We start from the raw sequence: 144179 nt of genomic DNA on the forward strand, positions 1-144179 counted from the left end.
ACAGCAGCAGCTTATTGCATACGTGGATCAAATACCTCCAAACTTAGGATTCTTCTTGTGCTTCTTTGAGAGATTACAATCTAAATTTAATGTAATGTCACTTCTCAGACAGAAACAAGAGATTATATTTGAAAATAACCACATTCGTATTTTCCCAGATTTCTCACCCTCAACAGCTGCTAAACGTGTAGCTTTTTACAACATTCAAGAGCGGTTACGGAAAGTCGATATCAGATACAGCCTCTTGTATCCTGCCAAACTGAAAGTGGATATTCAAGACAAACATCACATCTTCAGCACTACGGAGGAAGCAGAAAAAGAGTTAAGAAAGCTGATCCCAACACTTTTTTTAAATACGATTGTGAGTCGCATCCTATCATGGTATAGCAGGAAGATATTACCTGCTGTCTGATCCGTTTGCAATGATACGGGTACCATAATTATACATCCTTTTCTCTTCTCCACCACTTTCTGTTTATGTTTTAACTACAATCATATGCGTGTGTGTGTGGAACAAATTAAAGTAGTAACATTTTTTCTTTTTTTCTTTTCACTATTCTAAAAGAGACTGTTTAACATCATACCCTTGGTTTATTGTTATTATTGCATTAGGGTTTACTATGCTTATTCAGGGCCACTTTTTAACACCATTCCCTGGGTTTACTCTCTTAATATTTCAAGACTGTTGATGATTATATTTTAAGCTTATAATATTTAGACTTTCATCTGCAATAGATATCTCTATTTTTAATCGTCAAATGCCGCTGCTGGGGGCTTGTTTTGTGTTGGACGTGCTCTCTCTCTAGTTATGTCACAGGACTGGGACTTTGTGAAGTGGGGTCCAGCCTCACGTGAGGAGGCAAAATGGGTGGGGGTAGTAAAAAGGCAAGCTATATCTAATCTATCCTTTTAATCCTTATAATTATAATTACCAATGTAACAATAGGCTGCATAGCAACAACCTGTGGGAAAATTGGAAATAAAGGTCAAAGCTGTCTCACTTCCAGTTAAGACTACAAAATGACATCAAAAATTCAGAATCAATTTCTCCATGATGGGACAGTTAACTCTGTGAGCTGGAATGTTAAAGGCCTAAATCACGAATTAAAGAGAAACAAAGTATTCTCTCACCTAACAGGTTTAAACGCTAAAATAGTACTTTTACAGGAGACCCACTTATTAAGCAAGGATCAGTTCCAGCTGCAAAAGGACTGGACTGGTCAAATGTTCCATTCCAGCTTTACAAAGAAAACTAGAGGTGTGGGAATTCTCATACATAGAACGGTCAAGATTACAAGATTAAATATGGATTTATTAAAGGCCGACACTTAGCTTCCAATCTTCGACACCTGTTTAATATAATATATTCACATGCAAAGTCAAACACCCCGGAGTTGTTATTATCGCTGGATGCAGAAAAAGCATTTCATATGATTGCATGGAACTACCTTTTCACTACATTAAGGAAATTTGGGTTTGGCCCAAACATTTGTGCATGGATCAAACTACTGTATACCAATCCAAAAGCTTCAGTTTTTATTAAAAACATTAATTCAGACTACTTTAAACTAGAACATGGTACCAGACAAGGATGCCCCTTTTCACCACTGCTATTTGCAATCGCCATTAAACCACTGGCAGTTCACTGTCGAAATGCTTGTCAGATAAAGGGGATCATCAGAGGAAGACTTGAAGAGAAAATTTCTCTATATGCAGATGATATGGTACTGTATATATCAGACCCACAAAATACTGTGCCTGCAGTCCTAACAGCATTTACAGAATTTCAAAAGATTTCTGGTCTCAGAATTAATTTGACTAAAAGTGTGCTCTTTCCAGGGAATTCTCAAGCACACAATATCAGATTGGACACCTTCCCTTTGATCATTGCAGATCAGTTTAAATACCTAGGGATAAATATCACAAGTAAACACAAAGCTCTTTATCAACAAAATTTTGCAGTCTGTATGGAAAAAATTAGGCAACACTTGCATGGATGGTCAACCCTCCATCTCACTCTAGCTGGAAGAATGAACGTTGTTAAGATGAATATCCCTCCTAAGCTTCTCTTTTTATTTCAAAACATTCCAATATACATCATTAAATCATTTTTTAAGCATTTAGATTCAACAATAGCCTCATTTATTTCAAACTTAAAACATCCACGTATCCAAAGAGCGACCCTACAAAGACCTTAAGCAGAAGGTGGCATGGCTCTACCTAACATACAAGCTATAAAAACCTGGACACAAATAGATGAACATACACAGGCTTGGTCCGCAATAGAAATAAAATCCTGCAGTACTTCTTTATATTCCTTGCTTTGTGCCCCTATAAATGCAAGTTGTCGTCAATATACTAATAACCCAATTGTGCTTCACTCATTCAGAATATGGAACCAATATAAGAAGCATTTTAAGATGGAGAATCTTTTATCTGTGGCACCTCTGCATGAGAACCACCTTTTTCAACCCTCACTTACATATGCAGTTTTTAATATCTGGAAAACAATTGGGATTAAATCACTTAGAGATCTTAACATAGACAACATCTTTGCATCCTATGTACAATTACATTCCAAATGTAACTTTCCAGCTACACATTTCTTTTACTGTCTTCAAATCAGAAACGTTGTTAAATAGAACCAGCCAGATTTTCCTCAACTCCCACCTTCCTCTATGTTGGAAAAAATATTGCGCAATTACGAGAACTCAGACAGCATTTCTGCAATATATAAAACCATTTTACAGTCCCTCCCTTTCAAAGATCAGAGTGAACAGTGTCAAAAACATCTCTAACTCAACATATCAGAAAAGGAGTGGAAGGTGGCAATGCAGAGAATTCACTCAAGCTCCATATGCACAAAGCATACAATTATTCAACTCAAAATTATATATCGAGCACGTCTGTCTCGCTTAAAATTGTCCAAAATGTTTCCAGGGCAAGATCCCACCTGTGAACGCTGCAATCAAGTTGCAGCCTCACTGGGCCACATGTTTTGGGCCTGCACCAAAGTAACATAATTTTGGGCCAAAATCTTTAAATGGCTTTCAGACAGCCTTGGTGTCACAATCCCTCCTAATCCATTAATAGCTGTGTTTGGTGTTCTTCCAGTTGGGCTTAAAGCAGAGAAGGACAAACAAACTGTGATTGCCTTCATTACACTATTGGCACAGAGACTTATCTTGCTAAACTGGAAGAATCCTAACTCTGTTCTTTTAAGATAGTGGGTAACTGATGTTTTATGCTATTTGAAATTTGAAAAAATCCAATTCTCAGTTAGAGGATCTGTGCAGAACTTTTTCAAAACCTGGCAGGTTCTAACCTATACTAATAAAAGGCAAAGCCCTCACTGACTGACTCACTCACTGACTCATCACTAATTCTCCAACTTCCCGTATTGGTAGAAGGCTGAAATTTGGCAGGCTCATTCCTTACAGCTTACTTACAAAAGTTAAGCAGGTTTCATTTCGAAATTCTACACGTAACGGTCATAACGGTCGACAACGTCTGTCATGTTAAACTTATCTTATTTATGGCCCCATCTTCACGAAATTTGGTAGGCGGCTTCCCTGCACTAACCGAAACCGATGTATGTACTTATTTCGGTGGTATGATGCCACTGTCGGCCACCATATTGAACTTTCCAACGGTCTTTGTTACCTATGGGCCCATCTTCAAGAAATTTGGTACGCGGGTTCCCAACGCTAACTGAATCCTACTTACGTACATATATACATCCATAGCCTGCAGCTCGGTCACCATGTGAGGCGGCGTTGGGTCCCACATCCCCACGCCTCCCACATTGTTGACTGCCTGCCTATATAAGGCCGTCCGTCGCTCCGGTCCCTTCATTCCCTTCCTTGCTTCTCCAGGGATTCACGTCTCCCTGTTGATAACTACAGCCTTTTTATTTAATCCATGGCTTCTCCGCTGTTTTATTGTTTGTTTATTACGATTATAGTTATTGTGTAGGTATTTTAGACTTACTTGACATTGTTCAGGTACCCATTTCCTTTATTGTTCCAACCGTAACCCCATTACCATGTCTATCGAGGTGATCACCATCGATCAAAGAACTGTCACTTACCGAGTGGTTTCCATGCCCGGAGATGGCACCTATCTTTTCCATTCTCTTTGTTACATATTGCACAGCCATATCAGGCTCACTCTTGATATCTAGAGAAACATTGTGTCTTATGTATTGAATGACTGGTGACAGGTTCAAGGTGTGGACTGATGACGGTACAGGAGATAATTATACTGCACAGGAGCACTAGAAGAGTGAAATGCTTAAGCCCTTCACCTATGGTTCTGCATGTGAGTTGATGGCTGCCGCTGAATTGTTCGGTTGTCGCTTTCAAGTGTACCGAAATGGCCAAATATTTTACACCTTTCGACAACCGCCAATGCCTCTTAAACATCTTAGATTCACAGGTGAAGATTTCAGTAGTGGACACTTTGATGTTTATGAATGTTTAAACCCTCAAAAGCTGGATGTGAAGTTATAGATGAACAACACAACAAGTCCAGCAAATACTGTCGTACTTGAAACAAACCATGAAACTCAAACCGATTATGACAGCAGCAATCCAAGCTGTGAGATTTGAAACAAGGTTACTGTTCACATGGCCAACTGTACGTTGCAAGCTCAAGAGTTAGCTCAGCGCACAGCTTGGTCATATTACCACCGGAGGGCCGAACTCACAATGTGGTATACAAAGAGATCCTTAACAAATAATTATTGGTATATTTTCCCTCAGTTTAAAAAAGTTTACTTTTCTTCTTAATAAAAATTTTAAGGCAGTACTTCGCCACTGCGAAGCACGGGTATTTTGCTAGTCAATAATATTTTAGAATAAGCTCTTGAAGCACTAAGGAGGTAGATTCTCTTCCCATTTCTTTTTCTTCTCCATTTATCTTTATACACTTATTAAACTCATCAGTTTATTTATTTTTACTAGCTTTAAGTTTTACTCTGTTGGCCATGCTCCCTTTCTCAGGAGTGGGGGTTGATTTGTTTTCAATCCTATTTTTTGTAAAAATTGATCTATTTGTATGGAATGATTACAATAAAATCAATAACATATATTAAGAAAAAAAGGATATTTTAAAGATCAACTTTTTTTGTATGTACATACACAAGCCTGTTGAGAGTCTTACAGGGACCAGTTTACATGAGTGGGAGGAAGGTACAGCACTGTCTTATACTCTTCCCTAAAGCTTGACCTGTTCTGCCCACATGACATGAAGGAAGATTTCATCAGGAAGTGGTGCTACTGGCCTTTCAATCATTTCAACCAATTGCCAACACCAACTAAACAGGGTTTTCCCTACTGGGACCCCTCCCATCTTCTACATCACTTTCTCATTTGACTTGCATTGGAGTAGTCGGCAGGATTTCCTTGATTGTGACCAAATACATCAACTACAAGTTACAAAGCAATATTCAGAGAGGAGGAAACACACCAATCCATTGACGGACTGCCACACCTGAATTGCGATGTGGAATTGGCACAGGTGCTGACACCGCTTCAACACAAGGAAGACATCACTTGGCATTCAAGAGGTCAGAGACTCAAAGTGAGCGCATAATCTTGTACCTTTCTTAACAGGTAAAACCCTAAAAAGCCTACCATGACTTCGATGAGTGACTTTCAGTCAAATACGAAAAACTAAAGAAAGAGACAAGATCAGTGAATCTTCACCGCGACCTTCCCAACACCCAGACCATACAAGCATTGAAAAGAGAAGTATCAGAACACACTCCTGACGAACGCCAGCATCATTAGCTGGGAAAAATACAAAGGTTCTGCCTCTACTCTGCAGCACTCACAATACCAGTGTACAGGCCGGTATTTGAACCTCTTATCTTTTAGATCATTCTTTTAACATCCTAAAGAAAGGACCAAATTGTTACAAATGCATTTTGTAATTTATTAGCCCCGGGTAATTAATATCAGAATGGACAATCCGCCCAAGAAAGACAAACACTTACCGATTAATCTTGTTATCCTTGTTATTTCCACCCAAAGTGAGGCTTTGGAATTTGAGAAGCATGTTGCACATAGAAGGGAGAGCAAAGAAGGGAACAACAAAAGAAAGAAGACTCCAAAGAAACTGGCAGGACCCCTGTGGACAGAATAACAAGCAACCAGACCTGAAAAGACTAATCTGCCATCAACTGGATTTTCCACATAAGTATATTTTTTTTAATAATAAGGCGGCTCTTTTTCAAATACTTTCTCAAATATATTTTCTATGTTTACTATCATCAGTTTAACTGTGCTTTTATTAATTTTGCTTTCCCAATAATATTGACTTTATACGCTTTGATTGGGTCAACGTATAGTGATAAGAGCACGAGGTGTGAGTGACTGTCAAATTCCGGACAGAGTCTGGCAGCTGAGAAGAGACATCTTCAATAGAAAAGCAGCATGGTGACTGGGCACCTGCTTTGGTGATTGGCACAGGTACAGATTTGGTTTGCTCTCCACTTGAGGTGGCTGTCCATGTATAAATGAGATATATCTAACACTCATAAAATCAATATAGTCAACCATAACTGTAGCATAGGTGAACCAAAATAATGAACATAGGAATTTCCATGACAATATAGTCAAGGTATAGCAGCAAGAGCACCAGGTGTGGGTTGGTGCCATGTTCCCATAAGGGTTAACAGCTGAGAGGGGATGCCTCCCACTAACGCAGCACAGTAAGCAGGCAACTGCTATGGTGATTGGCACAGGTGTAGCTTAACCATTTGTTCACCTTGTGCTGAGCTGTTGAGTCTCTTTGCATAAAGTGGCCATCCACATGCACAAGCAGCCAAAACAATACACAAGCACGAGGCGAGACGTCTCTCTATTTTCCTTGACTGAGATCATCTGAAGACAGACAGCCACGCCCCACACCTGTGACTTACAGTGGGTGGGTGTCAGTTGTCATGACAACAAAGGCTGGATTTTCAAGTTTGGAGAGGCACATCTTCATACTGTACACAAAGGGTTGAGCCTGTTTTGGTTTGAAGTTGAGAATTTTTTTTCCTTTGTCACAGAAATATCCAGAATGCTTTACAGTTCACAGAGTCAGAAACTGGGGGTTCATCTCTTTCCAATTTCCACACAAAAATAATTTCTTTTCCCCAGTCTGGAAGAAAACAAGGCGTTTTTGTTTCATGTCAGTGCCTCCAGGGGATTGAACAGCGTGCTTGTGTGGACTTGCACACATACTTTCTAAAACCCTTTTCCGCTGCTCTTTGGTTTCAGACTTGCTCGGTATAAAAGAGTTTAATAGGACTGATCTGCAACTGGTGAAGGGGGCTTGAGATAATCAGCTTGATGACAGTCATACAAGTCGCACCCCCCTCCTTATGTTAGGAGTCCCCCAAGGAAGGCCTGATACACAGATGTTAAGAGCGGCATAGACGTCTGCAGTAAGCTCAAGAAGCAGAGGTGGGGCTGGAAAAACGCAGAGCAAAGTAGGATACACCCAAGTCCACCCCACTCCTTCAGGGCAAATAGCTCTCAAGCTGAAAGCATAGAGAGAGAACAGGCCCAGCGTGTCAACTTGCAGCTCAGCCGGAGGAGAATGAGAGAATCCACAGCACCGAGGTACCCTTTTAACACTCTTGTTTCCTGATCTTTCACTTCCGGGAGGGCGGTAGGCCAGGGTTAGTGGGCATCCCTTTTCAACCAAAGGGAAGGCAGCCTCCTCTGTCTCTACCGTTACTCAGCATTCTTGAGCCGTCCCAAGAGGGTCAGCAGGAGCTGCCGTGAGGAGCAAAGGGCCAGGGCAGCATGTGCTTGTGCAGCTTCAACGCTGCCTGGGCTCGCCTTCTGTCTCCTCATGATGTGCTTGAAAACGGAGCAAATTCTCAAAGGGCTCCCCACCTATTTACCCGGTCAATCAAGGGAGTGTAGTTCTCATGAAGGCCAGCTCGAAGCCTCTTCTTCTAAGAACACAACGATTTAGCAAACACCGATATTAGCAAGAGGTGGAGAAGTTAGAAAAGTAGCATGACTAAGCTGATGGGGGGGGGTGATGAGAGAGGAGAAGATGGGGGAAGGTGGCAGCCATGTACATGCTGGAAATTTGTAAAATCAGCCTGTAAGATGAGGTATTTGACTTTTCTGAACCAGCTTCATCTGCTGTGGGGTATAGGGAGAACTAGACTATTATGGCATTCAGAAAGCAGGCCCAAACACCAGGGAGGAGGAGGAGGAGGAGCAGCATATTGGGCATTCAGAAAGCAGGCAGAAACACCAGGAGGGAGGAGGAACGTATTGGGCATTCAGAAAGCAGGCCTAAACACCAGGGAGGAGGAGCCTATTTAGCTTTTAGAAAGCAGGCAGAAACACCAGAGAGGAGGAGCCAATTGGGCATTCAGAAAGCAGGCAGAAACACCAGGGAGGAGGAGCCGATTTTTGCATTCAGAAAGCAGGCCCGAACACCACGGGGGAGGAGGAGCCTATTGGGCATAAGTAAAGTAGGCCCAAATGCCAAAGGGTACACTAGCTCATTCCTAGCCAATAACCCAACATTCAGGTCTTTAGATGTAGACGTGGAAGAACTCGCAAATTGCTACTGTCATTGGCGGAGATGGGGTGCACAGGTCATAGTAACAATACAAATTCAAATTCTGAAGCCTATCCCAGAAGCATCAGGAACCAACCTTAAGACGGGGTGCCAGCCTATTAGACCATGCCACCCATATTATTTTTTCCATTTTGAAAAATCGCTTATTCCATTACAGGAGCATAGGGAATCAGAGACTATTTTGTAGTGGACAAGGCACTCTCACGCATTCTGGGCCAACAAAGAGTAATCAGCCAGCCTAACACATTGATCTCTGGCAAGTGGAAGTAGAATCGCACAGATCATGTACACTGTACGATTGGAAATTGAACCCTGGAGCATTGGGGTAGCAGTGCTGCCCTTGAAAAAATTCTCTTTATGAACTTCATAGTGAAGTGAAGCGGATCTAAGAAGATTTTTAAAATCAAACTGAATTAGAAACTGGATGCTATGAAGACCCATGCCAATGAACTGGTCCTGCCATCTTTACCAACAATTAAGCTTTCTTCTTTTCTTTTAGCAGATCAAAATGGCAGCCGATTCCACTTCTGGACTTTCGACGGCACTGCGAGAGACTGGCAGCAAATTCAAATGAGGGATTCCAGAAGGAATTTGAGGTAAATGATTTTAAAGAGCTGTTGGGATGACCCCCTCATTGATGGATTGGGCATTTGCATGATGTCCACAAGCACAGATAATCTCACGATGTATTTGCAGAGTCAAGTCCCCACTAAGTATAATGTGTTTGTTCTTTGACGCAGAAGCTGAAGAATGTCGGAGAGGGGTACAAAAAAACTGCAGCTGAACATCCAGCAAATAAAAGAAAAAACCGGTGGCCAAGTGTCCTGCCTTGTAAGTACCCTATTTTATCCATTTTCATGGCAAGGGGTAGGAACATAGTACGGGCTGGTGTAGTACCCTGGCATCTGCTGTGTGTGTATGTATGCATCACCATCCTGGATCTATAATGGCCATAAAGTTTGAGCAGAGCAGAAGGTCTTTGCATGGCTTCCAGCCTCTTATTTGACAAGGCATCACTGCCATTACACTATAGTCCTCCACCACCACCATTTTTTTCTTTTTATTCATATCCTATTGGTACTTTGAAGATGACTCATTCTGTCGACCTCTCCCTTAAGACTCTAGCGGCCTGGCATTTACTTTACAGAGGTGTGTACTAAAGTCAGTGAACCCGAGGAAGGCTACTGGTCCTGAGACACTCCTAAAAGCATGTGCTGACCAGCTCTCACACGTTTGAACCTGCATCTTCAACCACTGCCTGAGACAAGCCTTCATCCCATCCTGTCTGAAGTCAGCCACCACCATTCCTGTTCCCAAGAAATCAGCCACTGATGGTCTCAATGACTATCGCCCAACTGCACTTGCATCTCACATCATGAAGTGCTTTGAGATGATGGTTTCACAATGCATCAAAGCCTGTGACAAACACCAGTTTGATTTACACCAAGGACCCCACAGCCATAGCTCTCTGCACTGCGTGGAACCATTTGGGAGGGGAGCAGGGGAGCCACTGCATGCGAGGACGCTTTTACTTGACTATAGCTCAGCTTTTAATTCTATTATTCTGGATATTCTAGTCAGTTAATGGTCTAATCTGAGTTTCCTCCCACTGTTCAGCACCTGGAGAAAGGACTTTCTTGTCAATCGCCCACAGTGAAACTCGGCCTCCACTCTTTCCTCAACACACTCATTCAGCACTGGTTCTCCACAAGGCTGTGTGCCTTAGTCTAGTGCTGTTTGCTCTCTACACCCATGACTGCAGTCCAGTCCAGCCCATCCCAATAACAATATCATCAAATTTGCCAACGACACAGTGGTGGTTGGACTCATCTTAGAGGGGAACAAGTCTGCCTACAGAGAGGAGATCCAGAAGCAGTCAGCTAGGAGCTCAGCAAATAACTTTACACTGAACACTATGAAAACAAAGGAAACCATCTTTGACTTCAGGAAAAACAACAAAGACTTGGCCCCAACTCAACATCAACCATATTTATGTGGAGAGGGTTCCAGCTTTCAGATCAAGATACTGTACTTTCATCTCTGCTGACCTGTCTTGGACTGCAAACACCAAAGCGGTCATTAAAAAGGCACAGCTGGCCCACTCACTTCCTGAGATTCTGTAGGAAGAATAATCTGGGTCAAAAGCTGCTAGTGAACTTTTACTGCTCCTCCATAGAGAGCACACTGGCATACTGTATCATAGTCTGGTACAGTGCGGCTGATAGGAGAGGGCTTCAGCATATCATCAATGCAGCTCAGATGATTGCCAGCTGCTCTCTGTCCTCCCTACAAGACTTGTATAATTCCCACTGCTTTGGCAGGGCAAAAAACATTTCGAAAGGACCCCTCACATGCTGGTTTTCACCCATTTGACCGGCTGCCATTTGGTAGGCTCTACAGACCAGTCAAATTAAGGACAAACAGACAGAGATGGGTTCTTTCTCAGAGCCATAACTACACTGAATCTCAACATGCACTGTCCCTCTCTCTATTCTCACCTTTTAATTTTGGATGTGCAATAATCCTCTGTGTACTTTTACTCTATTTGTTCCCTATGCAATCTTTTATGTTATTAGTATTCTTTGTGTAATAGTCATATCACAGGCAATTCATTGTTCAATACCTGCACGATAAGCAATACTTCTTGTTTAGTAATGCCACATTTGTTGCTTAGTAATGCAGCATTACCACCTATTAATTAGCATTATTTATATATTCTTTTCATTTAGCAGTTTTATATGTAGTACTTTACTGTAAATTATTTTTATCATTACATCTGAAAGAGTAGGTGCTCTGTAATTTTGTTATACATGGTATAATGACCAGAAAGGCTTCTAATCTAATAACAACAGGGAGGGTTTGAGGCTGGGAATTTTTAATCTGTAAACAATTTCTATTTGTGTTATGGACAGGGAAGGATCGCAAACTACCAATCTGTAAACACAATCACCTTTGGTTACTTGAATTGGTGTCAGAATGAAGATGTAAATCATTTTTGGTACCATCGGGCAGGCACTAGATCTCCACAGCAGCACTGCTGATGGTCAGCTCTGGGGACCAGGGTTCAAATCAAGACCCAGGTCCTATGTGGCCTTTGCACGAGGTTCCACAACCTGATGCGTCAGGCTGGCTAATTAAATGTGTGTGGACAATAGTGGCCCAATCTAGTTTGGTGCAGGCCTTGTATTATAGAGAATGCTACCCTTTTCACCCCTATAGTACTTTAATCCACACACCAATTATGTGGTGTAAGGGGTAAGTTGTGTGGTAAACAGATGGATGAGTGCCTTTTCTAGGGTTGGTTCTCACCTTGCACTCAATGTTACTGGAATGAGCCTCAAATAACTGGGGCCCTAAAATGGAAATGGCAAATTCATAGCCAGTTTTTCAACCCACTTAATTCCAGACATAACTGAAACATTCTTTTTTTCACTGTTTAACACTGACAGCTTTTGGAGCTCTAAAACGTAAGATTTGTTTTTGCTAAGCATATTCCACTCAATCCCAATTTTGTGTTATCAGTATTCAACCTCCGCACTGACCTTCTTTCCTTCTCTTGTCAGATGACCACACAAGAGTGAAGCTGACCATTATGGATGGCAACCCCAGCTCAGACTACATCAACGCCAGCTTCATTCCCGTAGGTCCTGCTTGTTTGGAACTGGTCATTTTGCAGGCTCATTGGCATGATATAAAGTTCTGCCCATTGTGTTCAAGGGCACAATATCATTATCAAGATGCAGGTATTATTACAGCCAGTGTTTTGGAGAAAGAACGCCTTATCCTGACCAATCACAATATGAAGTGGGTGTCACCGTAGATGGTGCACAGTGCTACTTGGTCTCCAATTTACAAGTCTGCCTATTATGCTTTGTGCATCACCATTCATGATGTTGTTCTGCTCTGATGCTCACTTCTTTTCAACCAGGGGTTCAGCAAAGAGCACGAGTACATCTCCACTCAAGGACCACTGGCAGTGACCATAGAAGATTTTTGGAGGATGGTATGGGAGTATAACGTGCAGTGCATAGTTATGCTGACACTGTGCATGGAGCATGGCAAGGTGAGCAATCTAGGCTGGTGGGACGATCCAAGCCACAAACATCTGAGCACATTTAGACACTAACATTAGTCTTAACCTGCATCATTTTAACTTTCATTAAGATTATTGTGCTGCATATTATTCCCATTCCCAATGGACAAGAGGCAGGCAGTTACGCAAAACAAAGTTTTGACCAAGTTAGATCACAACTGCAACAGAGAGAGAACTTGCATGGAAGTCTGGTGTTTCAGTAAACAAAATATTTTGTATTCAACTACTAACTACTGCACATGAAAACCTGGACAAAAACGGTCTCCACTTAAATACACAGACAAATGGTGACGCACACTCTCAAATTCAGAATCTTCTAGTTTGTATAATTGTTTTCCTCAATTGTGCCACTGGGGCCATGCAAAAGGAATACCCATGAAACTGAGGTCAGTTGACATGGATGCAGTCTGCAGAGAGGATAGTCCAATCGATCAATCAAAGGTAACTAAATTGCTCAATGCAGGTAAGCAGACAGACCTTAACAAGTTAGCAAAAGCCACAAAGACATGCACTTGATAAATAAGCAACCACAATTTTGTGTATCTAGCGTTCGCTACCCTGAAGTGCCCTGCTAGTATGGCTTTATGCAGGTTTTAAAACTATTCCTGTTTTTGGCTGAAAGACCTAAGATGCCAGGAAAAGGTGTCCAGACATCAGCAGCATTTGGCAGTACTTTGACCAGACTCCGTAAGACCACTAATGCTATGAGATACATCTCCGGATTGTTTTTACAGGAATTGTGTTCTGCATACTGGCCTTCAGATGACTCTCCGGTGGTTGGTGGTCAGATTCAAGTAAGAAGAGTGACAGAGGAGCGCTCCTTAGACTGGACTATTACTATGCTAAACCTTACTCATGTAAGTTGCCTTTTAAATTGATCAAGGGTGGGATTAGGAGCATCAGGAGATAAGGAAGTGACATTGGCAGCATTTTCTGACTTTAATAATTACAGAGAAGTAGTGGCTAGACATTTTTTTCCCCATTACAGAGCACATCTCAAGTAGAAAGAAAGGTGCGTCACTTTTACTATACGGCTTGGCCTGATCGAGGTGTTCCAGTTAGCCCAGCATCACTGACTTCTTTTGCTGAACTTGTTCGGGAGCACCTGGACAAGACAAGAACAGGAAGTCCACCTTTAGTGCATTGCAGGTGAGTAAAGCCTCAATCAGAGACTTGCAGGGCTTTATGAAAAGTGCAAGGAAGGAATTTGGTGAGCTCTGAGTTGTTTGCTTTATTAGTGCAGGTGTGGGACGTAGCGGTACATTCATTGCGTTGGACTGGGCTCTGCAACAGAGAAAACTAACAGGAAGCCTTAATGTGACCGAAATTGTTTACAAGATGAGAAATAACCGATGTCTTATGGTGCAAAACTTGGTAAGGACTGCATGAACAGCTTCTCCAGTTATTAGATATCTAAATAACATGCGGTGACAGTACACTTGGCTTGCTCGATCATGGTAGCAATGCCAAGAATTGGTTTTTAATAATAGGCCAGGCTGCACTTAATGATTTCTAAGTTCAAGATGGTTATTTTAACCTTAAGCAGTCTATGTTTTGTCTTAAAACATTCAGCTCCAAACGGTATACAATTTTCAAGCAAACCAACTATACATGTCAACTAAACTGTTCTGATTTTTGCTTCTCTGCAGGAGCAGTATGTGTTTTTGCACAATTGTCTACTCCAGAAGTCAGTGGAAGAGGCATCAGGACAGCAAGCAAAGGCTGAATTTTTTATTTAGCCTCTAATAAGATCAAATTTAAGTGAATAAGCAACTTCTGGAAATTCTTGAATATGTAAAATAATAAAAGTACAATAAAAATATGAAGCTCAATCCAGTTACTTTACCTGTTTATACTAAGGAAGGTAAATACAGAAAGCAGGCAATGTGTGCCAGCTTTGAGACACAAGACCAGGCTGCCGCAGGTATCAATGCAGCAGAATGCCCTGCCTCAGATCACAAAAGACCTTCACTGGACTCCTAAAAATCAAAGGAATACTGGGCAGCAAAAGTCACACACTGGAGAGATATAGGGAACAGTGTGATTTTCAGCAGTGCAAAACCAGGAAGATCAAAACAGCCCTGACTAACTGAAATAACTGTAATATTGAAAATCTAATGCACTACTTGAGGAAGAACATTTACTGTATATTGTAATTTTTTTTAAGTATTGGCAACAAACATTTTTCCAAGCACTATGGGGGCATATTTAACTATTCCCACTAACTGCTGAAGGAGCAACATGCAAAGAAAGGCAAAGTGTACCATAACACTTCTGTCCTTTTAAAACAGTTGCCCCCCAAGACACAAGACAACTCGAGTAAAAACATCCTACCAAAAAGGTCTGACATACTATTAAGAGCAAATAAACTTCTGACGTTACTCAATAATGACAATATCCAATTACTATTGCCCTGATGTATTTTTTTACTCATGCCCCTCAAAATATTGTGCACATTTTCTAAATTTTGTGAGACGAGCTACACAACCCCATAAAGCACAAAAGCAGCAACTGGCACCAGTATGAAAAACAGATTTGTGAGCTCTTCTATCAGAAAATCTCTCCAGTCAACCTCACTGAAGGCTGATTCTTGGCACCCTTCAATAAATAAGTTTTTTTTTGTTTTTCTTTAAATGGTATAAGGGCTGATCTTCTCCTAAGATGAATGTTCTATGAAGTCTATCTCACTTTTTACAATATAGTAAATCAGTCACTAGTAAAACAAAAAAGTTCTGCAAAAGAGGGGACAGATGGGTAGAAACAACAAGACAACAACAAAAAAAAAAAAACTGCAAATGACAAAGGCTGAAGAATCCCTAATATTTGAATAATACAAGAAAAGGCACACCCACTCACTGTACAAAAAGGCTTGTTTGAAAAGACGTGCTTGTCATTCTTGATAAACGACTAAATACGAATACATATATGAGAAAAAAGAGGGAAAAAAGTGGTCTCTTATCACGTATAATACAGGCGTGTATGTTACAATTAGAGTTCTGAAGCCCAGCTGTTTAGAGTTTATCATCTTTGCATGTGACATCAGTTTGTGTGTACTTGGGAAGGGGAAGGATAATAGGGAGGCCAAAAATGGAGAAACAGTTTATCCTTTTAAAAAAAAAAAAAAAAAACAAAAAACAAAACAAAAAAAAAGCCGTCCAGAACGCACACCTTTAAACTGCAGTCTTTCGTCTTTTTCTTCTTTTGCCCTCCGCCTCCACAAGTGCATCTGTTTGCAATACATCAGGTCTTTTGATATTCCCCTTCCACACCATCTGCTGTCCGGTCCTTTTCTGAAGGCCTTCATGAGATAGCTGCAGTGTCCCCTAGTAATTCTGCATCTTCACACCTCCTCTGGGTCGATCCAAGGAGTCTGTAGGCATTACTTACTCAACTCCAACGCCTCCCCCATTCCATAATACAGCAAAGAGTGAGCCCAGCACTTCCCTGCTGTTTGTTATCTTAATTATGCCAGCCCATCACATAAAAAAAAATACACACAACCTTGCACGAAGATGTCAAACCTCTAGACATTCTTAAATACTCACAGAAATGCAGAGGAGGTTTGTTGTACTTCCTTCAATGTATTTTTCTTTTTTCTTAGATGGAGCCATAACAGATTTACCCCCTATGAGATCTACCCAGATTTAAAATGAAAAAGAAAAATAATTCAGGCAACATCTTGTCTGCACCTTTCTCGAACAATCGAGTCCATGGGTTTGTTTTGGCAGAATTCATAAGAGAAGGCTGGATAATGATGTGGGAGAGGTGCTGAGTGAAGATTCCCCTTTTCTCCCTTAGTGCAGACCTCCTGATGCTAAAGCGATTGCCTCCTGGATCTCTCGCACCATTAAAATTCGTGTCAGCATGTGTTCCAGTTGCTCTCTGCTGATTGGCTGCGTTGAGTACCAGATTGGACTGTTAGGGGCCACCACAGGTTCAGGGGTCAAGTAAAAGGTGTCATTCCGTCCCTTCACACTCTGGGGGCTAAAGAAAAGAAAGTAAATAATACACTGGATTAGTAAGTTTGATCATGGACATTGTGTGTATAGATTTCAAACAATTTAAAATTAATTTATTTTCATTCTGACAGACTACTATGTGATCCATTTAAAAAAGGGCACAACGTCTAGAATTGCAACCTCACAGAGCTTAGATCCTGGTTTGATACCTGGCCTGGAATGGGTTCTATGCATTGTCTGCAGTCTCTGTCAACAACTGCAACAGTATTTTCTGATGACTGTACATCTCTTCCCACACTCCACAGACCAGCTTAAGAGTGGATTGACATGGCTAAAAATTGGCTGAATAACAGACAGTGTAAGTGATTGTGTTTATGCATGTGAAACACACACATGAACAGTCTTCAGCTACCAGTCATTCTGCATGGGACAGAAAAATACATGTATAAATCAAAAGCAACAAAACAAAGATGTAACTGCCAAAAAAAAATAAGTAGTAGCACTGGTGAAATTAAAGAAACATTTGTTGTATCACACAAAAGGTGCATCACAGCAATTTAATGTATGTATAGTATCAGCACATTACCGCCTACCACTTAAATAATGAGTCTTACAAAGTAATACAATAATGTATGACGTTTCCATTCTATAAAAAGACGGTGCATCCAAATAAATCTACACCACGTATATACAGGGCACTACCATGACATGCAGAGACAGTAAGAGACAGTGACATCTTAACTGTTTCGCAGATCAGGGCTGCAGCATTTCTCTGTTCTTCCCTTAATGGTATGCACAGTAATGGATGTTATATATGTGAAGAGAAACTGAACACAGTATCTGCTACAATCACACTCTAGATTCTTAAATTGCATCATTAGTATGAACAAGGGAAACAAGTACCTTTCATTACTTTATACCAGAATATCTATCACTTTTCAACACTTTTCCTGAATCCTATGTTGAATGAACTTTGCTTTGATTTAAACTGGTGCATCAAGCACATTAACCACTAATTAAATAATTCTACTGAACTGATTTATTTAATGACTTCTTGAATTTTGTGGACTGAAAATTCCAGTCAGAATAGGATGTGCATTTAAGCTTCAAGATGCATCTGATTATATAGAGTTAATACATCCTTTTGTAGTGTGCCGACTAAAACCTAACTTCCAATCCCATATAACTCTCTGGTATTCCTTTTCTTAAGTTTCCCTACAACCATGGCCGGACATGCTTACTTTCTTCACACCAAATGACACAATCTTAGGGCTAAAGTGGACCAAAATCTTTTGTTCATAAAATGTTTCAGTTCTATTAAAAATACCTGCCTATAAAAGAACAGTAACAATCCAACCGATGTTTAGTTTAACAAATAAAGTAGTAAAATCAGTTTTGACTAAACCTCAAGCTTCTACATAAAGTTATGCACCAATCAACTAACTTGAATGTCTCATTACGCGACTTTTTGTCATGGGGTATGTTAGATTTGCTGATTGCAGTTGCCAATGTCACACTTATATACCAAGCATCGACCTTGCAGTATAGTTGTGCTCACCCACTTTTCTGACAACCAAAAGCACGTGCCCCGTCAGAGCCAGCAAACAGCAGCAACCGCTGCCCTTTACTAAATTGTTGGTGTTGAAAATATACTCTTACAACACAATCAGTAATCAGCTTAAAAGAAGCTAGGATTCTAACAATTTTACGAACCAAAAAATGCAACCTTTTCAGGTACTCGGACACTAACTGGTCAGATATGGTAGTCTCTACTACTAAATCAAGTAAAAACAATATTTTTCACTGTGATGTACTGATACTACACAGCATAAAAAGTAGATTTTTCCATTATCAGGGTATGCATTTTTAAATCAATTCTGGTACTTGCAGAACAAAACATTGCTTTATTTAGCTGGAATCTTGCATTCCTCTAGATGATATAGAAGTATTTTTATTTATTCATATAAAAGAGGAACATCAGCAACTACTAACATTTTAACAGCTGCAGAAATTCTGGCACACAATGTTCTGCTCATGTTTGTGTTGAGCCTTTGAATTAGTTTTAGTTTTCATAATGTTCCAGGGAAAAAAGTATGTATAAAAAGGTACCATTTGTAAGCATTTTTACATAAAAAACAAAACTTCAGCACACTACAAGGCAGGGATATGACAATCATATTTAAATTTCATATATATTTAAATGTTAATTATAAACAAATACTTATTACAACAGAAATAGGATCTAAAGAGAAACAGACATTGGTCAGTGGACATGACTTCTAACACTTCAACTTTTAAAACTGTCAATACATTTCAAATACGCTTGATCAAGGATTTTTCATGTTAGGTATAATAGAGATGTATACTTTTGGTCATTAGAATATTCATCTTTAATTTCAGTTAAATGAAAAATGCACTACTAAATTGCACAATAATGTGAAAAAGTGCAGTACTATTTACTAGTGTATAGTTATTTCCAAAGCAAGTACTGTTGGATTCAGAAAAGCAAGTTGTTATTCTTGTTGTGTTTGTATTCACCAGTTGGCCCAGGATTTGCATAGTGACAGTGAAGTTGACTGTACTCTCTTCCAATTTCTTCAAGGATTCAGAAAACTTATGTAGAATAAAGGCAGAACATCATCCATCCATTTTCTTAACCCACTTATCCAGGGTAAAGTCACAGAGCAGGGTTGAGGGACAGCTGCAGCCTACCCCAAAATTATCAGGCACAACACAACCTGGACAGGGTGCCACTCCATCACAGGATGAACATATATGCAAGAACTAATTTAGCAATGGCAATTGACGTAACCTGAATGTCTTTGGCCTCCATGAGGAAACCACAGGGAAAACATGTGAGGCAAGGAGTGCCTAGGATGTTAACTCCAGTCTCTTTATTGCAAGGCAGAAGCACTATTATTGCCCCAGTGTATGCCACACTGCAGAACACGTCAGCAAACTACTATAGAACCTTTCCTCTAGTCAACATGAGATGACTTAATCTGTCAGTTGCTCAAAAAATGCGGTATGCACAGACCGACTGGTGAACGTTCTTAATAACATAAAACAAGCCTGCTGAACTAGAAAATGCATGAATTTGGAGCGCCATCTGCTGCTGGTTTCATCACTTCAACATTATATTATAACATAATGGCTATAGCCAATGTAAGAATTGAGATTATCCCCCCATGTATTACAGATAATTTGGTCTATCCAGAATTGGGAGAATTGGAGCTTGAGCAGATATTTGCAAAGCTATTCACTCTTCCATATTTTCCTACAACCAAGTTTAACTGTGTAATAAACTGTTCAGTAATTTGTTTACACTTAGATTATTTCTGGGTTCTTCTTATTGCTTGCTCCTGCCAATTACGGCTGACAAGTGTCCTAGAAGAAATGCTTATTAAGGTCCAGAGTTCTGACAGCTGTGCCTTACCCTAGGTACCAATCTTAGGCCCTAGAAGCAATGAAACAGCTTATTCTGGGCAGGAAGCATCTAAATAAAAAAACCTTTCAAGTTTAACAGGAGTCAACATCACAGCTAATATACAATGGATTGCGTTTATTTTCATCAGGCACAGTAATTGCTGTTTTCCAAGCAAGAAGCCAAATTCTTCTATTCAAAATCTGATCTTGAAAAGCAGCAAATGTCTTTTTTCACACTTCCAATAAAACAAACTGTTTTTACAATCACAAATAACTAATGCCTTGGTGAGAATATCTTGCATGACATTAATGCACAATGTTATTTCTGAAAGCAGTATGTGATAGAGGATGGAGGGGCAAAGTCTTCATTAGCAAGCCTGGTGTAATCTGAGGTAAAAAAAAATGCAGAAAGAAATTCTTCAGGTGATAATCTACCATTTGTAAATATTTAAAACAAATTTCTTCACATGCATTAAATACTGCATCGGTAACATTTGATGAAAAGAACATTTTCAAATTTCAAAAGAATAACTAGCTAGGATAATACTACATTAAAGGTCATTGCAGAAAAACAAAGATGAACTTGATCAAATTGAAAAAGAAAATTAGCAATATAATTGGGTAGCAACGGTGATGGACAGGCTGACAGACGAGATTAGATATTCTCCGTGGCCTATGAGGTTTGCTGATAACATTGTGATCTGTAGCAAGAGTAGGGAGCAGGTTGAGAAGACCCTGGAGAGGTGGAGATATGCTCTAGAGAGGAGAGGAATTGACATCAGTAGAAACAAGACAGAATACATATGTTTAAATGAGAGGGATGTCAGTGGAACAGTGAGGATGCAGGAAATAGACTTGGCAAAGATGGACGAGTTTAAATACTTGGGATCAACAGTACAGAGTAACGGGGATTGTAGAAGAGAGGTGAAAAAGAGTGGAATGGGTGGAGAAGAGTATCAGGAGAAATTTGTGACAGACGGATATTAGCAAGAGTTAAAGGGAACTTCTACAGGACAGTAGTGAGATCAGCTATGTTACATGGCTTGGAGACGGTAGCACTGACCAAAAAGTTAAAGATTTAGATTTAAGATTTGCATTGGGTGTGACAAGGATGGACAGGATTAGAAATGAGGACATTAGAGAGTCGGCTCAGGTTGGATGGTTTGGAGAGAAAGTCAGAGAGGCGAGATTGCATTGGTTTAGACATGTGCAGAGGAGAGATGCTGGGTATATTGGGAAAAGGAAGACAAGATGAAAGCCTAAGAGAAGGTTTATGGATGTAGTGAGAGGACATGGGGGTGACGGATATAAAAGAGGAAGATGCAGCGAACAGGAGGATATGGACAAAAATGATCCGCTGTGGCAACCCTAACAGGAACAGCTGAAAGAGGAAGAAAAGCTATATAATTGGGTAAAATAACTTTTAAAAATATAGATTTAATTAAGTGTTTGTGTGGCACCTATCCAAATTGACTTTGGCAAAGAAAAGCAGATACTGCACACCAAAGAGCTGTGAAGATTGGTTGATGTTTTAATGAAAATTAAAGTTGATGATGACCACAATTTTTAGGCAGCAGATTATGTGAAGTGTTCAAGTACAGAGTCTGACTGCTGTTCAAGTCACACTAGGTTGCTGAAGTGTTTGATCAAATCCAGTGCTACAATGTATAAATTGTGGTTAACAAGATGTGATTTTTCAGTTTCTCACAATAACATCAAATAGCCAAAGTCTTCTAGGTTTTCTACACCTTTTTAAATACATTTTATTAATTACTATTTCTTCAATTTACACTCTTTGCTGTCCCAGTCTCTTAATAATTAGCACAATACATTGCCAGTGACAAGAACTGTTTCACATACAGGGAGTTTTGACCTTGTCTGGGCAAGTGGCAATAAACGGTTATTCTTCAGAACTGTCATAGATCTGAAAAAGTACTGACCATCCACTTACCCATTAAACCAGGAAACCCAGAAGCAAACAACACAAAGCAGAATACAAAATCCTTGATGGGAGCCAGTCCATCACATAATTTAATGTACACACCCACACTCACTCATATCTGGACAGTTTACAGTTTACAATCTAACTGGCATATCTTAAAATATGCAGAAAATAGGCAAAGATAAAAACACACACACACAAACAGGGAGAAAACACTAATTCCACAAAGTCAGGGGAGATTTGTGATTTGAACCAAGGACATTGAAGTTGTGAGACAGCCACTTAAGTCAGTTTGTCAATATAAACCATCAACCACTGGAGGTCAGGAAGTGATGTGCTGTGGAGATGTGGCCACACTTACCATTTGAAGAGGTAGAAGTCATAGAGCTTAATGGGGCAACGCAAAGGGTTCTCAGGGTTCTCTGCTTGCTCAGCATACATATCATCTGTAACTAAAATACATAGGAAATGAACAGTTATGATTTTTTTGTTTTTAAACAAACATCACTCAAACTTCCTAAAAATGTAAGTGGAACTGGGTGTCACCTTTCTGGCCAACATGATGCATGCTGACCCCTTTCAGGTATCTGATGCTGGTGCTTTTGTCTTTGGGGTTGGAAGGGTTTTTCTTTGTATGTCGTAGCACCTTGGAGAATGCAACCTTCATGTGCTGATCTACTGTCTTCAAAAGGAAATACCTTCAAACAATAATATAAAGAGGTGGGGTAAGTCAAGGATCACAACAATTTACATTAACAGGTTTGGTAACAGGGCATTGCAACAAGTACAGCAGCAAGAACTTTGTCCATAACTGTTCTTCTTGAAATCCTGCAATGTTGCATCTGCAATGATGCTGCAATATTCCATCAGGGCTAACACAGCTAATGAAATCTGAAGCTAACAGAATGGAAGATTGTAAGTATTAAAAATTAAGCATTTACTTTAGATACAAGGACAATCCATACTAACTGGTTAGTTGTCATTGGAAAACTGGATAATGAATAATTCAGCATTTGTTCTTTCTAGGGCAAGAAAGAATAATTTGGAAATGGTAGCTGCATGAATTAACAGGATACTGTCTCAGTGGGAAATAATAAACCTCAAGAGTAACAACACTCTACATTACGGAATCTTAATGTTCTCTGTGAAGAAGTAATTGTAACTGCATTTTTGACTACAAATAAAATAAAGCAATGCAGCAATTATAATCAAATACCATCTAATCATCACATTAACAGACGTATAACTAAAAATATGACACCTTTAGTGCATCACATGTATGTATGAAGTATTACAAAAATACTCTGTGCCCGATTTTCTTTATAATAGGTGCTGGGACAGTTTTTGCATTTAAAAAATGACCCTAGCAGCAACACACTGCCCAGCCATGTTATTTAAGGGCAATAGTGACGCATCAGGCCTTGAATACAAATACTCTACTTCGTGATGTGCTCTTGTACTTTTATGGGAAAAAAACAGAAATAACCCCTTCCTAAAATGAGTCAATCTCAGTCCTCACAGAAAGTTTCTTTACTGTCATCACTATGTATTTCTTTTGTTATTTTAAGACCTTCTGAAAAAAAGGGGTAATTGTGAGAGAGATAATACACAAAGTCATAGCCTTCAATCTCAGGCAAACTCACTTTGTGTTGAAGAACATGAGTGTCGTCAGTAGTGTGGCAGGAGAATGTGCACCCAGCTGTTTGCACTCCCACAGCATCTCTTCAGTCACATGGCTAGGGATCACATATCCTGTGGAAAACATAAAACAATCTCACCTTATTACATGTGACTCCATCCTAAAATGAGGAATATGAAATCTTCATAAACTTTTGGCTTGGTGGGACTGGTGAAACACCACACATTTCCTTGTATATCTGACAGTTAAAATCATTTAAGTAGTTTACTTACTGACTGTGCTAATATTTTAAAGTGGCTGCTGTGAAACATAATAAAAAGTCTTGGAAGAATAGTAGTCTAACTGGCTTTGCCATCAACAATCACTGCTATACTGGCAGAATTAGAAACCTGTGACTGTGCATCCTCTTTGTGCAGTGCAGATGAGACTATAAGTAAATACTAGCTGAATACATACAGTATATGCCAGGGCTCCACTTTGAATATTATATGTTAAGAGGTAGTAATAACATCTAGCTGATACACCATAGAAAGAACAAGGTCAATAGCCCAATTCACACATATACTGAGGTTCCCATGCTAACCATTGAGGAATTTACTGGTGTTTTCTCTTTTGCACATATCAGGGTTAGGCTAGAAAATGTGTGTTCATGTAAAGTCCAGGTAAAAAGAGCAAAAATCTAATATTTCTAAAATACCCATGAATTCAAACTTTTTCTTTTTTTGGCCCTAAAAGGAAAATACATGTTGATGAGCAGCACTGACCAAGTACCATTTCCTTCTATTTACTTTTTTGCATATTGTACTTTAATCACAAATATGAATTTAAGCTAATGTGAATAAGACACCAAAAAAAGTCAAAAAGGAAATTGTGTGGTAGAGAAAATACGTGCTACCACAGTTTGGTTGTTCCCAACAACTACCAGAAGTTGAGATTCCACAATACAAACATGAAGTGCCTTTTGATTTACTACTGTTTCAGGGCTGCCCAAGTACGTGACTGCATCAGGTGGTAGTTATTCATATATCTATAGAACAAGTCAGTGGTAATTTTGTTTAATACTGTTAAGTGTACTATATTGTTAATTTAATTAAATTTATTATGGAGCATGCAACTTCAATCTCGACTGTATTGAGGTAAATATAAACTAAAGTTCATCAATTTCCACTTTTGAGATCTACCACCAGAAAACAAAATTTCCAGCAACAATCAAGAAAAGTTCTCCTTTATAAGAAACTCGTGTCCGTTGCACTGTCAAAGTTAATGACATTTTTTGTGTTAAGTTTGACTTTCTTTTCTTAAATACATACACACACCACAAAAAGTATGTCGAAGTTTACTAGATTTTGAGCTAAGAAACTTATTGGCCAGGTTTCCTAGAAAAAAAAAAAATGAAAAAGAAAACACCTTGAGAATGTAACAACATTTAAATTGTAATACTGTAAGGAATTTTTACAGTATTTACAAATGTTTATTAATTAGTGATCTGTTACAATGGGAAAATAATTCCAACTATTTGATGCAAAAAGTTAAGCAAAATGACACCTTTTATTGGCTAACTAGAAAGCTTGCATATTGTAAGCTTTCTAGTTAGCCAATAAAAGGTGTCATTTTGCTTAACTTCTCACCACATCCATAATGGCTAACACAATAGTATTGCAAAAAGTTAAAGCACTCTACTTTACTTTAGCTTGAATTTATGTTCCTGAGCATTTTGCTAGACACGCTACTTATGAAGCACTAGTATGTGCAAATCACAGAACTTTAATGATCAAGCAATGGCCGACAATAAAAAAAAAAAATCTTTTTTTTCTCTCTCCAAATTCAGAGTAACCAGATATTGAACATACGTGTCTTTTTACTTATTTGTGTTTTCTGCTCAACCCAAACTAATATCTACAGACTTGACCAGGAAGCTAAGATGGAGGGAAAAAAACATTTAGAGGGCCAATGACTTAACACTGCAAAAGGTCCAGGAAATGCAGACATGTAGTAACAGTTACATTTAAAAAACAAGACAGTAGTACTGGTATGCTCATACATACCAAGAGGATGAACCCGAGGCTGCCAGTCCTTTAGAACTTCATGTAGCCACTGAGAAAACTTCAAATAGTAAGGGTCAGAAAATATATCATCCACCCTGCCATTCTCAAACAGATACTGTAATACATAAAAAACATGTCAAAATAAACACAGGCTAGAAGAGAGGTAGTAAATTACTTCCTGACACCAAGTAGGCAATCAGTATTACAAGCACAAAGTTGTTGCTAGAGGCATTTTGCCTACATTTAGAACACTATTAAAAACTATTTCCAGCAGCTTAGCAAGTACAAGCCACGAGCAGTTTAAAGCACACCAACCTTCTGTATGCACAGGAAGACATAATAGAGCACATCAGACTCAAAGGGCTCCCCCTCAGGACTGCGAGCTTCCCGGGTCATCAAGCAGAGGCCAAAGTTGAGCTCTGCCACAGCAGAAGATATGAGATCCTCTTGGAAACGCAGAGGCTGGCGCCCTTAAATACACAAGTTGTTTTTCAGGATGTTGATCAACTGTGTTTTAATAAACGTAACTTAAATGTTTACTCCTGTTTATTAATTTCTTATGTGAGGAAAGCTCCAAGAAATCAACAGCAAGAAAATTAATATAAAAATACCCAAGTGTGTGGTGATGACAGGTGAAAAAGAAAGCATGTGAACATTACTATAAGAACTACAGCATATGAACAAAGAATAAGGAGTATCTCAAGCCTCTTTAAACAGTGGGCCTCAAGCACATTGTCAATAATTATAAGCTCACTTCACCAGCAAAACTCACTGCCAATTGGAGCTAGCTTTGTATGGGAGTCCTTCTCCAAATCAGAGTTCTTGGTCTGTGCCCAAGATTTCCAAACCTCTAGCCCTTCTTCAGACTTTAAAGAGCTGGGCAGTAGCATATCTGGGGGAGCTTGGGGCTGAGAGTCCACTTCTGACACCTGTACTGTTTGTGTCTATAGAAGGGAAAGAGAGATGGAATTCAATTAGAAATGGGATATTGCAAAAGGAAATTCTTATTTAGATTATAAGAAACTCAAAAGTAAAATAAACTGACCAACACTTAAGGAAACATTTTTTCTAAGCTGAGGCTGCTAACTTGTGTTATGCAACAGCTAGTTCTGCTATTCTTTTTCTCTGTCACCAGAAGGAGTTAACATTAACTTTTCAACAAACTTGCCATGGTTCCAGATATTCACAATTGGTTTACAAATATGGGAAAACACATAGCCAATCCCAAAATTTTGACTGCTTAGGAAAAATGCTGTCAAAGAAAAGATGACCAAAATCAAGTAATACTACCAAACCCCTACCTGACCATCCACAGACAAGAAGTCTGTACACAAGTCTTTATTGAAGTTATGGTGGAAAAGTATTCCACACGAAACACCTGACTTTAGGTATTCATCAGCACTAATCAACTGGGCATGCAAAATGCCCAGAATTTTCTACTGGTAAGTGAGACAAGCTTTGTTAAACCACTTCTGAGATTTTTCTTTACCATCTTTTCAGCAATTCACCATTTATATTGTTGTTCTGTTGGAACTCCTATAAGGACCAATTTAAACAGTTTGGATTTGACATTCCTTTGCTATATGTAACACATTACTAGCCATGTGCACCCAACTATGTTGCACGTGTTAAAGTTGTCTGTGAAGGGCTCCCTGTTTAAACGTGGATGCCAGTCGTGAACTGGGCCCTTCGTCGCACAGCATTATGATTTTTTTATAAGGGAAACAAAATTACAAAAGAAAACCCTTGGATATTGATTCGATAGGAACGGCCTACTCGGAATCACTGTCCGAATAGTAATTATGTGGTGTTGTAGGAGCATTTCTGCTTCTGTCCGTTCACAGTCTGTCTCGTTTTCACGACGCTGTCGTTTTCTCTCACGATCTCTTCTCAACCTTTCTCCAATCTCGCAGGTTGCTTTGTGGCAATCCAAAGAGTAAGGCAATATACACGGAGCAATGGTTATAAAAGGGGGACACATAGATATCCAGGCTCTTTAAAGCATAAACAGGGATCATTTCACTGAAATGTGAGCAAGCCACAGTATAACTGTGAGACGCGCAGCACTCGCCGGCTACAACGTAACAATAATTTCCGGAACGCGCCGTTACGTTGTCATTCATTTTACCCACTGTCTTTCTTTCATTCATATATGTTACGCAGGCACGTACCTTTTATCTTCGGCAATCTCATTCTCTAACCAGGCCTCAGGAGCTAACCAGCGTAACACTGTCCACCACCCCTTTTGTTATTCCGGCACATTGTTACTCACGGATGTCAACAACGTACTAAACTGGAAGGTGGTCTACGCATGCGTGGAATTCGCGGACAAACAAAGATCACGATCTAAATGAAGATCTCTTTAGTTAATTTAAAGCACAAAAATTTGTTTAGTTTGAATGTCTGTGTTTTGAGGTGCGACTGGAGTACTACAGTCTTCAGTAGTATAAGCCTGGAGAAGATTCTTAATGCAATGCCTATGTTTTAGCTGTCTCTCTACTGACATCTAGTGCTTCTTCTAATTCAATCGCAGACAAACAAAGATCAAGATCCAAGTCCAAATGAAGATTATATATACAGTGATCCCTTGCTATATCGCGCTTCGACTTTCGCGGCTTCACTCCATCGCGGATTTTAAATGCAAGCATATCTAAATATATATCACGGATTTTTTCGCTGGTTCGCGGATTTCTGCGGACAATGGGTCTTTTAATTTATGGTACATGCTTCCTCAGTTTGTTTGCCCAGTTGATTTCATACAAGGGACGCTATTGGTGGATGGCTTAGAAGCTACCCAATCAGAGCATGTATTACGTATTAAATAAAACTCCTCAATGATATACGATATGCTTCCCGCGCGGTGCTTGATTGTTTACTTTTCTCTGTCTCTCTCACTTTCTCCGACATTCTCTGCGCCTGACGGAGGGGGTGTGAGCAGAGGGGCTGTTTGCACAGAGGCTGTTTGCCTAGAGGATCTGGACGCTCCTCTAAAAATGCCGCTTTATCGCGGTGCTTCGCATACTTAAAGCCCAAAAGCACGTATTGATTTTTTGATTGTTTGCTTTTCTCTCTCTCTCTCTCTGACATTCTCTGCTCCTGACACGTATTCTTTGAAGAGGAAGATATGCTTGCATTCTTTTAATTGTGAGAAAGAACTGTCATCTCTGTCTTGTCATGGAGCACAGTTTAAACTTTTGACTAAAGGTTGTTATTTCATGTCTAGAGGGCTCTAATAATGTTAACAGTGTGGGAGAGTTTATAAGGGCTTAAAATATATAAAAATAACCATACAAACATATGGTTTCTACTTCGCGGATTTTCATCTATCGCGGGGGGTTCTGGAACGCAACCCCTGCGATACAGGAGGGATTACTGTAAAGATAATATTATATATATATATATATATATACACTAATAAAAGGCAAAGCCCTCACTCACTCACTCATCACTAATTTTCCAACTTCCCGTGTAGGTAGAAGGCTGATATTTGGCAGGCTCATTCCTTACAGCTTACTTACAAAAGTTAGGCAGGTTTCATTTCGAAATTCTACGCGTAACAGTCATAACTGGAACCTACTTTCATATACTGTATATGGCCATAGCGGGCAGCATGGTCGTCCTGTATCATCACGCCTCCCACGTAATTGAGTGCCTGCCCATATAAGGTAAATATTCGCGGGTGAAGGACTGTACTTAGCATATTCATAAGTGTGGCTGCTGCGGAAATCAGCACACCTCCCATGTAATTGACTGTCTGCCAATATAAGGCCGTTCTTCGCTGCGGTGTGTTCATTCCTTTCCTTGCTTCACCAAGGAAGCAGCCTTTTTATTTAATCCACGGGTTCTCCACTGTTTTATTGTTCATTTGTTACGATTGTTATAGTTATTATGTAGGTATTTTACACTTAGTTTACTGTGCAGGTACCCATTTCGTTTATTTAATTAATCTGCGGCTTTTCTGCTGCTGTTTTGTTCGTTTATCACGATTATAGTTATTTGATTCACTTTCTTTGCCTGACTGCATGCCCATATAAGGCGCTCCGCTGTTTTTTTGTGAAGCAGCCTTTATACAGCTTCTCCGCTGTTTTATAAACGAACGCCATATACGGCCATCGTTTTTCCTTGCATCACCAACGAAGCAGCCTTTTTATTTAATCCACGGGTTCTACGCCGTTTTATTGTTCATTTATTATGATTGTTATTTTTATTGTGTAGGTATTTTATAGTTTGTTTACTGATCAAGTACCCATTCCCTTTATTCTTCCAACTGTACCCCTATTAACATGTCTATCGAGGTGATCACCATCGATCAAAGAACTATATGTTGCATGCTCAAGAGTAAGCTCAGCGCACAGCTTGGTCATATTACAACCGGAGGGCTAAAAACTGACAACGTAGTGTACAAAGATATACTTAACAAATACATTTTTTGTATATTTTCCCTCAGTTTAAAAATGTTTACTTTTTTCTTAATAAAAATATTGAGGCAGTATTTTGACGCTGCGAAGCACGGGTATTTTGCCATATATGACAGCAACACTCATAACAGTGACAAAACAATTACATTGACAATCATGTGACATTATTTTCAAAATGTTTCCTTTTCTTTTTCATGACTTCTTCAACACACTACTTCTCCGCTGCGAAGCACGGGTGTTTTTCTAGTATATATATAGTAAGGATAATCTTGGGGGAATTATAATGAAACATTTTTACGTGTATTGCTTTTCTATTTCATAATATATTTTAATTCACAATTATTCATGGTATTTTTTTGTATTCCAATAGAAGATCACGTAGAGTTTATATTACAAAAGTGCTTGATGTCTGTTTATTCCAGTTACTTTTACTGCTACTTTAAGGGTGGTAACATATACTTATTCAATTCCAGATTAGATTTTGAAGAGCATCACATCTTTACCTAGCCTGTAAGATCATAGTTAAAAATACGGCTTCCATTTTAAAAGGAGTAAGAATTGTCACTTTTCCTCATCTGGCTAGCAGCTTGAAAAATCTGTTATAATTTACTTTCCTACAGAACTCCTATGGAGTTCAACAGCAATTTTTTTGTTATTCTCATTTACAATCCCACATTTCTATACATTGAATGGTACACTCAACTGCTTAAATAAAACCAAGTGATTACCAAATTCAAACAAGTCACTGGCAAAGAATGAACTTGTGGAGTGAACATTATGCCGGTGTCACTTCATTTACAAGGCTTTAAACAAAACTGGTAATAAATGACATATATACACACATTATTATGAGGAAAATATAGTTGGATTTTTATGCCCAATGAACATGTACATGGTGTCAGCGTTACACTAGAACAAGATGAATCATTTGCAGGCATACGGTAAAAAATGCTGAGTGTCTTTAATGTGGGATGTGTTGCTGTCTGTGCTTTATTTTCAGTTTTGTCTGTGGGCTTAGCACAATTACTAAGAAGAATAAAAAAAAAAATACTTGTATCCATTACAAGTTGTGTTTTATTTACCTGCTGAGCCCGAAGTATACACCACACTGTTAGGATGTACAGGCACCACATTTCACTGCACATAAAAATGTAAGTAGTGGGCAGATTAGTACAAAAGTCAGTTAAAAACCAAATCAGACAATGTAGAAAAAAAAAATCAATCCAACCAAAAATGTCTTTGCATGTTTGCAAGTATATAATTTATTCTAAGCATTTTCATATCATGCCTAATCTAATTTTAGGGTTAATTAATGCAGAGCCTATAACACTGTGCACAAACTCAAAAAACAGTATATTTAGTGAAATTTTGTATTGCATAAATATTTTAAAATTATGCTCATTGTATATTTCAATACATTTCTAAAGGCCATCATCCTACTCTATGTCATAAAATTGGTCTAGAAATACTAAAATGAGAAAAGGTAGGAATGCACAAAATTATGTCTTGTAGCACAGCTACATAGTGCGGACACTTTTTAGTTTACCTCTGTTGCCATGATTATTTAACATCTCAATGTTGTGTTAATATTTGGAGCTTTTGCTTTTCTATGACTTCAAAGCCAATGGAGTAGCATCTTACAGCAGCCCTCCAGTGTGAGTGTTTTCGTGCATTGTGTACTTAAAGCTGATCGGAGGATCACAACCTGGGAGGTCAGTTATTTTGTATACTTCATTTTGGGGCTGCAACAACAAATCAATGTCATCAATAAAAATCAATAATGAAAATAGTTGACAACAAATTAAAAATTAGTTGCATTGTTATGTATTACATTTTATCATGTCACTGACTTGAGAGTAACATGCATCATATTTTGGCTGATACACTTAAAGTAGAAGGTAAAAAAAACCAAAGAACATAAAACTGTTTTAGACGTGGTACAAAAATTAATGTATTGCAAGGTATGTACAAATGAGCTCACGTGGTATATGGAGCACAACTGTGATGTGGTGAGCCCCTGAAACAATAACACATCAAAGCAATAGTGATTTTTCTATTGCTTACTCACCTCATTAATCTAACAAACAAAATCAAATACATACTAGGTAACTTTTTTTTTTTTTTAAACCCAAGAATTGTTTCAGACTTCTATCCTTGATGTCTTCAACAGCATCACAAGTGTTAAGTTAAAGTAAACCTTAAAATTTAGTAGCAAGTAACTTCACATGGCCTATTGGGTTTGTTTAGGTGCACACAGTATGGGTTGGGCAAAAATGGCATTGTGTGTGCAAGAGGTTTTTGAAGTAATAAAGCTGAACTCATGATTCAGTGAAGGAAACAATTACCAACTTTATACTGAGATTATGTAGCAAACTGTGAAAGGCTACAATATTTTTTATTATTGGATTTATTTATTTTGTGCATACTCTTTCTCTATGATGAATTTAAGAATGGCCCTCTTCTCTCCTAAGCAGCAAATAAACTTATCATGAGACAAATATTTCAATACTGATTGTATAATGCACTGTGAATGGGTACAGTCACTTTGTATAATGTATCTATTTTGTGCAGGAATTTTTTTTTTCCCCTATACAGAGTTCAAATTTGGAAAAAATCCTCTCTTTCTTTCTCTCATAGTACTACTTTATTCCTTACAAAATTATACTAAAATTATTCTCTGCATGTTTCTTGCTCTGAAAACACCTTTCTGTTTTGCAATTCAACACTGTCGTCCTCCCCAATACATATTCAGCAGACAGACACCACTTCTCCACCCACTGTCAGCTTTTTTTTCCCCAGTAATATTACTTACCAGCCAACCCGCGGCGTACCATACACCGCATAATCAGGCCGGTTTTTTAATGATTTTTAAGCACAGGGAGAAAATTAACATTTGAAAAATCGGTAATGTAATAAATCAGCAAGAAAAGCAACATTGTAACAATGCACGGAACTAACCAACACACAATCATCCGTGACTGAAAACTGGCGGACCGCAATCGCGCCATCTCTTGCCAGACAGAGGGATGGGGGTGCACGGCGCGGAGTGTGGAACGGGAGGAGAGGAGAAGGACGTCCATTCAGCTCCCTCCGTCATGCTAGTGTACTGAATTCTCGTTCAGTATGTACTGCCCGCTCATGTGCCCACCTCCAACTCGTCACTTGAGTCGTTGGCTGCTTTTCTATATATAATCCACCAAGAAACCCGACCACAGTAGTAGAGAGGTGGGAGGGGGGGTGTGCACAAAGGGCAGGGACGCAACCAGTGGGACCGTATGAGTCGCACTTAGTGGGAATTCCACGGTTTGCAGCCCGAATGACACACGCTCAATTTAATGCATAATTATTGAATGATAAACACTTCTGGAAAGACCCGGTTGTCTAAAACGGGTTGGTGTGAGAATACAACAGTAAGTGAATGAAAAGATGGAACTCTGGAGAGAGCAAAATACAACACAATAGTGAACCCGTGGCATAACAAACGCTGCATAATTATTTATTGATGGTTGAACACTTCTGGAAAGACACAGTTGCCTAAAAAGGGAGGGTTTGAGGATACAACAGAAAGTGAATGAAAAGATGGAACTCTGGAGAGAGCAACATATTGTCCGTGAGTGAAGAAGACACGTTTGTCGCGGATGTGAATTGCTGTATGTAGCGTGTAAAACAGTTTGCTATGGTGAACGGGGTCGTAACCGAAAACTCAATTTTTAAAGACTGCTTACTTTATTGTGTTTTAACCTCAGTCAGCCCCCATTCAAATCCCAATCAATATTCATTCAAGACGTGGACATCTTTCTGGGAAAAGGTTTAAAAAGATAGGTCCACTCATTTATAATACTTAATCTGCACAAATAATTACAGATAGATCGCCTTTAAGGCAGTAATACATAGAAAAAAAATGAGGCTTTGCTCGCTAACAAATCACCCCAACCATACCCCCGGCCTGTGCTATGAACCAGACACTTCGCATCTCTGCTGCTCACGTTGTGAAGAGGGGGGCTGAAAGCACAAGGAGACGTGGTCGCTCCTCCGAAGTCTCTTTTCACTGTTCTGTTACTTCACCGAGTAATAATTTCAGTTTGTTTGCGGTAATGCGTTCTTTACTATAATTTTTTTGAGACTTTTGAATTTTTGTACTTCTATTATCTCTAACCTGCTTTGCATGTGTACTGCGCCAAAGTTTTTGAATTCTTTACAACGCTCTACAATTTTTTTATTTTTAATAAATTTGAAAAACCTTAAGTAAACTTTTTCACATTGTCATTATGGGGTGTTGTGTGTAGAATTCTGAGGAAAAAAATGAATTTAATTCATTTTGGAATAAGGCTGTAACACAACAAAATGTGGAAAAAGTGATGTGCTGTGAATACTCTCGGGATGCACTGTACAAATATATTAGTGGTGCCGTTATCCATGTATTTCTTGAATTCAATAAAAGCATACATTTTAAACGTTTCACATACCATCGTCTGTGCCATCGTTTTTTTATTGCACCTCTGCAACAGCATCAGAAATTATGTAAGCATATTTGAGTCACAGAAGAAAAAAAACTAGAGACACAGTGAAGACAAAAAAGGTCTATTTCGTGATTAAAGTGGAAATTTCGACTTTAATTTCGTAGTTTATTTTGTCATTAAAGTAGAACGTTGTAAAACGTCATATTAAAACCGACCCAGCTGTTAATCACTACGTACTTCTGGGGCTTCTTCCTGCACTGACAGCAGTGGCAGTCAGCGATTGCCACACATTAAATTCATTATATTCCACCACTCTGCACATTTATAACCTTTAGATTTATACTTGATATCACTTTCATGATGAAATGTGTTAAGATGTGTATGTTGCATTTTACAAATTACTTAATTTAAATAATAAATACTTTAATAATTACATGTCGGGATGGCACAGTATAGCCAGTACAGTATTGAGCGCAAGGCAGAAACAGTCCCTTGGACAGGGCATTAGGTCATCGCAAGGTGAATACAAGCATGCGCATATATATATATATATATATATATATATATATATATATGCATGCTTGTATTCACCTTGTGATGACCTAAAGCAGCTGGAATGGGTGTGTCCCCGGATTGATGGATGTAATCATTAAACATTCATCTTTTTCAGATATATTGTGGCAAGCAGTGCTGGTAGGTATACTGGTTCATACCGAAAACCGTTTTTTCTTTTTGTTATGATATGGATTTTTCTTAAACCGCAAAACTGGTTTAAATAGCCTAAAAAATGTTTGGAATGTGGCGTAGCGGGAAACTGTTTAAGGGGGGACTTTTTCACTACTACACCACTAAACACGCATGCAATGGAGTACATGTGTTAGTGGAGGTATTGAGCGGTGAAAATGGACAGAGAAGATTTCAAAACTCAAGCTGTAGCAGACAATATAGTTGAACATGATGACACAAAAGAACGTTTGCCGAAAAAAGGAGCCGTGTCTGTTGTCTGGAGATACTTTGGTTTTAAAAAGATCGGATCTGTTGGGGGCCACGGGTTGAGGGCATGGAAGCCCTTCCCTGTAGGGGCCCGTGGTCACCGCCAGGCGGCGCCCCAATGCCGGTTTATCCCGTGCGGTTGCGGTTGGGGCTGGAGCCCGGCCGGGGCTTGGAGGACGGAGGAGGGCGAGTGCCTCCTCCAGGCGGAGTGGGGCGTCCGTCCTGGTTAGGCAAGGGCCTGGGTACAGGGCTTTGAAGCCCAGCCCTGTAGGGACCCGTGGCCACTGCCAGCGGCGCCCGGTGCCTAATTATCCGGGAGCCGGCACTTCCGCCACACCAGGAAGTGCGGGGAAGACTGTGTGGCACCGGAGAGCTGCCAGGAAGACAGCCGACACTTCCGCCACGCTTGGCGTGGCTAGAGGCAGAAGCACCTGGGGCTCATCCGGGGCATTATTTAAGGGGCCGCCTCCCTCCAGTGATTGGTGGAAGTCGGGTGGAAGTGGACTGAGCAAGAGGAAGGACTGGAGGCGGCCAGGAAGGCACAAGAGACTGTGGGCCTGGACTTTGGGGAATTCGGTGCAAGAAGGCACTGGGGGTGCACGTGAGCACGTATTGTAAATAATATTAGTGTAAATAAAAGTGTGTGGAGCAAAGTATGCTGTCCGTCTGTCTGTGCCGGGGCCAGGCTTCACAATATATATAACTATATATAACTATATATATATATATATATATATATATATATAACTATATATATATATATATATATATATATATATATATATATATATATATATATATATATATATATATATATATATATAACTATATATATATATATATATATATAACTATATATATATATATATATATAACTATATATAACTATATATATATAACTATATATATATATATATATATAACTATATATATATAACTATATATATATATATATATAACTATATATATATATATATAACTATATATATATATATATATATATATATATATATATATATATATATATATATATATATATATATATATCTCTATACTAATAAAAGGCAAAGCCCTCACTCACTCACTCACTCACTCACTCATCACTAATTCTCCAACTTCCCGTGTGGGTGGAAGGCTGAAATTTGGCAGGTTGATTCCTTACAGCTTCCTTACAAAAGTTGGACAGGTTTTATATCGAAATTCTACGTAATGGTCATAACTGGAAGCAGTTTTCTCCATTTACTGTAATGGAGATGAGCTTCAACGCCGTGGGGCGGAGTTTCGTGTGACATCATCACGCCTCCCACGTAATCACGCAGTACATAGAAAACCAGGAAGACCTCAAAAAGCGCTCAAGAAAACATGCATTATATAATTGAGAAGGCAGCGAAACAATAAGAAGCGAGTTCTGCTACTTGAAACAAAGCACGATGTAAACCTACACTTTAAATTAAGTTCATAGACAGGCTGCGCTGGCGTTTGTAATTTAGTGCCTGCCCATATAAGGCCATCCGTCAGCGGCAATCCAATAGCAAACTGCCACGGGTAAATATTCACGGGTGAAGGACTGTGCTTATGGAGAGGAAGATGAGATGGTCAGGGTGGTGTTTGACACAAACTCAGCGAAACTGCCAGAGAAAGTTTTAAGTGCCAGGACTAAGGTAACATTAAATAAAGCTATGGACATAGCGAGATGGCACCAGCACAGCTGGGAACCTCGATGCAAGTACACCGAGTGGCTCACGTGAACTGATGCAGTGCACAGATAAAAAGCAACAGTTCCAAAGAGCGCTGAACAAAAACCGAATTACACAATTGAAAAGGCAGCAAAAATATGAAGCGTCTGATAAGCATATTCATAAATGCAGCTACTGTGGAAACAAAGCACACGGTGGAAAAAGTCAATGTCCGCTAAAGGAAGACAGCGTAAAAAAAACCCATGCATGCAGTTTGTCACATCACAGATAAAAGGAAGACGAGCTGTTTATTGATGCAGTAAGGAACTAATCGATGAATGAAACCTCTTATCTTTACAACGATTGACAAACACGGAATGTAACTTGAACACATCGTACAAATACGAGCCTGATTGAAAGAAATAATGATAATCAAATCCTTGATGACAGCAACATTCAATAACACTCACAAAACAATTACTGTATATTGACAATCATGTTACGTTATTTTTAAAATGTTCCCTTTTCTTTTCATAACTTCTACTTCTCCACTGCGATACGGGTATATATATATAAATGTATATATATACCCGATCTACAATACATACTTTAGCATAGACAAGTGGTGGCGCAATTGTAGAGTCTTAAGCCTCTAACGCCGACATTGAGGTTCGATTCGAGAGGGATGTACTGACTATGTACGCGCTACCGATTCATTTTACCTTCCCATCTCCTTGGTTTGGGGCGTATGAAAAATATTAGGTTAACGCAGAATCATGTTACGTTATTTTTAAAATTTTCCCTTTCTTAGCACAAGCACAGTTGAGAAGCTTGATGCATGTACTCCATAACGCGTTAAAAATAACGCATTTAATCACACTTTCAATTCCAAGCAAACGGGAACTTTTGTCAATGCATGATTTCCTGGTACATCCATTACACTGATGCACACATCACAGCTACAAAAATGTTAGAGTCGGAATAAAGCGCGTTCCTACGACTGATCATTTCGACTTCCTGAGCGAAGCCTTGATAAAAGCATGGTTTTGTGCACACTGAAAAGCAAGCAAAATTAGATGCATTACAGAAAGCGGACTTTGTGGCTCTTACTGGGGATCATTGGACTTCCGTGACCGTTAGTAATTCTAAATACATCTAATTACAAAATGTTCAATGATCACACTGTTTTAGCCTAATGTACAAAATAATTTTGGCTAATGTTACTCAGAGTTTAAAGAGTAAGTTGGTCAAATTACCTTTTATGTTTCTGACTTATTTTTTTAAGAAGAAAAACTGCACTTTATGGTGAAATTTTGGTTATTATTATTTAAAGACAATACTATTCTGAAAATGTACTTAAAGTACTTAAACTACCACTTTATTTTTAAGTCTGCCCAATTTTAACCAGGGATGATATTTTTGTTTCTGTTTTGAATTCAAATGCAGTTTAAAAGCTTTTTCTTTCAGAAATTAAAACAGCTTCAGTTTACAATATTCATGTCCATGTCTATTATTTGATTCTGTAAGCCCACTAAAACCGTTTTAAATAAAAAAAAACATTTGCGATTTGGGGCAAATTTACGTGTCGATTACATACGATTAATCAAGATTAATTCTTACACAGCCTCTAATTAATTGGATTAATTTTTTAATCGAGTCCCACCTAATATATATATGTAGATATATATATGTAGATTTGTATATATATGTGTATATACAGTATATATGTAGATATGTATATGTTGTATATACAGTATGTATATATGTGTGTGTATATATATACAGTATGTGTATATATATGTATATGTATATATATGTATATATAACTGTATATATATATATGTGTATAGATGTGTATATATATATATATATATATATATATGCCAGCAACACTCATGACAATTACAAAACAATTACATTGTCAATCATGTTACGTTATTATTAAAATGTTTCCTTTTCTTTTCATAACTTCTTTAACACACTACTTCTCTGCTGCAAGCGGTATTCTGCTAGTATATATATATATATATATATAACTATATATATATATATATATATATATATCTATATATCTATATCTATATCTATATCTATATATCTGTATATATCTGTATATATCTGTATATATCTATATATCTCTATATCTATCTATATCTATCTATATCTATATATATATATATATATATATATATATCTCTACCAAGATAAAACACATAGTAATAAGAAATGTACAATGAATGTGTGTATAATCAGTTTTCTGTTATCTCTATTATCAGTCAGTACAGGTAGTCCCCTACTTACAATGGTTCAACTTAAGATTACAAACTCGAAAGTGAGACGATAATATATAAAATTGTGTAAAATATACATTTCAAGCAAACATTTCCATGGGCCAAGCAATCCAAGTGATGAAGTACAATACATTGCCGGAAACTCCCATGTTGCGAGATGCCTCAGTCTAGCTAGCACTCGATAGAGATCAGTGATCTTGTTGTTACAGCGCTTTTCATTTCACTTTTGCTAGAAGGAAAGTTAGCTTTCTTGATTTGACCTGTGTGAGTAGTGAAGAGCAAATAGCTTTTAAAATGGCATGTGGAGAGATACCAAAGTGAATGCTCAAAGCAAAATAATACGTGGATGACTTTTTCATATTATCGCCGAATCTGACTCTGATTTGTCCAACTCCAATTTTGATGCAAGTGGTCTGGAGATTGAGATTGAAAACTAAATGGAGATACCAGGATCAGCTGATCGGTCCCCAGCTGATCGTGGTGCTGACCACGTTCCGGTAGCTGATGCACCCATGGCAACATTCGCCTGGGATGACCGAAACATACAATGACATGAAGTACAAACCATATTGGGTCTCACAGTCACCCCTGCACACCTGTCTCACAAAGACAGCCAGTCCACCATGCATTTCTTCTGGCCTAACTTTAGGCAAGGTCCATATTATTACAATTTGCCTTAATGATGGTTCACTTGGTAAAGATGTCATCACCAAGTTGCACCGGTTTTATTTTAATTTTATTTGGTGAATACTGTGTAATGTACCTGGGCTTGAAGCCTTGAAGTAATAGTATTATTACTGGAAGTTGCATTATTATTTATTTTATTGTTATTATTTATTAGTTTAAATATTATGTAGTTTAATGATGGTAAAAGTTGTTTAAAAACTCACTTTATCGTGTCAGTGCACAGAGATTGCTAACATTAACAGAAAGTGTAGTTGGTTTACAAAAAATATTTACTATTTATTCCTATTCTAACACATGTTCAGTGCAATACAATTTTTGACAAGAACCTCTGGATATTTTACTAATTCTAAATGCCTATTTGGATGGTTGAAAATATTTTGTCAAAATTATAGTTTAAGTTGTTTGCTAAATTTGTTCAATAAAAAGGTTCTATATTTTGACTGCAACTGTCATGCAATGTGATTCCTTCTCTTCATTAGTGCCACCCCCTTGAAAACTATCACTTTATGGGACAATGCAAACCTGTATTAATACTTGTATGCACATTAAAATGTTTTTTTTTGTACAGTGTACAATTCTCATGACAGTGGAATAGGTTATTCTTAGCCAGTCTACTGCAGTAACTGCAATTAAAAATGTGGTTAACATCCATTTTGGTCATACTGCCCTGCACTAGTGGCAAGGTGTCCTGGGAATTTAATGGACGTTTGAGGGCAATTCACAACACAGCGAAGCCAAATGTTTTTTTTTGTGTTTGTTTTTCTCATTATGATATCTCTCACTGCCATCTGGTGGAAATCATCCAGATTTACATTAAATACGCACACAGGTATAAACAAGTACACTGCTTGCGCACATATCACATCACATAAAGTATAAACCTGGCCTAAGACGAAGGTTGTAGCATCGACATTGACAATTGAGGTGAAAAGGGGACTTATTATAAAGCATGTTTATTGAAGGTGACTCCCCTCCTAAACAGTAAGCTTTCTCTTCCACTCTTCCAGCCACACGAGACATCAACATTCCTCACTAAGGTAGAGTAAAGGCAACTATCATTTTATTATACTGTAGTTACATAATTTATTGTTTTCATGTTTTAATATATTATTTAGGACGTGTGTTATTTTTACATTAAATTATTTGTATTTACTGTTTAAGTTTATCAAAATGGGTATTGTTTAGGATCTGGGAATAGATTAATTCACTTTCAAACGGAATTGTTCCAAGTACAAATCATAGTTTAAATGGTCTCCTGAAATGAATTAAGTTCAAAGTATTAGGCACCACTGTATGTTATTTAAAGATAATAAATTGCATCAATTATTTTTATATACATTATGCCTTATTCCAGCACCATCAATCAAGTGTCTAAGTGACCATTCTTATAATTCTTTCAAAAAATATCATATCTTCACACAGCATCCGTTATAAAGAATTTATTACTTTCACCTTTACTAAAGCTTACACTAGGCATTTCTACAGGCAGTGATATACCACACAAATGTATTTCAGGTTTTGAATTATATTTTTTAAGAAAACGTTTGCTTTTCACTTTCAGTAACACTTAAATGGGAAATAAGTTTGAATGAAAAAAAAAAAACTGTTTCCTGTTTTAAATTATACACCCACTGTTATTTGTCTGTGTATGGCTCATTATGGTAATAATCCTCCTCTGCTTTCCAGTATGGAACTGATTTTTTAATTTGGGTCTTTAGATTAAAAAGTTTAAGAACCCCTGCTTTTAACTTTAGCAATACCTCATATCAAAAAATTCACAAGTGTTGCAATGCTGAGAATAACCCTGCACGGTATACTCTAGTAAACAGACCAAAAAAAAAAACAAACACATTTGAGACTCTAGAAGATCAAACTAACCTGCAGTTGCTGCTGATCCTGTACAGCTGTTTGTTGAGGGGCCTGAGGCTGCTGTTGGGCTTGCTGCTGCTGGGGATCCCATATATGAACTGATTGTGTGGTATTAGGATATGCCCCTGTTACAGCTTGCACAGCAACTGGAATGTGGATGTTACCATTAACAGAAAACTGAGCTGGGAAAAGGGTATTGGCAAGCGTCTGCACCACCTCCTCATGTGTTGCAGTTGAAACAGAAGAGACTGACAAGGAGACACCTGGATTCTTCCCCGATACCACCATCTTATCTTTCTCTTCATCCAACTTGACAGTGGTTGGAGAACCTGTAACATGCACTGCTCCATATGCTTCTTGTGGGATAGCGATGTGCGTGATGTTCTGCTGCTGCTGCAGGTCTCCACGAGGTTGGGCAGAGTACACAGGGATGGTCCATGTTTCTCCAGTTGGGCTAGTGATTGTACCAGTAGCACTATAAAGGTGTGCACTGTCCACAGTTAGCAGATCCGGTCGGAGAGACAAGTAGCTTTGTTGCTGACCTTGTGGAATGGCCAAAACCGTAGCCACTGGTTGACCAGATATAGCATAAGAAACAGTGATAGGCATGTCCACCTTACGTTTTTTAGCAGGCTGCAGGACACCTCCTGTACTGCCCCTTCTCTCGCCATCTCTAGGAGAACCCTGTTGCTGAACCTGCTGCTGTTGCTGGGGAGACAGAGCCCCTACTGTCTGGATCTGGATTTGCTGTCCTGCTGCCGCTGCTGCCACAAGCTGTGCTTGGATCTGTGTAAAAAATTTAATAGCATTAAAGTAAAAGGGCATTATAGGTGATTAGTTATCTGTAAAAACACAATATACTTTACTGATGGAGACTGAAAAGCAGCATTCAAAAACTTATTTGCAAACCAGTACATGAAACATGGCTTAAACTGGTATCATTCACATTTAACAAGGAACTGCAAAAAAAAGTTAAATAAATAATAATATTTCATTACATTTATATAGTGCTTTTCTCAGTACTCAAAGCGCTATCCACACAGGGAAGAACCGGGAAGCTAACCCACAATCTTCCACAGTCTCCTTACTGCAAAGCAGCAGCACTTACCACTGCGCCACCTGTGAGGACACTCACTCACAAGCCCCATATTTAAACACAGTAACATGAGAATTGTATTCCATTGTACATATGACAAAGATACATGCTAATTATGAGGTTGTCTGTTAAAAATCTGCTACAAATACATTATAAATGATGCTTTGTTACAGTCACGATCAGTTGATCCCAACCCCGGGCACCAGAAAGGCCAAGGCAGGGTAATGGCTAATGACTGAGAAAGTCTTCGTTTTCTATAAACAGTATTACAAAAAAGGTAGGAACAGGTGTTTCCCAACCTCAGTACTGGTGGCACACTGTGGCTGCAGGTTTTTGTTCCAACCAGATTCCTAATCAGTAACAATACCTAATAACACTTATTTAATTTTCTGGGATTAATTTTCTTTTATTCTACAGTCAGAAAAGCACAGCAGCATGATTTTTACAATTATAAGACATTTAGAAATATTTTTGCTTTTGCTATAGATTTAAATGCTTAACTCTTTTTTGTTGATTTAATTATATTTTGCCCTTTCTCTCTGCAGTTTTTCCCCTTCGTTGTATCTTATTAATGACAATTAAAAATGAGCAGAGCAGACACACTGGCAAGCAACACTGAATAATCAAAGGCTCTAACTACTTTAGCATCTGACCCATTAATTAGTAAATAATGGATTAATAACACCTAGAAAAGTAGAATGAAAATCAAGATGAAAATATTGTTAAAAAGAATAAAATACATTATTCCCATATAGCTGCTTGGTACATTTTTATATATATATATATATATATATATATATATATATATATATATATATATATATATATATATATATATATATATATATATATATATATATATATATATATATATATTTTTTTTACCAAACTTAGTTTTATAATTTATATATTGTTACCAAAATACAGAACTAGGGAAATAACACATCACTTAATTAGCCCAGGAGTCCAATTAAAAACAGAAGCTGGTTAGAACAAAAACCTGCAGCCACAGTGTGCCCCCAGGACCAAGGTTGGGAAACATTGGTGTAAACCTTACAATTGCATCTAGAAGCTGGGGACTTGTATTAAACTGACTGAGTGTTGGAATGGAAGAAATAAAATTGCTTCTTAACAGAATGACTAAGTGTCATAGCCCCAATTCCTTGGAGCAGCAAAATCTAGATATTTTTTTGTTTATTTCCCTTATACTTCCAGATATGTTTACATTTGACACATAAGCATTTTAAATTAGCTGTTTCATTTTATAGCCAAACACATTTTTTTTTTTTTTTACATTAACTGAATACACTTTTAACACAACTCCCCTTTTACCTATGCACTAAAACATCTAGGCAGGAAATACACTGCAGTTATAACCCAGAGGACACAGTGTTTTAAGGAATCATTTTATGCATTAGCTCTTTATGGAAGATACAGCAAATTACTAAGCATGTCTGACTGTATGTAAACAAGAATACCCACGATATAGGCAGTACGCATTGCTGGCTAGCAATGGGTAAGACAAGTCTGTCAAACACAATAGATATTTCTAATACAGCCAATGCATGGTACTCATTTTTTTAACTCCGCATAAAAAAAAATAAAAAAAAGCAAACAACTTTGATTTATTATATATATATATATATATATATATATATATATATATATATATATATATATATATATATATATATATATTTTTTTTTTATATACATGTTTCATTCTATTTACTGTATATACTCATGTATAAGTCCGGTCTTGAAACCAAAAAAAAAAATAGATCATAAAATCAGAACCCAACTTATACACCTGTTCAAAAATGTGACACGTTTGTTTTTGTTTTTTTTACCATCTTCTTGCCTCCTCCAGTCACGCATCAGTTTCTAAGACGAATCGAATTTTATTGCAGCAGCGCAGTTACCAACTTCTTTCGCTACTTTAACGTTTAACTTAAAACCAGCTTCATATTTTCTTCTGATCAATAAAGGTGTATGAGGGTGTGAGATACAAAAAACACAAAACAGTGCAAATGTCGCTTCGGAATAGTTTGGGTATTACAGTGTGGTCACGTAGGCACAATACATTAAAAAAACGGCAGTGTGTTTGTTCCATGGTTACTCTCTCAGGTGGGAGTTAGCAAATCTGAATCTCTTGGACCAATAACGAGTCTTACATTTCGACTTATACGACTGACATTATAAAACACCAGATTTTATTCGGTAAAATCAAGTCCCGACTTATCCCGTGGGAGAACTTATCCATGAGTATATGGGGTACTCAGAATTTTATTATCTTTTTTAATTGTGCACAATGTCACTCACAGAAGGACTCCTTTAATCATCACAGAAGCAGCAGCAAAATAGCTTTAACTAACTTTCAGGTTGATTATATACACAATCTATGGAGTATTCTATAATGGTCATATCGTTTATGAAAACTTTCCATACAGGTTGTACAGTATATTAAAGATTAAAACACAAATGACTTACTTAAAAGTGGTTACTGAAATTGAATGTTAAATACAAAAATAATTTAAAATGATTTTGTATTTTTTTTTAATTTTTGTCCATTTAAAATTCATAAACGTGATCATAACCATATTTTCTGTGATGCTCTGCACTCATTATCTATTTTTTATTTTACTGGGTAGTTCATTTTGTCTGGAGATTGGCTTCAATTTTCTCTTTCATGTTGCAGAGCTCCACAGTGGTGATAAAGTCATGCAAACAAAATTCAGCTAGGAAGCTAAAAAGTTAAAACTGATTAGATTTTAAATGGTCTTTTAAACCTCTATGACAGTTTGGAACAAGAGGACAGTAGAAGGACCAGCAGTGGGAGGAACATGATTAAAGTAACAGTTCATTTAATTACTACGAAATGTTAACATTTTCAGAGCTCCCCATTACATAACTATGTCACAGGCACAACCAGAAGGCTGACCTTTACATTTGGCAGTAGTTGTGTTATTAGCTCATAATTCATATATGTAAGGCTGCAGTCTCTCAAACATGATGCTCACAATGGAACATATCAAAAAGATAATGATCATTTAGGAATAATGTCATCGTTGTTGTTTTGGGGGGGGATAAGACAAGGTTAGCAATAGGTGACCCTTAAAAGTACTGTTAGGTTTGATGAATGTGCAGCTAAGTGTCCACCCTTTGCCGCACTTCAATTAACATTTCTTGTGACAATGATGAGAAAACTGCAATTAAAGTAAAATGTAAAGAAAAGCAAGTGAACGGTGAAAAGTTTGCCTTGGATTTGTCCACATCTGAGATGCATCAACAAGAAGGTGGTGGTCAATTCACCAATACAGCGTCATAAACTGCTACTGAATAACCCCGAAGTACTACAGCTCAATCTTATTTAGGGTGCTTTAATGCTGTACGCAAGTTCTTTTTTTTGTGGAAATCATTTACTTAACAGTATTTTACCAAAAATAAATGAAGTTGAGATTTGTGAGCATGACAGGATACTTGATGTTTGCATTAGACAACATATTTTTCATGGATGGTTTGATATTCTTTGTTGTTCAAGAAAGGTTTTTAGGGTCATTATCATCATCCTGTGTACACAGGACAGTGAAATTCTTAAGCGCAACATGTCACCTCTCTCCAGCACCCTCTTCAAGCTGATTCCATCAGGAATTTTATCACCATTCTCCTCATAAACATTAAAATTTAATTCAGCCATCACCACAAGCATTATTGGGTTAAATATTCTTGTTTTGTGAACAAATTTTTATTGAAGAGAATAAAACTACAAAAAGAAACAGGACATGAAAAATTGCAAAATTTATAAAAAAACACTTCTCTAGCTTGTCAAGCCAGACTGAAGTAGTTATTTTTCTAAATAAATTTTAATTCAAAAAACGAAACCAATCAGGACTATTTATTATTAATATAGTATACTATCCTAAAAAATAGGCATTTTTATTAAAAAAAATGCAAATACAACTCATTTCATTGAAAATCAATCAACTAATATCATCTGAATTACTTCATCGGTTTCTGGATTGATGGAAAAAAAGAAAAAAAAAATCCCCAGATATCTTTGGACTAAGTTAACAAGCATGTTTTGCACAGCAGAGGCTTGAAAAATCTGTCTTTTATTAGGTATACAAGAACAGTGCATTTCTTGCAGTTTACTTTTATAATTATGTCTTTATACTTACTGCTGTTATCACTATTTCTGATATCATGTTTGAAAATGCATCAGTTTTGGGGTTGAGTGTGGAGTGTCTTTGACTTGACCGAGTTTGTTTTTTTTTATATATATAATTTTATTGATTTTATTGTAATTACACAACATTCCATACAAATAGATCAATTTTACAAATATAGGATTGAAAAAAAATCAACCCCCACCGCTGAGAAAGAGCCTGGCCAACAGAGTAAAACTTAAAGCTACTAAAAAATAAGTAAATACATGAATTAAGTAAATAAAGAAATGGAGAAGAAAAAAATGGGGAGCGAATCTCCTTCCTCAGTGCTTTAAATGTTTATTCTAAAATGTTATTGATTAGATCCTGCCAAGTTTTGAAAAAGTTCTGCACAGATCCTCTAAGTGCGAATTTGATTTTTCCAGTTTCAAATAGTATATAACTTCAGTTACCCACTGACTTAAAAGAGGAGTGCTAGGATTCTTCCAGTTAAACAAGATAAGTCTACACGCCAGTAGTGTAGTAAAGGCAATCACAGTTTGTTTGTCCTTCTCCTCTTTAAGCCCATCTGGAAGAACACTAAACACAGCTATTAATGTATTAGGAGGGATTGTGACACCAAGGCTGTTTGAAAGCCATTTAAAGATTTTGGTCCAGAATGATGTTAATTTGGAGCAGGCCCAAAACATGTGGCCCAGGGAGGCTGTAACTTGATTGCAGCGTTTGCAGGTTGGATCTTGCCCTGGAAACATTTGGACAGTTTTAAGCAAGACAGATGTGCTCAATATATAATTTTGAGTTGAATAATTGTACGTTTTGCACACACGGAGCTTGAGTGAATTCTCTACATTGCTACCTTCCACTCCTTTTCTGATATGTTGAGTGAAAGATCCTTTTCCCACTGTCCTCTTGGATCTTTGAAAGGGAGGGACTGTAAAATGGTTTTATATATTACAGAAATGCTGTCCGAGTCCTCAAGACTGATCAATATTTTTTTCCAGCATAGAGGGAGGTGAAGAAAATTGGTTAGGTTCTGTTTAACAAAGTTTCTTATTTGAAGGTAGTGAAAGAAATGTGTTGCTGGAAAGTTAAATTTGGAATGTAATTGTTCGTAGGATGCAAAGACATTCTTTATGTACAGAACTCTTAAGTGATTTAATCCCAAATGTTTTCCAGATGTTAAAAATTGCGTATGTCTGAGAGGGTGAAAGAAGGTGGTTCTCCTGCAGAGGTGACACAGAAAAGAGCTTTTCTACCTTGAAATGCTTCCTAAACTGGTTCCATATTCTGAATGAGTGAAGCACAATTGGGTTGTTAGTATATTGGTGATATTTTGCATTTGTTGGGGCACAAAGCAAGGAATATAATAAAGAAGCACTACAAGATTTTATTTCTATTGCGGACCAAGCCTGTGTATGTTAATCTATTTGTGTCCGTGTCCAGGTTTTTATAGCTAGTATGTTTGCTGCCCGGTAATAAAACTGAAAGTTAGGTACAGCCATGCCACCTTCTGCCGTAGGTCATTGTAGGGTCGCTCTTTGGATACGTGTATGTTTTGAATTTTAAATAAATGTGGTTATTTCTTAAAAAAAATACTTATTGATGAATATTGGAATGTTTTGAAATAAAGAGAGAAGCGTAATTTTTTTTTTATGCTTCATTCCTTAAATAACGTGGTTCAGTTTTTAAAATGTTGAGAGATAATTAAGAAAACATTCTATAAAAACAAAAAAAACATTAAATGAATGGTATGCATTCATATCATGTTATCCTGTAAATTGTCTGTGTGAATATACATTACATTTTTCAAAGCACTTTTGTCTTAAAATGGCTTTTTATGAAGTTGACAGCTATTTCAATATATGTATTTATACTAATAAACAGACATCTATGGCAAACACTTCTTGCTACCCTTTTAGGTTAAATAGTAAACACACTTGAAATACCAGTAGCTCCTAGCACATCCACTAATCTTACCAAAAAGGCCATCAGAAGGTATACTACAGGTCTTTGAGAATTGTATAAACTTGCTTGCGGTAGAACACACTAAAAAAAAGTTTGAAATAATATACAGGTAAACAAATTACTACAATGCTATACTACTGTACTACATTTACCCTACACCATCTCAAGAAATACTACAGATAAGTAACACTTGGTTTTACTAAGTTACTGATTTTGGGATACTGTAAGTAACAATGAATTAAAAGTTTAAAGACGAAAAGATACAAATAAAGCAAAACTTTTCTTTTAAAATCAAAATTGTTCATTTGTTTATAGTTACATGCAATTTTGTACCTAAACCACAATGAAACAACTTGCATGTGCCATCATATTTACTCCAACAATACAATTATTTACACAAAGGTGATAACAGAACAAAGGCAACACCACAATAATGATCACTAATAGTCCTTCCCAACTATGTAGGCAGATATTTATTAACGTGTGTATACTTTAGGGTAACAAAGAGTCTTGTCCACACTAACGCAAGATCTTGGCATGATGTCTAGCTTTTGAGGTGCTTTTGGTCTACTTCTCTGTGTCAGGCAGCTCCTATTTAAGCGATTTCTTGATTGAAACAGGTGTGGCAGTAATCAGGCCTGGGGGTGGCTACGGAAATTGAACTCAGGTGTGATACACCACAGTTAGGTTATTTTTAACAAGGGGCAATTACTTTTTCACACAGGGCCATGTAGGTTTGGATTTTTTTTTCTCCCTAAATAATAAAAACCATCATTTAAAAACTGCATTTTGTGTATATTTGTGTTATATTTGACTAATGGTTAAATGTGTTTGATGATCAGAAACATTTTGTGTGACAAACATGCAAAAGAATAAGAAATCAGGAAGGGGGCAAATAGTTTTTCACACCACTGTACATACAAAAAATATAAAAGTAGAGATGCTCCGATTGATCGACTGCCAATCTAAATGAGCCGATTTTCACTTTAAAAAAAAAAAAAAAAGATGATCTGTAAATTGGCCGATCATAAAAATAAACATTCTTTTCAGCCTCTGATCAGTATTCACCTTAAAAAACCTGATCACATCATCCATAAATTAGACGTCTACTTTAAGATTTGGGGGTTGGGTAAAAAAAAAAAAATCCCTTCAAGTACAAGATTTGTGGAAACAAATTCATATGCTACTAAAATATTGTATGCATAACTTGGTTGCCATATGAAAATGTATAAATAAAAATGGCTGTTGCAGTTTCAATGGAAAAAGCATTACGTTGTGCTAGCTCCAGTTTACATGACCCATCTTTTTACTGACCTTTTCATACATTATGCCATATAAAATTTTGCATAGTATCATTTTACTTTTATTTCTAGCAAAACATGTGTATAGCAAATGCCTGGGTAAAGCTGGCCAATGTTTTCACAGCCCATACCAGACATTTGTGAATGATCTTTATAACAGGTCTAACACCATGGGTCAATGCAATAATATCCAGTGTTGGTCAGTCTAGCAGTCTTCTCATAGTAATGGCAAATGTATTTTAATACCAGCTAATGCATGTGACAAAAAGAAAAACTCCCAAGTGCTCAGCAACTACCATAACCACCTCTATTACTTTTTCAACACAGAAGGTAGCAACCCACAGCAATGTTCTTTATTACGTGCTAAAATTTAACCATGAAAGCATTGTTAGATTATTCACATAAGCAAAACATCAAAAACTTAAACCAAGGTTCATACAGGTGTCCAACAAACTGGAAATTACAACTAAACCTACAAGAGACCAACCAGTTCTGAACAAAACTCACATAATGCTCTTAAGTTCCTCATGGAAACATAGTAACGTCCCTTTTAGCCACAAATACTCATCCTATTAAAAATCCTCCTAACTTAAAATCTTCATAGAGGTTGCATACTACCCACTATAAAGCAAGGTAACAAATAACCCAAGTCTGAAACCAAAATAAAGCACTACCTGCTGGTGCTGCTGAAGATGCTCCTCTGAGATATCAGGATGTTGGACAGCCAGTTGTGCTGCTGCAGCAACAGCCTGTAACTGTGAGTTGGATAGCTGCTGCTGTTGCTGCTGGGTAGGACTTGTGTTCTGCATCGTCTGGTTGTTGGCCTGTGTTTGCGCTTGTTGCTGCTGACTCTGGATCTGCACCTGCACTTGGATCTGCTGCTGCTGTTCAGAAGCCTGGTGTACAGCTGCCGCAAGCTGTGGAGAGAGTTGCGATGGATTCACCTGTTGTTGCGGAGACTGCTGGACCTGGACCTGAACCTGCAGAGGATAAGGGCAGAAAAGGCAGAATAAACATAGTGCAAGTACAAGTTGATTAAAGGACTAAAGGGAAAGTTTTTATCTCTTGCTTACCGGGCAGGCCAGTTCTAGCAGAGACCCAGCTACCTCAGTGCTGTCTGTGTAGATGCAGTTTGTTCCCTGCTGATACACCATTGTTGTTGCAGCATTGGCTGTCTGCTGAAACTCCTGTAGGGCTTCAGGACCTTTGCTTGCCAGTGACTCCAAAAACTCTTTCATGCGATGCTGAGGAACACTACGTGCCTTCAATCGCACATACTCCTCAAATGAAATGGTGTTCTCCAGGGAGTTATTCATGGCAACGAATGGTCTTCAAACTGGGATCTGTAACAGAATATTATAACTCATGAGGATTGGATTCCACTACTTTAAAACTGACTGCATCTGGCACAATATAGTGCTCAAGTTACATAAAGCAGAAGTATGGAGAAGCAACTTTATAATTACTCAAAATGTGAAAAAGTCTGAATTAGCATAAGGTGCCCATATTTTGTGGTGTTCAAAAGAAATAGACAGAAAATGTATTTACGTCATGAGCTAGAACAACACAATAAAACAAAATAGTTGCATCAGATATTTAAAAAAATAAAATGTGTTTCAATTTTAATGATTAAAGCTAAATGTTCTCAATTTTAAAAGAAACTTTTCATTTTTCACTCTCCGATATAGGTCCATAGAGGGCTAGATCCCTCGCAAAGGATCAGAACCCAAAAATAACATCATATCATCATATTCTTAATCATCTACATTGAAATAGTCTAAAACGATAACCCCACATTATGTTTGAAATCCGCCTTTCTGGGAGAGGCTCTTATAAGGACTACAGCCAACATTAAAGATCAAATACCAAAAACAATATCAAATTTATGATGTGCAACCTTGAAGTATAATAAAATGACAGTCCATATACCTATATTACCAATTCCCACTTTTTTCCCCAAATTTTGTGAAAAGGAGTAACTGACTGCTCATATGCCATAGGCAGTCAACCCCGAGGCAGGCTGATACGGCCTACACAAGTTCAAGTCCTTCTGATTATTTTTGCTCAAGACACCAATTGGTTTACTCTTTGTAAACCAATAAGGGTGTAACTTCCTACACAAAATATGGTCCAAAACAGCCTAAAAATGAGCAGTTTTCAGATCTAGGGGGCCAAACATCTTGTATGACTACACATCAAAATGAGCCCAAAAGTGCATCATATGCGGGGGATTTCTTGTACCGGTGAGTCAGGATGCACAGGACAAAAAATAGAATACAGATGTCAAAGCATTCTATCGTAATTGTTATGAACACAATTACGGACGCACCAAAAACACTGTGAATATATGAGCTATTTTAAATTCAAAATGGTTGCTTAAAATGATTGTTTAATAAATACATACAGGATAAGATGCCTGCCAAATTAGCAGAAAACAAATAAATGATGCGAAGGTAACAAAGGCACTAAACACTAGAATACAGCCAAACCATGAATCACTAATTGACACTTTATATAGCACAGAAGATCATTTTAATAATCAAGTGTTCATCATAAAACTATTAAAATAAACAAGCAGAACATTAAACTCAAATCTGCAACTTTATAAAAAACTGAATGTGCCTTTTATTCAAGTAGAAATTACCAGCAATCCATCAAAATTGGCAATGAAAACAGCCACACAAGGTGTTCTACACAGGACTCAAAGAAGCAATAAGCCTAAAGTGAATGACAAACTTATAACATCAGCAGCAAATATTTTTGGATACATTTCTTACCCATGGGTACAACCCATGGTAAGCAATGTGTGTTCATTCTTCTTTATTGATTAAAGTTCCATCAAGTTAGTATACAAACATATCACCTAGTGTTACTACATGGTATCAATACTACTCATCACGTTTAAAGTACCACTCAGTCTTCATGGTATTCTACATTTTTTTGCCAGATTCAGATCAAGGCACTGATTCAGTCATGCACAGCAAAGCACAATTTTGTTTCTTATTAATTCCTGCATAGCACTGGTTATTACTCCAGGTGCTTATCATACTTAAAGGTGAACATCCGTCAAGGTCTCAGGGTTTTTTTTTTTTCTATTAATTTTTTCTTGAATATTGACCACTGTCCAAGCCTGCTGCTTCAAAGCAAATGCTTTGGTTGATGTAGGATGCACAGTTTAGGCAAAACATTAATACTGCACTTTGTGTTTACTACCTGGTGATCGATTTAGTTTTTTTTTTTTTTTTAATATAAAAATATTTTGTCATGGATGTCCAGTGTTCTACTGCACAGTTCAAGTGATTTTTAAGGTAAAATCGGGGTAAACTATTCCATCTTAGTTACCACACTGAAACAGGCTTTTTTTTTTACATTGGGTAGTCTGAATAGGCAGATTCTAGCCTTAAATGTCAAAAGGTGTTTAAAAATGCCACTAGATTCTTAATGGCCTATCTGTCCCTACATTGTTCAGTAATCTGTTCTGAATATAGCGATTAATTTAAGCAGAGTATAGGCAGGGTTATATAACTTCCAGTTCTTAATTATGGTAACTACATTCCAAAAAATATATAAATGTATTGTATGTTTTACATATAACATCCATTGCTAGAGTAATACTTTTCCACACTTTTGCCAAAGATTTAGTTTCAAAGGAGGTGAGTCTCATGGTTGAATCTTTATATTACAATGCACTACACCTAGCAGACGGAATATACAGAAACACAGAAACTGCTAAATATAATTAGGAGTATGTCAAGTACAATAGCTTATACTTTTTTTTCATTTTTTCAAAGGTTTAGGTCTTCTGTAACAACAGGGCTATACAAATAAGCTTTTCAAAAGTTTTATAAAATGCTTAATAAATTTAAATCAAAATAATTTTAATGTCACCACATTTGACAGCAAATTAAAAAGGAAAAAAATCAAGTAGTGTAAAATGTTTAAGAGCACGGAGTAAGTTAGACCATTACAATTACCCAATCATAGCATTTAATAGCTTTAATTTTTTATGGCTTTCCTAACTGCACATAATTAACATTTTCATCGTGAAAAGAAAAAAAAAAAAAGGAAAATACTTAAGACCATTACTATTTTCTCCATTATTTAGAGAAAAGCCAAGCAAAATGACACCTTTTATAGAGTATAGGTTTAATTTACTAAAATACATATTAGATGCAACTGTAGTTTTCATATTTAAGTCAACTTTAAAGGCACATATATTTTAATGAATTATCTTCATATTTTAAATGTAATTAAAAATATTAAAAACTAGGGCTAAACTCTTTTAGTTTTTCCATCAGCAGTAGATGCCAGTTGCTCAGCTATTTCAATACAAGTCGTGAACATTTGCTTAATGTCTTCAAACTGATTTAAAAAAAAAGATTAAAACAGAAAACCACCACCAACTGCTAACAGAATTCCACCTCAAACGGCCGTGTCCCATAATCGACGAGACCAAAATGTTTAGGTTTAAAAACAATTACTCAACTCACCAGCAGCTATATGAATTTTACATTAATTCCTTTACTCATAGCTTGATTTACTTAAGATCATAAAAATTAAGACAATAGAACCCGCATTTTCTATCAAGTATCTAAGATGGTCTGCGGTTACCACAAGCAATTCCAAAAACTAAAGGTGCCAAGTTCAAAAGTTATAGTAGGAAACAAATTATGATATTAGATAAAAAACTAAGTATCTGAAACATATTGTGATCTTTATATATAATACGCTACTGTGGCTGTTCGTTTGTCTGTCCAGGATTTTAAATCACCTGTAGTTCACAAACCGTTTGACCTATTGACCTGGAATTTGGTACAGATATACTACATGACGTCTACCATCCGCTTTCGGGGTGATGATTGACCTCCAAGGTTATTTGGCTTTTATTTTATTGTATACCCCTACTCTCTTTTTTTCCCTGTTTCTTTTTCCGGTTTCTTTACTCAAAGCTTCATGATGCTCCAACGATGATGGACGGATTAAAAGGCAGAAGTCTACATGACCATCATCATTATCAAGCCCTTCCGTGAGAACCCTAAATCCAAAGAGGACTGTTTCATTTATGTTAGGTAGAATGCCCAGAGGGGACTGGGCGGTCTCATGGTCTGCAATCCCTACAGATTTTATTTTTTCTCCAGCCGTCTGGAGTTTTTTTTTTTGTTTTTTCTGTCCCCCCTGGCCATTGAGCCTTACTCTTATTCGATGTTAATTAATGTTGATTTATTTTGTTTTATAATTGTGTCTTTCATTTTTCTATTCTCTAATATGTAAAGCACTTTGAGCTACTGTTTGTATGAAAATGTGCTATATAAATAAATGTTGTTGTTGTTATTGTAGAAGCAACGGCCAGCAGGGCGGCTGTGCGGCGCATGTGTACGGGCGCCGTTCTCATCCCTACCACCTTCACCATCACTTCCTCTACCTCTTGATATCATAAATCATTCTTGAAGCAGATTAAACACCCGAGTGCCATCTTAAGTGAAAAATGAAAGAAAACGTACTAAGTAATTGCAACACAAACACTGACTTAATCAGTTTTAATGCGAAAAGATGCCGACGAAAAAAGAGAAGCAGCGGGCCGCTAGGGTGGAGATGAGAAGAGCTGCTCAGGAAACAGCAGGCGCATGAACCTCTGAGCAAATGAATGCTAAACGTACAGAGAAAAAGGATGAAAACTAGGAATGCTCAAGTCAAGTGTATTCACTGCACAATTACAGTGTGCCATTACAGATAGAAAATATTTTGTGTCCGAGCGTCCCGATCCATCCAGTTATTAAATTTATTTTAAAATATAAACAGTTCAAAAGGTCAGTTCACTGTGCAGTAAGTACTGCACACACTCTGGTTTCTAGTAAGATGATAAAAGCATAAAATGTAACTAATATGTCAGTTTAACTGCTGCGACTAGTATTGTGTTGGAAACTATTAACATTAAAAGTTCAAAGCTTGTGCTATGGATTTAATTCAAGGTCTTAAAGGCAAATGGCAAATTTTATGAACTTTGAGAAGAGATTTGCCCATTGTTGAAACTGGTGTTAAAATCTCAATGCCGAATGGCTGGAAATCACCCAAAGCTTGGTTAAGACTTAACAAGTACAACTTGTCCACACAAGAATTGGCTCATTGATTCTTATGCTACTTTATCCAAAAAATATTTACCACAAACACATGGACATTTACAAAAAATTTTCCACTGAAAACCCTACGTCAACTTTTTTTCCATGAAAACAATACTTACTCTATATGTAAAGAAAGACATAAAGTATTAATAAAAGACAACAGCCATCCTGCACAGTTGCTTTTAACCCTTCCGAGGATATGGCACAGGATCAGTCACATTCACACCAACATAGGCCGTTTCTATACAAGGAATGCAATGTTACTGAGTGGTCAGTCTTAAACCAAATATTGTATGAGTTCATGTATATAATTGTATATGCATGTGTTGTATTCAATGTATTCTTTGTGTGACTTTTTGCTGCAATTGTTTCAGTATTACTATTCTACAAAGATGGAATTTTTATTGCATTATATACAAGCCAAATTAAGTATAAATATTGAGAAAAAAGTCAACACATATCCAAATGCAAACGAATAAAGGCATATTAAAAAAAACTTATCTGGTCAGCGTGCAAGACAATCAACATGTTCAGAAATCATTTAAAATGGCAGTGATACCGTAGTGGAAACATTCCCAGTACAGGTCCTGTGATACCACTGTGGCTACGGGTTTTCATTCCAACCAGTTCCACAAATAAATAGTTGTTTAAATTAGCCTTTTCCGTCTCTCCTTATGCATTCAGAAATATTTGCTAATATATTTACATGCAAACAAAATTCAGAAATTTGCATTTTTGAATGAAAAGAAAGGGTTTAAAACTGTTAAAGAAAACACATTTTCAAATTCCTTCTCAATACAAACATCATAGTACAGCATGTGTCTCAATGCACAATAAAAACTGAAAAAAGGCCAGCTAAAGAATCAGACTGTTGAGACATTAATAGCCCACTCCTTTTTCTGAAAGTGGTTGAAATGAAAGCCTTTTTCCACTGTGGTCATGCAGGACTGAACTTGGGGGTCCCCTATCCTGATACATTATGGATCAAGTTCGTAACTACAAGGGTCCAAGTTCAAATGTACTTTTTATATAGCCATAAAGCCACATACAGCCAGAGGCCAACAAGTTAAAGGGGTGAGATTAAGACCTCTGAGAAGCCCTTATCCCAAACCTTTTGTGATAAATTATCTTCACAATGCTCTGGTATTATTTTTCCCATATTCATATGTTGAATGTCTTAAGGTCCCAGACTTGCAACTACACGGTTAACTCCCAGCGCTAGCAAATCTTGTACCAGCTATTGTCAGATCAGTCCGCAGCAGCAGCCTCTAGGAAGACTCTCATCGGGCAGTGGGGTTGGATATTCAAACCAGACACAGTACCATTCTAGCATCATAGGACAAAACAGCTAAGGAACCAAAAACAAAAACTGTTAAGTATGTGACATTTTACACTCTATGCAGAAACAAAGTGTCGCACTTGACATGAAATTGTCAAAGAGAGTTCAAATTGGGCCTAAAGATCCCCAGTGTTATTTGCACAGTAACGTACTCTGGAGTAACGATCACCTCAATAATTGTGCTTTACACCAATGAAACGCATCTAATAAACAATGTGTCCTTGTCCATACAATACCCTAAGGAATAAAGAGGTTTTCCGCCCATATATAGAAAACGAACGCGATATTTGAGCAGGCTTTATGGAGGCCACATGCATGCACGGCGCTATATACTAATAAACAAGTCTCCGCAGTCTCCGTTGTTCATAAAATAACATCCGTTTATAAGAGTATACGAATTATGTCATTCTTTCCCAGTAGCTAAACGGTACACACAATGAACAGGCTGCCGACAAACAAAAAGAGCGAGTCGCATGTGGTTTGGCCCGGCCCTATAAAATCCACGGACTTTCCTGTGGTGTGGTTGCCTAACTAACAAGCGCAATAGGCGGCAGCTATGGAAGAGAGGCAGATCGGTGAGGCGTGTACGCGCGCGACAAAATTTACCGTGAACGCGCACGAGCGCGCTCTGTCTGAGACCCGCCCCAAATAACCCCACAGACCGGGGATGGGTTGGCGCACCTGAAAGTCCAGTTCTGATACAACAGCGAAACAAATTACATTTTCCGGTAATACTAAAAATAGTCGAGTGGAGGAACAGTGAAAAGAAACTAACCTGCTGGTCTTGTATTCTGCCGGTCTCAATGGTGTTTCAACGTGGATAAATCCTGTAAGTGTTCGTAATGCTTAATCCGGCACAGAATTCGACGTTGGGCCATGAAAGCAGCTTCACCGCAGGCGCGCAGTATACCAAAACCTAAGATGATATTGTGCCAACATCAAGCGCTTATAGTGACTGTATGCTTATATATTTAATTTTTAAATGCTCTGTGCAAAATAACAACAGTGCTGAGACTTGAAAAAGAATTAGATGATCCAGTCCATAAACAGTAACTAGCAACTTCTTCCACCAGCCCCACTTGTACCCTGAAACTATTGCATTTCTGCAGGTGTAGCAGTTTCAAACCTGTGTGTAATAAGTTTTGTTTTTTTTCTCAGCTTCTACAGTTTGTTGAGATATTTTCAATGCTCTTTTTGGCAGTACTTGAAGAATACCTAACTCATCCAATCTTGCCTACTAAACACTGATATGAAAAGCAGCTGTGGAAAAATTTCGCTTCATCAGTACCACCATTCGCTTTTTAATCAAATCAATTAAAGCCTAATCGTTCTATACACCGCACAGTGTGCAAATATAATGAAATTCTTATTTGAATGTGTACCTCACATAATACAACCATCGACTAACAATGCATGGTACAATTAACCAAACAGTAGTTCAACAATACAGAAAACTAGAGTATAAAGTACTGTGCTATATCTAACAATATATGACCTTGGCTGTAGAATAAAGTGACAAGTGTTAAATGAGTTTGTACAGGAAACATTATTTGATGCAATCGCATACAACTACAGGACACGCTAACTCGTACTACCATTTTTAATTGGAAACGGTAACTTTAGTATCCACATCACACTAAACACATAGAGAATATTGCAGCTTTCCTGAAGTATGATGCCACAATACCAACATACAGTGCCCATTTTAACCAAACTTTTAATGAGCTTTTTTTTTTTTAGCTAAACGAAAATTTACTTGAGACTTTCCTTCAAATACAGAAATCTGATCTTGCCCAATGTCTGTTACTGCCAAAGGAGGCTTCTGACTTGTGGAAAATCAATGAAAAATATCACTTTAAGATCAGCTAAAGCCTGTCACAATATAAAACAGATCAGTTAAGCCAGTAAACATGCTCCTCTCTTACTAGAAGTGGCAAACAGTAATAATAAAAAAATACTAGAATAGCATGTGTTGGGGGCAGGGGAATAGACAGAGATAGATAAGTTAATCATTGAAAATTGAGTATTACGGCAGCCACAGTTACTCCGAATACACATATGAATGCAGTCAGAGGTTTGTGTTGATTTCCAGGAGGGTGCATTTTAATAGGAGAAGCAGAGTAAATTTAGTCTCAAAAACTGGCCTAAGCCAATTCGGACTGGATAGTGGAGCCTATTAGGCAGAAATGGGTGAAGGCAGGAAGCAGCCCTTTACTGGGTACCAATTCATCAGGGGGCCAACTCGCACAAACCTGATCTGAAATTATCAACTAGCCTAAGAAAATAAGGCTTAAAGAGAAAAAAAAAGATATACATACATACATACATACATACATACACACACACAAACACAAGGGGGCTTACCCCCTGCTCGCCAACCAAACGCCAGCATGCGCTACGCACCAGCCACTTCACGTCTCTGCTGCTCGCGTTGTGAAGAGGGGGGCTGAATGCACCCCAAGGAAACGCAGTTGCTCCTCCAAAACCCCCTCTTAAACGGTGATACAATGGGAAATAGTTTTTTTTTTTCCCCCTACTCTTTGCTCAATCAGACGCTGGCTTGCTACTGCTGGTGTGCCATGTGATCTGCATCTCGTGTAGCGCTCTTCTGCCATATCACATACAGTATTTCACAAAATGAGTACGCCCCTCACATTTTTGTAAATATTTTATTATATCTTTTCATGGGACAACACTGAAGATATGACACTTTGATACAATGTAGTCAGTGTACAGCTTGTATAACAGTGTAAATTTGCTGTCCCCTCAAAATAACTCACACAGCCATTAATGTCTAATCCGCTGGCAAAAAAAGCGAGTACACCCCTAAGTGAAAAATGTCAAAATTGGGTCCAAAGTGTCAATATTTTGTGTGGCCACCATTATTTTCCAGCACTGGCTTAACTTTCTTGGGCATGGAGCTCACTAGAGCTTCACAGGTTCCCATTGGAATCCTCTTCCACTCCTCCATGACAACATCACGGAGCTGGTGGATGTTAGAGACCTTGCGCTCCTCCACCTTCTGTTTGAGGATGCCCCACAGCTGCTCAATAGGGTTTAGGCCTGGAGACATGCCTGGCCAGTCCAGCACCTTTACCCTCAGTTTCTTTAGCAAAGCAGTGGTCGCCTTGGATGTGTTTTTGGGGTCGTTACGTTGGAATACTGCCCTGCTGCCCAGATTCTGAAAGGAGGGGATCATGCTCTACTCAGTATGTCACAGTACATGTTGGCATTCATGGTTCCCTCAATGAACTGTAGCACTCATGCAGCCCCAAACCACAACACTCTAACCACCATGCTGGACTGTAGGGAAGACACACTTGTCTTTGTACTCCTCACCTGGTTGCTGCCACACACGCTTGACACCATCAGAACAAAATAAGTTTATCTTGGTCTTATCAGACCATAGGATATGGTTCCAGTAATCCATGTCCTTAGTCTGCTTGTCTTCAGCAAACTGTTTGCGGGCTTTCTTGTACATCATCTTTAGAAGAGACTTCCTTCTGGCATGACAGCCACACAGACCAATTTGATGCAGTGTGCGGCGTATGGTCTGAGCGCTGACAGGCTGACCCCCCCCCAACCTCTGCATCAATGCTGGCAGCACTCATACGTCTATTTTCAAAAGACAACCTCTGGATATGTCGTTGAGCACATGCACTCAACTTCTTTGGTTGACCATGGAGAGGCCTGTTCTGAGTGGAACCTGCCCTGTAAAACCACTGTATTGGCTTGGCCACCGTGCTGCAGCTCAGTTTCAGGGTGCTGGCAATCTTCTTATGGCCTAGGCCATCTTTATGTAGAGCAACAATTCTTTTTTTCAGATCCTCAGAGAGTTCTTTGCCATGAGGTGCCATGTTGAACCACCAGTGACCAGTATAAGATAGTGTGAGAGCGATAACACCAAATTTAAACACACCTGCGACTTTGTAACACTAATGAGTCACATGACACCGGGGAGGAAAAATGGCTAATTGGGCACAACTTGGACATTTTTCACTTAGGGGTGTACTCACTTTTGTTGCCAGCGGTTCAGACATTAATGGCTGTGTGTTGAGTTATTTTGAGAGGACAGCAAATTTACACTGTTATACAAGCTGTACACTGACAACTTTACATTGTATCAAAGTGTCATATCTTCAGTGTTGTCCTATGAAAAGATATAATAAAATATTTACAAAAATGTGAGGGGTGTACTCACTTTTGTGAGATACTGTATGTCCACATATTCACTCTTTTTGCTTTTACCATATATCCCTCAATACCGCATTTAATTTCGATTCCGTGTTTGAAATTACATCGTGACAACGCAACGTATAACTAACTGCCCGTGAGTGAATATCGCTTCTTTCTCTCTCTACAAGAAAAGTGTCTGACAATAGCATTAACACAAATGAGAAATTATTTCCCTCATGGGATTGTACTTTCACCAAACAACAAATCTTTTAATTCTCGCAGATACGCCTCTTCATTAGGAAGAAACATTACTTTTTTTCCCCCCCAATAGCAACACAAATTATGCAGTCTACAAGTCTCTGAATTAAAGTTTAAATCCGAACAATATATATGATCTCTTTTCGTTGTTCCATTATTTCACAGAGTAATAATTTCCGTTTGTTTGCACTAATGCGATCTTTGCTATCCTTTTTTTGAAACTTTCAAATTTTCATACTTCCATTTTCTCTAACCTGCACTGCATGTGTACAACGACCACATTTTTCAATTCTTTATGATATTCTACTTTGTCATCTACGGTTTGTTTTATTTCCAGCCCCGAGCGTGGTTAAATCTCTTGGCACAAAGACTCATCTCATGGGACATGAAAGTGTCTCACTGAAAAAAATCACATCTCGTCTCTTTCCAAGATTTTTTTTTTTAATAAGAGTGCAGTGTTAAGTCCATGTCTCCCCACATGATTTTAGGCAAGTTACAGAAAAGATCGTATCTGTGTGCATTTGCATTGTTTAGCAATAAATTTGATTGAGTTCAATGTCACAAAACTTGCTAACAAAACTAATTTGGGTAAAACATGATTATATTTTTTTTATCTATTTATCTATCTATCCATTTTTATATTTTCAATCTATTATATAGCGCCTTTTAAATCTATATCTCTCTCTTTTTATAATATATATATATATATTTATTTATTTATTTATTACACATACAAAAACACATACTATCAAATCTGCTCAAACTAAATTAATGCCAGTGGGAGCTGCAGTGTATCCCAGCAGCCTCCTTTGTTTAATTTAATAGAATAAGCATACTACAAATTTGACCAAATATCAAAAGATTACTTCTGAAACTTCAATCTTTTCTGAAGAGTGGACACTGCTTTATAATTACAGAGTTCCATCTTATACATATAATGGGGCAAGGTGTTCCAGATTAACTTTAATGCAGTTTACACTGCTGAAGGTATCAATTCAATGACTCGTCAATTTGCCTGATCACCATTAAATAACTAGAAAAATAAAGTAGGGAAAAGTAGGAAAAAAGAAACAGCAGAGAAAAAAAAAATGAAAACAGATTAGCTTTTTCATTTTCAAATGCAATAATGATATACAATATGGCAGTATGTTTAATAGTTGCTGTTGCTTTTACTCAAATTGCTATAAAGATACTGGCAACAATTTCTTTAACTACATGTTACATGACTAATATCGATTCTTACTGCACTCAACCATGGACTTCTTAGGCAACTTTGTGTCCGTGACCATTAAGATTTGTCATTTTAGAAACTTGCATAAATGTTTACTGAACAATTATATTATCCCAAAGGCAAAAAGTAGCACCAATACCCTAAAGATGACTAACACTTAAAAGTAGCAATCAGGAAAACATGCACAGCTATATACACAATAAAACAAGGTCACTAAACTTGTAGAGTACCTTTAAATCTCAGGTATACTAAGTGACTTATTCTGTCAGTGTTGCTAAAAAGCTGCACTATCACAAAGTTAACTTTACATGTGAACTGTACACAAGCCACTGCAAATCTTAGTATTCACAGGGAACAGCATTAAACGCACAAGTAACTAACTGACTGAACTTTTAATTACCAGCCCACTGACTCCATTTTATCTACTTTGACACTGCGTATCAAAACAGCAATACTTAATATACAATAAGTTTTTGGTTGTTCTCTACATTTCAAAGTGTCTACTAATCTTCCTTGTGTTCACCAGCACTTATCAGAAATAAATGGCCTGCCAATCCATTTTCTGTAACGGTGTAAGTAAAGAAGAAAACAAAAAGCCCATCTCCTAGAACACCACATACAGAACAGGAACTTGCTCAAATGAAATTTGTGCTGCAAATGTATTAGATTATATTACCACTAAAACACAGGATGTAACATGGATGAATGCAATATTTTGGTATTGTCCCAAAATTCCAGGTGCTATATAAAAAGACAGAATATGTCAAGAGACATATGAGAAATGGGAACAAAGAGCAATTATTCTGGTATTGTCAATATTTCTTGAATATAAACAGGCAGGATATGTCAAGAGATGTGTATGGGAACTGATGGCAAGTCTGTGGAAACTGAAACTCCATTACAGAATGGCAAAATTTATCATTTGGTTATCTTTCTAAAAGTCGACAATTTGATCATAATGAAAAATACAGCAATATTATTTATTAACCTTACTGACTAAATTATTCGCATCTCAAAGATGTTGCTCATACAGAAGCAACAGATTTATTTTTGTATAATAAAATATCCTTATCCAAGTGGATATAATCTAATTAGTAACTGCACATACAAGCATCATTTGGGATTGCATGAAAGGGAAAAGTCAGGTAGACACCACCCATTCCTCAATACAACTGTACCTGCTATTCTTTACACAAGTAAACTGCCAATTACTTCAAGAGTTTAGCATTACAAGCCAAACAACTTACCCAAGCTCATTCATTACCAGTTTACAAATAAGTGCCTGCAAAGTCAGTATTGCTTTGGCAACTTAGGTTTTTAAAAAATTAATATATCAAGAATACACTATCAGCTACTGTATATCTTCCTTACAATAAAGTGTTTTAAATCAGGAAAACGTAGGTCTAGAATAGGAAGACATTTTTCAGCAATGGTGGCTCTTCCCATACTTCAAATGAATGTACTACATTATCGTCTATTCATATAGATACTTTATTAATCCCAAGGGGAAATTCACTAACCAGACTCTCTAAGTTTTAATACAGTCCACCTTCATTTGAAGAGTCGACTAACCACCTAGACAATCTTATATCTGGTCTACTGAATATGGAATAGTTATCCATCAGATTTCATCGCCCCTTTTCATCAAGACAACTGATGAAAACTAAATAAGTACCTCTGTGCAAACTCACCGTGTCCATCATGAAAAATGCCATGTAAATGTTAAATAGAGATTATTTATTCTATTGATGCTGTGGTCATTGTTATTGGGTTTGCTGTTAAATGAACTACATTAAATCATGTACTGTATGTTAGGTAAACCTACCGAGTCATTCATTGAACAAATACTGATGACATTACCCACAAAGACTAACGGCTCCCTGCGTTAAAGGTGTCACCAACGCAAATCTAACACTGGCAGACACCGTTAACCGATGCCAAACACATCTTCGCTCTCATTCCAAGTAAAACCATGACCTGGTCCCCATGCAGGCACAGACAAAAAGATTGTACTGTTAAACGTTATTCTAACTGGGTCGGCTCCAAAAGAAGCACCGGTGATAGGTTCGCGCGCGCCCACGAGGCCTTTCTCTGCCCACCGGGCGCGTCCCCGCCGCCAAGAGAATGCCCCTCTTGCGCGTGCCCGGCTCGCCATACGACAACGGAGGAGTTAAGGCTTCTCGGCCTCGGCATACGTTTCTGCATGCCACTGCTGTCGGCATCATTCGACACACTGAGGTGTTCATTGCCAGTCCCCCTTAGAGAGGAGGAGAAGAAGGCATTCTATATTTCTCTGCCTCAGTAGCTGCCTGGACTCCCGCCCGAGCGCCACACAACAACCTGGGCTTACCCCACTGAATATCGGCCTGGCCGCTTCCCTCTCCTCTCCACTCTCGCCGCACCGCTCCAAGCAAGGTGCCGACGGGGAGCGCGATTCTCTGGCTGTGTCGGGGAAGCGCCTAGAAAAGGTTTCTTCTGTCTTTTTTCCTTTTTCTCCTCAGATCTCGATGAGCGCCATCTTACATTCAACCCCCCTCTCAACCAATCGCGAAGCCGCGATCTCCTCTCGCGAGACTATGGCGGAGGAACGGGTGGGAGGTTTAACGCGTTCCTTAAAGGGCTCCTGCAGTGCAGGTGTCTGCCAGACAGACAACCAGGAAAACTGTCAATAAGTGTCCCCAATTGTCGTAAAGTTCACAGATTGGCAATTCAGTTTAAGGAGTGGTCAATGTGAACCTGCATATGCCGAAAATAAATTTCAGTGATGTGCAGGGTTTGGGGCATTGAAGCTTATTATGCGAACATAGGTGGCGTTCATACAGAAGTGGTGTCAGTTTACCAGTTTGCCCTGCTGGGATCGAAGAGGTAAGTGTAACCCAGCATTACGGGAATCTTAACGGAATTCAACTGGAAATGTTACTGTAAATCTCCGCAAGAGATTATATTACAGGGTAACACTTTTATTTTAGCAGCTTTTACCATTTTCTCTTCTAGATTTTCTTACGCACCCCTCTTAGGAAAATGGCAACTTTCAATAGAAAGATATCCCTATACCAAAATCTGCGAAGGAAATTACAGTTCCATATGCCAGATGTTGTTGTAGTTTCTCAGATATTCCATTCAGCTGTGAAATTAAGGATGTGGCAATCCTTGGATGTCACTTGGGAAAATAAACATTAGAGGGTGTGATCTTTTTGGCAAAAATTAGTCAGGGTAATTTTGAGGCTGAAGGTGTATACAGTATATATACAGCGGTGATGAAAAAGTCAGTCAGACAATGGTGTTGTACAGAACCATGCATATTAGGGTTATAGTGGTTGGTTTACTCAGCAGTTGTTATTTTAAGGGTTTTTAAATAGTCTGAAGTTTTAAACATTCTTTAATCTTCACCCATATCTAAAATGACAATGTATATATATATATATATATATATATATATATATATATATATATATTTTACTTAACACTTGCCAATTACCCATAAGTGATGGGTGAAGAAATTTTCCTAAGATAATATTCATGTTTTCTAATATTTTTAAAGAAACACTAGTGCTTCTCTGCATATATTGTAATAAGGATTGATTCATATGGTACTAGTAAAATTACCACAAGTTCAGTTGTCATAACCCCAAACCCATAATATATCCCATAAACGCTACGCATATTTGCTTGAAAACAGCATGTCATGGGAAAAAAAAAAAAAAAAGGATCACAATTGAAAAACTTTTAAAAAACATAAGACAACACACATAGCTCACAAAGTGCAATTTAAATCTAGCATTTGAAGAGTTTAGAACACATATTGTCCCAAATGAAATATTCAGATATTTATATTTGAAACTTACACATAAGCACGGAAGACTGCCCAGTTGATCCCACAAAGTTAAAAAGGTGCCACAGTTCTGGAAAACTGATCAAGTTACAGAGGTATAACCACAGCATAAGGTTTTCTCCATCAGATATATGAGTCACAGAGCAGCATATTTGACCATTAGTGTCCACTTAACACATGGGTATTTCATGGAAATGCCTAGAGTGGTCAGTGCCCATAAAGGAGACATACGAGTCATGGAGCAGAATTCCAGCGCATTATAGTCAGCACGTAGCAGAAGAGCAGATGGTTCAGAAAATCATCTATGATGACCAGCATCTAGTCAACAAATGGATGGACCATGAGCTATAGTGTAACCACACAGTTGTTGTAACAGTCAGCTGATAGGGGAGTCTAAGTACAAGTCGAAAAGGTGGTTTTGCAACTTCACAGGAAGCCTCTTTTTTTTTTTTTTTTCTTTTTAGCTGAACATGATTTTAAATGCTGACTGTGCCAACTTCAGTTTCGATGTTCTCTTGCAAACCTAAAAAGAGACAGGACATTATTTTTCAATACTTGAATTATTCTCATCAAGTAAATGTTTAGAAATTTATTGTAAGGTACCATTTGAAAGCAATGATACTATCCACCTATCAGTTCCTTTTAAAATTCAACAGATCCATGTGTATGGCTCCAAGGAGACCTAAGTCTATGTCAGCAGTAGTAGATAGGTTAGGAACCAACAATGGAAAGTCAGTCCATTGCTGTGCAGCTATGTTACCATTTGTTTAAATTATAAGTTATCTATACAACAGTCTCATTATCCTTAAGAAATAGAACAAATATACTGGTTTTCTTTTTACTGTCAGTAGTATTGACATTTTGATGAACGTGAAATTACATTTTTAGCTATTGTGTCAATGGGTAAGCTTTCAAACAATTCCTGTTAATAATTCCTGAAAAGTTTGATCATTTGTAATGCTTCTCAGGGTTAAACTTCCTTTGGGACAATTAAAGAACTACTGTATCTATTCTCTCCTGAGGACATCCTGTGTATGTTTGGCCAACTGATGGTTGCATATAAAGAGTTTCACCTAAATAATGCCAGAATTCCACAATGTAAACACATAGAAACATTTTACTGAGTTTCACAAAATTTCAGTGCAACACATTACAGTTTTGTCTTTTCACTTTATTACAAGCCAAAAAAACAGGGACTCAATGAAACATTGTGTTGCTTTTTTATTTTTATTTTTTTTTTTTTACAAATAAAAGAGGACACTATAGACTTAATATTTAAAAAGAATACGCATAGGCATCTTAAGTACATATATCTTTTATGCAAGTGATCATTTTGAAACAAGACCTACATTACTTATCTGAAAGAATGAACTAAGAGGCCCACAACTCCAGACCTCCCTCTTGCACATCTGGTCTGGGATTAGATAAAAACAGCTAATGATTTTTCATGAGTTTCCTGGACTGCTCCAGCATAATTGGGGGAATTATATTTCAAATATATCCAAGATAATTAGGCTGAAGGATTGTTCTCTGTTCTTTACCATTACTAATGTTACTGAAGATGAGTTACAGGTCTTCTCTTAAGCATGTACCACTTGCTTCCAGGTGACCTCTTCAGTGGGTCATCATGTCTTGATCCCCCATTTTCTGTAGAAGTAATGTGTTCCAGTTAACCAACAGAGTGCTGACTGTTACCATGATGTGCTTCCTATTGTTTACTGCAGTTAGTAGACAGTGAATTAAAATGGGCAAGTAATGAGCAAAACAGAATTTTTCGATCTGCTTCCAGCTACAGTAAAAAACTTCACGTTGTCCTAGTGTGGTGCTGAGGTGTCACCCTATACACTTGGTTGGTGCAGCAACAAACTATAGACACATTCTCCCACCTTCCTGGGACCAGCAAACTTACAGCAGAGCCTCCCTTTACATAAGGCACAAGCCCAGAGTTCAGGTAACAGCAGATGAGGGAAAGCATCATTAGCTGACACGTCTGATCTGGTAGTTCCAAATACTTAGCAGCAGAACTGTCTATAAAGCTAAACTAGTCATCAACTAAGTGCTTCCTAGCTGTTGGTAAGCAAACACTTATTATATTAGTATGGCTGCATAAACTGGCAGCCACTTCCAAGTCCCTTTTGTGGTCGTCTTCTGAGGCCATGTGCCCTACTGAAACAAGAAGTCTTCCCGTTCACAGTCAAGCAAGGTCACAGATTCAATGCCTCCCTGAGCTGGGTTCTTTAAATCTATACACCCATTAGATGTATCTAGATTGACTTTCCAGTTTAGATGTCAGTTCAGTCTATATGGACAGGATTACTTTTTTGATGCATGCAGAAAACACTCATTCATATTCTGTTCATTTTGAAATAAACCAAGCAGAAAAAGTATTCCATATTTTCAAAATTAGTGTAAAATTTGTATCAGGTTCTGATGCTCATAAAAGGAATGTTTTGAGAGTTGACCAGAGGATTGATAATCTCTAATATCATTGTTTACTACACTATAAAATCTGTGACGTCAACGAATATCACAAGAAGCAGTCAGAATGAGAAAAATATTATCTATTTCCCACTTGTAGTTCCATATCCTCATATAGAACACATGTGAAAGAGACTATGCTGTGCAAGCAACTGTCTATTTAAGGACAAGCAAGAAAATGTGCAATGCTTGTCCTCAAAATATACTGTGAGGTCTGTTAGAAACATATTCCATGTTTGAGGAGAGACAGGGCTAATCCGTAAGTAAGTGCTGAGCAGCACCTGTCTCTTTAAGAGCTGGAGGCTGACCCAGTCCACCTTAAGTGCTCACCATGTGGACTCTGCTGAAACCTCCCCCTGAACTGTACACAAGCCTGGCACTTTGGGGAGAGAGCAGTTAAGGTGGCTCTGAGAGATAGCACTGCAAGGGCAAGGACACGAAAGGCTAAAGACTTAGAGGAGCAAGTATTTTCTGTGTATTACCAATGCTCAATGGCATTTTAGGATTTTACATTTACAGTTTTAGACTTTTACTGTTGTTTTACTTTATCAATTTTTGTTGCATTTTGTAATTCTTCAGTTGCTGACAAACAGTACTGTTTATTGGAATAATTTAATAAAATTATTACATCATTATTTATTCATCAGCATAAGTCTTCTTTTATGGAAATATATATATATAAATTGTTTTAAGTGGAATGTGCCATAAAATAGATTTATGTAACGTGAAATTACAACTTACTGTTTTAAATTTGTGAGATTGCCTCTGTTACCCCTCGTCTTCTGGCCAGCTTTCCACTTACCTTTGTGGGAGATGCTCCTGTGCTATAGCTGCAGATGTCAGAATGGAACAAGTTAAGTGTATGTTGTTGAAGAGACCAATGCTAACTTTTAAGTGTCTCCTATAAAATGGTTTGTCAGATAGATGGTATTAAGACAAAGATTCCCCCTTCTGTATAAATATACTTGAGGGAAGTCAGTACAGTGCTGAATGTCTCCAAAGTAACAAGAGACACAAGCACATTGAGGGGTGCATAATGCTTGTAAAGGCATTTGCAGAGAGACTGCCAGCTTGGACCACCTTAAAAGAAATCAGCATGGTGTTGGTACACAAGCCTAGTGCTTTTCTGCTTTCTTAAAGGTGCAGTCATACCACCAAAGTGTCTTCCCTGCTCTCAACAGGTTTTTCATGGAACATACTTTTAAGACAAACAACAAGCCCAGTTAAAAGCACAATACTTACTAGTTTACAGAAAGTGACAAACAGGAGGAGCAATGTATATCTACTGGTGGTGAAAGACATGGACAGAATAGCTATGGTCAGGAACTTCTATGGTAAGCTCTTTCTTAATGTTTAATGAGAGGAGTTTTCAGGAACAAAGAAATAAGGTGTTGCAGATGTTAAGATTCCCATCAGAGCAAATACCCAGCACTGCAAATTTGTCTTTTTGTCCAGCAGTTAGCATAAAGGTGCTTCACACGGCTTACATTTACAGGTTAAGAGTAAGATAAGGGTATCAGAAACAAACACAAATGCTCATTGAAAAAGACAAAAATAAGGACTACTCCATTCAATGTAAGTGTAACAAGTTAAAAACCTCCCATCCTGTTTAAAGGGAAGGCTGCAAACCATTTCTTTAGAATGTTCTAAGTAAGCATTTTAATAGTGTAGGATGTTTGCTTAAACATTTATCAGGAGGATAACAGTAAGAGATGTGTATGTAATAACAAATAAAGCAACATTTACCCATCTACCCTCTTGCAGTTATACATCAAATCTTATTAGTTATCCTAGTCAAGGTTGAAACATTTTCAAAATGGAACTTTGGGCAGTATCAAAGACCAAGATGATGATTAGAAGTATTTACTGTAGTTAACTCTAAAAAAAAGTCTAACTTCCATCTCCTGTCGTTTCAGGGTCCCACTCAAAAGTTCCACCACCAAAAAAAAAAATAAAATAAATAAAATAGTCTTGAAAAACTTTATTTACTCACATTGCCATCAGCAACAAAACAGATATGACTACATAATGAGAGGTTCCCTTCTTATTTTTATTTAAACCACCCCAACAAACCCTCTGCAAATAACCTCAATTAAAGAGAAGCACCTTAGCAAACCACAGCAGATTTTATATTTTTAAGGCACAATACTCTACCCTGTTTCTTTTGAGGATAAGGTCACATGGCAGCTTGATAAATGCAGCACTTTTTTTTAATTTCATTCAGGTGTTTGAGGTTTGGTTTTCACATGCACAAAGTATGTCTCTCAAACCAAATCTTCTACTGCCAATAATCTGCTTGTATTCTGTGTGCATACTAAAATGCAAGATCTGAGCAGAATGTAGAATCCTCTTCTCCTTTTAAACAGTCCCCTCATTTATGAACCTTCTTCCATCTCTTCATCTCTCAAATGATTTGGTATAACTTCTCCAGTTAGGAAACATAATACTCTCTTCTTTTAACCGACAAATCCTTTAGATGACCTTAAACATTGGATACCAGAATACATATAAAAAAAGAAGAAAGTAAAATATGGGAAACCATATAATTAATCTGTTGATTGGACACCAGTGCCACAAAAATGATACTGTATTAGAATGTCACTAATAAAACACTTCTTGCAGGATAGTCAGGAATTCAATACTTAAGGGCATCCAGCTTCTCTCAGAGAATCAAGCAAAGTCTTACAAAGTATTAAAAAAAAAAAAAAATCAGGCACCAATGGCGGGAGGCATCAGTAAGGGAATGGCCATGTCACCCACAAAACACTTTTACACAAATGTTCTGTACTCTGTAAGTAATTAAACCATGACAGAACAGACCCAGTAGAAAAGTTGGATTTGTCTTGAAAATGTAACACTTGCTGAAGGACTGAGAGATGGAAGGGGGTCCTCTTTTAACAGGAACATGAGGCTTTGCAGTTAGATCTTCCCAGGATCCTCTTTAAGGGTCACTGTCCTGTTAAAGACAAACTGTGTTGGAAGAAAAAAAAATAGTTAAGTTGTACTGAAGATAAGCAAAGTAATATCAGTGCAAGTAAATTAGTATAAAAAGCTCAAAAGACTGTGAGCTCTATCTCTCAAAACACATTTCTCTACCCCTTTATCCCTCATTTCCCTCCTTCTCCAGTCTATAGCCCATCCCTCAAAATTATCCCACAGTCCCTTATAGGGCTAAGTAATAAGAATAGTCCTACAGTAATTCAGAAACATGACATTTTGAACAAATTTATATCCATCCTTACTCTAGCAGCAGTGGGGGAGGGCAAAAAAAAAAAGACAAGACATGGAATCAGTCCATTATAGAGTGCGAGCAAGCGTGCACCTCAATATGTGTGTCTTGGGAACTGCAGGTCTGACATTGTGGTCAGCAACACAGGGGCACCGCAGGGGACTGTACTTTCTCCGGTCCTGTTCAATCTATATACATCAGACTTCCAATATGACTCGGAGTCCTGCCATGTGCAAAAGTTTGCTGATGACACTGCTATTGTGGGCTGCATCAGCAGTGGGCAGGAGGAGGAGTACAGGAAGCTAATCATAGACTTTGTTAAATGGTGCGACTCAAACCACTTACACCTTAACACCAGCAAGACCATGGAGCTGGTGGTGGATTTTAGGAGGCCCAGGCCCCTCATGGACCCTGTGATCATCAGAGGCGACTGCGTGCAGAGGGTGCAGACCTATAAATATCTGGGAGTGCAGCTGGATGACAAATTGGACTGGACTGCCAATACTGATGCTCTATGCAAGAAAGGTCAGAGCCGACTATACTTTCTTAGAAGGTTGGCGTCCTTCAACATCTGCAATAAGATGCTACAGATGTTCTACCAGATGGTTGCTGCAAGTGCCCTCTTCTACGTGGTGGTGTGCTGGGGAGGCAGCATAAAGATGAAAGACGCCTCACGCCTGGACAAACTTAAGAATGCAGGCTCTATTATATTAAGCAAACTCCTGTCAATCATGAATAATCCGCTGCATCCACTGAACAGTGTCATTTCCATGCAGAGGAGTAGCTTCAGTGACAGACTGAGGTGCTCGTTCCTCCTCCACACTATGTGACTCTTCAATTCCATCCGGGGGAGTAAATGCTAACATTATTTAAAGTTATTGTCTGCTTTTACATGCATTTTTATTACTATTTAATTTAATATTGTTTTTTGTATCAGTATACTGCTGCTGGATTATGTGAATTTCCCTTTGGGATTAATAAAGTATCTATCTATCTATCTATCTAAATGCAGGCCAATTCAGCATTACCAGTTCACCTAACCTGCATGTTACTGGAAGGTGGAAGGAAAACCAGAATACTGGAGGAATCCTCAAGCAGACATGGTGAAAATCTATAAACCCCATACAGAAAGGTGAAGCAACAGCACTAAACACTGCACCACTGTGTCATCCGCAACATTTTAAACTGATTCAATATTTATGTATGATATGATTACACAGGTGTAGTTTGTCTTTCACAGTGGAAACATGGTGGTCTCACAGGTATCTGCTTCGCTGCTACAGGGGTAAGAACTGCTGTTTTGTAATAAAGACTTTACAAAATTGGTTATAGGACATGGTACCAGGTGGGGTGTCCTTTATTACCAACGTTTTTGTAGCATCCAATTATCAAGTGACTTGAATTAAGTTATGTCTCTGGAAAGGGAAATTCTGGGACCAAATTGCATATGGTGCGTTTACTTTCATGTGGTATCCTTATTTATCTTCTGCCATTCTTTAATGGGTATCAAAATTACCCTCACCTTGTATTACACACACAATATAATGGGCATCATGGGAAACCATGTTAAAACAATCTTATCATTAGTCACACACTGTAGTTCACATAATTTATGTATTCCTTTTATGTTTTAAAAAGATGGATTATTAAATGATTTATTACTACAATTATGTATCAGTGCCACCTCTCTAAGGTGGTACTCCTTATGGTGAGTAAACAATGTCACCCACTAATATTTTTGTAGTGCAAACATTATATTGTTAAATTTGTCTCTCAAAATATTTACGCATTTACCAATGCATTCCAATATATATGATATATGAAGAAATCATCCTCAGAAAAAGCACAACTTAATTTAGTAAATATTGCAAAGTAAAGATCAGTTAATGTAACTTTGGCAGAAGCCTTTATTGAAAGCAACTTATAGAAAAAATAACTAGAGAACATTGCCTATGAATGTTTAATGTACACAGATAACAAACATGGGCCAAGACATTTAAATGTCATGGGGAAACTTTGCAGTCCTAAAATATAATAAGATAAATAAATGGAAGATATGCTGGGTCCTAATGACCCTAATAACAACCTAATTCTATGAACAGTACAACTGTAGATCCAGTGGAAGAGCATTTTTCTGTAGCAATATCTGTGAAAGCCTATAAAGATGAACTGATTGATATTACTATGTTTATTAGGTAAATGGCTTTACACAACTAAAAGTAAACTTTAATTTTAAGATAGAAACAATAAAAACTGGAGTTAATGCAGACCATTTACACTCTCCAGGACATAATTAACTGTGTATGCAGCCTTACCTTATGGCTGGTGCTGTCAGGATCCACTGAGAAGTATCCCACTCTTTCAAACTGGAACTTATCAAAAGATTTAGATTTTGCGACAGATTGATCAACAAGAGCATTGTGTATCACAGTAAGAGAGTTCTAGGGAGTGAAAGATGGAGAGAGGGAGTAAGTAATATCGTCTAGTTCTAGCCAGGAGTCAACAACTTACCAGAAACCATGCAGTGCAGATTCATTTACATTTAAACTCTCTCAGGCCTCTGAATTCACAATTGATGCCCATGTTAAGAGTTTAGATAAAGAAGTATACTCACCTAAAGGATTATTAGGAACACCTGTTCAATTTCTCATTAATGCAATTATCTAATCAACCAATCACATGGCAGTTGCTTCAATGCATTTAGGGGTGTGGTCCTGGTCAAGGCAAACTCCTGAACTCCAAACTGAATGCCAGAATGGGAAAGAAAGGTGATTTAAGCAATTTTGAGCGTGGCATGGTTGTTGGTGCCAGACGGGCCGGTCTGAGTATTTCACAATCTGCTCAGTTACTGGGATTTTCACGCACAACCATTTCTAGGGTTTACAAAGAATGGTGTGAAAAGGGAAAAACATCCAGTATGCGGCAGTCCTGTGGGGGAAAATGCCTTGTTGATGCTAGAGGTCAGAGGAGAATGGGCCAACTGATTCAAGCTGATAGAAGAGCAACTTTGACTGAAATAACCACTCGTTACAACCGAGGTATGCAGCAAAGCATTTGTGAAGCCACAACACGCACAACCTTGAGGCGGATGGGCTACAACAGCAGAAGACCCCACCGGGTACCACTCATCTCCACTACAAATAGGAAAAAGAGGCTACAATTTGCACAAGCTCACCAAAATTGGACAGTTGAAGACTGGAAAAATGTTGCCTGGTCTGATGAGTCTCGGTTTCTGTTGAGACATTCAAATGGTAGAGTCAGAATTTTGCGTAAACAGAATGAGAACATGGATCCATCATGCCTTGTTACCACTGTGCAGGCTGGTAGTGGTGGTGTAATGGTGTGGGGGATGTTTTCTTGGCACACTTTAGGCCCCTTAGTGCCAATTGGGCATCGTTTAAATGCCACGGGCTACCTGAGCATTGTTTCTGACCATGTCCATCCCTTCATGACCACCATGTACCCAACCTCTGATGGCTACTTCCAGCAGGATAATGCACCATGTCACAAAGCTCAAATCATTTCAAATTGGTTTCTTGAACATGACAATGAGTTCACTGTACTAAAATGGCCCCCACAGTCACCAGATCTCAACCCAATAGATCATCTTTGGGATGTGGTGGAACGGGAGCTTTGTGCCCTGGATGTGCATCCCACAAATCTCCCATCAACTGCAAGATGCTATCCTATCAATATGGGCCAACATTTCTAAAGAATGCTTTCAGCGCCTTATTGAATCAATGCCACGTAGAATTAAGGCAGTTCTGAAGGCGAAAGGGGGTCAAACACCGTATTAGTATGGTGTTCCTAATAATCCTTTAGGTGAGTGTAGATCTCCCTGTTGCTTTTTCGTAGTAAAATGATAAGAGATTTTACTTCATTCTAAAATCCAGCTATTTATTCATGGTTCTTGTTAAGTCATGCCAGGGCATCTAAAATTTAACTTTTGCCACTTTTCATTCTGTGGTCACTACAAATGTGACACTCCCTAAAATCATAAATTATGAGGCAATGCAAAGTACACCATACACAAATTAAAGTGCAACTTGGTAGAAGGCATAAAAAAACAAAAAAAAAAACAGTGAATTAAACTTGGCACAAATAAAAAATACTGGTGAATGTTATTTACTAAATTAGTATGAGAAAGTGCCTACCAATGAGATCTCCAATTACAAGTATTTTAAAAACAGTAAGAAAAAAGGGAAACCCTCTTTAAAAAAGTAACCAGAAACACTGCATTCAGTAAGGAACAACCCATTCTAAAAGTAACAATTGGTAAAAATCTAAAGTAAAAAAAATCTTTGGCATTGCAGCCTTGCTTTCTCGTTCCCACTTTCATTACTACTACTGTACTTTATGAATAAACCATTAATGAAAACTAAAATGAAATATGTTGCTGATGGGGAAAAAAGTCAAACAATTTCTTTAAAATAAAAATTAATACATCTGTGAAAACTTAAATATTTCAGAAAGTAGGTTTGTTTATATTTTTTTAAATTTTTACCATGCTAGTCTTTGTGCATAATGTACTGGAAGCGTACAGTTACTGGTGTACTTATTACATATTGTTTAAAATGAAACAGTCATAAATTTGGTTAGGAATGAGAATTGATTTATGAATACGTGCAAGTATCTATCACTGCTGGCATCTGAATCTTTGGATTTCATTGGTCATTTCATCCATCAGTCAACTTTACCTTCTTGAACTGAGAGTGAATACCAAGGCCTCCTCCTTTGCCAAGGACTTATTTTGTGTATTTCTTTGGTTGTAATTGACCATCCACAACAGATGTACGATTGTCAATGAATGGCAGGCAACTTTCGCTGAACTTCAAACTTAAAACATGCCATTACTAAATAATTTGGAAATTAAAACCACAGAGGGTTTGTCAGGATAGAACAGCTGCCCCCACACTTCAAATTCAGTCAGTATTTAGACTGGAAAAATTGTATCTTGATACACAAATGAAGAAGGGAGTTTCAGTCATTTAACATTACTTGTCACAGAAATTGTTTGTTTATTGACAATACCTTTGCAGTAACATACTGTATTAAACAGAAGCATAGCATTCGGTCTATGTTAGCAACAGAGTTAATGTTACAAGTATACATTTAGTTTTACACGTTATTAGTACTGATGTTCCAACGTGGGTTGTGCAGTGTCACAGAACACATTCCCGTCGCACTATTGTGTGAAACATCTGTGTTAAATGCTTCATCAATAGCAAATAGATGAACAGCATTACTCAATGTATTTTATTTAGAAAGCTGTACTTGGGAGCCCATCAGCACTGTTAATTCAGAAATATGCTATCCCACTCTTATTTTATTAAGAGTAATGTGCCAAATCTACTCTATATTAGAATAAACTCTGGTGAAGGATATGTGTGCAGCAAACTTTCTTTATCTGATATTACCCTGCTTAACATACACCTCACTTATTGTAAAACATTAAAACTATCTGATGCATTGAAGACTGCAATCTTCACATGTGAAGCAAAAATAAGAGGGGGAAAAAAAAGTTTGCCTCTCTAAGTGAGATGACTCCATCTTGAGAGTTTACTTTGCAGTGGCGCAGAGTTCTGGCTGGGATTTTTATATCTGAACTGAAAAGCAAACGAATAGCCATTAAATGATTGATGTCGTCCAGTGTCTAGCCATTAAACTGAATATGAAATCCACTGTTATCCTATTGATTATTCAGTATCACCGTGAGTGATTGTAACAACTATATTTATATTAATACATGTAAGTGTACATAGATTTATTCAATGTTTTCTTTTTGTTCCTGCTTGTTTTTTAATCTAATTCAAAACTTTGACTGTCAAATATTTAAAACTATAACAACAGATTATAGATTAAATAAAAAATGCACACAGACCAGCATTAACATGAATAACTTAATTACTATTTCTAGCAGCTGTAACATTCCACCAATTAAGCATTTTTCTTCCAAGACCTTAAATATGGCCTTATTACATGTTAGAGCATTAACTAACAAGACATTTTACATCAATGATCTTATTAGTGATAGGAAAATTGATTTTCTTACACTAAGTGAAACGTGGTACACCTCTGATGGTGCAGCTGTTTTAATTGAATCTGCACCTCTGAATTACAGCTTTACTTATTCAATTCGCAAAGGTCTCTACTCAGGCCAGTGAAAGTGTAATGATCTCGGCTTTGGTACATTTGGGTCTTTTGAGTATCTTGCCATTGTTATTCATGGAGTTTCTCAAGTCTTTAGTATTGACTGTGTACAGACCTCCTAAATAGGAATCTTTTATTGAGGAACTCTCAGACTTACTGTCAATCATAATAACGAACTATGACAGGTTCTTAATTGTTGGTGACTTTATTTTTCATATCGATAACCAGTGTGACCCAAAAACAAAAGAATTTATGAACCTCCTGCACTCTCTTGATCTGAGCCTACAGGTTAGCCAGCCAGCACAGAAGGGGATTTGCACACGCTTAATTTAGTGATTACTAAAGGACTCAAAGCTGATGTGAGGCAGATTGTGGATATCTGTTTATCAGACCATTTTTTCATATAATTTAACGTAGAAATACTGACAGCATTTATGTGTTGAGCTGACAGGTATAACATGAATGATACACATTAGGACAACTATAAAGAAAACTGTTTTCACACTTGTAAAACACTGTGGACATTTTTGTAAATGTAAAATAAAACTAAAAATTAATTGCTAAAAAACAAAACTAAAAAGAAAAAAAAACTAAAATTAGGAAATGGTAAAAGACAAAGTAATTTGTTAAAAATAAATTATTAAAAATAAAAACTAAAAAAAAAAAAGAGAGAGAGAGTGAGAAAGACAAAAGCTAAAATATCTTAAAATAAGAAAAACACTAAATAAAACCGGTTCTATGTAAGTGCACAACACTAGACACTTAATACTCACTGGGTTGATGTCACTCAGGAATCCACCAGGAACCTCTGTAGTGTCTTCTGGATTTTTGTGAAGGAACCTATAAACACACATATTCAAGTTTTTCTCTTGGCAAGGATGAGTCAGTATAGGAAAACTTAAACTCAAATGGGCAAGTATTAACCACTTATACTTGACGTTCCACCATGTGTAAGGGGGCATGTTATCATCTGTATAGGCTCATTTCAACCAAGTCGGCTCTGACATATTCAGAAAGCTGGTGCACTGGACATTCTAGGACTATTTTTTTGGTGGGGGAAAATTGTGTCTGTCGTGTTTGACAACTCTCTCAATTAGCGTGTTTACATGCACACACAATTTTGATTAAGGTAAAAAACATGGCAAAGGCAGAAACCTGGTTTCTTAATAATCTGAGTTTGCATGCACAAGTAATTTTCTGAATGTCTCCTTTGGCGAAACACTCAGATGTCATTAAATTGCACAAAAAAGTGTTAAATGACATCATCGGCCACTATGAATCTGAAAATAAGTGCATGAAACCTATGATACATTTCTTGTGTTTTCTAAATGTTTATCAAAATTGATGCTTTATTTATAGGTTCCTGCATTGCCCACAGCACACTCTTTTCTGCTTGGTTGTGTGACTGAGCCCAGCAAAGAACCTGGTACATTTGCTTCCTGCAATAACAACAATGCAGATATTTTTACTTCAGTCTCTTATATACTGTATTTCTCTTCTAGTTCGTCTGCTTCCTCTTCAAACCCGGCCCTGCCCACATGCAGCCCACACGGCATTTTTCGATTCCTATTCGTCATCTTCCAAACCCTTCCCCACGTTGCCTGCGGCCTTCCATATACCCCCACACCACTTTTCTCGAGTCCTATTCCTCCTTCGGACTACCGCGTTTCCCGCTCCTCTCTCATGACCCCATTGGTGTCACGTCACCGATATCTAGCCTGACCGCGTGACTGTTCACTTCCGCCATGTCTGCATCTGGGAGTCTTTTCCGTAACCTGCTACAGGAAGGTGATCTCTCGACCACGTGCATTGGTTTCGCTCCTTGCTAATTTTCATTATACTGCGATGGTTGTTTCCCAAGCCTTTGTTATAAAATGAACGACAGTATCTTCTCTGTCGATGGGTTTTTGTACAACGTTATCTCTATTCCGGGATCCGGCAACTGCCTGTTCCTATCATTTCTTGACACAAACGGTTGATGAAGGCAATGCAATCTCACTACGACATAGGGCAGTAGATTTCATTGCATCACACTGGGACAGATTTGGAGACGTTCTTACTGTTGTTCTTTCCAACGCAAGTCAAGTTATCACAAGTCAGGAGTACTATCAATACATGGCAACATATGGAGTTTATGGTGGTGAAGCTGAAATTCAAGCTCTTTCCAAGATTAGATCTTTCGACTCATTATCTGTCAGCTCCAGAAAAACACCTATTCACAACTGCATCTTTCAAGAAGTATTTATAGAATGTATAGAATTCCTTTTTCACGGTTTTCCATTCCTATTCTTACACCGCCGTATGCTACGGCAGGCGTCAGCTAGTTAGAGAAGTGTTAGGTTACTTGTTACTTTAAAAAGTAATTGGACTTCTTAATGCTTGTTACTTTTAACATGTTACGTTATTGCTCTCAAGATTGTGTTGCTGAGCTAGCAGCATTTGTTCAGCTCATCAACAAAAAAGTACTGAGACAATTATTTCAGCAACCAGAAAGAATAATGTGATCTCGCAAATAGTTGCATCTGGAAATATATTTGTGGACACTTCTACCTGTGGTTACTGAAAGCATGTGTAAAGCTAATACATGTGCAGCCTGACAGAGTGCAACAGACCTGTGCAGATTATAAAATCCTTAACAGTAACCCAGTTATGGATTTACATGACCACATAATCTGATTTTTCACAAAGAAATCTGCCTCTGTTAATCAGATTTCTCAGAAGTCAATAACTCAATTTCTCTAACCTGAATAAGGGTTTACATGGCATTTTACAAATCCGGTTTCTGTGAATAATCTAGTTATTGAAATGCAATTTAAATTAATGACATTATTATGAAGGGACTGTGTTGAGTTAATCAGCTGGATATCTATCAACTGTTTTATTAATATAGTTCTTCACCAAGGACAAGGGTAAGCGGATGGAAGTTAGTTGATAATAAATTTCACATTAGTATTAATTATTTCTTTACACTGTGAGATTGCTAGGTGTTAGTGCCCTGGTACTGAAACTCACTGGTTTCTCCCCTTATATATAAAACCAAAACAGAAACAGAGATTGTTGTGGATGAGAAGAGTATACTTTTTTTTGCATCTAAAGTCAAGACACCAGTGGAACTTTAAAATTCTGCATGCCCATTGCAAGACTTTAGAATAATACCTCACAGCATGGGTGGCAGTTGAAGCTGTTGAACAGACAGGTCTACTGCTTTTACAAAAAAGTGCTTCAAATAAATGATTTACTACTGTTATAAAAAAATTCTAACTTGTTAAACTATTCAACAATAGGAAGTACGCTTTGACAGAAATCAAGATTTGGTTTATGAAACAGGCAGAATGTCAGACTTGCAGCATGTTCACATCGTACCTCAAATACAGAATATAGTGCTCATTGTCAACATCAGTGTATTAGAGCACAAAAGCTCGATGGCCCAAATAAATACTGCATCTGCCACACTAGTGAGTCTATGGTAATCAAGATTAAATTCTTTTTAGTGCCCCCTATACTCACCCACCTGGAATCAAATCCCAGCCCTTTTTGTGCAAAGCTCCATCAGACAGAGCTCACAAGTAGCCTACACAAGTGGGAAAAAGAGTAGGTCTTGTCTAACAGCTACTAGCCATGGTGTACAGGTTTGGATATGGAACCTTAAGAGCAGTATGATAGTACAGGACTTGTTTCAGAACTCAATGAGATCATGATGAAACTCTCCAGAAGCAAAACCAATGAATCAGCATACTGCAGACTTCTAATTGAATTGCAATGACAGGGCTGCAGTGTGCAGTTCAATAGTCTTGATTCTGCAGAATTTCATCCTGCTTAATATAGAGAAACATAGAAAAGATCATCTGCTGCTAAGTAGCTTTTTCAGCATTTGTTATTTAAGTATAAAAGTATAACCAGTTTATCATGCAACCACAAGGTGCCCAATAGGAATAAACACATCCTTCGCATTTCACGTCACCTAGCTCCAATAAATTTGACTCTCTCAGAAAACATATTATACATAAAATTCAGCCTTTAGTTGCCAACATGAATACTACAGATAACCTATCCAATCCACTAATCCTATATAGCCCAGATAACTAAACCAACTATAATTTTCTAAGGTTGGTCTTCTTGCAGTCCCAAAGAACCACCAGTTTTATGAAGCAATTATTTATTTTTGAGGGTCACATGTTCTACAACTGTTTTCTTACATCTTTTTGTGAGAATCTGTAAACTACGAAATTTAGATTTTATGAAACAGACGTTTGTGCTCCTATTGACTTTATTGTACTGTACTACATAAACTTACATCTCAAATAAATTTATGTGCTTGCATTGTACATTATTCTTCAATATTTATGTCAAGTCTTCCCACGTTTCTTCTCATACCTCCCAACACTGCATTTTTTCCCCCAGAGAACCAAGTGATGATACATGTGGTTAATAACACCATATAAAACAGGGGTGGGCAAAGTCATTCCTGGAGGGCCGCAGTGGCTGCGGGTTTTTGTTCCAACCCAGTTGCTTAATTAAAAAACAATCCTTGCCAATAATTAAATTTCATGGATTGTTAGTGCTTTAACTCTGCTATGTCAAGTCATTCTCATATCCTAGATCTTTTTTTCCATTCTAAGGAAATCATCCAAATACTTTGAAGTGTAAAATGGATGGGTAATTCTCAATTCTTCACTTTTTTCTTTTCTCTTTCCTTCCAAGTATTTAATTAAACCAAATAGTGCACGATAAATACACACAGGTGTAAAGGGCAACAAGCTAAATGGAGAAATGCTGGTTTCTTTTGTCATTTGCATCTTTTTGCTAATAAGGAGCAATTAAAAACCGAGAATGCAGCTGTTTAAGACTTAAATAAGCAATAAGGGTTCAAAATCTTAATGAGGGAGACAACTAAAATGAAGCAGAAGTGTCTAAGTGCTTCTTATTAAGCAATTGGGTTGGAACAAAAACCTGCAGCCACTGCTGCCCTCCAGGAATGACTTTGCCCACCCCGATATAAAACAATGATTGATTGATTTGTCTTAGTAATATCCAGTGTCAGATTTTAACCAAAATGTATTACATGCCACATACTCTAAGACATGCTGCACAAAAGAATTTTACCACTCGGTTTTCACTGTAATGAAGGCAAGACTGTCAACACTGGTAATCCACTATTGACCTCTGTGGAATTCCTCATTCAATCAAACATTCCTCTTACTAAAAATCAGAGACAGAAAAAAACACCTCACCCAAGCTTGCATACTCACAGTCTCTCATAAAGACGGACTTCACACTGTATGGGGTTGGACACCCAGTGAATAAATGCCTTGGGCTTCTCAACATCGGTGGTTTTGGAGCAGGAAACAAGCAGCTCAATTACTTTCCCTGATGTATCCTGAAACAAATAAATCATAATTAGTATAGTGCACTCAGTTTAGCTGCAATGTTTGGGGGCTGAAGGCCCAACTGCAGGTAAGCAGAGATTGCAAATAAGCAGAATTAGCTTATAATAGACTGTGAACCTTGCGCTTCGTGCTAGGTAAGCACTATATGTATGTATTGCGTCACTGTGCTCGCCTATGTATAAAGGACGCGCCTAAACGCAGTGCCTAGAGCTAAGGAATAAACACAACGTATTGTTACTAACCAGCCTCAAATATAGTTTAATCGTCTAATGTAGTCAAATTAGATTACAGTACATGTAATATACATACAGCCTTGCCGGTCAACAGCTGCTGATTTTCAATTAAGCAATGTCGTTGTTAATGTTAACTCAGTGTTAGTTCACACGCGACAAAAAAAATCTGTTATTGTTATCTGTGCATGGTTCGGACGGTGGTCATAAATTTGGCTGGACAGTGCATAAAACGTTTCGTACAAATCACAGCCAGTTGACTCTAGGCAGGCTCGTATAAAATCCAAGCTCTTCACTGCATTAGTGAATGTCAGCACCATGGCAGGTGCAGTCTGAACGTCACCAACGTCAGCCGCGTCCAGTCTCTCCTCCTCTTCTAGTTGATTAGCGGCTGGAATAGATGCCTTCAGGCTTTCGCATATCTCTTCGTCTGTTTTATCTGCACTTGTTGGAGCATTACTGTCGATTTCAATAAAACAATTGAAGTCATTAGTTGACATTCCAAAAGGCAGCTGTAGCCCCACGTTGCTGCTATTGTCCACAACTGCTGCTGAGGTACCCGGAACTGGGATAGTGCTATCTCCCTCCACAGCTTTCACAAAGCTTGCCCGTCTGTAGCAGTTAACGATTATTGACGTACTGACATGACTCCATGTATCCTTCTGCATGTGCAAACTGTCAAGTAGCGTTAGCTTACAGTCCAGCTCAATTGCTCTCATTGTCACCTTGATCCATGATAGCCATCAGACGGCGGAGCATGAGGGAATTGGTAATTTCGCTTGAAATTTGCTGTTATGCCTTGGTCCATGGGCTGAATTAAGCTTGTTGTGTTGGGCGGCATAAAAATGAACTTGATGTTTGGCAGTCTGATATCATCACTGTGTGCTGCACAGTTGTTATACAGCAAAACAATTTGTCATCTTTTGGACCTCATTGAATTATCCAGCTTCTTCATCCAGTGCAGCCAAACTACACTGGTCATCCAAGCGTTGAGATTTGCCTCGTATGCCACTGGAAGGGTCTTGACATTTTTGAAGCACCTTGGCTCTTTGCCATTTCCTATTACCTGTGGCGGCAACTTTTCTGATCCATCCATGTAACAGGCAAGTAGCAGCGTCAGTCTGTCTTTTGGCACTTTAGTCCCAGCAGCTTCATGGTGTTTAAACGTTAATGTTCCCACGAGTATGGCACGCCAATAAAGCCCAGTTTGGTCAGCATTGAAGATATCACGTTTATCATATTTTTTGATGATGTCAGGAAGAACTTCAACTATTCAACACTTGGCACCAAATTCATCAGCATCCTGCTTTTCCCCATGTTGCTGTTTAAACTGGATGTTTTCTCGTTACTTCCAGCGCTCCATGCCAAACCTAACAGCAAGCCGATTGGCTTTTTTAATCAACATCGGTCTGCTAACTGGCAGCTGTCTGCTTCTAGCTTGGCTGAACCAACACAACAAAGCAACTTCAACATCCTCAGATTTTCCTGCCCGTTTTCTTTTTCGATCAGAATTAGCATTTTTTTGCCAGTCATCATTCATCTGCTGCTGTTGCGACAGATTTGACTTGGATGAACACCAAAGTGCTTGGCAACAGACACTAGACTTTCCTTACTATCAATTCGTTTTAACACTTCTACTCTATCTGCTAATGACAGGCCTTTTAACGTTTTTGAAGTCTTACACGCTGCCACATTAGGCTAGACCTAATGTAACAATATTCCAGCAACTTTTCAAAAAAACAAATTATGTTGATCAGTTGATGTTCTTTTCAGATCGGTCAGCTTCCTAAGTTACTGAAATGACGGACACCGCCCACGCATATACCTGGCACTGTCGACTTTATATAGAGTCATCTCTCTCTGTACAGTGTATCAACTACAGTCGACTCCACTTGTGTGCATGTCGGTTGAGCGCACACTCCGCTTAGCTGCACATGACTTGCACGGTCCCCAATTGCATAAAGTCACATGCAGTCGACTCCGCTTAAGCGCACGTGCCGATCTCGCCCGGAGGTTGTGCACTTAAATGGAGTAGATTGTATAGTAAGCGGAAAACGGACTCACATGGCCACTGCAGCTATCCGAAGCCGAATGACCTGAAAATCATGAAACGGGAATATTAAAGGCATTGCAGTAAACTGGAAATTGCAGGTAAGCAAATTGCAGCTAATCGATTGGAGTTAGCAATGGAGTGTATAGCGAAAAAAACGGGCCCAAAACCTGCATTGCAGCTAGGCGGAGATTTCAATTAATCGAATTGCAGGTAAGTGGAGTTGACTGTACTTGAAATATGCATACTAAATGCTTACATATAGTAAATAGGTTAGGTATTATTAGGAGTGCATTAAGGTTCCAATTACAAGTTGAAATCAACATTTGCATGACTTTTCCAGGCTGTCTGGAAACAAAGAAGGCACTGAACTTTTTTGCCTCAGCATGAAAACAGGGCTTGGAAATAAACCAATAAAAACTAACCAAATGCTTGCTTTGCTTCTCCAACCCAAAGCCAAATCCACAAATGTGTGCTCAATTTCCCCTGACTTAACAGGTAATTTTGTGCATTTAGTGCCATCCCAGAAGTTGGACATCTGTTGGCTATGGGATTAAATTGATGCTCATTAAAACAAAGGAAAGTTACTTCATTCAAAATGATAAAACTGCGTATGCCTTTGTGTGTGCTATGCAATCCTGCTCTCTGCCAGCAACTGTACTCCACACTTAGACAAAGTAGTTGGATGCAAGGCACAGACAAATATCAATGAAAATGACAGAAATGGGGTTAGCAAGATAAAGTAATGCAGGAGAAAATCCAAAACATTAAGCTGAACTGAAGGAGGACTACTCAACTAATATCCTGCAGCAGATTTTTTTTGTGTTACCACAAAGCAAAATGTGTGCTCCACCAGTTCTACTAGGCAAACACAAAGAATTACCTACAGCCCATCCAGCAATGGAAATAGGCCACAGCCCAAACATCAGTTAGCTGTTCTGTACCATTGCTTCAGGAAGGAGCTAGTTAATAGTACCATGTTAAGCATCAACATCTAAATGGGTTTCGCCACCAACATCCCCAAAAATATGCTAGTTAAGTTAAAAGGATAAGTTAACTATTTTCAGGTCACTGTTATTTTTTTCATAACCATTGTATAATTGATTTGCCACTGGAAACCATTCTCTTAAATGAAACATTTTGTAAATAATATTTATAAATACTATGCCTGTTCTTGTGATCTGTGGAGCACCAACCTAAAAATGAAAACATAAGTCTTAAGCCTTTCCTCAAAACATCCATTTTCAAGGCAAGAATGCTCTTGATCATAAATCTTCATCTTGAGAATGTACACACATTACCCCGGGATAGATTCTACAATTTTAAAAGAAGCCAGGCTAAATTCTTCATCATATTGTCCACCTCTTTAAAAACATCTTTTCCCCCCCTGAATTAGATTTCCTGTAGTTTATTTCAGGAATGCTGCAAAGGTTGTTGTCCTTTTGCCAACAAGGGAACCAAGTCTAAATACATCACCCAAAATGAATTCTTAAAATATAAATGTATATAAAAAAATATGTAATGCACAATTTCACAATAAAATTAAACTAAATAAAAATTACTGTTTGCCAAAAAAGTAAAATGTAACTACTGTATTTACTTTTACAGTATTGTACTGAGATTTTGATTACACGACTGCTGCAGAGATTCAGATCTCAGGCTTAACATCTGCCTTTGCATAAGCGTGTTTCGCCTAGCAGTGTCATGCACCAACCTTGGTGTAATTTTACTTCACCGGTGGCGAAGTGTTTTGTTGGCTAAATATTAAGCCAACAGTGCATTAACAGCAATATTTTAGTGGTTTTATTATCTGAACACTGTGGTAGTCTTACAATATCTACTGAAGAGTCAGTCTTGCAGTTTTATACCTACATTTGGTTTTTTTATTTTAGGATGTTGTCTTTACTGATTACCTTTATTGCTGTGTGTAATGCGTTCTGTATGAAAGAGCCTGTGTGCTTCCAACTGCCAACTTACCTAAGCTTGATAGATAAAACCTTGACTTGATTTTGGGATTGTTGAACAAAAGTACTAACCTGTGGAATTGTGTTCTGTAAGATGCAGTTGTTCAGTTGCTGTAGTCTGTCATATATTAAACCTAAGACATAATTGCCTATCAAAGACATGATACATTTTATATGTGCTGTAATTATGTATCTTTACTCATTCTGGAGCACTTTATACTCCAAACACACAAACGAACCCATCCACACTTCCACTAAACTGAAATGGTCAATTAATTTAACCTGTGTGTTTATTAATGTGGAAGAAAACCCCACACTGACTTAGAGAGAACATCCATACTCAATTGACCAGGCACAAAGCCAGGACTCTAGATTTGTGATGTGCTACCATGACTATGGCCTCCCACAACTCTAAGATGGATTAAGCAGGTTGAAGAATGTTAACTTAAATCCTCTTACTTCTCATAACAGTTATTCCATTTTTTGGAAAAGTACTTTACAGAAAGAAAGATGGAGTCATAGCAATGGAGGCTAAAAAGTTGTCCAACATTATGACAGCCACTAAGATAAAATTTTGTAATTATTTTAAAGTTAGCATTTTTAATCAGTTAATTAAACCAGGAAGGCCATTTAATTCTGTGTTATATTTCTTTTAATATGTCCTTACAAATGTGTCATTTGATGTCTTCTTTCTTTAGCTATCTATCTACCTACAATATTATCTGTTTATCCATTATATTACTGTACAGTATACTTGTATTGTTCATCAATAAGATGTTGTATTTCATTTCTTAAGATAGGTCAACTTTAGCTTCTTTGAATTAAAAATGTAGATACCTTAATTTTACAAAAAAAGGCAGTGTCAGCGCATTTTAGGCGAGTATTTAAATGTTCAGTACGGTTGTTAAAAGAATAATAAAGTCAAGCGTTTTGTTATAAAACTGAAAATTATCTTTAGTATGTTTGTAAAAGAAACTAAGCAAAAAATGCAAATCCTTCCATGAAAGATTCTGTAACTTTACAGACATACCCGTTTGACTGCTTAAACTGAACAATTACAATAAATTAATTACTTTGACTGGTGAAACCATTTGAAAACATTCTAGTTCAAAAAGACATGCAAAATGAAATACACTTGACACTGCCACAGCTGTCAAAGCAAACAAGAGTCACTGAGAAAGCATGAAGGATAAATCCTGCAAAAAGTAACTTGCAGTTCACTGGCATTGCCAGTGCTGTTTTGGATTTGTAAATACCCTTCTACCTATTACAGATACATACATAAAAGGACTCAAACACTCACCTTCATGACTTTCTGCACATTTATGACATAACCAGTGTGTCGCAGCCCAACAGGTTGCTCGGGCGTTAGCCGTTTGTATCCTTTTTCCATCATCTGAAGCAATCACAACAGAATTAGTAATTCAACAGGCTTAATAATGGAGTACAACAAATTCAAACCTGATTTACATTGTTAAAGGAATCTGCATAACAGTAGTATGCTTTTATTGTGGCAATGCCGAAAAATATTCTTTTTTTTTTTGTCATTACTACTTTAATTTCAGTCCTTCCAACAGTTCTTTCAAACTAACCTCTCTGAAATCTGACTGTTCAATGTAGACAGTAGAGCAAAATGGTACACTGTGCACTCCTCGAGTTTCCTCGGCTGGAAAATCTGGAACTGCTATTTCCATCTGTAAGGTCAAAAGAGAGGATCATTTACTTCCTAAAGCAACACAAACATCATATTTATGGCTATACTACATAAAAGAAAAAGGCTGAAATGAATGTCACTTTAATGATAAAGATTATGAATTCATCTTTGAATTATTAGATTTATCAAAAATCAAGAAGATCAAACTTTTGCAATTTCTTCACCAATACTGAAAAACAAGTCCACCTCCAGCCACCGTGAACAACTGCTTAATTTTTACTTTTTGAGAACAACACTTTATTTACCTGCTCAACCACAGGAAAGTTGGTAATGGTGACTTTGAGAGGTTCAAAAACAGCCATTGCTCTAGGAGCAGTATCATTCAGCACTTCCCGAACACATGCCTCCAGCAGGTGAGGTTCCATGGTTGTCTGGGCAACGGTCACACCAACCTACACAAAACCCAAAACCCAGAAAATCATTAGTTGAATGCTTGCACAAATTTGATATTACTTTCTTAAGCATGTCCAAGTGGCTGGCAATTTCTCTGGTAAGTACAAACCACTACAGCTGCTGACAGCATTGCTACTTCTATGGGGTGTCAAGTTAATGTGCAAAGCACCAAGGATAAACGCAATTTAAAAATCAAGATACACTTCGTTATCAAGGCTACACTGTAACCAACACTAGTAATAGTTACAATTTATAGAGTGACACCAGTGTGTTGCTGTCAGATGGTAGATAAGCACATGCTAACTATAACTGTCAAGAAGACAATATAAAATCGTTCTTCAGCATCCCTTCCAACTTCTTAAAGTCCACTACATGGCAGTCCTGCCATTTCTCAATCAGGCAAGTAATTTTAGGGTAGACTCTCAAAGGTTTATCCATCCTCACCCTGGCACAAAAGTTGTTGATGGCTTCAGCAGGAAAGCCTCTTCTGCGTAGAGCAGTCAGTGTAAACAGACGAGGGTCATCCCAATCCCTGCAGGAGGCAAGTGCAATCCATCATATTTTTACACCTTTACCCATTGGTAGGTTTCAACTGGAAATGTGTGAACAACTTATTTCTGAGATTCATGAAGATTGACTCACTTATCTCCAAATAACTGCAAGACATATTTGCTTACCGGACAATACCGGTTTCCACCAATTTGATGATCTTTCTCTTGGAGACAACAGTATATGTCAGGTTGAGACGTCCATACTCCCACTGCACAGGGCAGTACACATCTAGTGCATTACAGAGCCAGAAATAGGAAGATCGCCTGAAGCACAAGAATAATTAAATAAGATCATCCTATTTTTAAATTATTGATGTACACAGCTAATGGGGACAAAACTTCAGAAACTACTGTTATCATGGTACTTAATGCACTCCTGCATTTAATATACAAGTATTTATTCTTCGTGGTAACAGGTGATTTTATGAAGGAGATTCGTCGCAGCCACAAAAATACAGAATAATATGCCAACATCTCATTCATAGGAAATTAATTTAAACTACTTAATGCATTAAGTTATTATTTGGAAAGTGAATATTAAAAATGGATGATAAAAGCAAACGTTTTTGGTCTTATTTTCACATTTTCCATTAATCATTTTGTTTAAATAAAATTCATACTGGTCTGTTTTGAAAGATGAAATTTGTTTCTTACAGCTTCTGCAAGGCCTTGCACCTGTGAGAGATATATATATCTCTATATATCTCTCTATCTAGATAGATAGATATATATATAGATATATATATAGATATCTATCTATCTATATCTATATCTATATCTATATATATATATATATATATATATATATATATATATATATAGTTATACCTTGGTATATGTCCGCTTTGGAATAAGTCCAACTTGGTATACGTCCTGTTTTGACATGAAAAATTTTGCTTTGTATACGACCTTCATTTGGAATATAACTCGCATGCTACCCTTGTTTACCTCTCTCGAGACAAAGCCACGACTGCATACAAGCGTCAGTACGGCAGTTGCTAGCATTCAGTGAACAACCCGCGTGCTACCTGTTGTATATGATTGTTCAATGATGCTTTTGTTCATTGCTTTATGTTCGGGTGTTGATTGCTATGGTCTGCGTCTTTTGAGACATATGACAGCAGGAGGGAGGGGTGTGGTTTAGAAGGCACACTGTATGGAGAGTTGGTTAAACATGGTTCAAAATAAACAGCATTCGAAACATTATTCCGAATGTGTCGCTACTTCTATCTAGAGAACACTACACTACCCCTGTTTACCTCTCTCGAGACAAAACCATGACTTCCCATGAGCGTCAGTACACCAGTTGCTAGCATTCAGTCAACAACCCGCGCTATAACTCTGTGAATTTTCATGTGATTTTGGGTTTTTTCTCGTAAATTTGAATTGATTGTTGAAAAGTATGAAGGTGGCATGCATATCCAGGACATGGCTGCTGCATACTGTATGCCGAGAATGACGGTATCTACGATTGTGAAAAACAAAGACGTTATTGAAAAGTGAGGTTAAATTTTCATTTATTTCATCTAATTGCTTTTGTATTTGTGTATTTTAGTATTAAGCAGTGTTGAAATTATTTTATACAACCCCCATCAATGTAAAATAGGCCAATAACAATAGGATTTTTTTTTCTATGTGAACGGATTAATCATTTTCTCTTAATTTCTTATGGGAAAAATTCATTTGGTATAAGTCAAAGGATCTGGAAGGGATTAAGGACGTATACCAAGGTACATAAATATATAGTATGTGTGTGTGTGTGTGTATATATATATATATATATATATATATATATATATATATATATATATATATATATATACACACTGTAATCATGTTCAAAACAATTGGAGGATAAATGCAAAGCCTTTGTTTCTTTATCAGTGATGTGTGGTGTTTTACTAAAGAGCTAATAATCTTGTCATCATTTCAACTTACTTAATGCAAAACACCAGAAATTTAAATGATTGCAACTTACAGTTGATATTTCACATCATCATGCTAGCAAAGCATGCATGAAAGCAATATTTTTATTTATCAACCAATTCCATAATAGGATTAAAATAGTTAAGGGCTTTCTTTGCTTTAAAAGTATAGTGGGATTTTCTTGCTTTAACAAATAAAGCCAAGTGGGATTTGTAAATAATTAAGAATTTCAAGCTATATTTTATCAATCCACCCGATATATGCTTTTTGTATTATAATCAGGATATAATCAACACTTGATTAAATCCAGAGAATAGTTACAATGCTAATTTTAATGTTGACATGTATGTGTTCTGAGGAAAGCTTAATGATGTTAAAGCTTTTCACCATAAAACAAGAGCAATTAAAAAGCAGCAGGATCAAATTGTTTAAAATTATGAACTAATTCACTAGAGGGAACACTAGTCACTGCTTTACGGAGTTTTTTATTTTTAAACGAGAACACAAGAGCACAGATGAAAGCTACATGCACACCTGTGCACTGTTTGGATTTAACCCAAACAACCAGGAAAGACGACATTTTGAGTGAAGCAGTTTGCCACACATAGTAAACCAAAAACTGGATCCAGAGAATGCACACTTCCCACAAAAAATAAAGATTACCAATGGGTCACAGCTCCAAATGTTTCTACTACCACCAGTACTGCTACAAACACTCAACACTTTTCTAAATCCCTGCTGGGAAAACTGTGAATCCATGGACAACTGCCTGGTTATTAGGCAGATTAGGTGAGAAATGTTATATGTTACCTCAGATTTACGGCACACACTGGGTTTTTTTTGGTTTTTTTAAATAAATGATCTGTGGTAGTATCAAGAAAGAAAAAGACACCATGACTTATTACTATAGTATTTTAAGAAAATGTCAGTTTGGAACGTGCTAAAAAAACATTTAATTAATCTAACAGTTTAAAAAGTAAAACCTGGGTTTGAAAACCTGCTCACCTACAAAGAATGAATATCTTTTGAATATACAGCTGCATGTAGCATCGTAGCCACAATGTTAAAATGCTGTGCACAATGTAAAATTAATGTAGTTGTACAATACACCTCAGCAATTTCCATTTGATTTTTTAAGCTGGGTAAACATCAGCAACAACATACTAATAACAATTTGAAGTTGGAAGTTACCATTTACTATGAAATAGAAAAGTGTTTCAGTGTGCCCTTATTTATTTATTAACTGTATATCATCATTCTTCTATCTTTTTGTGATTGTTGTTTATGATGTGTTAATTTGTTTATTAATGTAATTGTTGCTAATTATAAATGCGGCTCAAACATTCCTGGAAAGTTCACATTTCTGTTGGTTTTATTTTGGTGGGAAACACTGGGAGATCTAGCACATTTAATGTTAATATAAAATTAAGAATTAACTAACAAATTATGTACAGTTTCCTTGTTAACCAACTAAGCTAGAAAGCTATGCCTATTTTACAAAGCATTTAGTCCAGACAGCTGTACTGTTATTATGGTGAGATCTTGCCTTAACAGAGGTAAGGTAAGGTTGATATTTGTGTTTCTTGCTGAACGTTTCGCTAATCAACCGTTACTAAGAAACACTGCGGATTTCTGCGGACAATGGGTCTTTTAATTTATGGTACATGCTTCCTCAGTTTGTTTGCCTAGTTGACTTCATACAAGGGATGCTATTGGTGGATGGCTGAGAAGCTACCCAATCAGAGCACGTATTACGTATTAAATAAAACTCCTCAATGATATACGATATGCTTCCCTCGCGGTGCTTCGCACACTTAAAACCTCTAACAGCACATATTGATTTTTGATTGTTTGCTTTTCTCTGCCTCTCTCTGACATTCTCTGCTCCTGACGGAGGGGGTGTGAGCAGAGGGGCTGTTTGCTTTGAAGATACGGATGCTCCTCTAAAAAAATGCTGAAAGACTACCTTCACATTGATCCCTTCCTTGCGGCCGCTTTATCGCGGTGCTTCCACTTAAAAGCCCAACAGCCCTATTGATTTTTGATTGTTTACTTTTCTCTCTCTGTCTCTCTCTCTGACATTCTCTGCTCCTGACAGCACTCCTTTGAAGAGGAAGATATGTTTGCATTCTTTTAATTGTGAGAAAGAACGGACATCTCTGTCTTGTCATGGAGCACAGTTTAAACTTTTGACTAAAGGGTGTTATTTCATGTCTAGAGGGCTCTAATAATGTTAAACGTATTTAAAAGGTCGTAAACAGGTTTTCTATGCTCTAATTGCGAAAATATTAGATTTATAAATAAAGAACGGATTAACCGCGATAAACAAGGGTTTACTGTACTACATTTAAGGTACTATTCACTTCTGGTTTGCATGAAATGCACTTTTTCTATTTAAGAATATTTGATGAATCTTAAAATTGTGTGCTGTTTTGTTATTAATATACCAGATTTTATTTTTTTTAGGAGGGAAAAAAACACACACATACAATTTTAATTGTTTACTTTACCTGTCTGAAAATAATTAATGATTTTTAAGTTGTTTTACCTGGCCTGGAATTCTTTGGTACAAAGAGAGTGGGTGATATGCTCAATGGAATCACAGAGACAATGTGTGTAGTCATAGGTGGGGTAGATACACCTGTAAAGAGAGCATAAAGGAAAAATGAAAGTGTCATCAGATTGACACAGAGCTTCAGTATATCAGACCTATCGAGGTGAACTCTACAATGCTCCAGGTCCATCATGTTTTCCAATGAGAAGACTAACGTGATAAATGTGATAAGGACACAGACACAGACACAAAAAAAAAAGGAATGAGGACTGAGCACAAGAAGCATTTTGTTTAGCAAGGTGAAACTAGCAGTACAGGGACTCATGTAAACGTGATTAGTGCCCACAGTGATCAGACTGACATAGTTGTATCACTAAGCAAGGGAACTCGTTTCATTTTTAAAAGAATGAATTTCTTCAGTTTCATAAAGGTTTTGCACCAGCCATAAAAAAAAAAAAATAAAAAATTAAGAGTTGTTATATGGTTTGATTTAATGTACATAGCAACACAGGTAATTATTAAAAAAAAGCAGCAAAGGCAGAATGAAATCTGCCCCATCTATGGTTCTCCTTGGCCCACCCATGTATTACAAGTTCCCAAATATTGAATTTTCAATTCTCACAAAGTTTACTATATATCTAAAACAGACAATGAAAATGCTGTATAGCAATCCTCAGTACCACGGCTTTTGAGAGAGCTTTTACCAGGTGTCCCCAGTCCTGTGGTGGGGTGTATATTTAATGCGATATGCTACAGGATCCATCTTTCCATCTTCCATCACCAGCTTCATTCTCAGTGTTGCCTCTCCTTCAGCAAATTTGCCCTTCTTCATTCCCTGTATCAAACAATTATTAGGTAACCACATAAATAATCAGAGTGCAATTCATATGTACACACACATATTTATATAAAAAAAATGCGCACAATAATGGATATATGTAATGGATGGTTATTGTTCACGAAAGAAATCAGGAGGTGAGAATTCATTCATTCTTGAAACGACCATAAATTCATCACAAAGATGCTAAGAACCACAAAGAATAAGATATTCTTACATCAAAAAGCAGCAGGGACTCTTCTACACTTCTGTTTCTCCAGGGTGAGGGTGGTGGGTTGTGACCTTTGATCTCCTCGACTTTTTGGTGACATACATATGCTTCTCCCCTGTGCACAGAAGCAGGCAGGATTCAGTTAAACTGAATATAAAAATAAGCCAAGTAATGCTTATCGATTAATTCATGTCAAGTCACCCCACCTTTTGATTAACTCCACTGCCCACTCATACAGCTGAGGGAAGTTATCTGAAGCATGTGTAACAGCATAGGGCTTGTAGCCTGTGGGAAGAGGTCAAATAAGTTAAATTAACCAGTGCCAGAATGCCTTAATGAATCCACTTAGCAATTTCTCTTTTGCCACTGTCTCCAAGTCTTTCCAAGCTCATTACCATACCTAACCATTCGACAATATCCCGAATTCCAGTAAAATATTTTTCCTCTTCTTTTTCTGGATTGGTGTCATCATATCGCAGAAAACAGATACCATTGTTGGCCTGGAAAAATTCAGAAGCAGTGAAGAAAAAGAAGTAGAAGAAGAAAAAAAAAAAACAATCATTCATATGTTGAGGCATTGTCCACCCAGTGCTTAGAAAACAGTCAAAGGCATGCTCTAAACTATTACAAAAACGCAAAACTAGGAACACTTGGCTATTTACACAAAGATGGCTCACCTTAGCATAACCAAAATTAAAGTTAATGGCTTTGGCATGTCCAATATGCAAGATGCCATTGGGCTCTGGTGGAAAGCGAGTCCGTACCTGGGAACAAAGCAGTACTGAGATATGCCTGGTAGAATGTGCCCTCCAACAACAGCAGATCAAAAGCAAACTCAGCATGCACAATTCTATACCAAAAGCTGAAAGCTTTCCTGAGTAAGTGTGACAAATGAAAAACCTACCTGCCCTCCAGTTATTTCCAAATGCTGTTTCAGAAGCTTCATGGTATTTGCAGTGACAACATAGCCTTCAGTCTTATAGTTCTCGCCTACAGAAAATACAAGATTTTATTTCTGTTTTCATAATGTAAACTGATGACAAAGACTTAATTTACATTGTTCTTTTTCTTTACCTGGTTTATGGAATTTTAGGGCTTCTCCTCGGAGTTGCTCCATAAGAGATTTCCCTTCAAACTTCATCTCTCCTAACAGCAGAAAGACAAGAATCATTTTATGGATTCAATAGTACAAATGATAGCTTAACATGAAGGAGACATTCTATTAATCTAGATTCTACAGAACTGTAAGACATCCAAAATGCAGCATTTTACCATTAACCACAGCTTCCTCTTTCTTGTTGGTATCAGGTGCTTTCTGCTTTTGGGCCTGGTAATAAAGAAAGGACACTGAAAAAATGCATAGACCTCAAACAATACTGCAAGGTGTAGGGCAAGCTATATGCTGAAAAATGCTATCCAGCTCACCTTTGACTTTTTTTCCAAATCTGCTTCCGTTTTGGGACCAAGGAGGTGCAGTACCTGAAGAACAAATAGTACGAGATTCAATGTGGCAAATGTCAAATTAAAAAGAAAAAGGAGTACTAATCTAGTATCACAAGCTTGCCACTTTTTCTGACGGTCATCAACATGCTGCCTGGTGGAGCCAATGCTCATACAAAGACTTTATGGCTAGGGTGAGCTCAGCCAAAATCGCAGCCTTTTTTCCATTCGGTCATTATATTTAAAAACACAAATTATCAGACAGATGTGCCTCTCTTCTGACTGAGACACCCAAATCACCAGAGTTTCTCATTCTTCATAACTGCTTTATAAGTATTGTACTTCTGTGTGAGCATTCATTTGTTGTCAAGTCTTTCATGCACACAAATGACTTGAGATAAAATTCAGTTGGTGTTAGCTATGGACTGAGATGCCGATATGTCAAACTACACAAATGTCAATGAAGAAAATGCACCATGGATACTTCCAACTCACTAATATTATGTAAATGAAGTCCTCAATTGAAAAAAATTGCTGGAAAATTCATTTGATGAAACACGGCCTTTAGGAAGCAACCAGGACTAATTTCTCACAAAATAACTTAAGACCCATTTTTGGGTACATTTGCATATGATGCCAATAGCCATGTCTGTCTATTCACATGAAACAACTCAGCCTCCTGTTGACCATGTATGTTGTAATGTGACAAGTTTTTCTTCAAAGAAACTTGTCAAGAGAGTTCAGTTTCTCTGAGGTATTAAAAAATGAGCTGTACAAAGTTTTGAAATTTCAAAATATCCCATTTATAAGTATTGGGAAATCTGCAAAATTGCCAATCATCAAACAGAGAAAAGTTCTGTGCAACTTCAACTACAGATTAGTTTATTGTTAATTTTACCCCAAGAGCTGTTGCTTGAACTTGTGGATTTTTTATATTTTCCTTTTTTTTTTTACCTGGCAGCCACAAAAAAAGACATTTTTAACATACATCCACATGTTGACTCAAATTAGGCTAATTGGCTATCAGAAGCTAATTGTTTAATTGCCTAAAGGGTTGATATAATTTTCTGGAATTTTATAAGCTGTTTAAAGGCAAAATGAACAAAGTGTATGTACACTTGTGACCCACTGGAATACCAATATAGTCAATAAAATGTGAAATAATCATTCTGTGAACATTGTTGTTAAAAATTTTGCTTTGCACAAAGTAGATGTCTTAAACAATATACCAAATTTATAGTTTGATAGTATAAAAATCTGTGGAGGGGTTATAAAGTGAGTTTGAAAGAATTCACCCCAAGTGTATAAAAACTTCTGACTTCAACTGTAAATACTGGATGGGTTTAGAAATGGAAGATCAAAGCAGCTGGACATACAACAAGGACTGGCTGCTAATAACAAGGACAGAGCGGGCATACAGTTTGCACAGTGCTCAAAGAGTCACTTAGATGTATAACTTAAAACAGACGGGAGCCAGTTTTATGGTTTATTCATAACCGAAGAGCCATTTATGCTTCCTCACATCTTTAGACTAAAATTAAAATCTTTTAAAATAATTGTCACCATTTGTAATCCCATTATAAAATAAAATCAGTTCCTTTACAAGTTCTTATTTATATACAGCAATTTTAACAAATTACTATGGTTTAATTAATATTATTAGCTAGATGGGAAACTCATTTCAGTTCCTTTTCTCCTTTCAAAGAGTAATCTTGATAATGATTTTATCCTAATTTGTCATTTTGAATGAACAGTTATTTTTATTTGCTAATTATTGGGTACTACTCTATTGGGTATACTTTCAGAAATATTATGTTTAAGAAAAGTGAACAACAGTTGATCACAGACCCTCCACCACTAACACACATCAACCAATGCCATTTTTACATCACTTGAATTGGAATCTGCTGTCTATAAAAGCTTCTGATCCAAAACATCCATATTTGTGCTCCATTTTCAACTCTGTGATAATGTAAATTCCTGTTAAAAAGCATGTATTTAAGTAGTCTACTAGCATATGTAATTCCACTCTATTATCACTATTATTTCTGTATATGACTCGCCATTACAAAATTATTTAATAAACAAAAATATGAAAACTGACTTTTGAATGAAGTCAACAAGAATGTGAAATGCTCCAACTCTCATTTCAGTTAACTTAGTCATCAAAGGCACCACAATGTTATGCCATGTGCGCATTTTCTAACTTGTTTGTTCTTTTGGAGCCCATTGTCAGTGTGATTCTCCAATATGGTTCTTTCTATGTATTTCTGTAAGAAAGGGGATAGCTACTGAATATTTGAAAAGACTGAAGCAAACTTCCTAAGGATGTACTAACCCTTGTCAAATTCTAAGCCTGTGCAGCAGTTATGAGATGCTATACGACCTTCCAAATCATCTAGAATTCATAGTCAAATCACCCAGAAAAAGCAGTATCCCAGTGCAGGTTAAGAACAGGTCCACACAGTAACAATCCAATGAGCTTACAAGTACAGACACCATTACCAATTAGTTATTTCAGAATTTTACAGTAAAATGTGAAAAGCTAATCTTCTAATTCAATGAAAGGGAAAACCTGTACCTGCATGTCAACTTCATTCTTAAGGGCTTTGCCATCAGCCCACTTTAATCGACTTCTGGCTTCACCTGGAAAGAGAAGCACACAACTCAGACTTGGATCCTTAGCAGGTATTCTATTCAAGTGACCACTCTTTGTTGTAAGCACACATGAAAACAACCTAAAAAGGAGGTTCTCTTTCTTACCCATCAACAAGCCCATGTTGAAATGATAGCGTTCCTCACGCAACTGCTGCTTATATTTGAGGATTACTGCCTCTACCTAAAAAGAGCAAAACCACAAATGGAAAACTGAAAAGCAAACTAAGCGCATCTCAATCTGCTCATTATTTTAACAATACAAAGAAGGAAAGTTACAGATGGTTTTCTGTTCGCCGATGCCACAAACACCATTATACGGTTTTCCAAAATACAAAATCAAAAGGATGGAGAAGTGAGAAAAACTTGCGGTTAAAATGAAAATGACGAATCACTCACTGCTTCCTCGATCTGTTCCGGTGTAACCTCAATGCCAATACCACACTCCTGTTCAAAACCAGCTTTGTCAATAGGGTCCACAGGGTGGCTTTTAATATAATCCAGGGCAGCTGCAAGTGACAGAAGAAAAAAAGATAGCATTGAGAAGAAATACAAGACTACGATGCCATTATACACTTAGTTGTAATCTTGTCTTTTTTCTACCTATCTCCTGCAAATATGGACATTACAGCATGGCATAGCATTTTCTGCTGTTCCCAGATAATTCTAAATTTTTAAATCTTATGATCTATTCATATTATTTTAGGTTTTGCTTTTTTCTGTAGTGCAAGTAAAATCAACAGCTTCACTGTGGATTACCACATAATGCTAGGAAAATATGTACTAGTAAAGTGCATTATCATTATTGGGGCTTGTAACCATAATAGTTTCATATTAGATGGTTCGATAGATAGATAGTTCGATAGATAGATAGTTCGATAGATAGATAGTTCGATAGATAGATAGATAGTTCGATAGATAGATAGATAGTTCGATAGATAGATAGATACTTTATTAATCCCAAGCACTAAACCTTAATTTGGTATACTCACCACTTGCCAAAAAAAAAAAAAAACACTTCACTTATATGGGGTGTTTCCACGAAGTAATAGATTTTTCAAACATTCTAAAGTTCACCTCAAATCTAGCCTTGGTCTGTGTAGTCAGTACAAATAGTACAGAGAAAAGAAAAGTGTATATCTTTATTAAGAGCCTCATAATATACATTACTGCAGCATAAAACAGAAATAGTAATGTAAAAACAAAATGAATAAGACTGAATTACAACAAAGTAAACCATAATGTACATAAAAAAAGAATGGAGAAAGAGGAAAACAAATGATTATACAATTACAATTGGATGGCAAAACAAAAAATCAAATTCTAATAGCTAAATTGATTTAAAAGTTCAAAAAAAATAAGATTTTATAAATGATATAAATAGTATCTAGAAGACATTTTATTTTAAATAAAAAATGGTCACTGAATGAGAGAAAAGTTAGTAAAAGTTACAAAATCTTCCAGTCTGTAAGTGTGTGTCTTTAATAGTAAGCAATACATTAATTAGTTGCAGAAACATTACACATAGTTTTCAGCATACTGGGTTACATGAAGAGGTTTCATGTTTTTGTTCAGTGACATCAGTAGTCTCAATCTGAAGTTAATCTTACAGTGTGAACATCCCAAGAGACAAAATGCTCATGTTCATTTAATAATAAATGAAAGCAAAAAAGATAAGAGGACACAAAGGTAGAACAACACAATAACACAGGAAAATGGACAAAACAAACTGCTATCACCCAAATGCCAAAACAAGGCACTTTCCTTCCATTCTCGCACTCTTGATCCTGATGTTTTCCTCCAGCCTAATCTGAGATGGTCCTGAACACTATTGAGGGTCACTTCCACGTCATAAGCAGGAATTACTTTCAGCATCTGAGCCAACACTCACTGTATCAAAAATATTTGTCATGCAGGGTGTTTCTCAAAATCCAGAAAAGCACCCTATGCTAACCAATTATAACAAATCTGTACTAAAGAACTCCTATTTTTGTAATTAGATATTGCTGGCACATTTACAAAAAATAAGTACAGAATTCTTAGTGACTTTTGTTTGGTTTCAGATTTATAACCAGCAACATAGAGAAACAAATATTAAAATTGTGTAATAAGTTCCTAACATGATGTCTGAAAATGAGCAACCACTGACTATGGAGTGTGCAGCATGAAAACTGCAAAATGTATTGCTATCCTCATTAAGAGAGAAGATATAGACCTGGCAAAATAAAACTCTGGATCACTCTTAGATAAACTGGAATGCAGCAGCAGTGCCGGGGCAGGTTGTGTAAGAAAGTATATTCCTCTTTCTATGAATAAAACTTCACTCTTATATACTGTACTACTTCTTTCATATGGCAATGTGTACCTAATATCTGGTGTTTTTGAATAGTTAGCAGTTTCGGGTAGTGATGAAAATGCAGCCAGCACTACCAATACTCATTGTAGGCAATCCAACAAGAAAGAGAATAAGCGAGACAGACACAGGCACACAACGCAAAAGAAGAAAATGCCTCATTTTAACAAACTTTAACAGGTCACTAACTCAAGACTGAGAAGAAACTGAATTCCACTCTTCCACCTCTCTTATTACACATGCATAAATTTACCATGTTACAGGCTTGAAAAAATATACTGAATACCTGCCATGCATATATTCAGAGAAAGGTAAGATAAATACATCTTGAAAAGGACATACAAATACATGAAACCTCTAAACACCTTTCCAGTAGAAAAGAAAAAAAGAGGTGAATGTCTTATAAGACTGCGGTGGGTTGGCACCCTGCCCAGGATTGGTTCCTGCCTTGTGCCCTGTGTTGGCTGGGATTGGCTCCAGCAGGCCCCGTGACCCTGTATCTGGATTCAGCGGATTAGAAAATGGATGGATGGATGTCTTATAAGAGACTCTGTGGAATTGGATTTTTAAGAAAAGAGGCTTTGACTATCACCAAAAGATTTTAACACAGGAATTTCTTAATTAGCGAAGTATTTCCAAAATAATTTTTCATATTTACCTGGATGCCACCAATTACATTAAATTCTTAGGACATATTTTTCCAGGTTCTTTGCAAACATTTTTACATCCTTCATTATTATAATAAACGACCTTTCAAGTATGCCATAATCTAGACTGTTCTTTCAGTTAAAGGCCAATGCAATGAAATATCTTGCTTTGGATCTCACTGAAAAACCTTTTGGGGTCTAAGTGCAAATATTTAGCCATGGAGTGAAACAGGGTGCAATGAACTGATGGACCAAAAAAAAAAAAAAACTATCTTCAATACAACTCAGAAATGTAGAAGGAAAAATACCATTTAACTGCAAGTCAGTGTTGATCTGCTTCTTGGCAATGTATGCCACCAAAAACCCTAGTCTTTTTGTGTCCTTCAACCGTGATGCCAAGTTGTATAAGAGAGTTCCAGTTGCCTTGTTAATATTACTGCCCCCAACAACTCCCTGAACCTGCAGAGAAAATGAAGAAGGAAAAAAAAAATAATAATCCAACATGTAGTAAAGTAACCAACTGAACAAATAGCATTAGCATTCATCTGCACATTCTAATGTCTGGTCACCAATATGTCCAACACAAGGAGAGAGTACAGCAAGTCTTCACATGAGTGATTTTCAGATTCTACAGTACATCATGGGAGGGTGTACATGGGTGATTGCTTTGTAGTTAAATATAGTTAATGAACAAATGCCTTAGCATTATTGTCCAATTTAATAAAGGATTTTTCTGCAATTATTTAGGAAACTGAGAACTCTTCAAGGCTTGCAATACATTTCTGCCCTACAGTGCAAACGCATCTTTTCTTTATGCTTGCTACGCACATGCGTGTTAGGTACACTAAAGCACAATAAGCTGCATCTAGTCCAAGGCGAGTTCTCACCTTGCACCTCGTATAACAAAGATGAATTCCATAAATACTGTTCTCTAAATGGGAAGGAACGACACAAATGAATAAATTTTGTATTGGATGGAACTGAATTTACTGTGGATGATCAGATCCTATTTAATTAAAACTGCAGAGGCTGTAATTTTCAACAAGATGTACTGATGCTGATGTTTTAACAGTTGCTGCAATCCATTGAGCGATTTTCGGGCATAATGTGATAAATTAGGTAAATAATAAAGAAGCCATGTCCCCGTGTACACAGAGTTTTGCAATCAGTATTGAGCCCCCTTGGCAGAATAGCACAGTTACTTATTCATACATACTCGAATGAAGTTTGTAATTTGCAGGATTCCTTTCGCTACCATATTGCTAGCTAACTTCCTGCTACGTTTATCAAATGTATTCTTCCGTCTCCATCCTCTATTCTGTTGAAAATACTAATTTAAAGGTGGCCGTTAACCTTAAACCTTTCTGATTTTTGCCATTTTCGAATATTTTCCTAATGTGTACGTAATCTTCCACTCTGTGGAGGCTGAGATTTCGCCCCTTTAAATTTCCCTCAGACCCAACAGTAATAGAAAAGTCACCCTTTGACAACTAAACTGTTATTAGGAAAGTGAAACAGAAACTTGCAGTTTTTTGGACGTGATCTTACTGTATTAATTTATACGTCTTAAAGATCACGACGTGGGTACCGCACGACACACTCTTGAACAATTTTAATTGTCGGTATGTACAGTGATGAGTCAAATCATTTTCCATATTTAGCTTCAAATTCATCCAAGTTTATTCCTCTTCTGTTTTCCCCCTAATGCCCCTTCCTCGTCCCCAATACACAAGCGACAAACTACCTGAATGACAGCTTCCTTAAGCAGCGAGCTGAGCGTCTCATTTTTCAAAGTTTCTCTTGCTTTCTGATCGGTAAGCCCAATTGATACGAAGAGCGCGACCGGGTCCGCCATTTTTTTCTCCGTTCACCACATGTTCTTCCTGGATGCCTGACGAGGGGCGTAATCATGCCAAGGTAGAAAACCTATCAGAGACTTCACTATGAAAAATCCATCCAATTATCAAAGATTTTAAAAAAATACACCCCTCTTCTGGATTAACCAATCATCTGGGGAATAATGTATACTTTGGGCCAATGACCGGCGTGAATGTAAAGGGCGGTTGCTAGTAAAGGAGCCAATAGACGTTGCAGTGGCCCCTGCCAGCTGATTGCATCATACACGTCTAAATTAAAGAGGCGAATGCTTAATCAGTACAGTCCTAGGTTTTGTTAAGAGTCCTGTTCATACACTAATAGTATAATTCTTGATGATTTTACCGCTTTGTTTACCTTCCACCACTCTACCAATGTAGTATGTAAGTAGGTGCAAAACTGTTTGTAACAGTTGTTTTAATATTTATCCGGAACATTTGTCGGTTAGGCGCCTCGCACAATGAATCATGCAGGACAGGAACTGAACCTGTACCCTTTTTGATCAATTTTTGCTAGCTGAATCATTGTGTAACCAATTATTTTTTATTTTAAACAGGACTTTTTACACATTTCCAAGAGTGCTTGGAACTGTGTGGGATGAGACTAACTTAACATTGGTGATGACCAGACTGGTAACGACAGTGTAATGCCTCAGCCACACTGTGGTGCAGAGGTGTGACCAGAACATCATGTGTGGGTGGGCATTTAGCTTGTCTGGGGGGGCAAAAAATATCCATCCATCCATTCCCATTTTTGTAGGGGGGTCAAATAATAACATAGTTTTATATAACATATAAAAGCAAAACTTGTGGCATAATTCATAACCTATTGTTCAATAAAATTAACAGAGGCAATAGAATTTGTATTATTATTTTTTGTGAACAAATATCGAACTACATGTACAAGGTAAATATCAATAAAGTCAAATGTATACAACATATGAGAGCAAGAACAGAAACGTGGCTCATTGTAGTCATTAGGAAGGCTATAGTATATCAGTTTCCAGTGTTTAACCTGGATATTATCTACAGGACCAGTCTGCGGTTACTCTTGGCAAATTCTGAAATAAATTCATCCATGTCTAGATGTTCTGTGATGTTTTTCTCGTGTGCCAGAATGACTAAATTTCTCTTCCTTGAATGCAGCATTGTTCGGCGGAGTGGAGTGAGAATGCGGTTCAAAGTAGAGAAAGAGCTTTCGCATGCAGCTGAAGACACACCAATGATGAGTGCTGTGACACATAGCGAATGAAACATAGGGAAGGCCTCTTTGTACTGCTGAATGTGTTTGCATGCTTCAGAGAGATTAGCATCAGCTGGCAGTTTATTGATCAACATTGCTTTTGCCACAGCCATTGCTCATGCTGTTTTGCTCTGTCCCTGCAAGTGCCTGAAGAGGTTTCAGGCGAGAATGATCAAGAAATAATTCTGATTTTGGCAGGAGAAGCTATGTGGCCCTCAATAATTCAACATTTCTCTGAAAGAATCTTGTCTCCATTTCCACAATAGCTCTATCAAGAATGCTGAACATAGCCCTTTTAAACGTCTGATTAGGAGCAATTTGTTCATCAGAGTCAACATGCCCATGCGTAGACACGACAATACTATCATCAAGCTGTGAGTTAACTTGCCGTTTCCTTTTGAGTTAATTGGTAGGCCTACTTTCACACTGAGAGAAATGCTTCTCCCAGAATGAGTGGCTTCTCATCTCCTTCAGTGTGGCCAGTGAAGCTATCACCACCTCCCCAGCTGTGCACAAATCCATTGCATGTGCCTGTAGAATTGCATTGGCTGGTTTCAGCACACCAAGCACATGAAGGAGGAATTTTCCTGTATTGAAGAAATTCTGCTTTTTTCATTGGGTCAAAAGACCACATGCCTCTATGCAAATGTCAAAAGGGGCAGTGTCAGCCTCTGCTACCTCTGAGAGAAGCCCCCTTATAGCTTCCTCATTGTTGACAATGGACTTTGTGATATCATAATGACTGGTCCATTGTATTTCTAGAAGTCTTTTCAGTGTGGATGTATTGTATGTGTGTGAAACATAATGTCTGTGACAAAATGTGTTCAATGAATTTGACCAGTCAAACAGCTTCTTAGCCAGAGGTTCTGATTCCATTGCATGTATCACTGCTAAATGAAGCTGGTGGTTGTAGCAGTGTATACATATGGAATGTACTTACCAACTTTGTTTTGTAACAAAGCCTGGACACCACACTTTGCCCCAGACATGACATCAAAACACTGACACACTAAATTGTCTGGGCTGTAACCTAGCTCAGAGAGATGTGACTGAATTTGGTTAAAAATATATTCAGCATCAAGCTGATTCAGTTCAATTAAGCCAATCGATGGAGAGCCAAGGGATGAAGATGTGGACAAATCTAATCAATACAGACACATTCTCAATGTTACAGTGATCCCCGGTACCATTACTTTTAATACGAAGTCCAAGAGAGTCAGCTTTTTCATATTTGGTCCTGATATCTTTTACCACTATTTTGGCAAAAGCCTCAATTATTTCATTTTGAATTACATTGGATGTGTATTTTACGTTGTCTGGGATGTATTTTACAATTTCTGCAAGTTTGGCATCTTTTTTGATTGTGTATTCAAAGAACTTAAGGCAAAGTCCTTCCTCCCCACCTTCTTGATTGTGACCACGCCGCGCCAGTTCATTGACTGCAAGGAACTGAACGGCCCCCCAATGCTTTTCACATAATATCTATTCTTTTCTATTTGGGTTGGACCCAGTAGTTGAACTATGCTTTCACCCGTCTCTGCCCGGCGCCGATACTCTTGCCATGCAGACATGGCTCTGACGTGCGGGATACTAGACGCGTGTTTGTGGAAGCCACCACCGTCTCTTTCTAGAGCTTTTTTCCAATTAGTGTAGCCGTGTTTGGTGAATATGGCCTCGCGGTCCGAATTGGAAATACTAAATTTGCGACAGGCAAAGTAAAAGCTGGCATCACGGACAACAGAATATTCAAGCCATGGTCGAGACTGATACCAGCTTGCACTAAAACATACGAGTGTCTTTCCGAATGCGCGCTTGGGATAATTAATTAAAATGGGCTGGGACTGGCTATCCATATTTAAGTCAGGCAGACCGGATTGTATATTTTGTTGAAGGCAGAGGTTTGGAGTACCCGACACGGGCACAGAGCTGGAGGATTGTGTAGGCTTATCTACATCTTTTGGAGTTTCAGTTCCCGACGTGGGTGCGCTGTGATCCGTGTTGGTAGCAGCGGTGCTGGGCTCAACCGTGGAGCCAGCAGCTTGCGGAGGGACAGAGGTTGAAGATGTCTGCTTTTTAATAAGCCACCTATGCATAGACTTTGGTGTTACCAACCAGAAAATAAAAGAAGAATAGAACGTATACGGTGTTTTAATTAAAGAATGTGGTCAACAGGTTCAAAACATAGTGCTGCAAAATGTGCGGCGAAGTGAACTGTGAAAATCAAATGTTATTCTTCTCCAGAGTTTTCATTGAACAGACAGAGCATTTTGCATGTGGCACGGCTTGTCTCTAGGGGGGCAGTGCAGCCCACCCCCGTGGTCACGCCTCCGCTGTGGTGACTACTGCAGCCAGGGCTGGCACCTTGCACCACAATCCGCTTTTGAGCTATGGTCTTGTCCTTTTCTCTCTTACACAAGAGTATTCATCATACACCAGTTACACAAGTTAGGCGAATTTAGGAGTTGAATTTTTCACCAATGCTGATTATCACAGAGCTCATAAACTCACAAACCCACAAGCTGGGCAAGACCAACCATTCTGACAGCATGCCTGTAAGCCATAGACCAGACTGATGGTCATTAGTGTGAGTGAAAGAAAGTATCACACAGAAGGAGCCACAGGAAACATCCAAAGTCTTAGCACTATGAGGTAACACCACTACCAGATAACACCACACACCACCTAAGCATGGGCTGACCTGCTGGGCCTGCTGCCACTATGATACTCACTGGAAAAATCAGATAAGAAATGAGATGAGGTGTATTTTCTTTAAGCTTGTAAAATAAACAAGAATGCTTTTATATTGTGTGTGTGAAAGGTTCTTGCAGCAGACTGGTGCCATGTTCATAGCACCCAATGCAGCCAGGTATAGGCTTCAGCCCTCCTTGACGTTGAATTGGCTCAGATAGATCTGAGAATGTTGCTGAGATTTTTTTTTATTAACACAAAAAATTCCAACATTTATCTATCCATCTCAATTCAGAGCCAAAGAGAATTTGAAGCAGTGTCAGGCGTAAGAAAGAACCAACCATGAGCCAACTATAAGTTCTAATGTCAAAAATAAGAAAATTCTTTTAGTCTGAGTTGAATTATTCTGTGCTTCCATGATCTACTTCTTTTCATTAATTTTTAAGAGTGTACTGTATGTACAATGGGTTCAGATGGTATTCAGAGTCCTTCACCTTCTATATTCATTATTATGTTGTACATATCATTTTCAACAGATAGATCTGCTATTTTTGCCCACCAAGCTACACTCAATAACCCATAATGACAAAGTGAAAACATATTTTATGAAAGGTGTGAAAAGTTATTAAAAACAAAAATGGAAATCTCATTCATATAATTTTTAAGACCCATATTAATTCAGTACTCTGTAGAAGCATGTTTGACAACAATTACTTTAAGTCTTCCTGGGGTAAGTCTCTGCAAGCTTTCTACACCTTGATTTGGTTAGTTTATCCCATTCCTCCTGGCAGACCCTTTTAGGCTCCGTTAGACTGGATGAGAAGCATCTGTAAACTGCCATGTTCAGATCTCTCTACATGTGTGTTCTGTAGGGTTTAAGTTTGGGCTTTGGCTGGGCCACTCAAGGACAGTCAGAGACTTGTCCCAAGGTCACTCCAGCCTGGTCTTGGTTGTAAACTTTGGGTCATTGTTGTGCTGAAAGGTGAACCCTTGCCCCACTCTGCGGTTCCTTGCACTCTGGAGCAGGTTTTCTTCAAGGCCTCTATGTATTTGGCTGCATTCATCTTTCCTTCAATTCTGACCAGTTTCCCTGTCACTGATAAGCACCCCCTAGAATGATTCTGTCACCACCACACTTTACCATAGAGATTGTATTAGACAGGTGTTGAGCAGCACCTGGTCTTCACGGGACATAGTGCTTAAAGTTTTGCCCAAAGGGTTTACATTTTGTCTTATCAGACCAGAGGGTATTTTTCCTCCTGCTGTCAGGGTCCTTTAAGTGCCATCATGTGCCCTTTACTTAAGAGAGGCTTCTGTTTAGCCACTCTACCATAAACACCAGATTGATGGAGTGCTGCTGAGATGGTCATCCTTCCAAATGACTCTCTCATCTCAGCAGAGCACCTCTGAAGCTATATTAGAGTCACTAATGGGAACTTGGTCATCTCCCTGACTAAGGCCTTTTGCCCAGTTGCTCAGTTTATCCTGACAGACAACTCGATTAAGAGTTCTGGTTGTTACATACTTTTCCATTCCACAATTATTGAGGCCACTGTGTTCCTGGGAACACTCTAAGCTTTAGAAATCACCTTGCCCAGATCTGTGCCTCAGCACAGTTTGATCATAGTGGTCTACGGAGAGTTCCTTAGATTCATGGCTTGTTTTTTGTCCTGACATGCAGTGTGAATTGTAGGACCTTTGTGTGCCTTTCTAAATGATGCCCAATCAATTCACAGATGTCACAAGTGGGCTCCAATCAAGTTCCGGACGCATCTCAAAGAGAATGAAAGCAAGCAGTTTGGAGCTTCATAGCAAAGGGTCTGAGTACTCATATGAATGAGAGATCTGTTTTAATTTTGAATAACTGAAACCATGATTTTATTTGTCATTATGGGTTATTGAGTATATACTGATGGGTATTAAATTGCACATTTATCCATTTAAAATTAAATCTACAATGTAATAAAGTGTGCAGCAAGTGAAGGAGTGAATACTTTCTGAATGCACTGTAAACTCTACATAAAACTGGTTGCTCTGTTTAAGTGTGACATAGCAAAAGCAATTAATATTCTTGAAATTATACATTTTTTTATTTTTCTTTAAGTTAACAGAATTTATCCTGAGGCCTTGTGTTGGACTACAGTTTTTGGAAAATGAATGAATGAGCGCAGAATGTAGTCAGTGGCAAACAAACATGTAGTGCGTCAATACTGTAGTATTGCAGCAGAATAAAATGCTGAATAAGCCCTTGGAGAATATATTTAGTAGTCAATGTATATACTGCAAGCCTTCCCTTAAAGATTTTAACTCTGTTCTTTCTGTTAAGCTCAGTCATATTGTGAGTTTTTTTTTTTAAATTATTCATTTGCCAAAGCCCTGCTGCCATTTCTGCTGTATTTAACTGAGTTTTTTGTTTCTTTTCTTTAAGGCCTTGTTCACATGGGCGTTAAGTTTTTGGATAAACGAACTTGCTCTGAACGTCCTAGACGTTTATGTTGCATTTTGTGGTGGCGATCGATTGACTTCTACACCGGCGTTCGTTTGTCTCTGTCTAACGCCAGCCTGCAGCCCAAATTGTAGTTTGTGTGCTGTGGAGGCAGTGTCGGGAACTGGATATGAAAGCCCTTGTCGTTTTATTTGAGCTGCCTCCTTTCAATATGGACCATTTTGCTATGTTAGATATTAATCTTCTTGTTTTAAAAATACTCGTAATACGGCGACGTAATGAGAGAAAAAATCGCCGCCGCTACTGGGTTCATCCTCTGACTGCACAACGTCGGGTTAAAGGAAGTTTTTTTGTGCTTTATGAAGAAATGCGAAAATTTCCGCGCAAGTTTTTAAATTACTGTCGGATGTCGGTTTCCACTTTTGATTGTCTGCTGCAGCTGGTGCAATGCCACATTGCACGCCGATCAACCAATATGCGACTAGGTGTTAGCCCCGAAGAGAGACTACTTGTCACTTTGAGGTAAGGAAACAGTAGTCGAGTGTGCGCTTACACCGGTGTTATGCACTGGATTGCCCCCCCTACATAATCGTTATCAAATATTATATTACAACATAAATTAATAGGTTCATGGTTTACAAATTACATGAGACAATAAAATAAAATAAGCAATATGAAAATATATATGTTGTATATGAAAACATAAAAATATCCGGTCCTCCGAAGCGTAAAATAAACGCGCAGAAAACGAACTAGAAGCGGTTTCCTTGCGTTCGTTGGGTTTTGAACGCCAAGAAAAAGCTGCATGCAACGTTTTTTTGATGCCGTATAAACGCGCAGCCGGACAAACGCACGTCACCAAAGCCCGTGTGAACACTCTCATTGACTCCTACGTGTAGAAAACACTCGGCGCTTGATCCGCGCTCACCGGACGCTACGAACGCAAAAAAAGCGCTCGATTTTAATGCCCGTGTGCACAAGGTAAAAGATACTCTGCCTCCATACTGTGTAGATTTGACCACAGTTCTTTATACCCTTCTGGTCACCTCTCCCATGTGGGTTCCCACATATTTTATATTATTTATTTGGCTGATGCCTTTACCCATGGTGACTTACAACATTTATGATACAACCGGTTACATTTCTTTCGGTTTTCTAATTGGAGCACAGGAAGGTGACGTGACCTGCTCATACCCGCACAGTTACAAGTAGCAGGATTTGAACTCACAATCTCAGTCCAAAGCGTTAACCACTCTGCCTACTTAAACTTTTATTCATAAGCCAAAAACATAGATTTTTGAAACCTTCATCTGTTATGATTCCATCATCTGTCACCAGAGCTGAGTGCACAACAGCCTGGCACCTGTCCTATTTAGGGTCATGGTGGGTCTTACAGAAATTATGTTTGTTTATGCCTTGAAAATTACTTTGGTCCCTTTCTGTACTAGAAACCTTGAAAGATGAAAACGTTTATTGCTATTATTTGTTTTAGTGCTCTGCAAGGACAGACATGAGCATTTGTTCTCCTCATGAAGAGGCCACTTACTCTTCATTTTGCAAAAAGTTTAGTTGACGTAGTATACACCAAGAGCTCAAGAAGTCTCACAAACAAGATAACATTCAGGTCACCCAGCTTGTGATGGGAGGTCCTATGCTAAGGCTTTGCTGAGTTAGTGCTGTTCACATGCCTGTCACAACTAATTGGGCAGCCTGCCTTCAAACAGGCGTCATTCACCTCATCTAAATTTAGCTGTGGGAATCCCATTACACTGCATGTGTGTGTGTGTTAATGGCCAACTTTGTGAAGGAGCCGAGTTCACAGTTACTCATTTTGAGACAGTCAGCATTTTACAAAGATACTTAGGTCAATTTGCCCCAGTTCACAACACATAATTGTCAGAGGTGATTAAGCAAAGATCCTCTCCCTCACTTCTCAGGTGAAACCAGGCATTTTAGCACAACATTCTTTTTTTCTAAAACTCACAATATGCTCTTTTTTTTTTTTTTTTGTATGTTCACCATCCAGTGTTTGCTGACATATTACTTGTGCTTAACTTGAAATCTACTAGTTTTCTCGAAAACTAAAATGTTCTTTTGGGAGGCAGTCGATCAAAACACATCTCAGTACCACAAAGTGTTAACTTTAACTACTGTTATTATTGATACTGTCATTGTCTCACTGTTCTGAATAATTGATTTTGTGAATTTATTTCTGTAGGTCCCCTTCCATGATGTTTGATGTGACCAGATGTAATCCAGAGGTGTCCAGCTCCTGTCCTGATGGCACTAATCACTGCAAATTAACTCCTTTTCTCTTCATTTTAATACCCGTTTTTAAGGATTCAGTCCTCTGAATTGATTTGTTTCTTCTTTAGATGGCAGCCAAACAGAAATGAGACGTGAAATAAGCCAACAGATGACCAGCTGAATTGCAACGTCAAACTCCAGCCAATTTCACTCAAACCAGTTTCTTAATGAGAAGCAAATTCTTGCTGTTATTGAATATCAGGACTTGTTGCTGCTCTCATTCTGCCACAGCAGACTGTGGATTTTGTTTTTTTTCCCCCTAAGACCTCTGGAATTTAACTCAGATAGGTTTTCTACAAATTTAAAATGTTTGATCCTACAAAATTGTTTTTCTGATACTACTTTGGATTGAGTGCAGCATAATCACTCTTCCACTAAAGGTATTAGAAATTGTAATCTTGCTAGATATGACTGTCATACCCTGCATTTAAGTAGTAATTATCCTCAATACACTATTATAAAACACAGGAGACCCAATAACTTGAGAAACACACTAGAATTCAAAAATCTAGAATAACTCAAAGTGTCAGGTTTTTGATAAGATTTTTTTAATCAAGATACCACTAAATTAATTTGCATGTGTAAGGTTAAGCTAAGAAAATTTACCATTAGGACACTAGAAGAATGGCTACTGACAATGGAGCTTTGCAATCGTATATGAGTAATAAAATAACAAACATTCAAGCAGTAATAGCCACTGGCAAGGTCTTGACCGTATTTTTAATATCAATGTAATGGTGTCCCGATGAAAAAGTATTAATTTCTATCAAAAACAAATTTTCTGGGGACCTCCAAACTTTTGAACGCTAGTGTACAATCTTCACAGCTTGACGTTGCAACCAGTACCCTAACATTTACACAGAATGATCCTCCTTTCAGCTAAGAAAGACAAATTGTTTGCTCCTTTCTGAGGTTTACTAATTAATTAACTGAGCTTGGACAATATCACAAAGAGCAGATGGCTAACCCTGGAATGATGCAGTCAGCACTTAAAGTGTTAAATCATTAACAATGCTTGTTAGTGTTATACAGTGTTCAGAATGAACAGGATATTTCCAAGGAGTCCGAGTCCCAACTCAAGTGTCAAATCACAAGAGTAAATTGACTGAGTTTTACACTGTAAACGATCAGGATTTGCGAAGAGATAAATAAAAATGAAACTGGCTTACCATCAGGTTTAAAAACAGCATCATTGTTCAGAAAAAAAAGACAAGACACACTGAAAGTAAGCAAAATCAAATTTTCTTTTATTACTAGATTTTCTTACAAAAATAACTGTCTTTCAGGTGAAGATAAAAACCTTTCTTAATGCAAAATATACAATTGAATAGAACGTAACAAAACCTGCATCTGGCAGCATTTATAAATAGAGCTGCAAACTGCATGTCTGGTTTTAAATAAACATGAAAACAACATCTGATCACAGATATGAAGAACACAATGTTGCCAGGGGTTGGTTTGGGGGTTTAGCAGTGGAGTAACAGCATATTAAAATCTGAACATTAAGCCCTCCAACTCTGCTTTCACAGTATTCCCACAGTAAGGAGACAGAATTACAAATGCCACCTCTGTCTTGCTGATCTGCCTTACTAAGGGGGATAAAAAAAAATAAACCACCCCCTGACTGGCACCAAAAACAACAACAAGCAAGCACTACCTAACAGGCTTGCTTGCAATAATGTAAACCCCTGATCAAAACAAATTTCAAGTATTTTTTTAAACAAACATGGGAGGCAATAAGAGTATTTTCAGTCAGTTCCCTGCCTAAAAATGACAGAAAGTGGGCCATTTCTTTCAGCTTGCAGCCTTTTATTATAAAGGAACTCACTTGGTGGCTGCAAGAAAGTGAAAACAAACATGAACAAAGCAGCACCATTAAGGAATGCAAGGGTGTTGACCCACAAATTGCACCACAACGGGACACTTGACATTCATCTGTCCACCCAATGGTGGGCGAGAAATCACTTCTCCAGCTCACTGGAGGAGCCCTGTACTTGCACGGTCTGCCTTTACAGCCATCAGACCTTTGCTAGTCATCCTGGCACACAGCCCTGCTCTGCAACAGGCAGACACTTGTTTCAAAAGCATCAAGCCCTACCTTTGTGTGCATACTGCCCTATATTCCCACACCCCCACCCCATACCCATCCCTACAATCCTGGCTATGTCCCCACTCCAGGCTTTCTATCTGGATTAAACCACTCATGTGACAAGATTTGCTCCAACGTTGGACGCTTTTTTGGATCTTGCGATAGGCACCATTCAATGAGGTGACAGCATACTGCAAAGAAAAAGAAGAGTGGATTAAAAGAAGGAATGCTTATTCCAGACATTTAGAGAACAAAACCCCTACAGATTCATGGGTAGCCTCCATCCATCTTACAGTGCCATAAAACATCTGCAGATTGTCATATTTCCTACATTATCATTGTCTCAATGTACGAAATACAGCATATGTTAAATGTGTAATTCTTTCAAGATACAGTGTACAAATAATGGTAACTGTGGATAAAGGGGAGCCAAGTCAACCAGCCATTTCATTGGCTACAAAATGCATTTTCCTTAAGTAAATGATCTACCGTCATTCAGATATACAGTACTTTAATACAAAACGTGCACAACCATTATTTAACCCTTTCCAAGTCAAAACCGTACCTGGGGATAGATGACGTTGATGTGGAAAGTGGACCTTTCCCAATGTGATCTCATGGTCATGTTCAAAGGGGATGTCTCCACAGACCATATCATACAGAAGTATGCCCAAAGACCACACTGCTGCTGGTTTGCCATGATACTGACCCAATCTAACCCACTCAGGTGGGCTGTAGACTCTAGTACCTAAGAAGAAAGCATGCAAGGTGTTAGATCCAATAGAAAATGTCAACTGTTAACAACCACTCTAGTATCTACTTAACAGCTATACACCGGAGAAGAGGAAACAGTCACACCCACGAAAGTCCAGCAGAAGAACTCTCACCATCAAAGTCTGTGTAAGGTCCATCCCGCAGCAGTGCTCCAGATCCAAAGTCGATAAGCAAAACCTGGCCATTCTGCAGGTCCACAAGCACATTCTCATCCTTGATATCCCTGTGCAAGACACCACGTGCATGACACAGCTGCACGGCAGCAACCAGCTGACTGAAAAAGGCCCTTGCAGTATCCTCATCAAGAGGCCCACGTTCAGTGATGAAATCAAAAAGATCCTGACACTCCGGAGGTCGTTCCAGAACCATAAGATAGCCATCAGGCCGTTCCCGCCAATCAAGCATACGAATCACTCCATGAGGAGAACCCACTGACATTTTCTGCAGTAGTAATATTTCTAGAGGAACTAGACGACCATCCTATGGAGAAAGAATGGATGAATTTAAGTAAGCAGGCCAGTTTTTTTTTGTCTCAATGAATATGCATTCCTGTAATGAGGAGAGGTTAAATTCTGAACAACACAGGATAAAACACCATAACCCTGAACATAAACATTCATACCCGATAAAACATTACATGTGCTTAATAAGAGAAGACATTCACACATAAAATTTTGGAAGATTCAAATCACATTTTAATAACTATAATCAGGAGAATACAGACTAACACCAGTCCTGATCTTTCACGCACCTCTGCAAGACATCAGAGGTGTACTTGAAAAAATAACTGGAAACAAACGTTTTGGGACTTACCATGGGCCGCAGCTCACCCAGTCGGTCCCGGGTGACATGTTTGATGGCTACCTGTTTTATTAAAAGAACATACACAGAACACAGCTGTTAGAATCACTCCATACTTAAATTTTCCTTTTCTAGCCTTTTTTTCCCTCAATGCTTGTTAACTTCAGCAACTTTTACAAAACCAAGAGTTGCATATAAGGGAAAACAAAAACCAAATAGAAATAAAAACTTGCAACTTACTGGAAGTCCATCACTACATCGGATCCCTGCATAGACTGTTCCAAAACCTCCTCTGCCAATCACAGACCCCACCTGGTACAGCTTTTCAAATGGTTCTTTGACTGAAAAAAATAAAAAGTTTGTCAGAAATGGGGAATTAAATATTCAATTATGCTAATGGTGTAAAATCAGTGGATTATTGCACTTTTGGTTTAAATTATGCAGTCAAGTACACAGTAAACACCATAAATAAAAAATCTTTCCACAAACAAAGCATTAAACATCATGATGGCACGTTTACCCAAGGAAGCTAATGATAAATCTCTAAAGCAAAAAGCCACAGCTACCTTTTACAGTACAGAATGCTGATTCCCCATCTTAAATGCAGAAAAGTGCAATGCTAAAGACAGCTCTAAAGAATCATTTCCAGAGGTTTACTAAACTTCAGAGTTAGGACTAGCGACAATAAGGCAGTAAGATAACATTCAAATTATAGCTCATTCACTACAGTGCAAAACACTTACACAATCTATGTTTGCATATAAAAAGTTTAAATAAGGTATAGAAATAAAGGTTTAGTGTTCCCTTGTGCAAATGCCACCCCAATCTGAACAACTCAAATAGAGGTAAGGGTGTAATTTATCCAATACTCTATAGTCACACCAAAATGAGGTACACTTGGAGAATAAGGTTCAAATAAAACACACTCAAATCCCAGATGGGGCTGCTCTTCACAGCTTCAAGAACAACTTCTTCAATCCCTAACCACAATGTCAAGAAATAAAACTGATTGAGCAGATACAATCTTAAAAGATTATGGAGATTTTACTGGCATTTTACATAAATTGGCACAGGTGACAGCAAAATGTCACTGTCCAAGACCCAAGTATTGCCCCTCTCTACCCTTAGAGATTCTCATTAATAGCGCAACCACCCCGAACACTTTTATATTTACAGCATATCCATGCATTCACGTGGAAAAATCGGATCAGCGTTACACATGTTCCAAAAATATAAGCCAAATTCAGTAACTGGTAATTATGTCATTTGTTTGACCCAACACAACTCTTCTTCCTCACTAGCCGAGCAGATACAGTCTTTGCATCTAAAACAGTGGTTCCCAGCCTTTTTTTGGCCATGCCCCACCTAGGCCTCTCTAAAAGCATGATGTCTCCCGCTGTAACATATACCTTATTCTTATTATTACCTATTCAAAAAGTGAACTCCTACTGACGTGGAGGAAGCCCATAATGTCATTCATTTGGTCTAAACAAGCTTCCAAAGAACATGGAAACAAAAGAGGGAAAGGATAGTTGAAGTAATGACAAAAATCACTAAGATATTGTTAAATATGAAAATACAGCAAATACAGTTGTGAAAACAATAAGAGACATGATATTCATAAATATCAAATAATTTTAATGACAGCTTTTTCTGTAATATTTTGATCATTTTATATTTTGTTATATTGCAAAATTTTATAATCATTGTTACAATTCATATTATTTTAATGATAAAAAACGATTTCTAAGTAGAAAAACCCACGCCGGTTGTAAAATCATAAATTAAAGGGCTCTTTGCCATCCCTTCTATGTTTATATAAATGTAAAAAATTAAAATGTGCTTATTTTTTCTATCATTTTAACAGTGAATTTCTGTTTTTTCATTTTATAAATTGTTTAACGTACCTAAATTCTCGAATTGCCCCCCTAAAAAAATCCAACTGCGCCACACGTTGGGAAATCGGCGGTCTAAAAGTTTGCCACCTGCATGAACGGCGTTACTTCTAGTGGGGCAAATGGGCGTGGCTAATAGAACAAGGGCTAAATCCTTTGTTTTATGGAGGAAAGGTGAGATGTTTGACAATGTCTTTACCTATAATTCGTTGGGAGGCGAACTTCAAAACCTAGATAACTGGAAATCGTACCGACGGCGTCACAACACTAATCTCATGTAAACTGCCCTTTGTCGCACCATTCTAAATAAAGACACGTGGAGCCGGCTTGGCGAGCACAGTGTTCATGCATTGCTAGATGTTTCGGCTTCTGCAGTGGCATCAAACGGAGCAGAAAGAGCGTGAGCGCGGACTCAAGTTAAAAGAAATTCTCTTTATTGATACGCGACCATATAACCGTTTGACACGTGGAGTGGTATTTACTGTTTCGACGATACTTCACATGTATACACCCACAAACCTCTTTTTATATTTCAAAATAATATAACTAAACCTTAACAGCGCGTCACTCCGTCCATGTCCAAACTTAAACGCTCCTTCTGGACGCCAGCACCACGCACTCTGTGTCTTTCCCCGTCACTTTCAGCCACGCTCCCTCAGGTCACTCCGTTAAGACTATAACACTCCGAAAAACGTCTATTACCTGCGGAAGCGGCCAGCCCGAGCGGCGACGAGGCGTTCTCCGACATGCCAATGGTTCTACGGTAAGGGTCCGGGATGGGTAATGCTGCTGTCTGCTTCGGAGACAGCAGCATGGCCAGCTCGCTCATGCAGCTCCTGCCCACGCCACGCCTTTTCCCCCCTTCTCTCCCTCCGCCTTTAAACCGCAATTAGGGATAGCGTGCGTCTCGCCCCCGCGTGCTGAACGTCGTGACCGAGCTCTGCTAGGCTTGTATGAGTGAATGAAGCAGCTACACGCGTAGAACCAAAGGTCCCCGAGCCGGTATCTCCAGTTTTCCGAGTCACCGTACTATCACACTATGATTGGAGGGGTGGAGAGTGTCTCGCCACGATGCTTTTGTTCCCAGGCGTCACAATCACAGGCTCGCATTCCCCCCCAATTCGTGAAAACTACACTTGCCCAATGGAAACGAAGAGGCGGAGACATCCTGTCACATTCCACAGATTTTAATCTAAAATCGACCAATCGGAAGCGAAAGAAACGCTAGTGGGGCGGAGGTAGCGTTGCGCGCCGTTTATTGAACTTGTAACAGAAAAATGCAACTAGAGAACACGAAAATTGTAAATGGACAAAAATTCCAGAGGCGTCAGTGCGAAGAAGATGTGAATACAGCAGAGTTGACACGCATTTCAAGAATGAAAAAAATAAATGGTAAAAGCAATGTACGTTTTGCTTCTTTTCTTAAATTATGCCATATGCATATATATATATATATATATATATATATATATATATATATATATATATATATATATATATATATATATATATATATATATATATCCATTATCTGTGCCCTAGCATTAAATAACTGCATGCCAAAGCTAATCTTGTTAGCACTGAGTTCAAGGTACCCATAAGCTTATTGGTACTTCATAAATAACTAGCTTTTCAGTAATGGTTAAAAGCAGTTTTGTTAATCCATTGTTTATTATTTTCAAATTCTATCCGCGTATGAAGTCTTCTACTGAAATAATATTTCCTTTTTCCAGAAACTCTCATGGTATTTGATGAAAAAAAGTTAACTAATATATATGAAAGCATCAGATCTTCTTTATTAAGTCACCCTGCTGTAAAAGACATAATAACTGATGCAGCCTGTTTAATTTTAACGCCAATGATGTAGGTAAGAGGTTAGATGAAAGTTTTCTTTTAAACTGAACACCACAATTCCAGTGTTTTGAATTGCAGTGTTAACAATAGCAAGTCATATCGAAAGGACAATGAACACAATGTAATGACTTGTTGTCTGGCAGAAGAGGGTGTAGAAACCCACAACCTAACACATCCATGCCAGTTACATGGTGCCATTCACAATTAAGTCCTCTCCAAAATATAATTCTAGATGAGCCAATGGTTGATGCAATTATTTTATGGGGCGCATCAATGTTTTTTTTTTTTCTTTTTACAGGGTTTCCTTTATTATTTCCAGTGTTTTTATCATACCCCACCTTAATTTTTATTACAATATTTTCAAAAATTCTTATTATAATACAAAGTCACTGGATTAACAAATTCTTTCTTTCTTTCCAAAACAGCTGTGGGTATAACAGTTTATCTAACCTGCACATGTTCTGGAATATGGTGAGAGAATTGTGAAACCTTCATCCATCCATTAATTTCCTGTGTTTGCTTAGTCCACATCCAGGATTGTAGGAAGTTAGAGCACATCCCAGCAACATTAAGTACAACACAGAAACGGACCCTGAATCCATTGTCAGCCTACTTCAGGTCATATTTAAGTTGTTGGTAAAGGTTTATTGTTATAAATATAGCCTTGATGTTTGAGATCCCACTGCCTTTAAAGGAAACAAAGAGAACCATGCAAGTGAACAGTGTACAATTATAATATCCATTCTGATCTTATTCATACATGCATATGGACTGTTATATTTATTTTTAAATATGTGTTTAATGTATTTGTGGTAAGAGTGACTTTATGTGTGAGTGTGCTGTGCAATAGGCTGACACACAGATGTAGCTTTGGGCAGTGGCATTTTAGGTTTAAACATTTCAGTGTATTGCTCTTCCTCCAAGAGTCATTTACATATATTTGTTTTGGTACCGAGAAGTTTTGGTACTCTGAAATTATGAGCATAGTAAACAAGTGGAATGAAAATTAACTGATAGCACTTCATCTATGTAGAAAATAGGCTGACATATTGGTTCATACCAAAACGTAAATGGGGAACATTACTTTGACACATACAGTTTAGGACAAATTTGCATGATATGCAAAGAATTATGGGATTTGTAATCAATTGCACACAGTCAGAGCAATGCAAATGAATTATAGATGCTGTTAGAATAACAATTATCTCTTATGTGTTGCTCCTGATAAAAACACATTTACAGCAAATTATTTATAGGGTGGGATTTTTGGGACCCACAAGTTAATGGGTACTTCAGAAACGACTGGTTTTCTTAGTAACAGTTAAAGGTAATTTTAGGTAATCCATTGCTTATAATTTTAAAATGAAACCTTTTTTTGTTTTCTACTAATATTATTTCTTGTTAGTCTTACATGGTATTTAATGAAAACACAGGTGACTAATCTATAAATTAAACAAACTATTATTTATTAAGCAACATTGCTATAAAAGACACTGTTTGCTACAGTCTCTTTAATATTAATACCAGTACTGTAGATGAGAGAGGAGTGCTGAAATTGTTTCTGTAAAATTAAACACCCCAATTCCAGTTTTATGCCAGTGGTTTGAGTTGCAGTGATAACAATATGAAGCCATATTAAAAAGTAAAATTAGTACAATTCTAAATGTGCCATTTAGGGCAAAGAGTGAAGGGGAAGCCCACATCTTACCACATTTATGACATTAACATGTTGCATTACCACTCTAAAATATAATTTTGGATGAGCTAGTGGTTGACAAAATTACTTTCATGGACAGCATTGGTGTTTTCTGAAATTTAACAGGGTTTCCTTTATTGTTTCCAATGGGTTTGTCATTCAAACCCCAAACTGATTCCTAATGCAATACTACCTGATTCATTGCTTCATTCTCAAAAATGTTTATTCCAATACGAGGTCACTGGATTAACAGAATCATCCTTTCTTTCTTTCTTTCTTTCTTTCTTTCTTTCTTTCTTTCTTTCTTTCTTTCTTTCTTTCTTTCTTTCAGCAGAGGCCATGGACAAACTATTTGGGCCTATTATCTACCAGCCTAACTCTCAAAGAATCATGCAGCCAGGACCTGTTGTGCACCAGCCAAAATCTTCGAGGTCTGTTTTGCCAAATGTCTCATGAGCCCATGCCTGTCATACCAGATCCTGTGGAACATCCAAGCCAGCTTGTTGAGACCCATTGTATAATAACCGAGACCAAGGATAACCAAACATCAATCTGTTGCATTTGTAAGGTTAGCTGAATAATGAGAATTTGTATGGATTCAACTTCTGAACACACATTTGCTGCCATAGTAATCAGTGAATTCATAGATGAATGTACCATTCATTTGACTTGTTAATATAAGATTTCATGATTATCATTTTGTCTTAAAAATTTAAAAACTACAACAGTGTTTGATGGTAAATGCATGGTAAGATTTAAATTGATCCACAAGATTAGAATAACACCTTGCAGTGAGCTGTGGGGTCTATTAGGAGATGATGGCCAAGGGAGTTTACATTTTTTTGAGAGTTTCAGGAGTTGAAAACAGAATATTGTGCAATTGCATCAAACTTTGTATCTTTGAGAGAAGTGTTATAAGAATAGACTATATAAAAGGAAAAATGTGGGAACTTTCTCTAAAGAAGATAAGAAACAATAAAGTACTCCAAAAAAGCTGTAAAAAGACTAGAGAGACCTTTATCTCAAGTAAATATGAAGAATGCTAAGTATAATACATAAGAAGCACTAATGATGTAGTGTTGAACGTTAAAATAAAACATAATTGCATGTACCTTGTATTAAAGATAAACTGGAGCATTTCTGGTGTTTATTACCTGTGGCCTGGTGACACAGTGGTTAGGGTAGCTGTTTATAGTTTCAGGGATCTGGCTGCTGCTATTGTTGTTCATTTGGCTGACACCTTTACCAAAGTAATTTATATGATCAAGACATACAACAACAACATAGTTTTTTTTTTTACATTTGGAGTATTGACATGTTAGGTGGCTTGTTCAGATTTTCACAGAATGAGTCGTTGGCAGGAATTGATCTGGTGGGTCTGTAGTTTATAAACTTAGCCATCACACTGCCCTGCTTTCACAGCCAGCCAAGACTCTAAGACTGGAGAATTAGACATTCTTCCTATGTTCCAATGTAGTTATTTTCTCCAATATTTGTCCTTTTGTGAGCATATTAAAGTGTCTTCATGACTGTAATATCCAGTCAAAGGCTCATTCCAGCCTTCTCCAAAACGTACACTGGAATATGTTTCACTCCAGCCAAAGGCTCCATAATGGAAAGGAAAAGTTCAAAACATGGACGAATGGTGTTTATTAATTAATTTAGGGTGTGGTAAGAGCAGATTCATAAATTTTGGAAAATTCAAAAATTGAATTAAGCTGATTCAGGTGATGGTGTGGCATGGTGACGCAGTAGTAGTGCTGCTGACTCGCAGTAAGGAGACTGGGGTCTGCAACCCGGGTCCTCCCTGTGTGGAATTTGCATGTTCTCCCCATGTCTGTGTGGATTTGCTCCAGTTTCCTCCCACAGTCCTAAGACATGCAGGTTAGTTGGATTGGAAATACTAAATTGGACCTAGGTTGTGGTTGGTGTGTGTGTGTGTGTGTGTGCGCCCTGCAATGGACTGGTATCCTGTTTGCTTTGTTCATGCCTTGCACTCTGTGATAGCTGGGATAGGCTCCAGCAGACCCCAACAACCCTGGTCAGGATTAAGTGGGTTAGAAAATGACTCACTGACTGATTTCAGGTGATGAATAGATGATGTTCACTATTAAAAATAATGGTACTAAAATGATAATTTACACGGTTGTGTAGTTACTTGCAGAGCCAATGTTTGACAAAGAACTATTTCATTCTATGTTGGGTGCATATGAAATTGGTTCTTTGGGTTTTCTAAAGGTTGCTAATATGTGCATAAAACAGAAATATTTAATGTAGATTAGGCTACCTAGCGGGATACTGAGCGATCAAGAAAATTTGAACCTAGCCTGTGTTATTATATGTAGCATGAGTCCTTCTAAAATCAGGAACCTATTGGCATTTCACAAATCTCTTATCATATGTTCATAGTATTCCATGGAGCCTGTTATGGATCTAAATAAATAAAGGTTCTTTTTGGAACCTTCATGTGAATTTTTCTTTAGGAAACCAAAAATGGTTCCACTATGGCATCGCTCTGAAGGACCACTCTAGCACCTATATTTTTAAGGGTGTTGGTGTTAACGTGCACATTCTTACTGACATTTTTAACATATTTGCCTATATTGCTTCCCTGGTATTACAGCATCAATAAAGAAGACAGAGGTACACCTTTATACAATGATTTTTTCTCATCCAGGCCAAACATAATTAAAAATTACTTTAAAGGCTTTTGGTCAACAGAGTACTGAAGTTTTTGCCAAATGTCAGGCTGAATTTGGGACCTGTTTTATCGAAACACACCTTGACTATATAATATTAATTAATTTATTAATGCAACTCATCTGTTAATCATGGGGAGTGAGGAGTCCTCTAACTTACAGACAATATTTTCATATATCCATCCATCTATTATCCAACTCGTAAATATCCTAATTACAAGGTCACAGGAGTCTGCTGGAGCCAATCCCAGCCAACACAGGCACAAGGCAGGAAACAAACCCCAGGCAGGGCGCCAGCCCACCACAGTATTTTCAGATAATAGCATAATAATATTTAATTACATTTATTGTCAGGGGTGCTGTGCTGCCTCTTTAGTTCGCCTTATCTCCAGGAGATGCACTAGATCTTAATAATAATAATACTTTTTATTGATATAGCAACTCTTCCATGCTCAAAGCACTTAAGAGAAATTCAAAATGAAGAACTGGGCACATATCACATTTGAAACAAATAATATTTACATAAACCACTAAATAAAGATGAAAACTTTGAATTAAACTAAGAGACAATAAACGAAAATAAAAATACAAAAAATCAAAAATACTAAAAGAAAACCCTGTACAAAGAACATCATTTTCATATATTGCTTTCTATGTCAAGTACGCATGTTCTCCCCGTACATACAGGGGGTTCCTTCTTATGTTCCCTTTTTTTGTTCACATCTCAAAGTCGTGGAGGTCAGAATAATGGCCTCTCCAAACCGTCCTACGTAAGGACCTGTGCGACTGTGCCTGAGGTTGCAGTTCTTGTCTGCCGGGAGAGACTCCGCTTCCCCGCGACCCCCCTGATATTAGAAGGTTTATAAAACTTATAGAATGATGGCATTTTAATAAAAGGCTTGTGTAGCTGAATTATAGCTGTTACACAAGGCCATTACTTCCCACTTCGTGTTAATGAACTCTGATTCGCCTTGGAAACGGCTGCTTTCCCTTCTATCAGTCTTGGCAGTCTGTTACTCAAATTCATTATCCATCTTTCATAGTTCTTTTGACTTTTAATCAATTATATCTAGCAGATTAGTTAAACTTTTAATTTTAGGGGTGGCTGCACAGCACCTACCGCAAATTCACGTTGGTAAAATATACTGATTACCACTACCTCTACATATTAATAATAACAAAATACTGCACAACAACGAAACTAATTCCTAAAGCACTCTTTCTTTTATGTATGTTTCCAATTGCACTATGAAAAGGCAATATACGTTTATTCACTTTTAAGATTGATATACTCCGTGTCTTAAGTAGATATACACAAGTGCCGGTACCATTAGATTGCGTGAAGCGGCACTCACTGTTGGCTTCCCCTTAATGTTTAGAGTCGCGTCACAAAGTCACAATAGATCGATGAGCGGTGGGTGTTATTTAGGCGTCAGAGTTCCGTCATGGGAGCACTTTAAGAAGCGAGTGTACCCTTATCCCAGTTACAACTATGCTACAGATAGAGTCAAACGGTGCTCATTCGTTGCCCGCCTTAGTCTTTTCAACACCTTCAGCTGAGAGCAAATGTGAAAAGAGTCGGACAAAAGCCCCCTGTAAAGACGCCGGCGTGTCAACTTTGTGTGCGGTTCTGACACCGACTATGAAGCAGATCGCACTAAACTGCCCCCCACGCTGAGCTTTACGCCGATCGTATTAATAGCTCTGGCAACTCAGACCTCCCAGGCACTTTTTTTCAGATCGTGCCTCAGCTATGCCATTTCTATGTAAAAGCCATTTAAGCGCTAGGCGTTTCGACAAGAGCAGCGCATGACTCCATAAACGCTTTATTGCATTCCACGCATAATTTACAGCAAAACTGGCAAATCGTGCAGTGGCCCACCTGCCTCTTCCTTTTGGTGCACCGTGCGCAGAAGATATTCGTGTGGACTCTGCTGACAGATTACTTTCACAGACGACATCGGTCTTCCCGTGTTGATAACGCTGGTTCAATGCAAAACGACCCAAGTGACGCTCCAAGAACCGCTCCCACTGAAAGAAGTCCAGTTTGACAGTTCTACAGCGCAGGGAAGAGTAAGATCCTCATCGCCTGGAGCGAGAAAGTTGCGAATCTGCACGCTTTAGACTTTGCCAAGAAGTTACAGAGCTGTCCAAGCCTGAAACTGGAACCCCGCCCCCGACAGTCAGTGACCAATTAGAATTGAGCTGAGCCACCTAGCTGATCCCGCTTGTAGTTTAAGTTTTACAAGCAAACTAAAGTTTAACATTAATACTGTTTATAAAACAGAAAAAAATAAGATATGCATGACAGAAAAACGGAGACATTTTCACGTGTTATAATGTAAAAGCAGTATAAACGTTCAAATCTGATTTCACTGAAGAAAAGTTGCTTATTTACAGAACAAAGAGGTAAATTGATCGTGAGAAGGCACCGTGGTGAATCATGAGTAAGTGGGTGTTAAGCAAATAAAAAGGAAAAGTGTTTTAGGATGACATTTGCCAAAGGTAAATTGGTACCCCATTCAGCTTTTATTCTTGCCGTGTTCCCAATGACGCTGCTGCTGTTCCAGCTCCGGCTCCCCATGGGACAGAACTGAATTAAGCAAGTTGGAAAATGGATTGGATAGGATGGAAGGTTGCATGAAAATTGATATAATTTCTGATCTTTTCAAGGGACATAATACCATCAATTTAAGAGCAAACTGAGAGTGAAATAATGTTGCAGAAGAAAACCTTCAACCCTTACACAGTCAGTTACAAACCAACACTGTATGATATAATGAAATCATTAAAGACAAAAAGAGAGAGAGAAAAGTGAAAACTACAGTATAGTTTTCAAAGCAAAAGTCAGTGTCATTTACAGAGTCCTTCAGAGTATAGAAAGGTTGTATGTTTACAGCTGCATGAATCAAAGAATAACACTTCCATTTACAGTTGCTGGCCGAACATGCTGATATCTTTAATCTTTCTCAACCATGCAATAAAAGTAGTATTATTTTCACCACTGTCACAGTTATTGGGTGTACTATAAGACATTTAAACCATGCCCTCTCAACTGGGATAAAAGCACTGATGTTTGCAGCACAGATGGAGTAAATGATTAGGTGCCAGTAAACAGGTTGTTCCCGTAACTGGATTGAACCAGAAAGGACAGACAGTTAATCGTTAACAGGGCCATTAAGTGCCACAATGTGACACTCAAGTTTGTCCTCTGCAGAATGAGTTGTTTGTGACCAAAGCTTTCAGCCAAATTAAAAGAAAACATAACAAGGGGCCTCAGGGTAGAGATGGTGCCAAGAGAGGCCATATTACAGTTCATTCTCTTGTCACTACACTTGTAGCTCAAGTGTCAGAACAAATCAAATTATTGCCCTCCTGGCGCCTTCTGCACATTGTCTGTGCCTGGCGCTGGTTCAGCTTTGCTTGGGTGTGTTAGAATAGATGGACATTGGCAAAGTAGGGTCTTGTTGCCTGCTTATGGGGCATGAATACTTGGGACTCAAATTCCTGTAAAGAAGATCAGAAGTACATCATCCATATTTTTGCTGTGAAAAGGACTGATTAGCTCAGTAGCAGCATTTACATTTACGTTTTACTGATTTGGCTGATGCATTTCGACTTACATTTATAATACAATTGGTTACATTTGTTTTGCTTTTCCGAATGGAGTACAAGGCAGGTCAAGTGACTTGCACAGGGTCACAGTGGTGTCAGTAGTGGGATTTGAACCCACAACCTCAGGGGTTAAGTCCAAACCCTTAACCACTACACCACAAAAAGGAGAATAAATTGCTGACTTCCTTTGCTGCCACTTGGGTCCTGTGTGTTCCTGTGTGTGTTGTGGATTCAATACTTTCATAATGTGACGTCACCATGAAAGGTATTTTGTAAAATGCAGCTCTCTTGATGGGTTGCTGAACTCTTCTGGAATTACGTCAGGTTAAATCCATTTGGGCAGAAATACAGATGGGAAGCCTTCTATTTCTAAACCACTAGGCGGCTGGTGGGTTACCTCTGAGGGTGACATAAGGGGGTGGGTTTACATCTCCTGAAATGTAAAAGCGCCTCCGTTCTTATGTTTCCTACTTTACTGTTGAGCTGTATGAAGGCAGTTTGATGGTGTCTGCAGAAGAGAAATCTCACAACCATAGTTTCACTGCCTTCCATAGACTCCCCTCATATATTTAGTGCAACAGTGACTCTCTGACATGTGTTGTGTATGGCAGGATGTTGGGGTCAGGACAGGGTTAAATTTTCCACTAGTCCCAATCAGACCTCATTAGTACTCCAATACAACTGTAACCATTAAGAGCCATTACAAGCTGTAAGAGCAGGACAACAGCTCTGTGGGGAGCCTCACACAGCTTTTTTGAGCAAATCAGCAGGGATCTGCACATGGGGCCATCAAGGGGGTCATTCCACGATGGGACACTTTGGTGGGAGGTACATAGTTCCAACAATATTGAGCCACTTAGTGAATTTTACACAATTGAATCTTTTCTGTGGAAACAGCTCACAGGATCTTAGTATGGAGATAATATCGATTGGATCCATGTGACAGTTACTCAGGAAATGTGAAGAGCGTAGCCAGCTCACTGGATTCCACTCTGCAGGTCTTTCTAAGTAAATGCTCATCACTGGACTTTATTCAACAGATTCAATGGACGTTGCTCAAAAGACAGATCTCCAAAGCCGGTGGTAAGAAAACTTAGTAAACTCAGGGAATGCAGCTGATCAGTTACAACAAAAGTAATTCTTCGATAGCACACTTAATAACACATTTATCAAGAGATACACTTTACTATGATTCTTTTAGGGGACGTTCTTTTCACCATGTTTCTCTCTGGACACTCCACACTGTACATGTTACCCCAAATGCCACCCATCAACAACAACAACAACATTTATTTACAGTATATAGCACATTTTCATACAAAAAAATGTAGCTCAAAGTGCTTTACATAATGAAGAATAGAAAAATAAGAGACACAGTAATAAAATAAAATAAAATAAAAAAGGGGTTGGCACTGCTGCTTTACAGCTACACAGAACTGGTTTTAAATTCCAAATTGATCACTGCACATCAGTTTATCATCAAGTATGATGGGATCTGATCTGATTTATATTAATGACATATATTTCAGTATTGATAGTAAACTTGTGAAATTCCCAGATGATGCTAAAATTGGTGGGATGGCAGACACTGAGAAAGTGGTGTAACACTAGATGGCGCTATACCAGCGCTTATCCCAACACACGGACACTGACAACATGTTTTAAAACACCAAGAAGCAATTTAATTTCTTCTTTTCAAGTAAATAGTGCCCGAAGCACCTCCACCACAGTAGACAGGTAAATAAATACAGTATTAGACACAATTCTCTCCTCCATACCTCCCAACAAGCTCTGTCCTACTCCTCCCAACTCCAGCTCACTTTCTGGGTCTCCAACAGTCCTTTAAATAGTCCGTGACCCAGAAGTGCTTCTGTTCTTCCTCTCATGTGAGTTGCCACCACTTCCGGGTCAGCTGGAGAATTCAGGTTTTAATCAGGGGCTTCCGTTGTCATAGTCCATTAGTACTTCCGGGCTAGGGGAGAATTTGTTCTTCCCACAGCGTCCCCTGGTGCCACCCATGGTACCCAGCAGGGCTGTGCTGCTGAACTCCAAGTCCCATAGTACCCTGTGGGAATCTGGGGCACCGCTGCAGTCCAGGGAAGCTGCCATCTATCCTCTTTTGGGAGGTAGTGTCCTTGATAGATAATGTAGATAGATAGATAGATAGATAGATAGATAGATAGATAGATAGATAGATAGATAGATAGATAGATAGATAGATAGATAGATAGATAGATAGATAGATAGATAGATAGATAGATAGATAGATAGATACTTTATTAATCCCAAGGGGAAATTCACAATATAAGCTACATTGCCCCATCCTTGCATTACTGGTTAGTCCCGGCCGTGATAAACTGCCAACCATCCGTTACAGTGCCCAAAACACTTTAAAAAGACCTGGACAAGCTTCAGAACTGGGTCAACAACTGGATAATGCAGTTTAATGAAAAGTACAAAAGTGCTACACGTGGGCAAATGGAGCATCAGTTATAAATACAAGATGGGAGACACTGTTATACAGGGGGCAACCACTGAAGAGGATTTGGGGGTTTATGTTGACACATCATTTCCATCATCTAAGTAATGCACAGAAGCGATTAAAAAGGCAAATAACATTTTAGACTATATCATAAAAACAGAGAGACATTATGCATAGATAATAATGAAACCAGATGTGGAGTATTGGGTGCAGTTCTGGTCACCACACTACAAACAAGACATAGCAACACTTTAAGCTCTGCAGAGGAGAGCAACCCAGGACTTAAGGACATGTCCTACTGTGACAGGCTCGGAGAATTAAACCTGTTTAGCCTCCAGCAGACAACACTGCGTTAGGACCTAATCCAGGCTGTCAAAATTCTTAAAAGCATTCATAAAGAAGATCCTGCAGAATTCTTTCAAGTTAATGGCAAATCATGAACTCAAGAACACCTTTGGAAATACAACAGAACTGCATTTAGGACTTAAGACAGGAGGCACTTCTTTACACAAAGAGTTATGGAAGTCTGGAACAGATTACCAAGACATGTAGTTGAAGCAGAAACCTTTACAACCTTTAAGAAAAATCTGGATGTGATATTGGGACAGTTTAGGTATCTGTCTTAACAAAAGGATAATTGTCTCTGTGTCTGTCCAATTGTTATGGCTCTGTCATTCCAAAAGATGGCACATCACAAACATTTTTAGTAACCAAATGCACTGTATTTGTCATTCCAACAGGTGGCGCGTCACAAACATGAACACTGCTTTTATGAATCCCATAGCAAGTGGAATATAACAGAGACACATGCATTGATTGCATGGTGCACTGCAAACATTAATACTTAGGTTATCATTAGTTACTTAGATTTCAACCTGTGTCTCTCAGATGGGTAGCACAGCTAGTTATCTAAATAAATCAGTCTGATGGACTGAATATTTTCAATATTTTTTATGTTCTTAATACTGTGGTTTTTCTTCCACATTCCAGGCCTACTGTAAACACATTTGCCTACCTTACCTGCAATTTAGCGAATCCTTGTCCAGAATTTTTTTTGTTCTTTATTTCACCTTATACAATTCCTCATATTCATTTGTTAGTTTTCACATACCCCTTGGGGTCAGAGCACAGGGTCAGCCATTATACAGCACCCCTGGAGCAACTGAAGGTTAAGGGCCTTGCTCAAGGGCCCAGCAGAGTAGGATCTCTTTTAGCAGTGACAGGGATTTGAACCGGCAACCTTCGGGATACCAGTGCAGATCTTTAGCATAAGAGCCACCACTCCGCCCTGCAATTGTTCCCCGGTTCCCCACAACAATAAAGTGAAAGAGTATTGAAAAAATAGATGCGTGAATGAACATTAATAGGAGTATATCAAAAACAACTAATTTCAAGATAGACACCCTCTCCCAACGTTGAATAAGTGTAAAGTAAAATTAAAATGACACGAAACACCATCCCCAAGAAAATGAACAGAAACATATATTATCTAAAAAAATGCACACCTCAGAGGTTTGTGAAGGATGTATTGTGCTTTGCCATTCAACGTTTCTCGAAATCAAAGGAAGACTACACCAGTGCTACTCAATTGACACTACTTGGGGAATTCTCTGAACTCTGCTAACTAGTCTGTTCTCCATCGATACTGGGAACACCTTTGGTAGATGTTATTCAAATGGCTTCCATTCATTACTTTAGGCTCTGTAGATGCTGTTCAGTGGCGGCTCATGGGAGGAAACGGGTGGGTTTACCACATGTGACCGTAGATCACCTTTGACACACGCCAGCTGTCTTCCAGGCCATGGACTCCCACTCGGGTGTCCACTTTCAAATGCCGGGCTTTTAATAGATTTGCTGTCGAAAGTCAATGTCCACATACCAATGCTTGCATCTGTTGCTCCTGAAAACCTGAAATCAGATCTTTTTTCCCTTTCATTTTCCTGTTAGGAAAACTGTACTGTAAGTTAGGCGGTTGGTCAGCTCCTGAGCATTCAGATCATTACTCCCCAATATGAACTACTTATTTTTGCATGGACTCTCTTAGTGTGAGCAGATGCAGTTACATTTCCCAAATCTTGGATTAATCAGAGGTGTTCATTCCAGCTTAACACTTAAATACCAACTGGATTTGATTCCCAGATGATGCAACAGACCGGACATTTCTCTGCGGTCATTGTCTCTCAAACAGTCTAACATTATTTACAATGTGTGAAATTTCTGGGGAGTTGTTTGAAATACTATTTTCTTTTCATTGCCTGTCCAGAATGCAGCTCGTGTAGCCCACTGAATTAGAATTACGAATTCTACAGAGAAACGTCTTAAACAGCAGGGCAGGTGCGTATTGCAAATCATGCGACTGACACCTGAGGATGAACATGGAAAGAAAGCAGTGGGGTGAGGCTCAGCAGTGTTATGTAGATGGCTAGGGTGATGGCTGGGGAATTTCAGGAAAATACAATTTGTAAAGGGAAGCTGTGGACCTGGGACGAATAAGAAACAAGGAGGTGTAGGATAAAAGAACAGTAAGAATAATGGGAGACACCTGGAATGTAATAAGACTAGAAGAAGAGAACTCTGGAAGGTGAATAAAAATATGGAAGGCAGAGACTGGAATGAGATATGAGGTCTGGAAATGGTGATGGAAAAGCGAAAGGTGTAGAGCGATACAAGACTGTAATGGAATGTAATGGGGGCAATGGTTAGCCAGACGAGATCTGTAAGGAAAGAACAACAGAAGCTGGCTGAGAGTTAAAATGTGGGTTAGAAACAGGAGATGACTGAGATAAAGCTGCAGGAGAAGGAACACAAGTCTGGGGTAACAGTAATGTACATCAGGTAAGGCCATGAAATAAATAAGGAGAAGCTGAGAAGAAAAGGAAGAACAGATTATGAAGGCTCAGCTGAACTGAAGTTAAAGCTATCTCACTTTTTCAGCAATTTTTACTCGTAGCCTTCACTTATACAATCGTAGCAAGTCTGAGACAGTTAAGAGGCTCACTCCAAAGAAGCTAGTTGTGTAATGTGACATGCCCAGCGACTCATTTCAATTAGTTCTTGACTCGACTCCATCAAAATCAAACAGATTTTAGTCATATAAGTGGGCTGTGTGTGCATGAGACCTGGCAACCAATCAATGCTCATCTGGAAGTACAATTCACGTAACGCAGCAATGAGGAGTAAAGAACGTGGGTGTTTTGGACCTCATGAACAGAAGAGAAGCTTGTCTGTCTGATGTCTTAAATTTTATGTAGTACCACAGAATGGAAAATTAGAAAAATAAAAGTAGAGACCATACGTGAACTCACCATACATGTTAACCCTTCATACGTCACCGGCTCCGTCAGGCAACATGCTATTGGCTGTCAGAAAAAGGGGTAGCAGGACTGCACCAAAGGTCTATAAATACGACATGCGCGGCACCTTTCAGTCTTGTAATTTGACATGGTCTGGGAATGAGTTCAGCAACTTCAGTCAGCAAGTCTGACATATGCAACAACTAGAAGTCGCGTAATGTGACATCAGCTTCAGTGGGGTCAGGTAAAGTGCACAGATCTGAAACATGTCCAGCTCTTGACTGTTCATCTTTAGAGCTAGCCTTTGCAGAAATAGTTCTGGTAGCCTCTCTTAGGTGAAAGATGCAGACTAAACACAAGTATCTTGAAGCTACTTGAGGTTAGGGCAGCTTTTCTGACTGGGTGCTCATGTATAAGACTGGCAGAGCCAATACTCTGGAGAGAGCAATCCATACATCAGAAAAAATAAATAACCTTGTAGTGGGTTAGGAGTGATGCACACCCTGTATCTACCAATTATCATCATGGCCTATTTTGACATTTTATCCTGTTTGATGCCAATGAAGCTGGAACATAATTTGAAGAAGGGCAAGGAAAGGTCATTGACAGGAACAACGTCTGCAAGGACAAAGCTATTACCCAACATCTCCCACTTCCTTAACATTCCCTGCACTTGGGTGTTGAATAATCGTTGTTCCTAATCAGTGTGTGACGACCTGGAGAGGTCAAGGTTTGCACAGTGTTGGAACAGCATTCTAAGAAGTCTTGAGATAAGGAATTCCTTGAAATCACTCTGAACTACTCCTTTAATCCTCCTCCTCTGAGGGCGACAGGTCTGAAAAAGCCACATGACAAACCACACACAGAGGCTCTCCACAACAGGTCTCAAGCAGTCAGGCAGTCCTGAAATGCTCCCATGTCAGCAGGAAGGCCGCACCCTTCCATCTATCGGAACCAGCTTCTTGAACTCAGTCCCTCCTGGCATGCTTTTCTAGCAGCAGTGCCAAACTACCCTGTCATTAGCCAGACCAGTGGTACTCAGTTTCCAACCCTGGGCCTAATATGGCTGCAGCTTTTTACCTAAACAAATAGTCTGCTTTTAATTGGACTCCTGCCTTATTATTGCAAACTCTTATTTCTCAGTTTGTATGTTTTGGTGTCCATAAATTACAAAGCTGCGTGCTAAACTGCTATTGGAAGGCAAGTATTTATATATAAAGACAATTCAAAGCTTTTTATCTTTCTTTGTCATTATCATGGGCTTCATTCCACTTTTCCTGATATTCGGGTTATTTAACCCTCCTGTTGTCTTTGACCCATTTCTGACTTTATCATCAGTAAAAACACCTTAAATGTAATTTTCTCACTCTGAAATTTGATGACTTTTCCTGGGATGACTTTATTTATTGCAAAACATGAATTATTTTAAAATTTAAATGTGGTACACAATTCAGCTTCAACAATAGTCTTAGAGTTGTTTTTACACTTTATATACAAACCGGATTCCAAAAAAGTTGGGACACTAAACAAATTGTGAATAAAAACTGAACGCAATGATGTGGAGATGGCAAATGTCAATATTTTATTTGTAATAGAACGTAGATGACAGATCAAACATTTAATCCGAGTAAATGTATCATTTTAAAGGAAAAATATGTTGATTCAAAATTTCACGGTGTCAACAAATCCCCAAAAAGTTGGGACAAGTAGCAATAAGAGGCTGGGAAAAGTAAATTTGAGCATAACGAAGAGCTGGAAGACCAATAAACACTAATTAGGTCAATTGGCAACATGATTGGGTATAAAAAGAGCTTCTCAGAGTGGCAGTGTCTCACAGAAGCCAAGATGGGTAGAGGATCACCAATTCCCACAATGTTGCACAGAAAGATAGTGGAGCAATATCAGAAAGGTGTTACCCAGCGAAAAATTGCAAAGACTTTGCATCTATCATCATCAACTGTGCATAACATCATCCGAAGATTCAGAGAATCTGGAACAATCTCTGTGCGTAAGGGTCAAGGCCGTAAAACCATACTGGATGCCCGTGATCTCCGGCCCTTAAACGACACTGCACCACAAACAGGAATGCTACTGTAAAGGAAATCACAGAATGGGCTCAGGAATACTTCCAGAAACCATTGTCAGTGAACACAATCCACCATGCCATCCGCCGTTGCCAGCTGAAACTCTACAGTGCAAAGAAGAAGCCATTTCTAAGCAAGATCCACAAGCTCAGGCGTTGTCACTGGGCCAGGGATCATTTAAAATGGAGTGTGGCAAAATGGAAGACTGTTCTGTGGTCAGACAAGTCACGATTCGAGTTCTTTTGGAAATCTGGGACGCCATGTCATCCAGACCAAAGAGGACAAGGACAACCCAAGTTGTTATCAACGCTCAGTTCAGAAGCCTGCATCTCTGATGGTATGGGGTTGCATGAGTGCGTGTGGCATGGGCAGCTTGCATGTCTGGAAAGGCACCATCAATGCAGAAAAATATATTCAGGTTCTAGAACAACATATGCTCCCATCCAGACGTCATCTCTTTCAGGGAAGACCCTGCATTCTTCAACAAGATAATGCCAGACCACATTCTGCATCAATCACAACATCATGGCTGCGTAGGAGAAGGATCCGGGTACTGAAATGGCCAGACTGCAGTCCAGATCTTTCACCTATAGAGAACATTTGGCGCATCATAAAGAGGAAGGTGCGACAAAGAAGGCCCAAGACGATTGAACAGTTAGAGGCCTGTATTAGACAAGAATGGGAGAGCATTCCTATTTCTAAACTTGAGAAACTGGTCTCCTCGGTCCCCAGACGTCTGTTGAGTGTTGTAAGAAGAAGGGGAGATGCCACACAGTGGGGAAAATGGCCTTGTCCCAACTTTTTTGGGATTTGTTCATGAAATTCTGAATCAACATATTTTTCCCTTAAAATGATACATTTTCTCAGTTTAAACTTTTGTTCTGTGATTTATGTTCTATTCTGAATAAAATATTAGAAGTTGGCACCTCCACATCATTGCATTCAGTTTTTATTCACGATTTGTATAGTGTCCCAACTTTTTTGGAATCCGGTTTGTATTAGAACATTTAGAAAATGAATTTAAGTAATAATGATTGATACAACAATAACACATAAGCATTTCATTACATATTGAACTATATGCATAATTGGCATGTGACAAATAAAATTTAATTTGATTTGAATAAAGTACAATTGTTTGGTCTTTCTTACCCCCTTTTCCTATATATACAAAAATTGGCCTATATTCAGATTCATCACTTCTTTGAAGTACATTTTCATGCAAGAAATATATTTACTTTTTCTCAACTTCTATAAAAGTGCTTATTCCCGTGAGAATGTTTTCTCTTTCAGTTTTGCTTCTGACTCCTGTGTTTCTCACTATTTGTTGGTGATTGTGTGAGGTCAGTGTGTGTAAGAGCGAGTGTGTCCTGAGCATACTGACCTGAGCCTCAATTCAGGGTAAAAGTTACAAAGTATCCGTTTGCAACATAAATTCAGCCTTTCTTGCATGGTCATAATATAAATAAAGATGATATACCATCCTTCACTGATGAAGTAATGAGTGCAAGATTCTCTGCCCGCAGTGCCATTTGAAGCCCATGTGGAGTCTTAGGCAAAATTCACCCCTGGCTCCCAACCAGCCTCCCACCCCACCCCTAAAAAAAAAAAACACCACGCCAAAATAAATGCACAAACAATGGACGTAAAAATACTAAATGCAAATAAACACATGCAACGTGGACCAGGTGGTTTGAGGCAAATATACAAGTAAAAATATATGAATAGAAGAATAAATTACAGAACACAATTATTTCTGGATCTGTGTACATTATCTGTTATATACCTTAAATATAACACAATAATTGAAAAGCTGTCTTTCACAACTGACATTTAACAAAATTTAAGGACTGGTATATCTCCACTTCTCCAGGGTTGTCTCAACCTGCTCCCTACTCTCGCTACAGATCACAATATCATCAGAAAACATCATAGTCCACAGGGACTCCTGTCTAGTCTCGTCTGTCAACCTGTCCATCAGCATTGCAAATAAGAAAGGACTCAGCTGATCCCTGATGTAATCCCACCTCCACCTTGAACACATCCATAATTCCTACTGCAGACCTCACCACTGTCACACTTCCCTCGTACATATCCTGTACAACTCTTATGTCCTTCTCTGCCACTCCGACTTCCTCACACAATACCACAGCTCCTCGAGGCATCTTGTCATATGCTTTCTTCAGGTCCAAAAAGACGCAATGCAACTCCTTCTGGCCTTCTCTGTACATCTCCATCTACACCATCAGAGCAAGCATTGCATCTGTAGTGCTCTTTCCTGGCATGAAACCATACTGCTGTTCGCAATCCAAATGTGAGCAGCTGATGGAAGAAGAAGAAGAAGATAACAATGAGAAATTTTCTATTTACAGTTTTACCTTCCTTGATTTCCTTGCTACAAAGTCCTCTATGACATTGTCATATTGAATATGATCAGCACCTTTATGACTCATACTCATTGCAGCCTGCTCTGGTAATAGAATTAATTATTATGACATTACAGTAACATCAGGCTGAATATGCAGTCTTTTTCAACAAGCCTTCCTGACCACTACAGAACTTGGTGATGTCCATGATGCCCAGATAGCACTGTTATACACAGGGGTGGATGTAAGAGGGAGGTGAGCCCCTGGGCTTGAACAACTGTCCTGGGGCTCCCTATAGATGTTCTGAGGAAACCATGGAAAAACTAACATGTAGCGCCAAAGTTTAGGTGTCACCTAAACTTAAATAGGCACTATGCAAGAACAGCAAATACAATACAATAGTATGTAACAAACATGTAGGTAGAAGCAAAATCCACAAAAACAGCATCTGATGTTATAAGCGATACAGAGGGAGAGACAAAGCATGCAGTGTCAGCAAAGTCTACAATTATACCTGACAGCCATCGGAGCATAGTGTGCCATATTGAATATTAAAATACAGAGTTTGATTCATCAGCTATCTAGAATGTGAGAGAAAATGCTGGAGAAGAAGAGAAGGAGGAAAATTATTTAAAAACATTTTGACACATTATTTTCAGAATATGAGGTTAAACAAACAAACATATGACAACAAGAGTAAAAATTAATGAAAATAAAATTAAACAAAAATAACAACACATCCGCAGGTTTTGTTCTTCATCACTTTCACACTCTTGGCACTTTTGTCCACCTGCCAGTAAACTTTTTCTGTTGTTCAGTATACAGAGATAGAGCCAAATGAGTAATTGTACAAGGGCCAGCATTCTGCTTAGGTATGTAAAGTGTAGAGAAGAATTTTATTTTCAAGAAGGGTTTCTCGCTACTTTGTGAAGTGACAGGTGTCACACATGCGTGCCTGGGGATCACCTCCCTAGCTCTGTCAAGTGGTAAGTGGTACCACCCCCATGACAAGTTGGGGAGCTATCACAGTGTCTTTTTTTTTCACCAGCAGTTGTCAGAGGCGTTACCAGGAAGACACTTAATGCCCTTCTTCAGTCCCAAGATGACTCCGCCCCTTCAGGTTGGGACGCAATAAAAACAGTCACACCCCAGAAAATGGTAGCTCATTCTGAAACCGCCACCAATGAAGAGAAACCTCCTGCTGACAAGACCCGTTTTCTTTTATACTGTGAGTGACTGTCTGACAGTTTAAGACTTATATTATAAGCTTGAATACTGAGCAACCATCTCTTTTCTGTTTAGACGGGTGTAAATTAAATGGGGTAGCCTGGCTGGTACCCTAATTATCTTCCTGGCTCCCACACAATGTGTGTACCGGTCACACAGATACATTGCCAACAAAATGCAAACTACCTGTCAAGTAAGCTGAAACGTTTTTCTTATGGTTAAAAAAGTACCATGTTTCCCACTGATCAGAGTTGTAAGGTTGTTTGAAAAAGTATCTGTGAATATGCACCTGACTTTAGATTCATAAAATAGGGGTCAAATAGTTTTCACTGCTTTGGGCTTTCCTTGTCAAAGTGTCTAAACTGATAGAGGTGCAGCTCACAGTATCTTAACACTGGCTCATTCACCTTGTGATCGTCTTCTCTAAAAGAACATCTAGAACTACAAACTGTCATACTTTTAAACTACATAAAAAGAAATGTTCTATTGACTCAACTGGAATGTCAAAGGATGGGCGTCCAGGGCAGATAACTTCATCACCTGATCTGGCGAGTAGCCTGGTCAGCTGCACCCGTCCTTCGATGTTTGCAAAAACAGTTTAATCAATATCGTAGTCTAAAAGGGACGTCAACATTATAATTTCTTTTGATTAATCTTCAACTTTCTCTCAGAAATACGTGCTAACTTGGAAGGAATTCATTTCGTTGGCAGCAGTAAGCATTTTTTTAATTAATTCTTATGTTATCTTATTAACCTCAATCGCCCGCACTGACGTATTGAATTAGGCATGAACGAGCTACAAAAGACGATTCACCAATCAAAACACAGTATGTGCTAAAGCCCACCCTCCCAAGCACTGACGTATGAAAGTGACAATTTTATTTTAAGCCGTATTTCATGATGCATTTGGAGGAACATTATGGGCATAAATAAATAAATCAACAAAAAGATATTTGTGACATTTATTTATTTATGCTTAGATTTCATGACACATTTATTTATGTTCACATTATTTTTATTTATTTGAACATTTATTTATTTATTACATTTTGTCTGAAATATTTCTCCATAGTTTTGTCCTTTTACTGCTATGCAATATAACTAGAATGTTTTTAATCAGTTGAGAAAAAAGCGTTTCCTTCATATAACAACACATTGATCATCAAACTATCAGTAAATGAAAAGTTTCTTCTCAAAGTAAAATTGATTTTGTGTGAAAAAATGTAAGTATGAGACTTTATAAATGGAAAACGTTGAATGTTATTTTTCAGGCTGTCTACTCAACTCATTGGTTATTATTATTATTGTTAATTATCATTGTTAATTATAGCATGTTAAGATACAATTAAGGAAGTAATGTCCACAGAAAAAGCTAATGCAAAAAGGATTTTAAAGAGAACAAAACATTTAGAGCTGTGGCAAGGTACCATTTTGTTTCCCTGAGTAAAGCATAAAAGAAGAAAAACAACCTGCTAATTAAGCAATAATATCAGTTTAATGTCAAATGACTGAACAAGAACTGGAAGCCACAGGGGTCTCCCAAGACTGAACTTGAGAACCCCTGAGCTGGACCATTCACCCAAGAGCTTGGAACAATCCACTCAAATGTATTTCCTCTTTGATCCGCTTCTTCGTTTTCTTTTTCACACCTCAAACATTTATTCACTCTTTAGTACCTGTCCCATCTTTACTTCAGTCAGGGTCTGCTGTTCTAGCTACCAAGTCAAACCTATCTACTGGAAACATAAAAGCATAGTCCAGCATCAAAGAGTAATTGGTGTTAACAATGACTGTGAGTTTCAAGTAGATACAGTAAATATTCATTGAAAACTAAGATGGTATTTATAAAAAAAAAAAATCAAAAGATGGAAGGAAGAATGTTACACAGTGCCTATTAAAAGTGTTCATCCCTTGGAAGTTTTCACATTTTATTATTATACAACATTGAATCACAATGCATTTAATTTGGACTTTCTTAATCTTTGATGTCAAAGTAAAAAAAGACCTCTGCCAAGTAGGCAGTTAATTACAAATATAAAACAGAACATAATCAATCTCATAAGTATTCATCCTCTTCAAGTCAATATTTAGTAGAGGCATCTTTAGCACTGTGTGCTCTGGAAATCCAACCCTTCACATATTCCCTGCTAAAAGGTCAGCAAGCTAACCTCCACTGGAATAATGGCGTTCTTCTCTAAAGCCTGCCTGATCATACTGATATCCTACCTGTTGAAACTGCTGCTCAAACTGCCTTCCTCTGCTGTCCTCTGTCACTCCAGCCACCTCCCTGGACCTATAACTACAATCCCTCTCCTGCGGCGTCTTTCACAACACCTATTGTTAAAAGTAAAGTAAAAAAAAGTGAAGTAAATGTGAAAAAATAAATTAAAGAATTGTC

At 38.0% G+C, this 144179-nt stretch overlaps 4 protein-coding genes across 7 annotated transcripts; 1 reads left to right on the top strand and 3 right to left on the bottom strand.

Moving 5' to 3' along the window:
* The first annotated feature begins 6945 nt into the window (after positions 1-6945).
* LOC120540422 (receptor-type tyrosine-protein phosphatase H-like) lies at positions 6946-14523 on the top strand. 3 transcript variants are annotated; one of them, XM_039771210.1, is made up of 9 exons: positions 6948-7613; positions 9101-9194; positions 9339-9429; positions 12162-12238; positions 12527-12661; positions 13426-13548; positions 13680-13840; positions 13930-14065; positions 14341-14523. In XM_039771210.1, exons 1-9 carry the CDS (start codon positions 7591-7593, stop codon positions 14428-14430), a joined length of 930 nt encoding a protein of 309 aa, XP_039627144.1. In that variant the 5' UTR covers positions 6948-7590; the 3' UTR covers positions 14431-14523. The 3 variants fall into 3 exon arrangements, with proteins under 3 accessions (XP_039627145.1, XP_039627144.1, XP_039627143.1); XM_039771209.1 differs by having other exon boundaries at positions 6950-7613; positions 9098-9194; XM_039771211.1 differs by lacking the exon at positions 14341-14523 and having other exon boundaries at positions 6946-7613; positions 9098-9194; positions 13935-14042.
* A 971-nt stretch (positions 14524-15494) lies between these two features.
* Positions 15495-66305, bottom strand: LOC120540421 (glutamine-rich protein 1-like). The gene is made up of 11 exons (XM_039771208.1): positions 66097-66305; positions 51697-51966; positions 51298-51603; positions 42106-42882; positions 26475-26646; positions 26018-26172; positions 25703-25817; positions 23662-23770; positions 22565-22716; positions 22380-22470; positions 15495-16675 (listed from the first exon to the last, which is right to left on the bottom strand). The coding sequence occupies exons 2-11, from the start codon at positions 51937-51939 to the stop codon at positions 16486-16488; spliced, it is 2310 nt and encodes a 769-aa protein (XP_039627142.1). The 5' UTR covers positions 51940-51966; positions 66097-66305; the 3' UTR covers positions 15495-16485.
* A 5717-nt stretch (positions 66306-72022) lies between these two features.
* Positions 72023-106243, bottom strand: qars1 (glutaminyl-tRNA synthetase 1). Its single transcript, XM_039771213.1, has 24 exons — positions 106093-106243; positions 104657-104807; positions 101748-101857; positions 101457-101532; positions 101275-101339; positions 98679-98732; positions 98526-98580; positions 98328-98399; positions 98158-98243; positions 97931-98017; positions 97654-97753; positions 97460-97538; positions 97260-97368; positions 96909-97039; positions 96199-96291; positions 91851-91988; positions 91618-91705; positions 91026-91172; positions 90659-90760; positions 90370-90462; positions 84685-84812; positions 80209-80275; positions 75601-75726; positions 72023-73026 (listed from the first exon to the last, which is right to left on the bottom strand). Exons 1-24 carry the CDS (start codon positions 106201-106203, stop codon positions 72976-72978), a joined length of 2319 nt encoding a protein of 772 aa, XP_039627147.1. The 5' UTR covers positions 106204-106243; the 3' UTR covers positions 72023-72975.
* Positions 106244-116643: 10400 nt separating this feature from the next.
* On the bottom strand, positions 116644-128848 carry LOC120540773 (serine/threonine-protein kinase pim-3-like). Of its 2 annotated transcripts, none has more exons than XM_039771832.1 (6): positions 128597-128848; positions 118811-118911; positions 118583-118633; positions 117883-118249; positions 117561-117743; positions 116644-117186 (listed from the first exon to the last, which is right to left on the bottom strand). In XM_039771832.1, exons 1-6 carry the CDS (start codon positions 128673-128675, stop codon positions 117068-117070), a joined length of 900 nt encoding a protein of 299 aa, XP_039627766.1. In that variant the 5' UTR covers positions 128676-128848; the 3' UTR covers positions 116644-117067. The 2 variants fall into 2 exon arrangements, with proteins under 2 accessions (XP_039627766.1, XP_039627765.1); XM_039771831.1 differs by lacking the exon at positions 128597-128848 and adding an exon at positions 121168-121487.
* Between the last annotated feature and the right edge of the window lie 15331 nt (positions 128849-144179).

The sequence above is a fragment of the Polypterus senegalus genome, chromosome 12, assembly GCF_016835505.1.
Source record: "Polypterus senegalus isolate Bchr_013 chromosome 12, ASM1683550v1, whole genome shotgun sequence".
In the NCBI taxonomy this organism is placed as follows: Eukaryota; Metazoa; Chordata; class Cladistia; order Polypteriformes; family Polypteridae; genus Polypterus; species Polypterus senegalus.

Excerpts from the sequence above, each read along its gene's own strand:
- LOC120540422 (XM_039771209.1), top strand. The coding sequence starts at position 7,591 with ATGAGAGAATCCACAGCACCGAG. Across the intron at positions 13,549-13,679 it reads CTATGCTAAACCTTACTCAT|AGCACATCTCAAGTAGAAAG; the intron begins GTAAGTTGCCTT and ends TCCCCATTACAG. Across the intron at positions 13,841-13,929 it reads CCACCTTTAGTGCATTGCAG|TGCAGGTGTGGGACGTAGCG; the intron begins GTGAGTAAAGCC and ends TTGCTTTATTAG.
- LOC120540421 (XM_039771208.1), bottom strand. The coding sequence starts at position 51,939 with ATGAATAACTCCCTGGAGAACACCATTTCATTTGAGGAGTATGTGCGA. Across the intron at positions 26,647-42,105 it reads AGGATCAGCAGCAACTGCAG|ACACAAACAGTACAGGTGTC; the intron begins GTTAGTTTGATC and ends TCCCTTCTATAG. Across the intron at positions 22,471-22,564 it reads GCATCATGTTGGCCAGAAAG|TTACAGATGATATGTATGCT; the intron begins GTGACACCCAGT and ends TATGTATTTTAG.
- qars1 (XM_039771213.1), bottom strand. The coding sequence starts at position 106,203 with ATGGCGGACCCGGTCGCGCTCTTCGTATCAATTGGGCTTACCGATCAG. Across the intron at positions 98,733-101,274 it reads AGAATGAAGTTGACATGCAG|GTACTGCACCTCCTTGGTCC; the intron begins GTACAGGTTTTC and ends TTTGTTCTTCAG. Across the intron at positions 98,400-98,525 it reads AGAGGAAGCTGTGGTTAATG|GAGAGATGAAGTTTGAAGGG; the intron begins GTAAAATGCTGC and ends TTCTGCTGTTAG.
- LOC120540773 (XM_039771831.1), bottom strand. The coding sequence starts at position 121,294 with ATGAGCGAGCTGGCCATGCTGCTGTCTCCGAAGCAGACAGCAGCATTA. Across the intron at positions 118,634-118,810 it reads GATGTAGTGATGGACTTCCA|GTAGCCATCAAACATGTCAC; the intron begins GTAAGTTGCAAG and ends TTAATAAAACAG. Across the intron at positions 117,744-117,882 it reads ACCTTACACAGACTTTGATG|GTACTAGAGTCTACAGCCCA; the intron begins GTGAGAGTTCTT and ends CTTTCTTCTTAG.